Source organism: Lytechinus pictus, chromosome 7 (genome assembly GCF_037042905.1).
Source record: "Lytechinus pictus isolate F3 Inbred chromosome 7, Lp3.0, whole genome shotgun sequence".
Classification (NCBI taxonomy): Eukaryota; Metazoa; Echinodermata; class Echinoidea; order Temnopleuroida; family Toxopneustidae; genus Lytechinus; species Lytechinus pictus.
The window spans coordinates 6,098,425-6,218,625 of record NC_087251.1 but is presented as its reverse complement, the minus strand read 5'-3'; the positions used below and the strand labels follow the sequence as shown (position 1 = coordinate 6,218,625).

Here is a 120,201-nt window from a genome sequence, read left to right as displayed (position 1 = left end):
ATGAGAGAGAGAGAAAGAGAGTTGGATGGAAAGTTGGATGGAGTTTTCTCACTCCTCATACCACCATTATACAATAATACTAAAAAGGTAAGCTGCACTCATCTGAACTAAAATATAGGAGCATCAGAATCATCCTCCCTTTACAACATGAGAATTCCATTGTCACACATAGGTTCAGGCTTCCACTTTCAACAATAATGGTGAGTTAACTACTCAGTCACAACATTGAAACAATTATTACTGGTAACCATATCAGACATCTGAGCAGGGCAACTTCAATACATTGCCTGCTTATAACTGTGGTCAAATGGTCGGTCAATAAGTTTCCAATTGCTTATCCACAGAACCAATTTATTGCCCGCTCAAGAAAGTCAATGAGAAAATGCGTGGAAATGTAGCGGGCAGTAAGGCAGAGCTAACATCCGGGTATTCAACGCGTTTTTGTACGCGTACTTGAACCGCGCAGTGCTATGCGTCCCAATGTTACTCAAGTTGAGACAACGCTGGATACTGCGTCCCTAGGCCAGGGACGTGTCATTTCAATTACGTCAAAATAGTAAAGTTCAGAGGCCCAGTCTGCTCAACATGACAAAATAGATTCCCATTCTTAAACTCTAAAATATATCAATTTTAACAATTTTTGCTCTAGATGTCTGATTTGGTTAATAATAGCAATATTGACTGGCCTGGGGGCGAAAGGACATATATCGCCCTAACTAAATTGATTATCACCCTTGTCTACGTTGATTATAATCTAGTTTGGGCAATATAAGTTGTATCGTCCCGAGGCCAGTCAATATTGCTTTATTATCTCACACACTACAGTTCAACTCAACAAAACTGCTCAAACTGCTCAAACAAGTCAAATTTACCAAATTACCCTTGTAACCTACAACTACTCTGTACATGGGGCTATTCTCTCTCAATCACATCCTCTACATAAATAAGGTAGCTAGCAATCTAAAGTGCAATGACATGGTTAATTGTCTGATAAAAAGTCAGACGATCAAAACTGCTATCTAATCAAGATGTTAAACTATCAATTTCATCCATTTCCATTGTAACTATTGCCTAATCAGACATTGAAGAGAATAAATCTATCAGTCTTATTGTTCAAAAGAAACAAATAACTTAATTAACTATTCTTCAACAAACAAGGCCTAGAGTTCAATTCATTGTGTATCACTTCGAACTTGAATAATTTCTTATTTTGACTACAGTTGCTGTTATCCTGTAATGTACAAGTAAATATTCCATCTAATAAACCTAGGTAACCTATACCTAGGTAATCTATATTCTATCTAAATAGGAACAAGGTTTGAATTAGGCCCGTTTTGAAAGTCCATTTTTGATGCACGTGTACACGGCGTGTTTTTCGGTCGTGTACACGTGTACACGTTGTAAACACTCTGAGAGCGAGTTGTTTTCATGTCGACACGGACCTGCATCAACATGTCATTAAAAAGGGGGTCTATATAGCCTAAGTCACGGTTTTAAAGCTTACCAGAGAAGTTTGAAGTATCAATCCACAAAAATTGGTGCAAATTAAAAGTTTACTCAGCTTAGCAGCGCATTAAATTAATAAAGAATGCAAAAGAAAATCAGTGCAGGGCCCTGCTAGCGCCGACGCTCGTTGGATGCGCATTTTGTATACTGTACCGTACGTGCATGCACAGGTTCCACGAGCCTAATTACATCAGGAGGGCTAAAGATATTCGTTCGACCCAACCCATTCGAATTTTTGTCAATTTGATATTGCTGATTGACAAAAATGTATGAATGTGATTCAAAATCTAACACTGATTCTAGAAATGGTAACTACTGAACTTACTTCGCCCAAATTGGGAAGATAAATAAGTAATTTGGAACTATTTTTTGACTGGCGGAATAATTAGGGCTATTTTACTGTTTCAGTTGATGAATTCGATCGATTCATAGTTATCTTTATAAATGGCGATTTATTTTTAAAATGAGCTGGCTACGGTACCCTTTCCTGGTCAGATTTGGAATGTCAGATATATATCCTATCCATTGGTAGTAAACATTCCACCCTCTAATTTCACATTTATTTTTTATGAATTTTTCAAAAGTGCCATTTTAACACACAAGTCTATGGGGAATGTTTTACGCGCGTGACACCTGTAAGTAATATGGGAAATCCCTAGTAGTGGATGGAATACCTGGCCAAACTCTTCAGTAGCAAACAATTTCTCACTGATATCAATATGTTTAGTCATCAAGTGGTGTAAAAAAATGGATTTAATGGCTAGCAGGGCTACATCAGGTAAAGTTAGTAGGTCTGTGTAGCCTAGGAATGTATGTATATTGGTCAATGTATAGAGTCAAGGCCTCTTTATGTTCTGATTTATCATTGTTTTGTGTTAGTGTACATCACCTACTTAGCATTAGAAAGACCTTTAGAAATTCCTCATGTTAAAATTGTTCTTAGGAAGGGGGTATGTAGAGAGGAGATAGAACTTTGAGAACTTTACTAAAGAGAACTAGAGTGGTGCCTTCAAGAAGGTATTTAGAAAGGGGCACAGAGTAAGGTAAGGTATCTAATAGTGCTCAACTAGGGAGGGAGGGGGTGGCTGTGTGCTGCAATCTTAGTATAGCCCCCCCCCCTTTATTAAGCCATGCCATCTATAAAATTATTTTTCTTTCTCTCTCTCTCTCTCTCTCTCTCTCTCTCTCTCTCTCTCTATGTATCTCTTCCTTCTTACATCTGAGAGGCAACAGCCCTAGGAAGATTTTGAATAGGTCAAATGCAAATATACTAAATTAGTATTCTTTTATTGTTTCCTCATCCAATCTCATGTATATTTGGTAATTATGTTTGGGACAGTTCTGGTATCCTGATATCTACACAGAATTTACATACACTTTTATATTACAATTGATAGGGACCTATATTGTCATTGCATTCACTGTTGGGCTATATGCAGGTAGGATTTGTATACATCCATAAATAGTGAAAATAACATGTATGGGTAACACATTAAAATGGGTCATTGCATAGAAAATAGGCATTTTCAATGTATTTCTTTGTGCTAGTGTGAGTGTACAGATATAAAAGAATAGAAAAGTAGCTATTCAAAAAAATAAAATACATAAGTCACATAATATAGGTTCCACGAGCCTAATTACATCAGGAGGGCTAAAGATATTCGTTCGACCCAACCCATTCGAATTTTTGTCAATTTGATATTGCTGATTGACAAAAATGTATGAATGTGATTCAAAATCTAACACTGATTCTAGAAATGGTAACTACTGAACTTACTTCGCCCAAATTGGGAAGATAAATAAGTAATTTGGAACTATTTTTTGACTGGCGGAATAATTAGGGCTATTTTACTGTTTCAGTTGATGAATTCGATCGATTCATAGTTATCTTTATAAATGGCGATTTATTTTTAAAATGAGCTGGCTACGGTACCCTTTCCTGGTCAGATTTGGAATGTCAGATATATATCCTATCCATTGGTAGTAAACATTCCACCCTCTAATTTCACATTTATTTTTTATGAATTTTTCAAAAGTGCCATTTTAACACACAAGTCTATGGGGAATGTTTTACGCGCGTGACACCCACAGATCGCTGCAGAATTAAGTGTAACTGAAGTTATCGATTGATTTTCATTATTTTGTTGCCAATTTGAGGAGCGTTTGTTTGTAGGCTTGTAGCACATGTGTACGAGCGTATAACACGTAAGTTGTAGCAATGATCGCTGTTGCAATTGGTGATTCTCAAATTGGCTATGAGTGTGATTGAGCAACACTTTCGAGACCGGAGGCGGAGCAGACCCATTTCGTGGTACAAAAACTTGAGTCTCCAGAATGTACGTGGATTAAATCGGCGATTTTGGAAGTGAACTCACTCTAGATTAATTGAAATATATTGACATATTAGTAATTAGAATATGTGCAGTGTCTGAGAACTATGATTTAATGTGAGGCTGTGAGCTTGTTCACTGATTTTGTAGTCCCATGCAAGCTTTATGCAGATGCTACCGTGTACACGGTGATGGAATTTAGTACACGTGCACTGACTTGACCGTGCGTGTACACGTGTACACGTGTACCCGAAACGGGCCTAGTTTGAATGTACAATCTAAATTCTATTCCAACAATGTACCTTACCTTTTCAACTAATTCTACTCCAGATGGGCCTCTCAACCACTTTCTAATTTAGGCTACCAGGAGCAACCCTAGTAAAGACGTAACTCCTTTCTAATTCACCACAGGTATTTTCCTAACAGGTCTATCCACTGTTTTATTTACATGCTAGCTTCCTCTGACTAATCATATCACTTTAATACTGCTATTTTCTCTTCAATATAATAGCCTCAAACTCATTATTCTATCACCGACTTCAGAATTACCTATTAAAGGTCAAGTACACCCCAGGAAAATGCTGACTTGAATAAATAGAGAAAAATCAAACTAACATAGTGCTGAAAATTTCATCAAAATCGGATGTAAAATAAGAAAGTTATGACATTTTAAAATTTCGCTTATTTTTCACAAAACAGTGATATGCACAACTATGTGAGTCAGTCGATGATGTCCATCACTCACTATTTCTTTTGTTTTTTATTGTTTGAATTATACAATATTTCATTTTTTTTATAGATTTGACAATAAGGACCAACTTGACCGAACCATATAGTATTAAACAATGCTAATTCCACATGTTCAGGGAGGAATTAATTGTTGTATCACTTGACAATGAGAAAATTAGAATATTTCGTATTTCATATAATAAAATACAAAAGAAATAGTGAGTGGATGACGTCATAGTCTCATTTGCGTACCAACCCAGGACCAAAATCCAATTGAAACCAGTTGGATTTCCAACTGGTTTCAATTGGTTTCAACTGGTTTCAATTGGTTTTAACTGGAATTTAACAATTCCCAGATGAAACCAAATGAAACCAGTTGGGCAAATGGAAATCATAACTGGAACCAGTTGGGTAACTGGAAATGACTTACAACTGGAAATGATTTCTAACTGGAACCAGTTGGGTAACTGGAAATCCTAACTGGAACCAGTTGGGCAACTGGAAATCCTAACTGGAACCAGTTGGGTAACTGGAAATCCTAACTGGAACCAGTTGGGTAACTGGAAATGACTTACAACTGGAAATGATTTCTAACTGGAACCAGTTGGGTAACTGGAAATCCTAACTGGAACCAGTTGGGCAACTGGAAATCCTAACTGGAACCAGTTGGGTAACTGGAAATCCTAACTGGAAAGGTGGGTAACTGGAAATGACTTACAACTGGAAATGATTTCTAACTGGAACCAGTTGGGTAACTGGAAATCCTAACTTGAACCAGTTGGGTAAGTGGAAATCCTAACTGGAACCAATTGGGTAACTGGAGATGACTTCTAACTGGAAAGGTGGGTAACTGGAAATGAATTCTAATTGGAACCAGTTGGGTAACTGGAAATAAAACTGGAACCAGTTGGGTAACTGGAAATCCTTACTGGATCCAGTTGGGTAACTGGAAATGATTTCCAATTGGTTTCCAATTGGAAATTTTCCAGTTACCCAACTGGATCCAATTGAAACCAGTTAATTTGCATATTATCTGCCAGTGTGCACAGATTGATGTTTTATGAGATTCATCATCATTTACAATGTATCTATTTAATTCTTTACAATTTAAAGTACCACACTTGTTTCAGATAAGTGTTTAGAATACTTAGCAGTGAAAACCATGTTCATAAATGTTATAGATTATAATTACAACAGATTAAAACATAATTATCACACTACTAACTGTTACCAAATTACATCAAATAAAAATACATATATTTGAAGATCTTCCATATAAATATATACATATGAAAGTCTGTATTTTATCGATGCCCTTTACATTGGTATTAATTAATAGACATATAACACTGCTTCTGTGTTAGCATGAGCAATAGTCGGGGCAATAGTTAGTGCAAATGCTAATTAATTTGTAACTAATTAAGTTCATTCCAACTGGAAGTTCCAATTGGATCCAATTGGAAACCAATTGGTTTCAACTGGTTCCAGTTGAAACCAGTTGCCTCCAATTGGTTTCAACTGGAACCAATTGAAACCAGTTGCCTCCAATTGGATTCAACTGGTTTTAATAGGGAAATTGGAACAACTGGAACCAATGAAACCAATTACCAACTGGTTCCAGTTGCCCACTTGGTTTTAACTGGAACCAATTGGCAACTGGTTTCAATTGGAACCAGTTGGCAACTGGTTTCAATTGGAACCAGTTGTTCCAATTTCCCTATTGAAACCAGTTGGCCAACTGGTTTCAATTGGTTTTGCTCTAATTGGTTTTAACTGGATTTTGGTCCTGGGAACCAGGATGTGCATATAACTCTTTTGTGAAATTAAGCGAAACTTTAAAATGTCATAACTTTCTTATTTTACATCCGATTTTGATGAAATTTTCAGTGTTATTCTTGGTGGATTTTTCTCTTTTTAATTCAAATCAACTTTTTGTTGGGGTGGACTTGTCCTTTAACTAGTCTTTACGTATTTCAATTAAAGACATCCTCTAGAATCCATTCCTTGCTGTCTGTACTTCAGTGTCTGTCCTGATTATAAAATTTTTATGACCATATACTTCTTTGTCATTATCTGTTAGGCGTCATCTGTGCCTGGGAGGCAAAAAGCAAACTGAATCACTATGACCTATCTACTAAATCCAATATAAACTATTCAATAAAGTGCTCTCACTCACTTCCAGAAAAAGAGCTTCTAATACATAAAATGAATCATAATAACTATCGGTCACTTCAATTCCACTTCTTTTCTTCCTGTCCATGTATGTGGTAAAATGTTTAGTCACAATTTCTTATTTTCATGATTCCTGCTTTGGCCTTTGGGTTTTATTTTATTATAGTAATCATGATTCGATGTTCTTGATTTTCCTCCTTGTGCAGGATCACTCTCCTTTCCGGGGCGATACCTTTGGTATCCGATTCTACCACCTCAAATCCTTTGGCCATATCTTGACTTTCTATTGGTACATCTAGATCTCGTTTCCAAGGATAGTGCATGGGCTTCAGTGCTAAGCAGGATCCTTGTGCAGGATCACTCTCCTTTCCGGGGCGATACCTTTGGTATCCAATTCTACCACCTCAAATCCCTTGGCCATATCTTGACTTTCCGTTGGTACATCTAGATCTCGTTTCCAAGGATAGTGCATGGGCTTCAGTGCTAAGCAGGATCCTTGTGCAGGATCACTCTCCTTTCAGGGGCGATACCTTTGGTATCCGATTCTACCACCTCAAATCCTTTGGCCATATCTTGACTTTCCGTTGGTACATCTAGATCTCGTTCTCAAGGATAGTGCATGGGCTTCAGTGCTAAGCAGGATCCTTGTGCAGGATCACTCTCCTTTCAGGGGCGATACCTTTGGTATCCGATTCTACCACCTCAAATCCCTTGGCCATATCTTGACTTTCCGTTGGTACATCTAGATCTCGTTTCCAAGGATAGTGCATGGGCTTCAGTGCTAAGCAGGATCCTTGTGCAGGATCACTCTCCTTTCAGGGGCGATACCTTTGGTATCCGATTCTACCACCTCAAATCCCTTGGCCATATCTTGACTTTCCGTTGGTACATCTAGATCTCGTTTCCAAGGATAGTGCATGGGCTTCAGTGCTAAGCAGGATCCTTGTGCAGGATCACTCTCCTTTCAGGGGCGATACCTTTGGTATCCGATTCTACCACCTCAAATCCTTTGGCCATATCTTGACTTTCTGTTGGTACATCTAGATCTCGTTTCCAAGGATAGTGCATGGGCTTCAGTGCTAAGCAGGATCCTTGTGCAGGATCACTCTCCTTTCAGGGGCGATACCTTTGGTATCCGATTCTACCACCTCAAATCCTTTGGCCATATCTTGACTTTCTGTTGGTACATCTAGATCTCGTTTCCAAGGATAGTGCATGGGCTTCAGTGCTAAGCAGGATCCTTGTGCAGGATCACTCTCCTTTCAGGGGCGATACCTTTGGTATCCGATTCTACCACCTCAAATCCTTTGGCCATATCTTGACTTTCCGTTGGTACATCTAGATCTCTTGTTTCCAAGGATAGTGCATGGGCTTCAGTGCTAAGCAGGATCCATGTGCAGGATCACTCTCCTTTCAGGGGCGATACCTTTGGTATCCGATTCTACCATCTCAAATCCTTTGGCCATATCTTGACTTTCCGTTGGTACATCTAGATCTCTTGTTTCCAAGGATAGTGCATGGGCTTCAGTGCTAAGCAGGATCCTTGTGCAGGATCACTCTCCTTTCAGGGGCGATACCTTTGGTATCCGATTCTACCATCTCAAATCCCTTGGCCATATCTTGACTTTCCATTGGTACATCTCTTGTTTCCAAGGATAGTGCATGGGCTTGAGTGCTAAGCAAGTATCTGTGGGTCTCATACCTGCAGTAATCACATTTGTATGTGAGGGGAATTTGATGTACATTCTCAAGATGAATGTAGCTCGAGAAATGGTAGTAATATAACCAGTGCAGTAGGAGTTATCAAGACGGTTAGTTTTTACACTTGAGGCCCAGAAAAACAATATGGATGGTGTGATTTAAATTCATTTGTATTCATCAGCCAATTCAAAGAGATGCAACAAGGAAGTATGCGGTACTTGTAAAGCAACTCATATTACATCAGTGAAGATTCATAATTGGCGAAATAGCAGGTCACTTAAATAGTATTATGGTGAAACAAAGATTTGATCATAATTAGATGAAAAAATGTATCCACTGTACATTTAACATAATCATATTGTATACCTTCTTAAAGTCTTGAAGAAGACCCGTGGAATATAAGCAGACTCCTTGATGTGAGACTAGTGAAATACCGGTGACTGCGCCTCCTTGCAACAATTTTTCTGCATGGTAGAAACAAATAAGTGCATCACATTAATATTTAAATACATACATGTATCCCGGAAGGGGGGGGGGGGCGCTGGTCACTTCCATTGAAAAGTGCATTTATAGCATATCTGCAAGAATCGTCCTGAAAAGCACCCTCAATGCTAAATGAGGATTAAAAGGCAGGCCACTAGGATACCCTAAACACACATTTCATGCAGACCATGTCTCAGATTTGCACACCCTAAACAGGGATTTCATTAATCACTTGGATATATACCCGTTGTTTAAAATGTGTTCAGTTCATGTTCACGAATGGATCACAAATTTTTTTGTGCCCAAATTCTAACATGTTAAAAATTTTTGCACCCATTTCACACACTGCCACACCCCTCCCGCACCTCTCCGCATGCTGGTACTCAAGACCACTGCATTGGCATGCATGAATTCATGCTTGTGCGCAGACTGTGCAGGAACCACAATGAGTGAAAGTTTCAACAGGACGTGGAATACTAATCAAGCCTATAGGCCAAATATAGCAAGGCTAGCAGGTAGCATTATTCACTTTGAGTAACCAGCTAGTACTCTGAGATTGTCTTAAATGATAATTAGGTATTGCCCAAGAAGTGGAGGCCTAATGGAAAAGTGATCAAACACTTAGTTGTGCTTTCCTGCCAATGTAGCTAGATTTGTAAAATTGCCTTTTAGCTAGAGTAGAGTTATTTCATGACATTTTGTTCTGTCACTGTCAGATGAAATTGGGGAAAAACAATCACATATTATAAATTGTACACGTCCCTATCAAACACATTGGTGTTCAGTTTTGAAAACTCACTAAGGTGGACCCCTGACATACAAATTCATGTTATCTTCAGTTAATGTGTACGAGTCTCTACTTCACTAAAGTCATTACCTCGAGTTTAGATGTATCATATAATTTCAATATTTTTTATTTCATTTTTCTTGCATTGATTAACAGTGTACTTAGCCCCGCCCCATTAAAATCCACTATATTATTTCTTGCCTCTTGTGACAGGAGGGAGAAATAAGCATAACAATACACAATGCTATTGTAGGGTTTAAAACTAAACACCTACTTGATGAGAATAAAATAATCAGTTTTAAAACAGCATAACTCAGGAACTAAACAGCAAACATAACATATCGGGAACAGAAGACAGAGAATAACTAAACGAAGAGACTGGATCTGTAGTGTCGTATCTGTGCAAATGTGTCTGTGAGTGTCTCATGCATTTATTAAAATACTCTCTCTATTTATACCTTTGGCCTTCCTCGGCCCACATCAAAATTGTTGCTACAGTAAACATTATTTAAATCATCTTAAAGCTAACCAATGAAATTAAAAGAAAATAGAAGAGCCCAACTAAAATGTAGTAATCCAATTCATAATATAAACCAATGAGGAATAAGATGAAGGTGATAAAAGATGTCTGTGTGATTATGTAATAATGGCATTAGAAACTATGGAGTCAGGTGAGGGATGGAATGAGTGGAACACCTTAATAGAGAAGGAATGAAGATGACAAAAGAGAATCAGAGGAAAAGAATCCAATGTGGAGAAGGGTGAATAAAAAACTGAATATAATTAACCTCAAATAACCTAAGTTCAGACTGCAAGGGCAGTGATGAAAGAAAATGCAAATGAACTCAAGTCTAGACGGAACAGAAATGTAAAACAGCTGAAGAAAGCACAAGTTAAAGAAAATGAACAAAATAGGGAAATGACAAAATAACCATCCTACACTATGCAACTTGCCAATACAATACACATTGCTATGCAACTTGCCATAACTGTGTGCAATTGCTATCAATCACAAGTCTTCAAACAACACTTGGGCCTACATATAGCAACCATTCAAACTGTCATTTAGTTACTGCTTGTGAGTGGTATTGTATGAAGACTTGTAATTGTTAGCAATGGTACATAGATATGGTAAGTTGCATTGCTTTGTGTCAGTTTGTGTATTGTTATGCTTATTTCTGCCTCCTGTGACATCACAAGAGGCAAAAATGTTTTAACGGATGTTAAGGAGGCAGGGCTTAGCATACTGCAGATAAATGCAAGACAAATGAGATTAAAATATTGAAACAATATGATGCCATTTAAACCCAGCAGGACATGATTTGGTGAAGTAAAGACTCATACACAATATCAGAAAGTATTCTGTATTTTCATGTCAGGGGACCTTTAATCACAGACAGAAATCATAACTATGCAGGCCTTGCACACCTTCCTTGACTGTCACAGCACATTGTCAGCAGAGCTACTTGAGCAACTATTATACTAGCTTGCACGTGAAATGGAATAACAAGCCCAAATTCAATGGCCCAAATTCACAAAGGTGGTTTTGAAAACCCACGATTGAGTCCATGATTTATGCAGATTTTCTGTATAAATTACGTTTATTTACTGCGCACATCAAAAAAATGTCCAATGCTGATGTGCGCTTTTGTTACAGTGCGCCAAATCGACGCCTGTTGCCGTGGTTATCCACGCTATTTTATTCACGAGTCCACTCTTCAAACAATGGACTCATGAATAAAATAGCATATCTTACCATATGGTAACAGGCGTCAATTTGGCGCACTGTGACAAAAGCGCGCATCAGCATTGGACATGTTTTATACCCGCGCCTGATACGCGCTAAATTAAGCGTAATATATACAGGAAATATGCATAAACAATGGATTCAACCGTGGGTTTTCAAAACCACCTTTGTGAATTCGGGCCAATAAGTTTACTGGAATCCACTGTAAATCTTATGATTTGTAGGTCAAATTTGATAGGCTTATTATTGATAAAAACTTTCACACATACTGTATAGGCCTATAACCTTGGATAGTACCATGCATTTATTTTTTTTTATCTGATATCTTTTTAGTGTACTATTACCCGTACCTTTGCATCTTTTAATTCTTTACATACAAAGATGTCTGTCAAGTGAGTTTTAAACTAACGGGACTGGAAACTTCGGCTGTGATTTCATGATGGGGTGGGGTAATCCTGGGTTTTAGGGGACTAAATTATTTGCACACAAAAGTGGTTGCTCAGTTCACCCAACCCATACCAGCAAATCACACTGTAAAATAATTGATAAATAGCCCATTCCCGGGGGTGATGCCACCCCCACCCCTCCTCTCTGGGTAGGGAGGTGAGGTTGGTGAGGGGCTATGAATAATAAATGGCAGTGTGATTATAAGTTTGGTGACATTAGCCACTAGCGGTCACTTTATGGGTGCAAATAATTCAGTCCATTAAATTAGGCCCTAACACACTTGCTCGCTGCAACCATCCTGCCTGTGGGGTATGTCAATGCTGTACACAGCACACACTTTAACAAATCATTAAAATATCACTTTTGTGACCAAAAATACTACTTTCCATATACAGTTGCAATGTATTTTTAACTTGGGAATTATTTTTTGTGTTCACCAGAGAGCTCAAAAACTTGAATTTTTTGCATATTTTTGTGTACGCACTCTATTGGTGGAAAGTAATATGGCAAGAAAATTGTCATTTTTCAATCTCTATTTTTTAATTTAGTAAAAATAATTCAAGGAATCAAATTTACTTAAGAGCCAAGTTATATGATGAATAGCTGTAATGGAGACTGGCAGTGTCAAAAAATCAAGCATTTGTCCCAAAGAGAAAGAGAAAATAAGCCAAACATTGCCAACATCGACATATCTAACTGAAAGATATGTTCCACTTGTATCCACAAATTGCAAACCTAAACCACTATGGATGAATGCTGAAGTGAAGAGATCAATTAAAGATAAACATAAAGCATGGAATGTTTTTCAGAGGGACAGACGCAAGAAAAGAAATACGGTCAAATCCAGAGCTATATATACCACCATGAGAAACGAAGCAACAAAAAAGATTAACAGTGCTAAAAGGGACTTTGAAAAAAAACTTTCATCTGAAATCAAGCACAACTCAAAGAGTTTCTGGAGGTATGTACACAGCAAGACAAAATCCAAGTTTGGAATACCTACTTTGATAAATGCTGAGGGATCTTATGACGAAAGCAATGAAGAGAAATCAGAAGTTTTTAATAAGTTTTTCAGCTCAGTTTTCACTGTTGAAAATACTTTGGAAATTCCACAGTTCAAGAACAGATGCTTCGTGGATCCCTTAGTTGATATCCACATAGACAGTTCAGCTATAATTAAAATACTAAGACGTCTGGACCAAGACAAATCTCCAGGTCCTGATGGAATTCATATTAGGATCTTAAAGGAATTACAGGAGATGGTAGCCCCAGTATTAGTAGATATTTTCATCACCTCAATGATTACAGGACAGATCCCTGACTTGTGGCATTCTGCTAACGTGGTGCCCATTCACAAAAAGGGACCGAAAAATGTTCCAGAGAATTATCGACCTGTAAGTCTTACAAGTGTCGTTTGTAAGATTATGGAAACAATTGTTAGGGATCAGATATTGGATCACTTAGAATCCAATAACCTACTAACGCCTCATCAACACGGGTTCAGGAAAGGAAGATCTTGTACTACCCAACTACTGGAAGTCACAAATGATTGGAGTACTGCCCTTGATGCAAAGGATATAGTCGATTGCATTTACCTGGACTACCGCAAAGCGTTTGATAGTGTTCCCCATACTAGACTCCTCACAAAAGTACAAGGATATGGAATTCAAGGAAAAGTATGGACATGGATTAAAGCGTTTCTCTCTGATCGCAAACAAAGGGTGATAGTAGATGGAGCACTGTCCAAGGAATGTGAGGTGACCAGTGGAATTCCTCAAGGTAGTGTTATCGGCCCTGCCCTCTAATATTATCTTCATCAATGATCTTCCAGATGTGATTTCTAAGAACTCTGTAGTCAAATTATTTGCAGATGACACAAAACTGTATGCACCTCGCCGTGACGAAGATGATAACGTAAGCCTACAAGATGATTTGTCCAACCTTTCGTCGTGGGCAGGAGACTGGCAGTTAACTTTCAACCAGAAGAAATGCAAAGTAATGTCTATTGGAAGAAAAAATCCAGGTATGAGCTACCTACTAGTACCAGATGACACTTCTGAAATTCCAAAAGTGACAGAGGAAAACTACCTGGGAGTAACTTTTGATAACAATTTGCAATTTTCTAAACATGTGATCAAAGCTTGTGCCAAAGCAAACCGCCTCTTAGGACTTATCAAGAGAACTTTCTCAAACTTGGATGAAAGAGGTCTGGTTCAACTTTACAAGTCAATCATACGACCATCTTTAGAATGCTGCAGGAGTGTATGGCACCCCTATCTCAAGAAAGACATCATAAAACTGGAAAAAATCCATCGTAGAGCAACCAAGCTAATTCCACATCTGAAGAACTTGAGCTACATGGAACGACTGAAGAAACTAAATCTACCAACGTTATCCTATAGGAGAAATAGAGCGGATATGATCCAAACGTTTAAGATTATTCAGGGCATAGATGATTCGGACTGTACAAATTTCTTCAAACTTGACACTCGACCTCGGACAAGAGGACATTCTAGAAAAATAATCAAGTTAAGAGCACATTCAACACTCAGGCAACAGGATTTCTTGCAACGAGTAATCAACCTATGGAATGACCTACCTTCTGAGGTCGTAAACAGTAGCAGTATAAATTCATTCAAATCAAATCAAGAGAAGGCCTGGAAAACCAAGTATAATCGTTTCGACCCAGACACAGAATTTTCACAAATTGTCCAAACCCACACATGCATGTGAAATTGTAACGTTTATAACTGAGGACAAGTTCTAAGTCTAGATGCAGAGGGGCAAATAAGTCTTCTATACTTTATGCCCAACATCAAGGTAAATCAAGGTAAATCAACCTTATTTTGCCACACATGGAGTAGTAACAGAGAACAAGGTTATATCATATTCATAACCTTGTTCATTGCACTGCCACTGGTTCATTGATAACCCAGGAAGCTCCCGCCCGCACAGCGGGCGGGGAGCCTAGGAGCTTACCGTGTATTTGACCATAGTCACCGGTCTAGGGTGATTTATGGTCTAAATATTTCTCCAAATGAATTGTGAAAACAGAAAGTATACAATTACCACGATTATATGGATGAAGGTCTAACGAGTGGCAGTTTCCTGACATCTGCGCCAATGTTTGTTGTTTGTGCTATAGCGCCACCTTGTGGTGGATTGGTTTTAGTGCCAATGCAACGATGGTAATTCGCCCCTTGACGGCGCCGCGGTTGAAGTCATGAGCTGCCTAATAAATTAAGGTACAATTATTCAACTATTGTGAGTGAAGTGTCATTCCTTTATTGTCGTGTCGTGGTGGCAGCAGGTTCGATCCCTGTCTATCCACACAATAGGATGGCCACTGCTACCCTAGCATTCATTCGGTCGAAAAGCATCATTTTTCGTGATAGGTAGTTGTAGTTCATTGTCAATCATGTCTTCTCACGCCACGGCTATCCCCACACATAGCCTTTCATGATGGCTTATCCCCGGTACATGTACCGGTACCTTCCACAGGCCCGAGAGAGCGGCCGCCAGTATCATGCCCAATATAGAGGCTACTACACTAAACATAACCAACATGAACAAATTATTAATGATAATTCAACATTAATCCAAATCGGAAGAGAGAAAGAAAATGATATGATTGTGAGTGATTGTGACAATCTTGATTTGTATGATTTAAACAATGATTATGCATATGATGATGAATATTGTTTTGATCATGATGAGTCTGTCATTGAAGACCATTCTCATTCCTTTCCTAGAGCAAGTAGGGTTTTACATTGTACAGTACATAATCAAGACAGTCATAAAGCTAGTACACATAACACAAATAGGGTTGGATACAGATCTAGTTCTTACTCAAACGTTGGACCTACTTGTGACAATCCCTACTATTCAGTATCTAAATATAATTGTAGGCCTAGTCATAACAAAAGTGAGTGCTCATTCTTGAAAAAGTCTGAAAGAAGTATCAGTACACAAAATTGCTTGACTTCTTCCAAATCAGTTTGGTCAGAGTATTTGGATGTAAGTGATGATTATCAAGATGATTGTCAACTTCTATATGCTGACTCTGTCTCTGATTTATCTGAGAGTGATGAATGCTGCTATGATGATTATGATTGTTCTATTTCGGATAGTGAGGATGCTTTGCCTGTTAGAACAGGCTTAACAGATAGTTCTTTCGGTCGTGCCGAGGTCTTGCCAGAGTCAGGCAGACCGCATGAAATCCATGGAGATTCTCTCGGCGATGATATGAGTGACTCATCGGAGTTAGGTGAGTACCACTCCAAGGTTACACATTCGCCACAGTTTTCAGTGGCCAGCCTTTCCTCTCCGTCTCCAAGTGTCAATCTTTTTCATGGTCAAAAGCTCGTCCAGGTCAAACTTGTCAGTGGTTCACCACAGAACCTCATTGGTCTTTCCAGCGTTCAAAGTCTTGGTGCTGTCATCAGGCCTACAGATACCCTTCGGTCGGTGTGTTATGCTAACCGTTCCTCGCGCCTTCCAGTTATTGGTACGACAAGTCTTACCTTAAGTAGGAATGGGGAACACTTGCTTTTCGAAGCGTATGTCGTAGACTCACCGCTTATTCAAATTCATGCAGGAATTCCATTCATAGAGTTACATGACATTACCATCCGTCCTGCTAAGCACCGCATCACCATAGGTGATGGACCGTCGTACACTTATGGTCCTGACGCTTCGCTGTCGATACGCGATATCAATTCACATGACCATATTTCCGATATGCCCAGTGGCACTGAGAAATTGCAACATGCGCCTAGCGTTCCACTCATATCTGGTTGCGACGAGAAATTGCCACTTACGCCCTCTATCGTTCCACGTATGTCCGGTGGCACCGACGAATTGCCACACGTACCTCCGGTCGTTCCGCATATGCCCGGTGGCATGGAGACACTGCAATACGTGCCTTCCGTCATAACGCCCTTGTGTGACCCTTCACCATCAGGCACTGCTTTTATCAAAGTCATTAACAGCTCGTCGGTTGACCTAGTCACTGCTACCCAGAACGATGTCGCTGCATGCCAGCAACTTCAGTCCGAGCTAGTTTCGGTTCATGACTATGACGTGAAGCTCACAACGTCTGGTCCCGCTGTGGATATTGGTATAGACACCCAACCCAACCTTACACACGCCAACCTGTTAAGTAAAGCAGAATGTCTACAGAATACTGATTTTGACAAGTTTTCACTGGCTACTATTTCTAATTCTAATCCTGTAGTGATGGATTCTCCTCTCATTGGTGAGTGCTTGGTCCCTTGCTACCAACACTGTGACCCAACTTATGATGGCCTCACCACAGAGGTTATGGACCCACCAGGTCGCTCCCCGGATGTTCGCAAAGGATGCAGTATCCCTACTCGTGATGGCCTCACCACAGAGGTTACAGACCCACCAGGTCGCCCCCCAGATGTTCGCAAAGGATGCAGTATCCCTACTAGTGAAGGCCTTACCACAGAGGTTATGGACCCACCAGGTCGCCCCCCGGATGTTCGCAAAGGACGCAGTATCCCTACTCATGATGACCTCACCACGGTGGTTATTGACCCACCAGGTCCCCCGCCGGATGTTGGCAATAGACTGTATGCCCCCTTTGTTTCTGTGACTGGTTTTTACAACCCATCCCATGGAACTGTTCTTTTGGCCTTTCGTCACCGTGTTCATAGGACGTCGCCTGCGAGCATCGCTCCACCTTCAGAACAACGGCCAGGCCCCTCAACATTTTGGTTGTCCATAGGACCCCCTCCTGGTCGTCCACCAGACATTGATTCAAGGTACCATTGAACTGTTGTATCCTCCCTTTGATTTTGAGAGATGGACATTTGCACTTTTTATAGTGACATCTGGGATAAACATCCTATATTGACTGCTATTATTTTACTTCTTTGTTCATGGACAATTGATGATGCAGCATACTATGGACACTGTAAATTGCATGTATGATATATTGTCTTTATTATGTATGGTAACGATTAATTTCTTTCCTTTACATTTTTATTGCATAATTGATTGTTTTTATTGCATTGATAATGTATCGTTTTAGAATATACAGTACGATTGTTTTTTTTCCCACATTTTCTGCAAGATGTATTCCCTTTTCCATTATTCACTGTATACTGCTACTTTTGTTGTGATGCTTATGCCTTTATTTTTTTTAAGGAATTATGTTTTTCACATTTTTCTTTATTAGCCTTTTATCGGGTTGGAGTGGTACAGCTGATTGTTTTAATGTTTTAATGTGCTTGTTATGCCTACTGGTTTGTCATTAAATTTGATTTCTAAGACTGAAGTTTGTTGTTTGCTTAGACATTTTAATGTTTACTGGCTGTGTGTGTGCTACTTTTATTTGTTTAGGGGAAGTGACATGTAAATCATATACAAGTATCCATATTTTAATTGATTTGTATTTGATATGCCTAACATAATTTTTCCAGGGTGTGTTTCAAGATTTCCACATTTGCTGTATTTTACATAATTATTTCCACCACACACTTTTTATGGATGTATATGTATGCCTTTTACCTTAGCATTTGATTGTTTTCTACAAGATAACGGCGTTGTTTTTAATTTAGTCAGCGTGACTTTGTGATATCCAGTGTGACAACAGTTCACCTGACTGTGCACTTGTGTATATTACTATGTATGGAATCCTTTTTGTTATTTTGATGGTTGTGGAAGGGTCCATCTTAATGTTCGTGAAGTTAATGGCTTCTTGTTTTGCAGATGTTTTATTACAAAGTGTCCCTGTTTATTTATGGAATGGTTTTACAGTAATGGGTTTATCAATACATTTATTTTGGTTATGAATTGTGTCTTTATTTAATAAGAACATTATTTAACGTTTGCATAGTTTGGCAATTTTATAATTTGTTTCGTATAGTGTTTTTAGGTTAGATTACTTAGATGACATGGGACTTGATAGTAGTGTTTGGGATTAACATGCACTTACTTTGTTTATGGTTTCCTTTCCTGTATGTGTGCTCTTAAGTTTAACAGGTATGTAATTCTATTTGTTTTCATTTACAGGATATATTTTGAGCCAATAACGTCTACATTTACACTATTTTGGCGTAATGTATGGTATTGCTGTTTTTGGTTTGGCTTTAAATGGTTTCTTTTCCTTAGCACAAAAGGGGCTGGTTTTTCCCCCTAAATATGAGTTATACTTAAAGGCATTGATTGTTAGTTTTTTTTAAGGGACTAGCATTGACAGTTTTATTGTTTTGAATAACATTTTTTTTAAATGATTGACTTGAAATGACATTTGATTTGGTTTTGTTTTTGGTTTAGTTTGTGACATGGTATCAATGTTTAATTACCGCCTGTTTAGAATGCTTGATTTTATGGGGATGCTGAAGATACACATGTACATGTATTGTGATGTAAATTGTTCCATCTTATGGTTTTGGTTAAGAAAGCATGTTAGTGCCCCTAACAGTATGTTACACATTTTATGCAATGTTATGTGTGTTTATATCTTTCGGAAAGTGCACATATGTAGTTGTGGTGTTTATATTACCAGGTTATATCCTTGCTGATAGGTAAAGATGAGATGTTTTGATTTTAGTTTGATAGTAATTATGTAACGTTTTCAACATTAGTACTGTAAGGGTTTGATATTTGTATTATTAAGAATAATTACAATGATTGTTTTTTAATAAGCATTATTTATTGTTATACGGAATTTCTATACCTTTTAGAGGTTGGTAGATTTTTATTCTGTATAGAGATAGGCATCGTTTTTTTTTACTTTTTGTAAGGTAGTACCTGTTCACATGGAATTAGAAGTTTAATACTTTGCTACTTTGCTAATGATTTGTAATCACCAATCCATATGCAGTTTTAACAGTTGGAAGGGAAAAAGACAAAGTGGTCACGCCAATGTTTGTTGTTTGTGCTATAGCGCCACCTTGTGGTGGATTGGTTTTAGTGCCAATGCAACGATGGTAATTCGCCCCTTGACGGCGCCGCGGTTGAAGTCATGAGCTGCCTAATAAATTAAGGTACAATTATTCAACTATTGTGAGTGAAGTGTCATTCCTTTATTGTCGCTGGGCACAGACTGGAACCTCAAAAAAACGAAAAGTTCTCTCCTTCTACCCCCGTCTCGATCGGCCATTTTGTTACGATTTTTAACAAAAATGGCTGATCGAGACGGGGGTAGAAGGAGAGAACTTTTCGTTTTTTTGAGGTTCCAGTTTGTGCCCAGATGTCAGGAAACTGCCACTCGTTAGACCTTCATCCATATAATCGTGGTAATTGTATACTTTCTGTTTTCACAATTCATTTGGAGAAATATTTAGACCATAAATCACCCTAGTCCGGTGACTATGGTCAAATACACGAAAAGCTCCTGGGCTCCCGCCCGCTGTGCGGGCGGGAGCTCCCTGGTAGTTCATTGAATGAGTGGGCTTAACCTACCATTAACAAAGTCTTCCCAGTTTCTTGATAAAGAATGCTCCATCGATCTTGGTCAAAATGGTATGTTTTACCTCCTCTTGACTGTAGCTTGTTTACTTGACTCATCAGTCCTATGGCTGGTAAGGCTGGATTCAAGATTCAATATCCATTGCATTACTAGTAAAGTAGTATTAAACATAATACCAGTTCTCGAGAGCGGGAGTTCTTAGCTGTCGGGCCGGCTGTCCTGAAATGGGGGAAATCCCTGAGCATAACGTACAATCATCGCGCATATATATCGCATGCATATCGATCGCGCGCGCATGCCGCCGCCTGCGCTGCGTGCGCAGCATGCATTCAACAAGATGGCTACCTCCGAGGGTGTCAGCGCTTTCCTTGCCCAAAGATTAGAGAAGGCTAAAGAAAACTTAGAAGATGTTGAGCAAAACATTCGTAAACTTACAGGTGGAGATAACACTGAAAGAAGGTAATTGTAAAGTTACAATTTAATGTGATTTGCTGATAAAGTGATACCAGTCTGACTCTGAGTTAGGTACGTGTGCGTGCATGTGGATGTGATGTGGATTTTGCATGGCACCAGGCCCAGGCCAGGGGCCCGTTTCTCAACACATGCAAGTCGCTACCAAATCCGCCGAGGACCCAAATCTGCAAACATCAAGCCCCGTCAAACTCGGCGGATATGGTTCCGATTAAAAACGAGGCATAATCGTGATATAGTCCCCAAATCCTAAAGTGGGGATTATTAGAATCACACCTACCAGAACGCATGAAAATCACTTCCTTTCTCCAGAACACAGTCTCCAACTCTCGCACAACTCTGTGGCAAAATGATAACACACACAAATGAAACACATTGTATATAAACACTAGGGTTCTCTCCCTATTATATACTCGTGATCCAGTCCCCACGCTATGGGATACACGGTTCACTTTGCACGCAGTGGGGACAGTTTCAACAGTATAGCTAGTATACTCGTGATCCAGTCCCCACGCTATGGGATACACAGTTCGTTTGGCACGCACTGACGCAGTGGGGATAGCTCATAGAGATGTATACTAACTACGCTAGAGTGCGGAGTCGCCATAGGCGCGCGTACTTAACGTCTGTGATTGTGTGGAGCGTGGCGGCCATTGCTCGATAGGTATAGATTCGCAAAAGTACCCGGATGTACCCATAGCTCGTGCGTTGTAACGCTGTGAAAAGGGGTGCCGTCTCCGGCCTTTTTCTTGAAGAAAAGAACACAACCTCATAAAAATCGAAAATATGAATGACAAATTGCATCTCAATACACTATTAGAGTGATTACATGGGGATTATGCTATTAATTTGGCATTTTAAAAACCTGATTTCTCGGGATGAAATTCTAAATAATTTGCATTTACCTGTCCGTTTATAGGCCTGTAATAGATAACATTAACAATGTTGATATACTATCAAATAAACAATCATATAAAAATAAAAACATACAGCGGACATTAATAGAAAGATTGACAATTAATTCAAAAGACTGCAGTGAATTAGCCCTTCTCTGGATTTCCCTACCTTTAACTGCATCGTCCTCCTTCCATCCTTCCCACATTTACGTCCTTTGATTCTATGTTTATGTTGGATATAATTTTGTAATTTCTATATAGGCCTACATGATATGTAACTTGCTTTAATTTGTATGAAATATAGGCCTATCATTTTTATATATTAAGTTGTACAATAATTCTGTATAAGTTAGTGTTTTGATCTACATGCGCTATTAAAGGGCATCTCATTATTGTTCTTGGTGAGCCTCCCGTTACACCATCAATGTTGAAATTTGTGTTATTTGGTGAACGTGCTGATTTTGTTCTTATAGGAACATAATAAATTCCCCAAAATCTGCAGGCCTATATGGCCCGAAAATAAAATATTGATTTAAAATGTCGAGAATATAGCCTAATTTGTTCAAACTTTTCAAAAATGACAGTTTTAATTCCCTTCACTTTAAGTTAGATTTGTTTTAATTCGCTTTTTAGGGGCCGTGTGTGCAATTAAAATAACAAACACACCTAAGCAAATTCGCTTTAACATACTGATCAAAATAAAATACAGGGGGCGCGACCGGACCCCTCCCTGAAATGAAAATGAACATTACACATAATAAATGATTGTGATTTTATGCACCCCATCACTTTCAAAATCATTCCGCGACGCCGTAATTAACATAATATAATAATTTTGTTCATCCATGGAAATCTTATTTAAAAAAAACTGATCGAATAACCAAACTCAGGTCCATAGGCCAGCAAATGACATTGCTTACAAATATTTGCCATAAAGTTCATTTATTCAAGCGACACAGACACAGTTAATTAGCACAATTTCAAGGCAGGTATCAAATTTGAGATTAAATTAGGATTTTTAATATCTTATTCCAAGTATTGTCACTTTTGCAATATTATTGTTTCATAATTATGTTTGGTTTTAGTACTCACAATTTTGCAACCGTTTTCATAATTATGATAAGTTTGCATTGATGTCTTTCATGATATTAGTTTTATACACTCTTGCAGTAGTAATAATATTCTTTATAGTATAATAAAAATTATATATCATAATCCCGCCCCTTTTCTTCTCTCCTTCTCCCCCTTCTTCCTCTCCTTATTATTCTATCCTTGATTTGTTCACATGATATTGGTCCAATCATTATAGGATCAGAAACAACGGCGATAAACAAAATATTTCAGCCAGTTTGCCGATCAGCATATTTTCAGCCGGGGAGAATCAAGTCTATACTTTCCAGAAAATCAAAGTAAAATTGTTTTGCGCATTGTGATTTGTTTACTCTCCGAAGTTTTAAAATGTTTACAAGGCAATAACACTGTACATAAACATCCAACCCCCCATTAGGCCTCCTGTACATTGCAAAATTGTACGACTGCATGCGCGCATTTTGCTGTCAACAAACTTTTCTATACATTGATCGCAAGTAAGAAAGTATACTTTTATATACATATTTATAAATATGATGGGATGGTTGCCAGCAAAGGAAATCTAAATCATCAATTTTTAACTGAATCAATGCGTAAATCATTTCCAAATATCAATAAAAAGTCATTTTATGATTCGCGAGTTTTTGTGATGTTGGTTTACATCAGCGTGTAAGACATGGGGAAAAGGGATCGAGTTATTATAGGCCCTATTGTGTAGATATATATGGAAAATAAATTATAACAATTATCTAAAGTGAAGAAATAAATTATCAGCAATCAGCATAATAGTAATTAGGAAACTATGAACTATAAAAATACAATCGTGTTTTTTTTTTCGATACAGCGTCTCAGATGCATCACTGTGATATGGCCTATGAATTTTCTTAGGTTAATGTACATCAAATCATATTAAAACACATTAAATTTATTTATCAGGACCTAGGCCTAAATGTTATTTTTGATATTCATCTCTTCCAAATCATTAGAAAATAGAAGTCATATTAATGTATCGAAATTTTACCTAAGCAAAAACAATTGGGACTTTAAATCGTTTGCCTGTATTATAGCTGTATCGGCCTATATTATGCGCTATAGATAGGCCTATATAGGCCTTTTGACCTCAGTTTTGCTAGATTTTTGTTGTATTTGAACTTTAATCCAGTGCAATATTTACAATTTTGCTTTTCCATATGCTTTCGTGCTCATATGTCATCAATTTGTCATGTTCTGTGTTCATCCGTGTACATGCCCCATAGGTACTGTACGCGCATGGCAGGCTGCGAATACCTATCGAGCAATGGCGGACGGTCTCCACGTAATCACAGCGATTTGACGAAGTACGCCCTCTAGCGTTACTAGTATACATCTCTATGGGATAGCTCCAACACAACAGTATATTATACTCGTGATACCGTCCCCTCACAACATAAAATCGTGCTCGTTCAACAAGGGGATGGGGACAGTTTCCCGATGCATTGTGACAAGGATAAAACATTTTAGAGTATGGCTGCGGAAGTTGAGGGAGGGGGGGGGGACTTCAGCCCCGCTTCAGCCCACGAAGAACTTTCCCCATAGGCACACAGTAGACGGATTCCCTGCACGCTGATTGGCTGATCGCGCGACCCTCTTCCCTTCCTCGCCCAGTGCTGTGTGTGAGAATCTTTACACCGCGCGATCGGCTGACTCACGGAGACGGAGCACAACACTCTGTCGGGTAAAGATGCCAGCGTGTAGATTTCGGGCGCATGTTCGGATGATATCGGCACTTCGGCAGGCAGTGTCCGAAGTCTAAGCAAAACATGTGGTTTTCATCGGGTTACGCAAGGCCGAAGGCCGCTTGCATAAATTGTATTGCATAGAGTACAGTGCACAGCGTATTTATAATGTACATGTATACTTGTCTGTACTGAATTCTGCGTTGCCCCCGCGATAGATGAATTTCCTGGTAGACTGCCTTATGATTAGATGCTCGGCGCAGACTTCATACATGTATATTAATGTCCTGTAAATCATTTGATGTTATAAAAGAGTGTATTTGTAGGATGTTTGAACCCTGAAAGGCAGTATATTACTACATTTTATTAGAGCATATTATAAGTTGTATTTTCTGTGTGCTTACGAGAATTCATGTACTTGTGTCTGTTGTGACACTTTGTCTGGAGTGTGGGAGTGCTTCTAGACTAGCATGAGTCTACCCAGTTGTATGGACAGGTTGTGTGTCCGGACGATCAATTTTAGAAAGTCATTTGGAAAAATTTACAAGCGAAGTTTCATCAATTTTTAGTACAAGATATTAGGAAATATTATGGAGAACAAGATGATTACAACCATTGATTTCATACTTTAAGTGTAATGCAAAGACAAAAAAGAAGGCTTCAAAAATATAGTGTCCGGAAGCCCGACCCCCCCCCCCATCCTACAACTACGAGAGTGCGAACGAATGTGACGTGATTGTGTGTTATAATTTTCATATTTTATTTGACTTAATTGTTGGTTTATAATTCAATTATTTTTCATTAACTATTTGACAATTTTCTATTTTGCTGGACAATATCATTATAAGAGTTTGAGTATTCAATATCTTTGTATTATGCATTTCTACTCGAGCTAAGGTGTTTCATCAACTTTCAGACAGGAATCTTAGAAATCAATTTTAACAGAAAATATTTTTTTATCTAAAATTGATTTTACAGGAGATATCAAAGTGATTGTTTTCAGAAAGGTGGTTTAATCAACGATCTAAAATGGGATTATTTAAAATTCACAATAGTCATATAAAATATATTTTCTATATTAAAAAATTATTTTCATTGTCAATATATTGAGATTGATGAACAATGACTGAAATGTTTTTAACATTATTACAGCTAGTATTATTGTTCTACTGAACAATTCAATAAAGATATTGAGCTATTAACTTTTTGTTTATTTCGTTCATGTTCACGAAAATATTGTATTTATTGGAAAATGAAATACTCTCCCTCCCCATACCCTCTCCCCCAATTCCCTCAGTCCTAAACGTTGTTTACAATAAATGGTTATCATTTAATACCAATATAGGGTTTTTGGTGGTTTTTCCTCACTCCGATGTGCTGAGAAAATAGAAATTCCAAAAAAAAGGGGTAGACTCCGATCTCCCTGGTCTAATCATGGACTAATTATCTGGATGCCGATGGTAATGTAATTTTCTTACCCATTTTGAAACATGGTGCATAATAATGGAATGTTTATATTAGATGACAAGAATATATCTGACCTCTATTATATCAAAGTGCAAACAATATTTTATGTAATAGCTTTCAGGCTTTAACATGTCACAGCCACGGCAATGGTGACATTTCATGAAATAATTGTGAATGTATTTATGAAGATATCGTCAGTACCTAACAATGTAAATAAGATACCATATATGTAACCGTATGTTATCTATGGTGATTGGGAAATCTATACCTTGGATCGGGAGGGGTACGTGATTCAACAGATTCCAATAGAAGTTCACATTCAACAATCTGACAAGACTTCATGAAGCATATTTCTGATGGAATTGAACAATTCATCGAAAGATATAGATATCAAGTTAATTGATTTGTCTGAACGTTTAGGAGCATGTATTTCGTCTGTTCACCCCTATAGATCTACACGAGTTGATACTATTTTTATTTGAATATCGTTGGAAATTTCGATGAATTGTTCAATTTCAATTGTCTTTATATATTTTATATATGAATAACGCTTCAAAAATAGTTATCTTTACAACGGCATCGGCCTAATTTGTAAGAGTGCCTATTTATGAAATGATAGTTGGAATATGAACGAGAACACTCGGCCCTAAAGCCGATGGCACGTGATCGAATTAGTATTGCTTGAAAATGGTGTTTCCCGAATTCCCGTCATTGGGTGAAATCCTCTTCTGTAACTTTAAAACTGCACTTCTATGGAAACTTACTGAATCACTCACCTCTCCCCAGTACAAGAAAACATTTCCAAAATCGCCCAAATTAAGATGTAAAGATTAATCAACCATCATCGTAATGAGCAGTGACAACATTCGAACATCCCCCCCCCCCAAACACACACACATGATCTCAATTCTCAACATCCCCTCTTCATTTATGGACCACTTTCTCTTTTGCTTGATCGCTCTTTGCGACCATCCTACCCCCCCCCCCCCTCTCGCACACTACACGCTGATGCAGAGTAGCAACAGTAGCTCCATGAGTGTGGTATGCAAAAAAAAATAGGCCTGTCGAACTATTTTCATAACATTTAGAATCGTATTTAGAAAAAAATCGTGAGGTACATGTATGCATTATGAAAACATTCGTGATCATGGGTGAACAAATGAAAGAACAATAAAAATCACTGGCGGATCCGGGGGGGGGGGGGCACAGCCGACCCGTGCGCCCCCCCCCACCATTGAGAGGGACAAGTAAAATTTGTAATTTAAAAATGGTGTTAAAACAGAAGCGTGCCCCCCCCCCTTTAGAAAGTGAAGACCAAATCCCCTTAATTATTTTTGGTTGAACCCTTAAAAAAAATCCTGGATCCGCCCCTGAAACAAATGAAAATACTTATAATTCATATTAAAAACGAAATAATTGGATACGAATTATAAACTTTAACAGAAAGCTATTAATTATGAAAGTTATATTAATTTTATCCGAAAATGAAAAACATTCAATTTTTAAAGAGAAGTTTGATTTCACGGACCGAGGGGCTATGTCCTTATACCTCGGTCACATTATTTTGCTCTACGGGGGCCGTACGGCGAGTCGAAAACAGTCGTTTTAATATTGTTTTTGTACCAGCTACATATTGGTGGTTTATCCATGTATAAAAATGAATAAAAATGCTGTTTTCGACTCGCCGTGCGGCAAATGTGACCGAGGTACGAGTCTGTCATAGACATGAAAAACAATGGTTGACAGAACCAAAACACGCATTCAGAAAATTAAATCACAATTTCAAAAGATGTAGAAAGTATGGGGTAAATTTATTGATCAATATGTGAATAAATCTGGCTTTAAGTAACTTCGTTGGACTTTATATCAATCCTTTCCAGTTTTCCATTAAAAGATGTTCTTTAAATTTTGACGTCCTTAGTATAGTAGTCACATTTGCTCTACGGCGGTCGTACGGCGAGTCGAAAACAGCCGTTTTATTCAAACCATGTATACATGTACACTGGTACAAAATAATGTTAAACTGCTGTTTTCGACTTGCCGTACGGCCGCCGTAGGGGAAATGTGACTGGGGTATTATAGTGACATATAAAAATAATAAAGTTGATGCAGTTGCAAATTGTTAGATCTTTATTAAAAGAAATCATGATATAGGGGTTGGCTTACTCTTTACAGTTTGGCTTTAATTTATTTTTGATGATTTTCATTATACTTTTCATGAACAGTGTTTTACATGTATTCCGTGAAAGTGAAGAATGTCATTCCAGAATTCCATGTTTTTTGTATAATTCATACTGAACTGGAAACTCTTATTGAAGGCAAATTTAATGCATAAGAATTTATTGAGCATATATATATATATATAATTTATATATATATGTTAAGAATAATTCAAACAATGCTGTTTACTGTGTGAATCCCATAGTAGTTTAAACAGTTTAAACAAGTGTTCAAAATCTTAAACAACCATGCTTTATTTATTGATGATTAAATATTAGAGTTTAAACTTTGTTGTTTATTAAGTTCTTAAACACTTGTTTGAAATGTTTAAACTACTATGCAATTCACATATTAAACATTGTTTGAATTATTTTCAACAGTGAAACAACATAATACATAAATTAATTACAAATAAATCACAAGAATATTATGACCATATACATAATAGCATTTTTACAGTGCATCATTGTTGACAGATAATGGTTTTCGATCCTTCTCAGCATCATATTCATAATTTTTAAAGATTATTCACTTCTTAAATTTTAAGTAAAAATAAAGTTGAAAGATTATCTCATATAACAATAAAATTGTTTTTATATCCGAATATCGTCTTGATTTAGTGATCCCCAAATCCTTCACCTTCTTGAGCAGTTGTAAAATGCGATATGAACTTGTAGCTCTCGACCTTTGTCCTTTGGGTCTTGTGAAATACAGTCTTTCAATCAGTCAGTCATCTTCGGATTATGCTGTAGATTATACAATGAAAATAGACCATAGTTTGAACTTTTGAGTTTGATTTATTGCTGTCATAATTGGTAATTCAAAGATAAAAAAAAATTGATAAGAAAAAGAACAGGGCAGGAAAATATTTGATTTTTGCTAAAAAAAAAATACTGAAGGAAACAAAATCAAAATCAATCTCCATCCAAATCAATTTGGTACACATCCGCACTTCAGTGATTATAATTTGCATTATTTTTCAATTTAATTTCCTGTATTTCTATAGGGTCTATAATTATTGATATTATCATAGAGCTATATCTCTATGAATATGATATTATCATGTCTCAACAATTCCATTGATTGTCCCTGGCTTTACCGAAAAAAAAAAAATAAGTGTCCAGTTTTAGAAGTAAAATCAGTATCACGAAAGTCCCAACAAATAAAATGCCAAAACTTATATTCCTAAAACACTAGGATATTCGCCATGCCATAAATAGAAAGAGAGCTTCAATTTCAGAGGCATACAAACAACAGGTGCAGCTGCCATTCATTACATTCACGCCCCAAGGCCGCATGGCCGAGCTCCACACGCATTCCACGGCCCTTCACGAACACCCGAGCGAAGCCCGATCACAAAGCAACGCTCGCCATGCTTGAAATACACCAATGCGGGCTAGCACAAACACCACCGCAAAACAGTCCACAAAATCAACATCGGTGTAGACGGTTTTCCGTATGTCGCTTTGTACCCATACATGTCGCTAACATACACTTTGCACACATTGATACACAGTAAACAACGAACACAGTCATGCGATTTTCACTACTCGACGGTAAATATCTTCAAAAATATGACTTACCAAATGACGAGAAGTCCGCAAAATATCATCAGATTTTCCGAGGTAATGTAGCTACACCGTATGAAGAAAATGAGATTTTCAACTCGAAATCTTGAAGGAAATACGTCGTGTTTAGTATGAGGTTGATCGGTGGTTCGCAGAGAAACTTCTCGCACTACATAGGTTTTGTATTATGGGAAAATATGCAAATGAGAGCCAAAACACCCAATGAGATCACAGCTCAAGATTTGTGAATGAAACATGACGTCACGCACTACGCTGGCGATCGAACGAGCGTATCGCGCATGCGCGAGTTTCCTGTACAATTCTTCTTTGTGCAGCCCCTACCTTTTTCCAAAACATTGTGAATCATTCTGAACTAAAATCCTATAGAAATGCCTTCATATAGCATAAAAGTGCAAAGTATAAATTGTAATATAAGTTCAAAGTCTTTTTTTCCAGACCCGGTTGTTTCAAAAATTATAATATAAGTTCAAAGTCTTTTTTTCCAGACCCGGTTAATTAAAAATTATAATATAAGTCCAAAGTCTTTTTTTCCAGACCCGGTTGTTTAAAAAATTATAATATAAGTTCAAAGTCTTTTTTTCCAGACCCGGTTGTTAAAAAAATTATAATATAAGTTCAAAGTCTTTTTTTCCAGACCCGGTTGTTAAAAAAATTATAATATAAGTCCAAAGTCTTTTTTTCCAGACCCGGTTGTTTCAAAAATTATAATATAAGTCCAAACTAAGATACCATAATGATATTCCAGTGGAATAAAAATTATAAATCGAATTTAGTCTTTTCTCCAAACCCTGTTATTCCAAAATTATAAATAATAATACAACAACAACAACAACGTTATTCTACATCAATAATATTAGGGGGGCCTTGGTTAATTAATATTGTTTGTTTTTATTGTTACTCATGATTTCCTATTTTGAAATAACTGGAGCAAAGACTACACCATATTCCGTGCTATTCAATGTTGATAAGATTTCAGGGTTTTTGTTTTGTTGTGTTTTTAACGATTTTTATAACTGGGTCTGGAGGAAAGACTACGCTATATTTCCATGTTATTTAACAATAATAAGAGATTGGGGATCTTTGTTACTTTTTTACTCTTTAAGAAATGATTTGTAAAAGTGGGTCTGGAAAAAAGACTTTGAACTTAATTATATCACAATTTTATTTAAAAAATCGTTCTGCAACCCCTGTATATTACCATCAACATCATTTTTATTATTGTCATCATCATTATATTATCGTTACTATTGTTATTTCTATATCATAATCATAATTATCATTATTATTATTGTTATATTGTCAATATTGTCATCATATGATTATTGTTATTATTATTGTCAATATAATTATTACTATAATTATTACTATAATATCATCATATATCATTATAATTCTTGTCAGTATTATTATTACCATAACTATTATCATTGTTTATTCTTTATTGTTGTTATTATTATTGTTGTTAAATTCTTAATATGATATCATTAATGTTGTTATTATTACTGTCAATTTAATTATTGTCATTATTATTATAATCGTTATTATTATTCTTGTGACCTGTCAGTATTGTTATTACCATTAATATTGATATCATCATTGTTATTATTACTATCATCACCATATATCATAATTATTCTTTATTACTGTTATTATTATTATTATTATCATTTTCAATATTGTTATTATCATTGTAAATATTACCAATAATGATGATGATGATGGCAATAATACAGGGGCCGCGGAACGGTTTTCAAAATGGGGGGGGGGGGGCTGACCATGCAAAAAAAAATCATAATCCTATGGTCACATTTTTACGTTTATGTTTTGGAAAAAGGTGGGGGCTAAAGTCCCCCCCCCCCTTCGCGGCCCCTGTAATATCCAAAGGTGCTTTTTCCTTGTCACATTGCATTGGGAAACTCCCCCCCCCCTCCCTCAACTTCCGCAGCCATACTCTAAAATGTTTTATCCTTGTCACAATGCATCGGGAAACTGTCCCCATCCCCTTGTTGAACGAGCACGATTTTATGTTGTGAAGGGACGGTATCACGAGTATAATATACTGTTGGAGCTATCCCCACTGCGTGCCAAACGAACTGTGTATCCCATAGCGTGGGGACTGGATCACGAGTATATATACTGTTGAAACTGTCCCCACCGCCGTGAAAATCAAGCTTGATTTCCCGTTGAGTGGGGACTGTATCACGAGTATATAATAGGGAGAGAACCCTAGTGTTTATATACAATGTGTTTCATTTGTGTGTGTTATCATTTTGCCACAGAGTTGTGCGAGAGTTGGAGACTGTGTTCTGGAGAAAGGAAGTGATTTTCATGCGTTCTGGTAGGTGTGATTCTAATAATCCCCACTTCTGGATTTGGGGACTATATCACAATTATGCCAAAAACGATATATTTAGAACGATATCTGCAGGCGGATACGGTATCCGCCGATTTCCCCAAATCCGCCGCTACACCGGCCGTGCACAGTGTGTGATTGGATTGAGCGTAACCCACTACCTAACCCAGGCAGAGAGCTCCCTCGAGAGATCGGCCATTTTTGTTAAAAATCGTAACAAAATGGCCGATCGAGACTGGGTAGAAGGAGAGAACTTTTCGTTTTTTTGAGGTTCCAGACTGTGCCCAGATGTCAGGAATCTGCCACTCGTTAGACCTTCATCCATATAATCGTGGTAATTGTATCCTTTCCGTTTTCACAATTCATTTGGAGAAATATTTAGACCATAAATCACCCTAGTCCGGTGACAATGGTAAAATACACGGTAAGCTTCTGGGCTCCCGCCCGCGCAGCGGGCGGGAGCTCTCTGGGTTACCCACTACCCAGCCCCAGGGGCACTCTAGGCACCAAGGCTATTAATTCCTGTGTTAAAAAAGTGAGTGCACGCGAATTAAATGTTGGACTTAAATTACTAGATCTTACCATGGAGCTCCATGACGAAATCTATTCTTGAATTAGACTCTAGATATTACTAAATGGAAAAAATGTATAAATAGTACTCGCCGTGTCTTTTCTTGGGGTATTGAAGCCTTTTTGTCCAGAACTTGCTCAACTTTTGCGGCAAATTTTGTCGCCATAGGGTTGTGCACATTCTCGTTTAATACTGGTTGTCACGTGACACGGCAATGTCGTTAGGCTGTTTGGCCTGTATTCAAGGCGTTCTATCCATTATGATTTTATATTGAATGAAGCAAATTCCATCAGGTATAGGCCCCTATCAAGTCAAAATCGATACAGGGATCGAGAGGGGGGGGGGGGGGGGGGTGGAGCCAAAAATTTCCCAGTCACATGGTATGAAAATGATAGTTTTTATGATTGTCCACGATCATTAGGGCAAACCCATGTGTGGCAGTACGGTAGCGTGATGATTAAAAAAAAATAAAATAAAAGAAAGAAAGAGGGCCAGAGGGGGCAGTCTGCCCCCCCTGACGAGCTCTTCCTTTCTCCCTCTTTTTCTCCTTTTCCCGTTTTTAAAATATTTTTGCCAGCCGATTGGGGGGGGGGGGGCACGTGCCCCCATGCCCCCCCGTAGTTACGCCACTGTTGAGCACGTGTTGTACCTCACTTTCATACACTTTCTTTCCTTCGTTTTTTTTTTCAATCCGCGGCAGCTTTGTCGTGTTATTGATTTTTTTTCTTGTTCCTTTTCTTCATATTCTGATTTTCAAATTCAACCTTTGTCTCTACCTTCATTTCGTATCTCTTTTTGTCTATTTCTCTCATTGTCCACCATTTTTGTCCATGCCACTGAGTCTCCTGCTAAAGACATGTAAAGGCCTATACTTTCTCGCATGTTCTAATTCTTTCTTTCTTTATTGTTGTCATTTGCCTTTGCTTTTTCACCTTTCCCATTGTGCCCACCCCGGCCTCTTTCCTCGTTTTCTTTTCTTCATTTTCCCTCTCTCTCTTTTCGCCTTTTCTCGGTGAAATCCGTCAGGGCCGGGGCAGCCCCCCCCCCCCCCGCCTGTTACGCCAGGAAGACCAAATGAACAACCAATAAGACCAATAGGGACTACCAGTAAGACCTATTGAGTTCACTCAGTTGGATACCGACCACTTATCGTAAACATCAGTAACAGACTCCAGTGTAATTAAGACCAGTTTAAAATCCCAGTTACTATAGGCCTATTCAAGACCAATAACTGGAGCAGTATTATTTGTAACTAGACCAGTATTACCAGACCGATAAACCAATGCTCCAATTTCCAGAGTTACTGGTCCAACTGGTCCAGTTTTTTTTTTTTTTCTTGTGGTTAATTTGATTTTCTATTTTTATCATTTGACATGGGATTATTGTCTTATCTCTTCATTTTGGGCTCGGTAAAATGTAGTTTAATGTGTCTATGGACAATCAAGTCTCGAAATGTGTGATTTAAAGAGAAACTTACCCGCCGTTTTTCTGGTTGCGTTTGTGTCGTGACATCTTTTTTTTGAAGGGGTGTCTGTGCATGTGGGCTTGTGAGTCGTCTTCGTTTCTTTCGAAGAAATGGCGAAGCATAGCTGGTCTTCACCTTCCTCCCCAAGTAAACATTGATTCTACTGATTTTCTTTAATTTGGATTTATTTTTAATTACATTTGAATTACTTTCAGCTAATTTCAAAATTATTTTGCAGCATCTGTCGCAAATGAATTTTTTTGATTTTTGATTGGGTGTCATTTCTATTCCTAATAATTGTTTGGGGGCCCCATCCCCTTCAGTCTATGTATTGGTCAGTGAGCCAACGCAGTTCAGCGGAACAACCAAACTACAGAGACTGAAGCTTTTGGTCTAACATGGCGCTAGACCAAAAGCTTCGGTCTCTGTTATGTTGGTTGTTCAGCTGAACTCCGTTGGCTTCACTCACCAAATACAGAGACCGAAGTTCTAGCGGGATCTGTACAGGGGACTCAATGGCCATATGTTTATGTACTTAAAGTATACATCCAAAGAATCAAAAGTATTTTATAATGACTTTATGTGGTCATCATTGTAAAGGGGAAGTATTACTAATCAGATATATAACTTCACTTTTCAAAATAGTGATCAGAGATTGCAGAAATCAGCTCTCAAAAATGATTTATTTTCATGCCATATTTCTGCCTTCCACCGGTCCTCTTGCGAGCTCCAGCTGAGTGACGTCACACAATGAGCAGTGAGCAGCTGAGCTGACAGCAGCCCATTGGAGACGATCTTTCCAATCAGCGTTTTTTGCTCTTAGAATTGTTTATTCCTCTTAAGATTGGTCTTGTTATATAGATAAAAGTTTGAATTTACTGAACAGTGAAAAAAAGTGCACATTTAACATATTTTGGTAACCGATATTTAGCTTAGAATTTTTTTTTTTCAAGAAATATATGTGAATAAACAAAGCATATTTTCACGTAGAAATCACACTTGCGTCACATTAATGTTATAGTCAATATAAAGCATAGACATTCTTCTTTATGACTGAACAAAAATTATGAAATTTCATTAAGTAGCAAAGTCAGGAACCACAAAAAAACACGGCAATATCCATCGCGAAATGACTGAAATTGCAGTTGAATTGCCGAAGCATTATTAGGAAACAGCGGCGAGCGGACTTTCTTTCATATATTTTAAATTGCCTTCCTGTTAGGGCGATGGTCTGTGGCCAAATGCGTTGGCCGTTGTTTTGTCATGTGCGAGGACCCTGGTTCGAAACTCGGATTTTTTTTTTTCTGGGTATTTTTTTTTTATTCCTTCCCCGTCCCTACCCATCTTTTTTTTCTCTTTTTATTTTCTTGTGAAATTCTATTCAGACCTGTATTTATCAAATCTTGCTTCTTAATTGCTGCTTTTGATTTTCAAGTTCTTGATTAGATTATTTCTACTCTTATTTGGGATGGGAGGGGTAGAGTTAAAAGTCAAGTCCACATCAACTAAAAATTATTTGAATAGAGTGATTTCCCTTGTTGTTTTTACTCAAAACAGTCATATACACAAAACAATGATATGCAAATTAGAGTTGTCACTCACATCACATTCGTTTCTATTTTTTGTGGCATTTTGTTTTTTATTCTTTGCAGATTTGACGATAGGAAACTCTTCATCTGATCACAATAGGTTATATTTACGGAACTGTTAAAATACTAATTATATAAATTTGAATCAAAGTTTTTATGAAATTTCCTGCAATATCTTGTTATTTTTCTTTAAATTCAAATGAATTTTTGATTGCGTGGACTTCTCCTTTACTCTTAATGTAGGGAATGCATAGCAAAATTTATCCAGAAACAAAATTGTCTTAGAATATGCAAATCAGTAATTGGACACATGTTCACTTTTCTTTCATCCAGGCCACTTCCTCACATCCACCAGTCTTTCAGTCTTATAACAAAAATGATGAACCATCACACAACATTCACAGTGCTTCACAATAAATATTTCACTTCTGTTCATACATGCAATAAATATTGTGGAAAACAAATAAAAGGCGTACCCATATTCAAATACCGTTTAAAAGGACAAATATATTATACCTTTCGAGAAAAATCAGCACGTTAAATATCTGATAACAAAACATAATTATGGGGCACTGCAAGAAACTTATGTTCAATTGCAAATCAAGCGTAAGTCTTAAATTCAAATTCAAGCGTAATAAGGTCGAGTTGCAATCGCAATTCAACTAATGTTTAATAAAAGGACTTACCCTTGATTTGGGACGTGTGATTTAGTATAACATTTCTCGCAAAATGCCCTAGTAACATTAAAATTGTTCTTTCGTTTTAAATTGTGTGTTCTTATTTTTGACAAGCTGTATTCCTGTCCAAGTCAAATTTCTTAGTTCTCTCCAAAACTGTTCTCAAAATTGTTTCCAAGATTGATAAAGAAATTTTTTCTTTTGTATCATTATCAGTCCACAACTTGGCAAACCGTAGGTCCTGGAAAGAGTGAAGAAAAAAATGGCTATATCCAAATCATAGTAAAAGGACATGATGGAATCTCCCAGATTGAGGTAGCAAGCAGAGACCAGAAGTCACCAGAGTCAGCAATTGTGCAGATCTGTGTGTAGAAGAGAGAAAAAAAGAAATAGTTTAAATAATCAAATCAAAGTATGAATTTAATTATCGTGATGATTGATGACGTGCGGTGGCATGTAATTCCCGGTCAACAACAAATGATAGTAGGTTTAGACACCTGAAAAGTTCCACTCAGAACACTGGTGCTCTACCTCAAGTGATGTTTGTGTAGGCCCCACTCCACTTCACTACCGCTACACTACCGTACATGTACGCCACACCTACCCGGGTAGGTGTGTAGCGTAGTGTAGGCTGTAGCAGTACTCCAGTAGTGAAGTGGAGACTACACGAACATCACTTGAGGTACGGTGCTCTCTGAGTCTCTGTGTCATTACAAAGATTGCATTTATCTTCATTGTTGAAGGCATTACGCATACATATATGCAGCAGCACTCTAATCAGAAAGAAACACCAGACTCTAATTTTGGCCCACCCAAGGGTTCATTACATGCCGCCGCGCACAGAAAATTCAAGCCATAGAAGTCGTGGACCCAAGAAGTGAGATCCCAGCACGCGCGACCCACTCGTTAGAAATCCACTGCCAAACGCGGTTCGTGGTTAGTATACTAATACTAACCTCGCAATACGTACTAGTAGTATACTAATACTAACCTCGCAATACGTGTGAGTGATTTTGGCCAGGAATCAGGGTAATCACTGCTGAAAATTTGTCTGGCTTCATGACATCGGCATCATGGTGATATAATTCTGTGTATAATAAAAACTTAAACATTCCTCTGAAACAGCCGATTTTCAGCCATGGTCCATACCACTCAGTGCTCCTAAATAATTTAATCGCCTGCCTGAGTCCTGACCAGTTTTAGAAATCTGAAGAAAAAATCTGCTGGAATTGTGCCACTCACACGTATTAAGTATACTAACCTCGCACCACGAACCGCGTTTGGCAGTGGATTTCTAACTAGTGGGTCGCGCGTGCTTAGCCTGGAGGCGTCTGGGATCTCACTTCTTGGGTCCACAACACACGACTTCTATGGCTTGATTTTTCTGTGCGTGGCGGCATGTAATGAACCCTTGGGTGGAATTGTGCAAAAACATTATTTCTAAAATAAAAACTTTTTAATTTTAATAGTAGTTATGCCAAAATGCATGATTCTAAACTTATATCAGATCTGTATCTGTCATCTGACCTGAATGCATCGTCAGAACAAGTACAGTTTCCAAACATGCTTACCTTTACTTTTGACTGGATCAAACAGCGTAGCCTGCAACATGCATCGGGAGCAAGTGAATGGGACCGTGCAGCTTGGAGTTTTTCAATAGTTAGTAGAGCAACACAACGAAGACTGTCGAGTGGACAAAATCGATCTTTCCAGTTCACAATTCAATAAAAAACGGGCAAAATAACACAGTTCTGGTTCCCTTATAGTCTGAAGTTGTCGAAAACAGAATTCGGATGTCACATTACATGAAGAAAACGGTAAATTCGGAAGATATTGAAGAGGTCAGTAAGGTGATTCAGTGTATTATGCACAGAGGGATGATGAGCTCGATTATTGTGTGACGTCATTATTCTCGACTGTTTTCACTGCGTGAACTGTCGGTTTGGAGGGCGGCTGGGGGGCTTAGAATGGTCTCTAATAATTTCATTTCTTGCATTTCCACGACATCAATAAGACTTTTTAGTGACATATTTGTGTATAAAAAGACAAGACCTTTCCATTCTATATAATTTGTCTATAATCATCACTTTCGTGAATTTTCTTTGGATGTATACTTTAAGATCGGATAAAACGGGGAAGTGAATTTGCGCGACAGCCGAGGTAAGTCACTGTTTTTGTTCCTTTTAACTTGATTTTTCTCCGTTTTTGGGCAATAAATGCTAAGAGGGAATATTAATTTGCATTTTGGTCGCGTTAATTTTCAAAATATTTATTCATTAAAGACAAAAATTGAAGAGCCCCGACGGGGGGATTTCGCATTGCAAGTCCCCTAATGGTGGCTGCACGCTAGCGAGCCGTCTGTGTACGAGGAGAATAAAATTTTAAAAAATGTTAAAAAACTCCTCGAAACAGACGGCTGCCAGCTGTCTAACATGGCGCGTGGGAATAAAGTTGCTTTATATGTTCCAAGCGAGTGAAGCAAGCGAGAAAAAAACTTTTCGTGCAAATCTAAATTTGAGATAGATATCTTAACTTACACTTTTCCTTTTCTTTTCATTAATTCCCTTCATTTCTTTTTTATCTTGGTTGTAGAACTTTTGGGGGCCCCTGGGCCTAACCCTTCCATCGTGTACACCCAGTGCAATATCAGCAGGTGGGTCTCGATAACTCTGGATATTTAGCAATTAGACATATTTATAGAAAAACATAACGTTAATGTTTTGACCCCTTCCCCCCAAAAAAAGGAAAAACAATTATAAACTAAGTTATATACATCCCCCTTTTCTCATTTCGCTTTTTATTTTCTCTATTCCCTCCTTATTTTTTTTGGGGGGGAGGGACCTTTTCGGGGGGCACCGCCCCTAGCTACGCGCCTACCAGATGAAGAGGCGAGCGAGCAAAACCTTTGTCACTTTTATTACAAATATCAATTTTGCAATAGATTTTGACATAACATTCGGAATTATTCTCGCATGCATTTTTCTTTCCTTTTGCTTTTTTATGGCCTTTTATTTCTCTTCCCTTTCTCTTTCTGTCTTTCTTTCTTTCTTTTCCTTCCTTCATTCCTTTTCTCTTATCCCGTTTTTTTTTGGTGAAATCCACTGGACCGGGGATCAAGGGCCAGCCTGCATGCCCCCGGCGGTTTACGCCTCTGCAGTGGATGTATACGCATGATCTTAATCTTCATTATGATTCAAACTATATAGAGGCGCATCCAAGATTTTCCAAATTAAGTAGGGGGGGGGGGGGCGGGGTGAATTTTCTCAAGTAAAATTTGACAACTCCCAAAAAAGGTTCTTACTAAAAAAAAAAACCAGTCATTATATTGTCTCGCGTAAAGTTTGACAAGTTAAAAAAAAATGGTCACTCAAAATGAAAGTCATTTTGTCCGCGTAATATTCGGCAAGCCCCCCCCCCCCCACAAAAATAAGAAAAGGGAAAGTCATTTTGTCCACGTGATATTTGGCAACCCCCCCCCAAAAAAAAAAAGGTTTTAACTATAGCAATGATCGAAGGTCATTTTGTCTCGCGTAAAATTTGACAATTTTTTTATAAAGTTGTCACTAAAAAGAAGGTCATTTTTTCCACCATTGATTATATTTGGCAAGCCCCCAACCCCCACCCCCATAAAAAGGTTTGTCCCTAAAAGTGATGTATAGAAAGTCATATTGTTAATTTGTTCCCAGTAAAATTTTGAATTTGGCAATAAAAAAAAAGGCCAAAAATAGTAAAGAAAATGAACGAAATATCCCCATTACAAATAATGCTGTACGTGATTCTCATGAGGGGGGGGGGGGGGGGCACATAACTAGTATTAACAACATATTTAATTCCAAAATGTTTACTATAAATCTCAAAAGGGGGAACGGGCAGAAATGCCATCTTTGATCCTTTGTTAATGCAACCTAGTTACGTGACGCGTATAGAGGGCGGCAAAATCATGAGCGGTGCTATCTTAAAAAGTGCTAAAATGTCCCGCTTCAACCACTGAACTAGAAATACATAGAGAAAACATATTGCATCTTGCCTTCTACGGCGCGTTCTCGAACAATTGACCTAGCAAAATGGCGGCGGTCACGTGACTTATCGAGTTCGCCGGCGATGTTTTGCTTGGGTGTACACGACTTCCACGTATTTATAGTTCAGTGGTTGAAGCGGGACATTTTAGCACTTTTTAATCTAGCACCGCTCATGATTTTGCCGCCCTCTATACGCGTCACGTAACTAGGTTGCATTAACAAAGGATCAAATATGGCGATGTCAACAAGTGTAAGTAAACTCTCTTCTACTTTTATTACTTCATATAATTTATTCTTCTTTTTTATAACCATTACCATCCATTTTTTGCCAAACGTTGCCAACCAATATTGTTCCCCATGTACAGCAGTCGTGACCTCAGATTCTAAACATAACTAGCAGTTTGGCGCATTTTTATAGTTGCCTTTTCCCTCGGTACGTAGGAGTCTATACATCACAACGCCAGGCGTTAGGGGAGTGACCATACGTACAGTATATACTTTCACTCCCCAGACGCCTCCAGGCTAGACGAGACGTAGCCTTAGTCACAAAAAAGCTTAATTTTTATAAAGCAAAAATATGATAAAACTTCAATTATTGCGATGAATTTGGAAATACATCTAATCAAAATAATAACAGAGGCAAAATATGTATACCCAGTTGTTGTGTGTCCGGATGATCAATTTTAGAAAGTCATTTGGAAAAATATACAAGCGAAGTTTCATCAATTTTTAGTACAAAATATTAGGAAATATTATAAAGAACAAAATAGAAGATGATTACTTCCATTGAATTCATATTTTTAGTGTAATCCTAAGACAAAAAAGAAGGCTTCAAAAATATAAAGTGTCCGGACACCCGACCCCCCATCCTACCTTGCATATTTAGACCATGAAGACTTTAGCAATCAATTGCTGAGAAAATGAAATTATGAATAATTCATTTCATGACTAAAAAATCACATGTGGACGTTGAGATGGGTACCCCTGGGATAGTAAATTTTAATGATTTACGAAAGTAAACCACAATGGTTTTATTGTCTCGCCTGCATAGCAGAGCGAGACTATAGGCGCCGCTTTTCCGACGGCGGCGGCGGCGGCGGCGTCAACATCAAATCTTAACCTAAGGTTAAGTTTTTGAAATGACATCATAACTTAGAAAGGATATAGACCTAGTTCATGAAACTTGGACATAAGGTTAATCAAGTATTACTGAACATCCTGCCTGAGTTTCAGGTCACATGACCAAGGTCAAAGGTCATTTAGGGTCAATGAACTTAGACCATGTTGGGAAAATTATTTTCAAAATCTTAACCGAAGGTTAAGTTTTTGAAATGACATCATAACTTAGAAAGTATATGGACCTAGTTCATGAAACTTGGGCATAAGGTTAATCAAGTATTAGTGAACATCCTGCTCGAGTTTCAGGTCACGTGACCAAGGTCAAAGGTCATTTAGGGTCAATGAACTTTGGTCAGGTTGGGGGTATTTGTTGAATTACTATCATAACTTTGAAAATTTATGGATCTAGTCCATGAAACTTGGACATAAGGTTAATCAAGTATTAGTGAACATCCTGCCTGAGTTTCAGGTCACATGACCAAGGTCAAAGGTCATTTAGGGTCAATGAACTTTGGCCAAGTTGGGGGTATTTGTTGAATTACCATCATAACTTTGAAAATTTATGGATTTAGTTCATGAAACTTGGACATTAGGTTAATCAAGTACCACTGAATATCCTGTGCGAGTTTCAGGTCACATGACCATGGTCAATGGTCATTTAAGGTCAATGAACTTTGGCCGTGTTGGGGGTATATGTTAAATTACCATCCTAACTCTGAAAGTTTATGGATCTAGTTCATAAAACTTGGACATAAGAGTAATCAAGTATCACTGAACATCCTGTACGAGTTTCAGGTCACATGACCATGGTCAAAGGTCATTAAAGGTCAATTAACTTTGGCCGTGTTGGGGGTATTTGTTGAATTACCATCCTAACTCTGAAAGTTTATGGATCTAGTTCATAAAACTTGGGATATAAGAGTAATCAAGCATCACTGAACATCCCCTGTGAGTTTCAGGTCACAAAACCAAGTCAAAGGTCAGTTAAGGTCAATAAACTTAGGCCATGTTGGGGTAATTGTTGAAGTGCCATCATAACTTTGAAAGTTTATGGATAGAGTGAATGAAATGTGGACATGGGTGTAGTTGACAGTCTTAAGTCTCCGTTCAAATATAATTTATGGTCAATGAACGTGGTATTATGTCATTATATGAATGATGTTTTTGTGAATGATTATTTTATAGTAGTTTTCAAAGTTAGCACTGCTGCTATATTAAATTGCGTGATGCAGGCGAGACTGCCAGAGGCGTTCCACTTGTTTGTAAAATAATGATAACTAGAATTTTAATTCGTCATGAGGACGAATTAGGTGATCTGTCTCTGATTTCATGATCACGATGACAATCAGCATGTTTATTGAGATCAATATGATCATCATGATGAAAACTAAACTTCTCTTAATACAAAAAGAATGTGTTGAATACTCTTGAAAAAGAGGGAAATGAGAAAGTTGTGTGAGAAAGTGTGTCATACACATATTGTACATGTACATATTCAACATTAAAAGGGATTTTAATCTCTTTTATTGTCCAATGTTTTATTTTGTATACATTGTAATGGTCATAAACTTAAAGGACCATTTGTGAAATGTTGAAAAAAAAAAATTCTCATGTTCACCCCTGGGCTCGAACCCTGGACTCTAAGGACGCAAGTCTGATGCCTTACCAATTGAGCTACACTGTTTCCCATAGACTTTACACACAAGCAAATTAGGAGGATCTCAAATCCAATTTTGCAAGAGAAATACGGGCATGATCCTAGCATTTGATTGGAAAATGGAGACCACACTTACGATAGCTTAGAATCTCAGCTACAACATACTCAAAGCTCAAAGAAAAGCGACAAAAAATAGTGGAGATATGGCTCGCGAAATAGAGGAATATAAAATCCAGTTTTGAGAAAAAGACATTTCCCATAGAGATTACACGCAAAATGAGCAAAAATGACATGCCTCTTTAAATCATAATTTTTTAGGATGATCCGTTCCTTAAAATGTAAATAAAGCAAACCCATTAGATAGAGTATGTCCTCAGCTACAAAACATAAGAAACTGAGCGAAAATTGACCAATATTTACGGAGTTAGAGTCAAATTTGCATAATTATGATGACGTCATAAGTAGCAAAATGGGAATTTTGAGTTTTGACGCCATTTTGATGACGTCATGATAAAATTGCGGGTCAAATGTGACATGAAATCATATCTCCCATCCATACTCTATTCGAATATGAAAAAAAAATGGGGGGTCAACGGACTTCCTGAAGAGCTATAATGAATTTTGTATAGGCATGTTTTTGCACATATATTGTCTATGGTTAGTGCGCGCGCGCGCACGTGCGCGTGCTGTAAACTTTGATGGAGGCTAATTTCATTATTACTTGTCGTAAAAGGTTGATCAAGGTATCAAATTGTTCAGAATTATATTATCGGTGCATTGAGATTTAAAAAATGGCGATCCTATGTTGTATAGTGCCGTTACGCGCGAGAATGCGCGCAGAACCGTGCGCGCGCGCAAATTTTTGAAATGCTTAAAATGACCTGAATCATACTCTACTTTGGTCAAAAAGTGATTTTGAGCATTTTAAAATTTTGACGCGCGCGTCGTGACCTTTGATGACATGGACAGTTGACCCTTGACCTTAAGTTAATGTGATGTAAATATGGTTAATTTTTGATAATTGATAATGAAGATATGATCGATAATGTGATTTTACAAAATGGCGTCTAGATGACGTCATGATGACCTTTTGACCTTGAACTTGTTTCATACAGATGACATGATAAGTCCCCATATCTGATGATATTTTGAAGATATTGATGATGTGGATTTTGAGATTTTACGCTAACAAGAAAAGGGTGGAAAAATAAAAGTTAAGAAATAATAAATAAAAAAGAAAATTCGTACGAAATTAATAGTTGATCTGTCGATTGACAGATCACCTAATTATACGTTTATTTATGGTTCCAAACATCATCAAAATATAGTGCAACATAAATATTTGAAATCTTAAGATACCGAAACACACGATTCGACAAATTCTTTGCATAAATTAGAGGTAGAATTTATCGAAATGTTGATAATGGTCTGAAAACAACGAATACGAGTCCAGTGATGGATGGCCTGACGTGGTAGAATCTTTTATCTATTCAATTATTTTACTATTTAAAAATGAATGGTTTTGTTTCGTTTTACCATGGACCTATTACGAATGGACATTCAACGAGAGCATTTTATGACCACCACCTGTTTCCAGCTGTCAAAATTGCTGTCTAACCCTTAACTTTCTCTTTACGCGGTTTTTACAACGACCGCCCGGGGTGATTGTTTACACAAGCTCCTTTCGCCCGATGATCGTCACCGATTGATCACTGGCCCTCTTTCGACCAAAGACGGTCATGTTGTAGCCCCGATTGCCAATAGGGAAAGTCCTTACATTACCTAGAATGCAATGCGCAATTCATATCCGGTTTTTCAGTACATTATTTTAGGCTCTCTATAATGTGCGATTGTCGTCTGTCCATCAAAAAAAATAACGTTAAATTTCATCAATCCTGTGGAATTTTATGCCCAAATGAAAATCAACTTCTGACCGAAGGTAAGCGCTACTATCGACATCGATACTGTCCGAAAAAGCTGAGATTTTAACGTTTTTCCGCAGATTTTTTCGTCGAATTTCAACTGCTTTTTTGCCGTAGATATACGGATCTGCAAGGTGATGTCAATGCATTTCATTTCCGGTTGTTAGCGATGTACGTAAAAAATACGTTTATGCACGCCTGTTTTCTTGTTTCTGCTATCATTTTCATAGCGCTAACGTTCGCTGCTGTGCGTTGCTTTTGATAAAGTGAACGAACAACATCGCAATGGGTAGGAGCAGCGTACAATTGATTTCCGCTGTCAATCAGTGAGAGCATGTTTTACGACCGGCTTGATGGGTGTCAGCTGCCAGCGCTCTGTTTATAAAAGGATTAGCGGCGACGGTCTCTGTGTCAAAGGAGGGGATTCGTTGAATGTCCATTCGTAATAGGTCCATGGTTTTACCAACAGTTTTTATAGTTTCTGTGTATTACAATAATTATTGAATGACCTATCACACTTGTTTTGCAATGTAATTTAAACTTATTTTATTAATTACGTAAGATTATTATTTTCAAATTTCGAGGTACTTTTGCATGTCATAGTCTACCCACGTGATGCCACTACGTCATGAATAAAAAAGTTATGACAGGTTTGGAGGTGTCATAAATATTTAGTCAGGTTGTTGTCCCAGATCTTGGCAAAGAGGGCTTCGTGAAACAGTTAGCGGACAAGTAGCTCACTATCTCCGATTTAGTCAAGAAGTTAGACTCCGTTTCTCAACACCGTCATAAGTCTAACTTCTTGACTAAATCGGAGATAGTGAGCTACTTGTCCGCTAACCGTTTCACGAAGCCCTCTTTACCAAGATCGGGTACAACAACCTCACTAAATATTTATGACACCTCCGAACCTGTCATAACTTCTTTCTTAATGACGTATGGCATCACGTGAGTAGACTATGACATGCAAAAGTGCCTAGAAATTTTGCAATTATAATCTTACGTAATCAATCATAGAGGTTGATATTACATCACAAAACAAGTGGGTTAATGCATTCAATGATAATTGTAATACAATGAAACTATAAAAACTGTTGGTAAGACGCCACAAAACCATTCATTTTGAAATAGTAAAATGATTTAATCGATAAAGATTCTACCACGTCAGGCCATCCATAACTGAACTCGTATTTGTTGTTTTCAGACCCCTTTCAGACAGTTGGATAAATTTCTATCTCTAATTCATGCATACAATTTGTCAAATATCGTATGTTTCGGTATCAATGATTAAAAATGTTTCATTGAACTACATTTTGATGACGTTTGGAATCGTAAAAGACCGTATAATTATCATCATTTTACAAAGAAAACCGTTATGGTTTACTTTCGTAAACTATCAAAATTGGATATCCCGGGGATACCCATCTCAACGTCCACAAGTGATTTTTTAGTCATGAAATGAATGATTCATAATTTAATTTTCTCTGTAATTGAATGCTCCAGTCTTCATGGTCTAAGTATGGTGAGACTACCAAATATCGACCACCTCTTTTGAAACCGACCACCTTGCGCGCGTTAAAATTATTGCGTATTACAAACGATACGCGCGGGAGAGCAGGCTCCATAGAAACGGTAAAAATCGATTTTACGAGAAAAAAAGAAGCAACAAAAAGTAAAAATTTAGTAGAATTAATCAAAATTGTATTGACCAAACCCAAACCCTGCTGAAAAACCAAGAAATCCGATAGGAAACGGCTTTAAAACAAATATCCGCCGTCAATCGTCGAATCATGCGCCAAAGCTCGCAGCGGAAGTAGTGAGGCGATCATTTAGCATGTTGACGTCATACAACTGATTTGAAAGAGTAAAAATATTTCGCCACCGCGACAAGAATCGGCCGTAAACTTAGTGTATCGCGGGTGGTCGGTTTCAAAAGACGGGTGCAAATGAGCAAATGGAAAATCGTTGCATTTGTTGTTCGTCGATATATACGCGGATTGAATCTGAGTCGCCGAGCGAAACATGGAAATTTGATCTGCTCAATTTTCTGCACAAATGAGACAAAAACTGGGTAAAATTGATGAATATTTTCGCAGATACGATGCTTAGATTTAGAAGATTAGGTGGTCGATAATAGCCTGGAGGCGTCTGGGGAGTGAAAGTAATATACTGTACGTATGGTCACTCCCCTAACGCCTGGCATTGTGATGTATAGGCTCCTACGTACCGAGGGAAAAGGCAACTATAAAAATGCGCCAAACTGCTAGTTATGTTTAGAATCTGAGGTCACGACTGCTGTACATGGGTAACAATATTGGTTGGCAACGTTTGGCAAAAAATTATATGAAGTAATAAAAGTAGAAGAGAGTTTACTTACACTTGTTGACATCGCCATCTTTGATCCTTTGTTAATGCAACCTAGTTACGTGACGCGTATAGAGGGCGGCAAAATCATGAGTGGTGCTAGATTAAAAAGTGCTAAAATGTCCCGCTTCAACCACTGAACTATAAATACGTGGAAGTCGTGTACACCCAAGCAAAACATCGCCGGCAAACTCGATAAGTCACGTGACCGCAGCCATTTTGCTAGGTCAATTGTTCGAGAACGCGCCGTAGAAGGCAAGATGCAATATGTTTTCTATATGTATTTCGTAATTAGGTTGCATTAACAAAGGATCAAAGATGGCGATGTCAACAACTGTAAGTAAACTCTCTTCTACTTTTATTACTTCATATAATTTATTCGTCATTTTGTAACCATTACTATACATTTTTTGCCAAACGTTGCCAACCAATATTGTTACCCATGTACAGCAGTCGTGACCTCAGATTCTAAACATAACTAGCAGTTTGGCGCATTTTTATAGTTATCGGTACGTAGGAGCCTATACATCACAATGCCAGGTGTTAGGCACCCATGGGCTCATATCATCTCGCGTGCGAAGGAATATCATTCATAATAAAACGCGACACACACGACACATCCATTTACTACTGGGCTTTCGCCCACATAAAACATCACACATAATTAGGGATTTCACATTCTGCTATGACACTTACCCAATCATTTAGATCCTTCCGTGACTTCTCCTTGAAGTTTCTTCTAAAAAATATGTATATTTTCTTGATCTTTAGTGAAGATTTCATGGAGATAAAATTTGGTCAGCGCCGATATCAATTTTCGTCTAAAGAGGGCGCGCGATTTATATTCATATCAAAGACACGACAAGGGAAAGACTAGGCACCTACACTATTTTACACGCAAATTGACGCAGGTCATTACGCAAAGTCCGTGAAGTGTCCAATCTTTTCATTGTAAAGACTTTGGTATACCGTATTATTGATGTTCGTTAAAGCCTGTACTGCTGGTTTCGTTCCAGGCACGTATATTTTTTTCAATTTTTCTTTATTAGTCATCGTTTTAAATTAATTGCAGAAAAGTGTTATCGCCAATAATAATCTTGAATTATGTTTTTGAAGGTATTTCATTTATTGGTGCCCATAATTTATTTCCCAATTGATCACAATATTTGCAATTTTGTCATAATTTTTCTTTTTGAAAATTATGCTATTTTGTGACTAAGGCTGCGTCTCGTCTGCTCTTTCTACCGGTAGTATCGATATCAATGGATTCTAGTTTGGAAGCCTTTCGTGAAACGGGTTTAGTAAGATTGGAACTTACTCAGTGGTTGATGGATAAAGATATGACTAACTTGTCCAGGTGTTGAGAAACGGGCCCCTGGGTAACGCTCAACCACACACTGTGCACGGCCGGTGTAGCGGCGGATTTGGGGAAATCGGCGGATACCGTATCTGCCTGCAGATATCGTTCTAAATATATCGTTTTTAATCGGAACCATATCCGCCGGGTTTGACGGGGCTTGATGTTTGCAGATTTTGGTCCTCGGCGGATTTGGTAGCGACTTGCAAAACCGCTACTCCGCCAGACCAAAAAAAGCTTCGGTCTCTGTTCCTCTGAACTCCGTTGGCTCCACTCACCAAATACAGAGACTGAAGTTCTATCTCGATCTGTACAGGGACTCAATGGCCATATGTTTATGTATTAAGTTCGAATAAACCAGGATTCAGGAAGTGGGAGTTGCGCGACAGCCGAAGTAAGAGTCACTGTTTTTTCCCCTTTTAAGTTTATCTTTTCCTTTTGGTGCATTTCAGGCCAAAACGGAATAATAATCTTTATTTTGGACAAGTTCTTTTGATATATTTTTATGGAATAAAGACAAAAATCGATGAGCCCTGACGGGGGGATTCTGCATTGTTAACCCCCTAATTGTGGCTGCACGATAGCTAGCCGTCTGTGTACAAGGAGAAATTAAAAAGAATTAAAATGTTAAAAAACTCCTCGAAACAGACGGCTGCCAGCTGTCTACAAAACCGCGAGAGGGCGCGCTCTTTTTGCTGACTCAAAATCGCGCATGGAAAAGTGTGATGAAATTTGTTGCATGACACCACATCAAAATTTGCTTACTGCTCTCTATCCTTTCCCCTCGGTGATCGGGTGTCGTCATTTTCTAAAATAAGATTATTGGCCGTTTCTGTCGATACCAAACACACTGGGCGATGAAGTGAATTTGTGCAACAAAATGGGATGGAAAAGTTTGAGTACCGTAAGTGATGGTCTATTTACCGCACCTTTTTCTCGGCGGGATAGAAGCAAAAGTAGGGGGTGCGGTTTATCCATGGTGATAGCTCTGAGCCAGCCCCTCGTAACCCCTCCCGAACATGTACCATGGCATAGACGCCTGCCAGTTCACAACACATCAAGTGGCCGGGCGTAGCCGCCTAGGGCAATGACATTTAGAGGGGTATGCAGGGACTCAGTTTTATAATTATGAGGGGAGCAATAAAAAGCTCTCCTAGAACTTTTAAGGAGAGCGGTAGAGGAGCACTGCAAAAAGCTCTTCTTCAACATACAAGGGGAGCTTTTTGTCCAATTAACAAAACAGATGGAGGAAATATATGTACTTAGTTACAATCAACAACCAAAGGAAGGAAACAATCGAATATGCAATATTTATAATTGTTTTACAATGTATTGTAATTAGATTGTAAAACCTGTTTGAGTGAGGTTTTGACTTTGGCTAGAAGTTAAGTCACTGACAATTTTTTATTTCAGGGGCTCCATTTTAATTTTTTTGTCAAATTTTGGGGCTAATTTTGCATTTCGGGGGCTTTTTTAAAATGCTACTTCTTTGTATTTTCAGGAATACTTGTTCACTTTTTAATGAATTATTACTTTTTGTTAAATATTGTATGATTTTTAAAGTTATTTTTTCATGCTTAGAATCTTGGATGTGGGTGTGTGTGGGTGTGTGGCACTGTGCGTGTGTGTGACTGTGATTTGGACTTGGATATAAATGAATTCAATATCTAATTTCTACTCCGTCTATTCCAGTACAATACCCTGAACTCAGCCATGTACATGTAATAAAGGCCCACATACCCTAACTTTTCCTGAAGTTCTTTGAAAACGCAGATCTCCACGAAAATTTCTCATTTCACATTTCTCTATGGGGGAGTCTAAATTCGGTGAGAATGTATTCATTAAGAACTTAAATATACATGACAATGAAGAAATCATCAAACTTTATTGGCAGTTTTGAATAATATACCTGAAATGTAAACTCTGTCTGAAACAGAAAATCACCATCATTGAGGCCTTTACTGAGCGAATTGTCCCCCAGAGCTCTGGCAGAGAGACAGAGCTCCGACTGGCTACATGCGCCAATGCGTACGTGCGTAAGCCTGCCGCTGGCCTTGTAAAATAGATGGAGCTTTGTTTGATGATTTATTTTCTGCTATTTACCTCATCCCCTAGAAAAAGAAAATAAATGATTTTTTAGTTATAATTAATAAATAAGGTAACTTATTTTGGATGTTAATAGGCCGTTTTGAAAAGCAAAGCCGAATGACAACTCACCAATGCTAGGTTACTAGACTCTGAATTGTGATATCTGTAGGGGAAACATGTACATTAGAAATTGTACATGGTGCGTGGTAGTCATAATGGACCCCTATACATGCAACTGTTTCCCAACCGTTGCGTTGATTTTTTTTTCCATACCTGGTACCATGTGTATGGAAATACGTGGTACAGAAAAAAAGACGCAACTTCGGAATTTGAAACTGCGTTCCTCGCTATTTTCAAGGCTTATTCATGATTTTGAGTGTGGATATTGGATGATTTTTAAATGGTAAGCAGAGCTCGAACATATGGCGTTAGTGGGCCGTTGAGTTGTTATCACTTGGCAATGATTTTGGGTGATTTCGAGGGCGACTTTAGGCATTTCCGCGCAGCTCAGCGATCGCGAGGCGCGCTATTAATCGCGCTACCTAAAATGGATTAAGGCGCGCATGTAGCGCGCGATCGCTCTCGCCCGCCTTAAAATCGAGTCCCTGGGTATGAGCCGCGGGTAATGGGAAGCGATTATTTCGATCTTAATCAAATATTGTCCATAAAAGTTTGATTAACAAACGCTCCTACCTTCATGACACTAATTTCGACTTTATTCTTAAGTCATTGATTCAAAACAGGCCGTGTACACGTGCATGAAAAATGGACTTTCAAAACGGGCCTAATCGGGTATTGATTTTTCTACTTGGGTACCCGAGGCTTCCTGGCGGGACCCGGGTACCCATGTTTTAGTCCCAGCCCTACATCAACATCCAATCTAGAGTGGAGATGTAGTTGCAGAGAGTTGTGGCCAAGATTTCTTGAAGTCTGATGTCCATTGGCAGAGTGTGGGTAACAACTTCAACATCATCTGATAAGCAATGCATGAAAGTACCTGTCGCCATATTTAGAGCAAGACTCTGAATCTTCTTTCACTTAATAATTCCCAATCTCTATATCATGTTAACAGGGTGTCTGTTGGAGATTCAAGAAGGCTCATTGTTGGAGAGCAGAGAAGAATATCAGGTGATCAGAGGAGGCATGTAAGTGACTTAAGGAGACCTTTAAGTGATCAAAGGATTGAAAGGAGACTCTCTGGTGACCAGAGAAGGTTATCAGCGGATCAGAGAGGCATATCTGGTGATCAGCGGAGAGTTTCAATAGATGCATTAGGAGTACGGGGTAGAGGCGGAGGATTAACAGTACAGAGGTAAGGATTCTTTGCAATTTACCAGTCAAAGTAATATGTCGTTATTTAATATCTTCATCAAGTAACTTATAAAAGTGAGATGGATGATGGGGATAAGTAAAAAAGAATGAACACCCAAGAATTAAACAATGATTAAAAAATGATTTCCAACATTTTTGTGATTTTTTTTTCAAACAGGCTTTCACTGATGGAGAGACTTGGGGCACCGCCTGCTAAGAGACCTAACCTGGGAAGTCCATTTAGCAGGTTAGTGCTTGATCAGCAATTACTATATGACCAGATTTTACACAGTAACATTCAGGCAATCTGATATCTGTTTTCTTTTTTATCATATAGCCTGATCTTATAACATTTTATTTGAACCAATACTACATTATGAAAGGAGCCTTTACCATGATGCCTAATTGATTGATAAAGGCAGGAAATCGAGAGAAAAATATTGATCAAAATTTGATTAGAGCAAGCAAAGAATCTCATGCAAACAGCTGCCCTATATACGTCATGTAATACAGATTCCATGAATTTCTGTACATGTCTAATTGTTTGAAAAGTATTTCAATGATACTAAAAAATACTTTTCTCATAGAAGTCTGTTTGAAATGGTGTGTCTGATGATATTATTTAAGTACCTGTGACTAGTTGAGTGGCTTTGTTAGGATTTTTTGCCAAACTTTCATTAACACATTTCCCTATTTTACTACTTTTATGAAAACCAACTTTACAAATTAAATGGCATGCTTGATTAAAACTTAGGAATTTATTACAGTATGTGAGTATTAAGAAATTGCTATGAAACTGGTTAAGTATATAATCTCATATGTTCTATGTTTAAAAAGATACTGTATAAGATCATAAATCATTTGATTCATTTGTTATAAGCCTGTGAATTCTGGTTGGGTAAATTGCTTACATGGGTACAAAGTAGCATTATAAGTGTTTGTATGTTTTTGTGATTTTTTTTTAGGCTAGGAGGAAGAGTTGGACCAAGGAACCGAGCCCCCAGTGATGATGAGGATGAGGACATGGATTATAAGGTAAGGATTAGGTTGATAATACTCATGCAATTTACACGTATACAGCACCAATTCAACCATGTAAAGTGCTAATTTATTACATGAACAGGACTTTTTCTTTTTAACCCTACCTAGACCGAGAGGGGGGGGGGGGGGGGCGCACAAAATGTACGACGCCCGGGTCCACGGTTCCAAAATTACGCAACATTTTGTAAGTGCATGTCAGCCCCAAAATAGCCCCAAAACATGATTTTTTGTACAGAGTCAATACATGTGTTTTCAACCCAAAATCATAATACATGTATGATTATTTTTAGTGTTGCTGGTATAAATGGATTTGTTTTATGCTGTTTATGATTTCAATTATGATTTCAAAAAGAGTTCCCAATTAAGTCCATCGAAAAAACAATGATAAACTAAAAGTAAAAAAAAACCAAAGAAATAAACAGGAAATTGCGAAAACAATATAATATATAAGAAATTGATCTGATATTACAATTTCTTTCATGTACATTTGCTAAGAATACCACAAAGAGTTTCTATACCAAAAATTAGAACATTTGGAGCTTATTTAGGGAGTTAGAGGAAAAAGTATGATTTTGCATACTAATTATGCATAAATTAGCATAATCACTAAATAGCAATTTGCATGAAATAAATTACTATACAATTTTGTAGATTATGTACCAGACAACATGCGTGCCAATTTTCGGCGCGATCAACGGCCAAGATCTCCCGAATCGCCCGGCCTAGATAGGGTTAAGGATTCAACTGAGATAAGGCGTCAGAGATTGTAACTCTCTATCGTCTAAGAATTTTTGTTAGCACTCAGCTCCTCTGGATTAGAAGAGTAATTGATTTGTGGAACCAATTTCTGTTATGTACTAGTGATGGGATGTAAATCTTTCAGTTTTACCTCTTTTTGTATATTTTTTTATATTATAAATGTAAATAGCTGTTTTTAGAAATAGTTGTGTGTGCCTTATTCGTCAAGAAAGGTGAATAGCCCATGATTCTACAATTAACATTTCCATTGACCAACATTTTACAATGATTTGTTAACTACAGGCAACACCTTTTTTCCCTCTCTTTCCTCATTGACAGCCTCTTGTTCAATCTTCCGTGGTAACTACCCTAACAACAGTGACACAAAAAACTCGCCAACAGACCATCAAAGAAGTACAGAAAGACAAGAAGAGTGTTGATAGGTGAGGGGCTTAATTTGTGTGAGGGATAAGATTTGTTTGTGATTATCTATATCTGAAATAAGTTAGAGTCCACTTTTCTTGAAGAGATAAACAAAATACTACAGAGTTGTATATGGCAAATATACAGGTTCATCTGCTCTAGCATAGGTCAAAAGTAAAAAATAAATATTGCATCCATTTCAGAAAAAAAAAATTAATTAGAAGTCATGGTTGCAATGTTTGGTGATTTACAGTTCATTTTCAGCTTTTTTTTTGCCTTGCCAAAAATTGCTATTAGCTTAACATGCACTTCTTCAAAATAATCTTGGTTTAACAAAGTGAACTCGGAAACATATCCTCTTTATCTTTTCTATTGCGCTTAATACACTATAAGCCTTACTGTCATTTTTTCCTGTTTTTAGGAATAAGCGAATGTTTGGTCACCTATTAGGCACCCTGCAGAAGTTCAGAGATGAAAGTGATTCGAAGACAGACAAGGTTTGTATATGAACAAATTATTCCCCATGGAGTAAGTACTTTCATTTGGGGATTGTTGCACAAAAGGTTATGTTGGATTTTAAGTTACACTTTAACTAAGTGGTATCCCAGGGGGAGAGGAGTATAGGAGGAATATGCAAAGATTAAAAAAAAAGACTATTCAACAAACAGCCAATGATGGTATTATTGGAAGGGGTGGTATGATTTACACGATACAACATTGCTTTGACTTAGTTCATGTCATATTTATCACATCACTGCATTAGTTTTACTAGTAGTTCATGCTTAGGAAATGCAGGAGGTTGTGTAGTCCATTTAGATTTCTTGTTGAATGATAATAAACCAGTTGGCACTTGGCATAAGTTTGGGGAATTACATGTCTGTGAAATGATCCTAGGTTATACTTATTAGCTAACTTTTATTTTCATTGATAAATACAACCCTCTTTTTATAATCACTGAATTTGCAGGATAAAAGAAGAAAGGAGATTGAGAAGAAGCTAGAAGAGAAAGCTGTAGAAGAGAAGAAAGCTGTGGCAGAAGAGAGGAAACTATTAATGAAAGAGCGGAAAGATAAACAGGCAGAGCTCAATCGTTTAGAACAGTTGGTTGAACTCACTCAAGAGGTAGGTATTAATGTTACCGTGGTAAAGTCTCTTTTCTTGTTGACACTCAGTTGTCTAGAGTGATGATTTTTTTCTCTTTAATCCTCATAAGAGGGGCTTTATTTGTTAATAGGATATTTACAATCGTTTTAACAAAAGTCACATACAAAAATATACATAGATGAAATAATGAAACAGGAACTAAAGGATTAAAAGAACCTTTGAGACCTGTTTTAAATCAAGTCTCTTCTGATTACATTTTCTTTTTAAATAACTTCGAAGTTCTACCTTTAGATCTTTCATGAAATAAAAAGCATGAGTCATATGCTTGTCGTTTCCAAAACATTTTCTAATATAATTCCTATAGATTACAAATTGTGAAAAATTTATAATAAGGTTAACCACATTCATTTCTGTTTCTTCTATTTCATGACCTATCACGATAATTTTTTCGTTCAAAACAATCTTTACATCGATCAAAGCATTTATTAATTTAGAAACAATTTTCCAAAAAACTGTTACCACTTGACAAGTAAAAAGAATATGAATACTGGTTTCTGGAACTTTACAAATATTACATAAAATATCATTTTTAATTTTCCATTTGCAAAGGTTGTCTTTACTTGGTAGTATTCTATGAATTAATTTAAAATTAAATTGTTTAATCCTGTTGTCGTTTATAAAATCCAGTTTAAACTCTAATAATCGTTTCCAATTAAACTCAAGAGGCAAGCCCAAGAAATCGTTCCAAAAATAAATACAAGGGAGGTCTCTTTTCTCCTTTTCAATCATCAAATGATAAAAATGTCTGGCTTTCATGCCATTGATTTCTATACAGTCACCTGTTGATATTTCAATAGTGCTGGATTTCGATGACATGCTATTTACATTTCGTGCACTATTACGTAACTTGTCAAGCCAGAACTTCGGGAACGCATTTTTTATTTTCAACAATTCAAAGGTAGAAAGTAATTCTCTTTCTTTGAAAATAGTGCATATTGAATCAATCTTCTTCCATTCACCACCTGTTACGATTTGTTTAACTTTAAAAATATTGTTCTTTATCCAGTTAGGAAAATATAATACATCTTTTTTATACTTTATGTTACTATTGTACCTAATAATTTCGTTTTCAATATTCGTTACTTTAAACATATCAATATACTTTAAATCAGCCCATGAACAGAACATGTCAACATAAAATATGGGCAAATGTTTTTTCATACAAATACGATACATATCACTCTTTTTGCAATTAAAAGTCAAACAAAGAGGCAAATCCTCGCTGATTTTATGAGTCCAATATTCAAACAGGGTTTTCCAAGCATTGTCTTCACCTGTAAAATATTTATTGATCGACATTTTGTATTTAAGTCAACCATTCCTAATCCCCCTTCTTTTTCAGGATTATGACAAATATTACGTTTCACCATTTCTTTTTTGGAATTCCACAAAAAATTGTAAACTAGTTTATTAATATCTTTGATTATTTTAGAAGGGATTGGTACTGCCGTAGCAGTATGTACTATCTGTAACATTACTAAAAATTTTATTACCACCACTTTTCCATGTAATGATAATTTTCTCATTTTCCATGAGTCAAGTGTATTTTTTATTTTTTGAACTTTATTTTCCCAATTGAGAGATTGAACAACAGAATATTTTTTTCCAACAAAAACACCAAGACATTTTATAGGATCTTCAGTAAAAAGAAGATTGTTAGTTTCATTGTTGTTTATATTCATTTTCATAAGATTTGATTTAGTCCAATTGATGTTTGGCCCAGCATATTTTCCAAAGGTCTCGACTTCTTTCATTATCTTTTTGATGCATTGTATAGAATCAGTAAAAATTGTTGTATTGTCTGCATATTGTACGATACGTATATCTCTATCGTTCAATCTATGTGGAATTTGGATCCCTTGTATTTGATTATTTTGTCTAATTTTCTTAGCTAAAACCTCTGCAACAATAATAAATAAATATGCCGAAAGTGGGCAACCTTGCCTTACGCCTCTCTCTATTGCAAATTTATCTGATATCCAACCAAAATTTAAAACACGTCCACATGCACCATTATATAACGTTTCTATCCATCTTAAAAACGAATCTTTAAAATTGAGTTCTTTTAACAAAAAGAATAGGAAATCATGATTCATGGTATCGAAACCTTTTTTGAAATCTAAAAACATCACAACACCTGGTTTCTTTGTAAACACACAATAGTCAATAGTATCTTGAATCAATCTAATACATTCAGAAGCAGATCGGTTTTTTAAAAATCCAGCTTGATCTTGTGATATCAGTTTATCTATCACTTTCTGTAATCGTAAAGAAAGGATACGGGCAGCAAGTTTATAATCAATGTTTAGCAACGAAAATAGGGCGCCAATTATCTAAGAGTTTTTTATCACCCTTTTTATACAATAAGGTAAGTATGCCCTGTCTTTGTGAACAAGACAACTGTTTCTTTTCATGACCTTCATTGAGACTATCAATTACCATATATTTGATTTCCTCCCAAAAGCATTTATATATATTATCTAGAGTGATGATAGTTTCAAAGGGACTTTTCCACTGCTTATCTAATAAATGATGGTTTGATTTTGACTTCTCCTAAGATTTGTTAATTTTTCCAAGTATAATTGTCTTGGTATCAACTGAAATGAAAGTTAAACAAAATAGGGAAAGAAAGTATCAAATAAGGCGAAATGTCTGAAAGTTATAGAAAAGTAATGGCAACCCTTTAGAATTCTTACTAATCCTCTCAGAAATCAATCGTTGGTTAATATATTTAGATCATGATGGTAGGGTATCATAAGCCAGGTGTATGTTTTATATTGAATTGGTGCAAAACTGTAGAAGTTCTATAGTTATCCTCAATTTGATTTCAAGAAAAAACATTTATGAAAGACGTTAGCAGAATTATTATATCATTTGAGAAATATTTTGTCCACAGCACAAGGATTGGGATGTTCACTCTGGCCTTTTGAGTAACTTCATCCGCACAAGGGCAAAACCCTACATCTTCTACAAACCTGCCAAATGGACTCTGGGTACAGAGAAACTTTTCAAAGAATCTAAGCAGATATTAAGTGGTTAGTCAATGATGTGGTACATCTTGTACATCCTTTTACTTACTGTCTTGTATGCCATTTTTTAAATTGAAAAAGAGTGTTTTGAATTTGTGTTTGAGTATATTTTCTCACCAACAGAATATTTCTGTGACAACATTTTAGCTGCATGAAGATTTGTACTAACTTGTTTGATGTAGCTGATAAGTTAATATACTGATATTGTTACCCAGAAATTGAATATAGCATTTCATTTCTCCGATGGAGTTTTACTTTTTCCCAAGGGATTATATTTTGCCTGAAGCACTAACAAAATGCTCTCCCTTGTGGAAAGTATAGCTTCGGAGGGGAGTTGAAATGTTTATTAAACAGATAGACATGGCAATATCTGTTATTTTGAATCTTTATATCCCATGTACTAATTAGTATCTTCTTTTTCTCGTAGCTGCTGTTGAGAAGCGTAAAGATGAGCTTGCAATAGAGATTGCTGAGTTAGAAGGGAAACCCAAGAAAGAAGAGAAAAAAGAAGAAGATGGAGAATCTACGGACCGGAGAAGGAGCGGAGAGGACAGAAGGAAGAGTGGCGAGGAGAGAAGACGGAGTGGGGAAGAGAGAAGACGTCGTCATAGTAACCGTGATGAGGTAAAGGGTAAGATGGATGATAGGGATAAATCACATAGGGGAGATAGTGAGAAGCATGGAAGTGATGAGAAACGAAGAGACAGGAAGAGGACAAAGCATGAAGATGAAAAAGAAGCTAAGGTCTCCAAACCTAAAGACATTAATGAAGAAAATCTTCACTCTTCCAAAGACACAGAAGATAAACCTGTGAAAGAGACAACTGCCGAAACCGTCCTTGATCACCCTGAAAAAGAAGAAGAAAAGGAAGATGGTGAAGGTAACGATGGTAAGATGGAAGGTAAGTATGAAGAAGAGATGAAGGTGGAGGATGTTGGGGACGTCATGAAAGAAAATGGTCAGGATAAAGAAAGTAAAGAGGGAAAGGAGGAAGGATTGCAAGGGCTGGCTGATGAAGAATGGGGTAATGTAGGATGGGGTGATGATGATGATGCTGTAGAGAAACCAGCAGCAACTGATAGTACGGCAGGTCAAGTAGACGAGGGTCAGAATGATCAAGAACAGTTGGACTATATTTATGATGACCTGTGAAGGCTTGCTTTCGATATTAAGTCCTCAAATATTGTCTTCAAAATACCTAGTATCATTATTTCATGATTTTTAAGGATTTGTCTTTGAAGGGAGTAGTTCATTGAGAAACCATCGGCTATCATTTGATTTGTAAGGTTGAATAATAGATTCATGAATTTTATCCATCCTCCACAATTGGGATAAGGATGGCTTGTGATATGCAACCGGTCATTATGATGGTTTTTATTCAGGATTCAACTTCAAAAATAAAATCAATAATGCAGGTTTCATCTAAAATGATTTATCTTAAGAATGACCATCTTTCTTGACTTTCTATTTGATGTCCTCCATTTTCTTCTCTTTTTCCCTTCAAGTTAGATAACATTGCACTTGATATCGGGATGCATTCAAGGGAAATGCCAACTCCATTCATACAGCCAGTAGTTAGAAAGCAGTGGAGGGTAAATATTTGATATGAAGAAAGGAGAGAGAGAGAGAGAAAGGGTGGGGGAGGGAGAAGGGGAGATTATTGGGGGTAGACAGAAATGAAATTGAAGGAGGGAACTACCTTTTCGATGTGCCATTTATACAGCTTAATAATCTTTCAGTGTGAATTTGTAAAATCCAGGAAAGCAAGCGATTCGCATTTCTTCATTTCATATAACTCGAGCTAGTGTGTAATACTGGGTTGTCTTTTTTTTAAGGGGGGGGGGTGGGGTGGGGTTAATAACATTAAAAACATTTTTAGATTCAAGTTTATATACAATTGTTTTCAAGAAAAGTTTAAATCAATGAATACCTCATTCCTATTCACAATGACTTCACACTGCCATGCAGTGGGCCTTTGTAATTTTCTATTCGCGTACACTTTCAAAACGTTATTTAGATGGTCGTCAAAATAGTCTAGCTTTTGTGACTCTTTAGTTGAATGGGCAAAAATGTGTGTTCATTCTACAAACACCTATTAGGCAAGTGTGTAGTGCACTGTAGCTACATGTAAATGCATCTCTGCAACATACAGCCATTTATGTCTCATTTTCTCATAAATTTACTTTTGAATAATTTATATTCCATGAAGTACATCTCATGGTAATGGCATAGGCTTCTATTTTAATGCATGTTTGGCCGAGAGGGAAATATGACCAAACTCTGATAGGCTAGTGTGCTCTGCAGGATTTGATTTTGGTGCAAGCACCAAAGACCTCTCTTTTTTCCTCAAACCACCAATTCCATCAAGTTTTCATGAATAAACGACCAAGAAACTTACTATTTGCTCCCAAAATGACCTTTTTTGAAGAAAACAATCATGCTGGTGTTTCTGGGATTTAAATGCAGCCATAATCTGATTATTTTAAAACTTACAAACATTCCTGACAATAGGAAGATATAGAAAGCAGCAGGTAAGAGAGAGAGAGAGATTTTATGAGAGTGGAGTGGGAAAGAAAGCCTTTGCATATTTTAGAATCAAGTCAAATCAAGATTTGATTAGAAATTTAATGTTTAATGAAATATTCAGTTTTTTTTTAAATAGGATGCAGGTGTGAAAAAAAAATGTATGAATTGGTTATTCCTGTGATTTTCCTAAATATATCCAAACTTGTACTTCAAGAAATTTTCCAGTAAATCACAAGGCAAAATTAAATGGGTTGAGAAAGGCACTGTAAAAATATCAGATAACTCTTCCTATAATAATCTTTCACTTGTTCTTGTTATATGTAATGTACTTCTTGTATACTCTGACAACTTGTGGGTGTGTATTGTGTGTATACTGCTTGAGTGGTAAGAAATTGACATTTTGCACTAGTCATGTATGGATTAATATTATTTTATTTATATTGCACTGTTGAATATTTTATGATCAGTGTGAAGATAAGTTGGGCATATATCGTGGCAGTATTTAAGAGTGTATTTGAAAGCAAAAAGCCACATATTTTGGACATTTGAATCGGTCTATTAATGCCATACAAGAGAAACAGAAAAAGAGTCATTAAAAACAAATGGCTGTTATGGACTAAAGAGACTGGCTTTCACTATACACTGGTGGTCACTAATATAGGGTTTACTAAATGAAGCCTGTGGTTAGCATTATAAATCCCAAAAATATGTCTATCTCCATTTCAATTCATTACTAGACTGTATGAATGTGTTTGCCCAGGAGATAAGAAATAAAACTGCATTTTACAAGATGAATTTTGCATTTTTACATGAAAATCTATTTCATTCTGGTGCCCGAGGCGATCAAATAAAATGTTTGCGTGTTTTCTTTCTGTTTGATGAATAACTTTTTATTTCTTAGCATGGGAAGGGAGGAGAATATCAGAATATACTCTCCATAAGATAAGTGTTTAGGGCATTTTAGGAGAAAAATAGAATTATCGTTTTTATTATTATTGAGAAAGGGCAGAAGATATCTCAGATTTAAATATTTGATATTATCACAGAGAAATTGGCTGTTGGATGAAACTGTAACTGCTCTATACTTCTGCAAGATTGGCTTGTTAGACAATACTCAATTATAATTCACATTTCTGACCCTTTACCAAAGCTTAAATTACTTTTCTTATAATTACCAATGTAGTCCCATATGAGAAGTTAAATCCTACGTAGTCTTTTCACTTTAAAATTGACTCAATTATAATTCACGTTATCACCCGTATCAGACATCTGAGCTGGTAATTTACAAAACCATATTGCCCTAGATTTTCTGAATATCTGGAAGGGATAGGTATATTGTTTGTAGTTTGCTCGGTCTTTATGCGCGTATTGACTTTGCATGCAGAGACGACGCAAAATATACTTTTGTATTTTCCCTGGTCTCGCATCCGGGCATTTAAGGATGCGTAGAAAGAGATATGCTTCATAATAATCTGCGCAGCAAAAATATGCATCACAAGAAAAACACTGAATCCGGGCGCTGGATATGCGTCCTTAGTGACGCTATCTTATAATTACAAGTTCGTCATAATGGTAAAGTGCAGAGCCTGGCCCCTGGTATTTAACATGACAAAGTAGAACCATATTCTTAAAAGAAATATATCAATTTTCATAATTTTTGCTCTAGATGTCTGATTTAGATGATAATATAAATATTGACTGGCTCTTCTTTCGGGAACATCAAATATTTTGCCCTTAAAAGAACCATATTGCCCTCGTCTAATGACTCAAGCCAATATGATTCTGTTGCGGACAATATATTTGATGTTCCCCTCAAGGCCAGTCAATATTATATCATTATTGACCCTTTACTAAAGCTTGAATTACTTTTCTTATAACTACCAATATAATCCTATATGAGAAGTTACATCCTACTAAGTGTTTTCAGTTTAAAATTTACTTTTGTTTCCTAATTTCTACATATTTAGTTCATTTAATTTGAAGGGGAAAAAAATTATGTATATTTTGAAATTTGTTTTATTTCAGATCCCTTTCTTCCCATAAATGAATTTGTTTTAGAATCTGGAATTTTCCCACCTTTTTTTTTTAAGGGGGGGGATTGATAGTCCATCTTGAAATTTTTGACATAAATATTTGCAATATTTTAGGGGGATTTCCTTGTTTCTTGGAATTTCTCAAAATTACAACTTTTTTTTTGTTTACTGTAAAAAAAAATCCTCATTACATCAATAGCATTAGTAGTTTTGTTCATATATCCCTTGATTCAATTTCTTGTTTATGAAGCTTACCTAATATATTTTTTTAAGGACTCACCAAAAGTTTCAATCACAGCATTTGTATATTTTTCCTTTTTTTGAAGAGGAAAACTTAATTTTGAAATGTCCAAATGCAAGGGGACAGTGTGTAAAGCCCAAACATTGTGCAAAGAGAGTACTGTTTTTCCATTCTGTCTGGCAAGTGTCTTGAGTGCTGATTTTCTGAAACTTATTGATCAAATTTAGTCTTACATGTAAAATTTTGTTCAATCCTTACTTTGACGAGGAGTGGATACTGTTGTATACTGGCATTGTAAATTAATGGTAGATAAATTTACTTCATTGAAAATTAATTTGTGCTATATTCCTTGTATCTAGTATTATTACTATTGGTAGAGTATATATACCTGCATACATTGCCAATTGTTTAACATGATAGTTATGCAACATCTTTTGCTAATGCCTCATTTCCACTGTCCTTTGATCCGTTACGAATGCCACAATTGGCCTTTTGTAACTGATCATGAATATTATTGGATCATTCAGATCGCCACGACTGATGTTATCTGATACAATCACATTGTGGCGCAAATCTTGACAGTGAGAACTAGGTATTAAGCAGAAGCTGCTATCACTTATCTTTTCCAAACCAATGGGTTAATTATAATAGCAATTAAGTTTAGTGATAATTAGAATTCAGCTAGGTTCAGGGGCATTGCTAGATCTTCTCAAAATTAGATAATAATCAATGAATCTGTTTAAAAAAAGGTCAACTCTTATGGGGAGTTGCAAGAAACTTGCGATCAATTGCAAGTCAATTTTCCCTAAATCAAGCATATGCCGTGCAATTAATTGCAAATTTGTGATTGACCGCTAATCTGCTTCATGAAACAAGGAGTGTAATCTGATTTGCTATAGTTAAAAGTGATCAATCAATCGTAACATTGCAATGGAATATTTGCGATTGATTGCAAATATTTTCTTGCAACACCCCCTTGGATTGCCTGACCTGCTCCTCACAAGTCACATTTTCTAGCAACGCTCCTACTCAGAATATTGTGCTTTACAGTGTATATTGATATGTATAATAAATTACTACCTTTTATTTCAGTTGATTTAAAAACAATTGTCATTGTGAATCTATTGAATAAGTTGTAAATTCTTTTGGAAATAAAAGGCATTGTAAGTTTGAGAGAGAGAGGGGGGGGGGTCGTGGTTAGTATGCCAAAAGAAAGGGGGTAAGAACGAGCATGTCCTTGGATAAGTCAAGGGGGGGATGTTAAAAAGCAATGAAAGGTTAGAGCTTTTAAAGCCTTAAGAAGGTCAAGAGATATATGTATATATAGAGGGAGAGAAGGGTTCCAAAAATTGGGAGGTATATAGAGAAAGGGGGTAGTTGGGGGGAGGACAACATTCAAAAGGGTGATGGGGAAATGTGGGTGGAGAGGTAAAGTATTGAAAAGTGAGAGAGAGCATGGATGGGTCAGAGAGAGAAGAGTGGGAGGGGACAGTTGTCAGAGTCAATAGAAAGGGAATAGCAAGGATAAATGGCAAGGAGTGAAAACAGAGATAGGGTTGCTCGTTTTTATTAGGACAGAGATTTAAACACCTTATGAGATTGAGAAAGTAGAGAGAAGTCAAAGAACAGATAGAAAGAGGGAGAAGGGATATCATCAAATTAGTATAATCACTTAAAATTCCTATAATAGCATAATGTTGAAACTCTAATCTTTCTAAGAGATGAAAACATTGAATATTCATGGATACTATTATCTTTAACAGATTATATTTTAGAGTCAAAGTGGTACTTTTTTCATTCACTATCTTCACAGTGTAGGCCTACCTTTAAACCCTTTTGAATTATCTGTATCACCATGCAAACCTTCAAATAAAGTAAAATCTTCAAAACCCGGAAACTCTCTCACCTTCCTCAAATGCTGCCACAAGACTCTTCATCTCATTAATAATCTTCTCATGCTACATGCCATCATATCTTGTCTGGTTATAACAGTCCTTTTAAGGACCTTTAACTCAAGAAAATATACGTAGTAGAATACCCTCTCATCCTTCGCTTCTTGCCTTTGCATTTTCACTCAATCTCTACCATTTCCATTTCTCATAAACTTTTCATCATTCTACTACCCACAGTCTGTCTGGAGCATCTGTTAATATACAAGAATCCATATACCGGTAGATCAACCATAAAAACAGTAATTAGCAAAAGATCTTAAGCCTGGGTGACACTGCGGGGACTATGTGTGTCAGAAAATTTGAGCATACATTACAAATTTGCGAACCATTCATAAAGCACCATATAGCCGTGCCAGTGCATGCTACTGCGTGGCATCGAAATAGAAATTCGTAGCACAAAAAATAGTAGGCACACCCCCTCGGGGAAGTGGCACGCAGCTCACGACTAGTTCACGACAGGATTGCTCATACTTTGCGCATAGGCTAAGCATACTTCATGCATAGTTTGTGAATAATGCACGCAAATTGTGCACGCAGAACACGTGATCAGTGTAAGAGGTCCTGATCAACAAACGTAGAGGACGTCAACATCAGAACGTTGGAATATTTAAATTTGTGCTAGATACGTCACAGAATAGGGTGTCAAGAATGTTTACTGAAAGCATGTCGGGACAGTGCGTGAATTATGCGCAAGCAATGCAGAAACATGTAAATGTCATGAATGTGTCAGGACAAAGCGTGCATAATACAGGCAAGTCATGTCATAAAATGTCCCACACTGTCACGCATCAATGCAGGCACCACAATGTGTCCAAGTGTAAACCGGGCATACTTCCTGAAGGTACATTCTTTGACTTGCATATTAAGCTCTACTTGAACCTTTTGCCTGTTTGGATGAATCTGCATTTAACCAGTTGACAACTCAGGAGCATTAAAACAAAGAAGAAGTGACCCATACATTTCCTTTCAATAATATAATTCATTTAATTCAAATTGCAAGAGGCATTTCCATGCATATCATATTCATTGAGTACTGACATATTGAGTGATATTGATAAAAGGCTCACAGGCTGAGTTGTACACCATCCTAATGAAATTGTACAATAAGAAAGGTAAAGTTACCCTACAGTTTTAAGCTTTCAAGCAATCAAATTTACTTCTCCACAATATATTTTTCTTATTCTTGCATTTATAAACCATTTGTAGAAGATATGATTTTTCTTCTCTACTTGCATTAAAGCTGAATAACATGGCCATTCCACTGAGAGTCAATCTGCTAAAAGAAGCATAGAGGCTATATATCTATATAATGACCTTAACATGTTAAAGCCTCATCTGTGCATATAAATAGCTTTAAAAAATGTTTTACATACTGCACTTATATGTTTACATAATGTTATAAAAGATGATATAAAATGTATTTAAAATACCGGTAAGGCAATACATTTTCAAAATAAATAATTGCACAAAAAGCCAACAAAATTTAAACATATAAAAAAATCTCACAGGATTGGGTGAGATCAATCTTTCAGCAATGCCCTCAATTATTAAGGGATGTATAATCAATAAGTGTTTGGTACCGTAAAATAAAAAATGGACATACTGAAGCTTTTTGATATGCACTCATCAGAGTAAAATCGCATGAATGACTAAAACGCTAGAGCAAAACAATATATAATAGAACTGTACAACCCAACGTTCAGCAGATCACATTAACCAACATGTGTCCGCCTCTATCAGAAATTGTCGAATTAGCGCACGTTCACAACCTCCGCATGCATGCAGAAAGAGTACCACTAGTACTGCGACGGATGGTGGTAGTAGTTCGGCTATTGCTAACCACTTGCTGAGCAACCAAGCATGCGCTGAACAATACTGTTCATCTTGGTTTAAGGTGTACAGCCGAGCAAGGAGTTTCACTCATTTGCGCCAGGAGTTTGTAAGAACCCTTGCGTTATTTTAGTTGCTTTGTTTCAATTTACGGCTGGTACTAAGCCTAACTTGTTTACCTTGACAACCAATCATGGCTCGCTGTTTAGCGTCCATTGTCTAGTTTCAATTCTATTATATATTTTGCTCTAGCTTTCATGCGATTTTACTCCGATGAGTGCACATCAAAGGGGCTTCAGTATGTACGTTTTTGGGGCTATTTTACGATTCTAAATCAGAAAGCAACTGCAATTTCATACCCCTTTCATAAACCCAATTATGCGGCTAATAGCAGCATAATTTGGTCGTAAAATTGGAGGAGGACCAGAGTTATCCGCATTATTCTGATGCTGCTATTATCCGCATAATAGCAGCACCGGGACAAGATTTTGAGTTTATGAAAGCATTCCAAATAATGCGGATAATTGCCATGGTGCGGTCACAAGGTCACCCTTTTCCAACACAACCGCATCGGAGGGGGCGTGTCCAGTTGTCATGACGACTATCCGCCTTTTTCAGGACGGGCGCTCGTAAAAATAATGCGGCTTATTTTCGGAGTTTGTGAACGCAATTTTTATTGAATTATCCGCATTACTCTTAGGCGGCTAATTGGAGGATAGGTTTATGAAAGGGGTATCAATCTCAAATATCAATAATCAGTTTAATATTTGTCAAAGACAAAATTACATACCACTGTATATGTTTTGAGGTAAATTCAACATCTGTTTTTTGGCACTCTGGTGTTGGGCAGAGAGAATTGATATTGTAACAATTTAATTCAATACTCTGTGGTTCTAAACTGAATCTTTCATGGTTTTCAAGGAACAGTTTCATGAAAAATGAAGGCACTGATGTAACTATTGGCTCAAACAGTTTTTCTTTTCTGTGAGAAACACTGTTCATTGAATGTTACAATGGTAATTTTTTTTTTTTTTTTTTAATAACAGTGCTGTCAAGTTGCATGAAATGATGGCCTATTTTCGTCCAGAAGAAAAAAAGTAAACATGAGCAGGGTCACTTGAACGTTTCCAGCAAGGCCATGTATGTTCAACCGTGAAACTTTGTCTGCTCAAGGCATTGTGAAAATGTGCTGGTCGTGGAGAAACAAACACTCATCCTTTTGCCAGTGAAACTCCCAATTTATTGATCACATTCTTTGATGTGGGAGGTATTTTCCATGATGAGTTCTTGCCACAGGACTAGATGATTAATAACCAATTCCATAGAAAAAAGAGCAAGTGCAGTGTTTACACTGCCCTGAGCACCTAGTAATTCCTGTGTGAGACAACAGATTATTGTGCGAGAGCAACTTCCTTTTAACCTTGTCTGTCCTTGTGATGAGTTTTCTTTACCCCTAAATAACTCGATATGACCCATTTTTCATACTTTATTCATCATTTTAAAAAAAAGAAGACAAAACTGAGTTGGGGTGAGATTGCAAATTATTTCAATAACTTAGTATGATTCACCTGCAACATTACTCAGTCACACATATTCAGAGGCTTTACTGCCAGCTCCATCATGATCCTGTCTCATTATAAGACATCCAAAGGCATTCCTTTTTAGCAGTGCTAAAACCAGGTTAACAGTATGCAGCCCTTAGAAGCATTAAGTGCTTCATAAATTATTGCAATCATTTAACAAGATGGCTTTGTCTGCTAAACCAGCTGCCAATCCTTCCTCATGAAAAACATACTCTCCTTCTAAGGTGGGGTCGTACTCTATTAAGTTCCTATTGCTTCTTGCTAGGATGTCATACTGCCAAGCTCCAAGAAGACGACTTTTACCCTGTCTAGCAAACACAAAGACCAACGATGCTCTACTGATGAGATGTGGGAGGATGGCCATCATATCATCTGACCAAGGAGGTGTGTAGGTGATATTGGATGAGATGTTGTCACCATGACAACAAGGTGGAACATTTACATCTTCAGGTAGTACCAACACAAAGCCTGGGTATTTTAAGTTGAATGAAAATCATGGTTTGTGATTAATTCTCGCTACCCCAAATAGGAACAAAAATCTCATAATGCGCGAGACGAGATAATTTTCACTCCGTCGGGTCGTCATCACCACTTCCGGTTCAGAGTCATGCTTGCGCGAGGTTCGCGATACTGAGTTTTCCACCACGCTGGATGCCAATCAGTGTAATATGTACAGATTATAATACTTTTTATTTAATTTGGTCAGTTTTGATTCCATTTGAATTATAAATAAAAAAATATATATATTTCACGTGAAAATAATTTTTATTCATGTTTTTATTTGGTTATAAAAAAAGTAAACAAAAAATGAATATCTTAAAATTTTGCATTTAGCGACCGGCCTGACATCACGATCGTATTCGACTAGACGCTAAATATATACAGCATTCATTCCGTTCAATTTTTCGTCGACCACAAAATGGATAAAAAATCAGTTTCGGAACTTTAAAAAATCTTAACTGACAGAGGAATACCGTGCAATGGAAAGCGTCGGGCAGAATTAGTGACTTTAGCAGAAAAGGCCGTTAAACTGTATCGTGAAAGAGAGGGTTGTGATCATGAACTTTCCGAGCGAAAGCGACGTTGTGTTGTTGTGCATGACGGCACTGGTGATTTGAATGGCAAAACAGTGCATTGGACTTCCGAACAGGAAGTTGTAATACCGAAAAGCTATCCCATAATGCAATGCGCGTTACAGGGATTTTCCCGGATCTCGGCGAAATCGCTATTTGGGGTAGCGAGAATTATAACAGGTAAATTTTAACATGAGAAAATGTTTCTTTAATCACAATAAAGAAAATGTAGGTTTATGTAAGTAAGCTTTCCCATGAAATGTAGGAAGTTTCATCCAACATTGTTACAAAAGCAGGTGAGAACCTCATGTAATTACACTGATAACGTGTAATACCCGAGTGAAATCAAAATAGTATTCCCTCCAAAAAGCAGTTTTTTTATTGTACCATTTGTTGGCCCCAAAAAGCAATGTCTTATGAACTGAATTATCTCATTCTCATTTCTCTAATACATTTAAACAATTTTATTTAGTCTTTGAAGAATTTGTAAATGGGTAAAAAAAATAGAGAGCTACAATACATATATCTTTCAAATCTTGGAATATTATTAGATTTCATTTAACAAATTTCATTCACTTCTAGTAAATTTCAAATCTTTAGCAAAATGATTTGCATGCACATGAGATGTATGCTTATACCTGTCTAGATTATTTAATTGGGCTCCAAAAGTCGCTTTTGATAATAAATTCATGTTTTTTTCATTTTCATCATTATAATAATAATAATCATAATTATAGTTATTGTCATAATTTTCTTTGACATTATTATCATCATTATTACTATTCTGTTGTTGTTATTATAAGTAATATAATAATTATTATAATCAGCCTAGAACAATTAGGAAAAAAAGAAACAAAGAAGTTATGTTTGAGGTAATCATCATCATCATCATCACAGTCATCATAATTGTTATTCTTATTAATATCAATATCATTATTATTATTATAAATATAATGCGTTACCTGTTAGAACTGCCCAATGTGCACTATGTCCTTTCCTAGTAGTAGGTTCATGGTTAAAATCTTTATCATATCTGAATCAGATTCAGGTCAGGGCATAATAATGTTTTTCATCATGTACTCAATCAATTTCCTAAGGTGACAATGTAAATTCAAAATAAGATAACAAAATATGTTCAAGTTTTGCACTCAGAAATGTCTTAAATTTGGAATTAAAAAAATAACAATGTATCTTCATCCATGCAATTAACTTCCTGCATCAAGGATGATACTAGATTACATACTGACGTGAAGACAAATAAACTTGAGATCTTTTATATTGTATAAAAATGAAATAATGCATTCTCACTCATGAACTACAAATTAAATTAAAATAGAAGCAAGAGAAATAATTAAGAAACAGGTTAGCCCCAAAACACCTTTTAATTTCATGGGTAGTTCAGGTTGCTGAATTGATTAGATTCAGGGTGTATAGTTTATGGTCAACCCACTTGTTCACTGCAACCGAACCATCCTGCCTGTGGGGAATCTACAGGTAGGACTATGTTATGCCAATGCTGTACACAGCACACACATTAAAAATTCATTAAAATGTCACTTTTGTGACCAAAATTACTAATTTCCATACAGTTGCAATTTATTTTTCATTTGTAACCAGGGAATAATTTTTGTATTCACCAGAGCGCTCAAAAACTTAATTTTGGGCATATTTTTGTGTACGCCCTCTATTGGTGGAAAGTAATATGGTAAGAAAATTTTCATTTTTTAATCTCTATTTTTAATTAAGACAAAAATAATTTAAAGAATCAAATTTACTTAAGGGCCAAGTTGTATGACGAATAGGTGTAATGGAAACTGTCAGTGTAAAAAAATCAAGCATTTGTCCCAAAGAAAAAGAGAAAATAAGCCAAACATTGCCATCCTTATTTTGCCACACATGGAGATATAACTGAGAACAAGGTTATATCATAACCTTGTTCATTGAATGAGTGGGTCAACCGCCATATTACAATTGTGAAGCTTACCATGTCTTGAATGCAAGCGCACTGTGTCATAAATAAAAATTGCACAATTTCTATAAAAAGTTTATCAAAATCAAAATAGTTTCAGTAGCTTATAACAAGATTTACAACATAGGCCCAAGAAGAATTGAGAGTAACTGATTGTATACAGCTTGCCATAGACTTCAGCTATGCCTAATTATAAAAAAAATTGCATTTTACAGGCCCTTGCTGACGTGAAACGTCTAAGAAAATTAAAGGGACAATCAATACAGTAATAGATCATGTAAAAGGATACGGCACCAATGCTGGTAATCCCTTTGCTAGATGACTAATGACATCATGCTTATGAAGTTGAAGATCACCACAGAGCAGTTGACCTGTGAGGTTGAATTCTTCTTCTGCAAACTTTAAGGTATTAGATGCTGAAATAAGCAGAAGGTTTATCACTCTGAATCAGCATAGTTTATAAGTAGCATCTAAATAAATTAATGAATACAGTACATTAAAAACTTCTCTTATTCTATTTTTAGTGCTGAAAAGTTATTTTTCAAAGTATTTGCAATCCTTATCCCAAGGATTATCACTTTGAAATATGTCTTCTGTAGTAGTAATATGAGAGAAAGATAAGTTTATTCACAAAAAAAATTTTCAAAGCAGGTTTATCCCAAATTTTACCCTATTAATGACCATGGATGAAGTATCAAATGGGATAAATAAAAAACGCACTAATTCATAATTGTTTCTGCAATTGCCTGATCTAAAATTGTATCAAATATCCTGCACTTTGTCACATTTTTTATGGCATGATAAAAAGGAAACTTCCTTACAGTATTTTTATTCACATCACCACAGGTTTAGTGTTTCCTTTATTTTGATACTATTACTAATACCTAACATGATATGAAGAGTTTGAACTTCAATATCAAACTCAAGTTGTAGAGAAATATTGGCTATTATATCCCTTACTTAAGATCGTTGTATTGAGAGTGTACACAAGGAGAAAAGGAATAGTTTTACTACGAAAAACGTTTGCCATGAAATAGTTCATTTTCCTTGCTGACGTCACGCATAGTCCGTTTTTTCCCTAGGGAAAAAGTGAACTATACGTTTTTTTGACCCCCCCTACCTCGCAATTCGCGAGCTGTGCGGTGCGATGCGAGCAGAGCGCTGCTCAGCCAGACGGTACTCTCCACTGCATGCCACGGGAAACTTTCGGCGAGCTGCACTAACCAGGTACCGGGCGAGGTGCGCTCGCTGAACAGACGATCCATACGGCAAGACCTATCATTTTCTCAACTTCTCATCGATTGTTCTATATCGACTTATTAAAGATCGTTTCGCTGTAAAATGGTATGAGTGGAAGGGATATAAAACAAATATACAATGACCCATTCTCGGAACAGGCTAAAACTATTCGCACTCAGGAACATCACATAGTACTATTCTCCCTCGGGCCGATGGCCCTCGGGAGAATAGTACTATGTGATGTTCCTTCGATGCGAATAGTTTTAGCCAGATCCTCGGGTGTCATTGTATATTTGTATAGTATTTGCTCAAGATAAGATGACCAAGTTTCAGAAAAGGATGGTGCAGGAATGGTTCATTTCTCTTATATTCTAACATTTCTTCCACTAAACCTCTACTGGGCGATTCCACACTAGAACTTCAAAAAAGTGAAACATTTTAACATGCTTTCAATAAGTCATAAGTAGTGTAATATTTTACAATGATACCTAAATTTTATGAAAATTATGACTTATGCCCAAAATTGAAGTCAGAGATAGTTTTTATGGGGGGAAACAGTAGAATTTCAAATTTTCAATAATTTTACAGATTAAATCGTCAAGTAAAAACACTACCCCAAACCATTATGGGCAAAGCACGAGATGATTGAAAATATTGCAGGTCAATGGAATAATGTATCATTTATGATTCCAAATACTGTTTACAACATTTTCATGATCCATGATAGGGGCAGCCCTGATTTTTCTGAACCAATTTTTGACAATGTCCTGTACGACACATGGTAATGCAAAAGTTTTTGCCACACTTTTGTTTTTGATGATGCAATCTTACTATCTCAGTTTCTCTATCTTTGATCCATGGGTGATTGATTTAGCCTCTAAGGATGTAATCACTGCCCTTCATTTTTCAATAATTGTCCTATTAAATATTGTCCCGTACGACACAGTGTGTGTATTTCATTGCAGGATTCTATTACTTTGAGTTCCAGAAACCATTATCAGTTGAATTTTAAGCAATGGAATTGGCATTGAGTGATTAAATAGATTTGTTTTAATCTCCAGATAACATGAAAAAGGTGATTCTAATCATTTTAGTGATTTAATGTATTCTTTTGTGAATGCCTTCACCTAAACTAGTGATTTTCACTGGTCAGAGCTGGTTAGTTGCTTTGTCATTGAGCATGAAAAGAAAACCTTTATAATTAGTTCACCCTTGCATGAAAGAGGATTTCCTCTTGCATGTTATTGTGAATTTATTATAAAATGTACAAAAAAAGATTTACATATCAATCATCTAAATCTGAACTTTCCTTGATGATCACTAATGATGTTCAACCACATCGAAATTTCCATTCACAAAGGAGGTGGTGACAAGCGAAATCTGCTCATTCAAGTTCACATCATTAATTTGAGGTAATTTCTTTGATTTATGTATTTGTACCAATATTCCTGAATATTCTAAGAAATATAATATTTAACTGGCAGCATAGTTTTTAATGTTTTGTGGATTAGCCTGAGAGCAGTGAATTTGAATGTCGTGAGAGGTGGCAAATTGCTCATGAATGAGGTATCATGATGCAGGAAGGAAGTGAATTATGAAAAATAATGGGATAATTATGAGAAAATAGTGCCCCAAGAATAATGACGGTACCATATATTAGTTATACAAAAAGGTACTAGTAATTGAATATGAATAATACCCCCAAGAAGAATGATGCAAGAAGAAAGTGGGGCCATATTTGAGTCATAAAATGAATTTTATTAAATATAAAACAAGAAATCTCCCCACCCCAACAAGACATTTTCACATTTTTAGGTCCAAATATTGCATTTGATCTGTCAAGAATCAAATTGTGAATTAGATAAATGAAGTATACTAATCATGCTAATTGTGGGAGCAGTTTACTGTACGCCATGAGTGAGTCCTCGAAGGACTAAGAAATATTGGTAGAAGTAGAAGTGAAATGGAGAAGTGATAAAAGAGAGGAAAGTTAAAAGGTATTATTTTCTGAAATTAGTGTAGTCCTTTAAAGGACAGTAAACCAGAAACTTTTTGAGGCTTGAGTAGTTCCTGAGATGAGAAAAGGCTAGCTCGAGTCGGCGATTGGAGTCGCAGAGCGGGAGAGAATATACCATGTTTCGGTATATTGACAGTCCGTGTACACTCCTGAATTCAAACAGTCAACCTTTCTAATAAGTTAAGTCTTTTCCACTGCATGACTGCTCTGCAACTCCACTCTGCTACTCAAGCCAGCCAGCCTTTCCTCATTTCTCCAAATTTTCAGGCTTCTCAACTCTTCAAACACTTTTAAACGACACTCAAAGTATGCTAGTGGATTTAAACAATAAAAAACACACAAAATTGATTTTAAAAAAAGACTGAAGCTTACTACTTTTAAACATAGATGTCTAATTCTAATCTGACTTGTTATGACATTGTTAGTATTTGATCTATATCATTAGGTTCTGTGGGCAAGATGATTAATATGGATGCCACACTCCCACTTACTGCAGAAATGGAAAAACCAGTTAAACCGAAGAAAACTAATGCACAATGTAGTAAGGATTATAAGAAGAAAAAGCAAGAAACTGATCCGCTGTTTAAGCTACGTGAGAGAGAGAGAGTCGCCTGTTACAGAGCAAAGAAGAGGCTGGAGCAAACCAGAGAAGACATGATTGCTGAAAGAAAGAAAGAGGCAGAAAGAAAGAAGAAATATAGACAAAGAAAAGCTGCAACTACCACTCCCCCAACCAAGTCAGCGGAATATCATCCCTATCAGACACCACAATCTTATGGAAAGGCGGTGTCAAGAGTCATGCGACATCTACCATCTTCACCTGGAAAGAAAGCAGTTATCGTCGATGCCGTTTCACTAAGAGTAAGAGTAAACCTTGAAAGAAAGATGGAAGACCAAATGCAAGGACCTACATCTCTTTCTGAAGAAACAACGGAGCTCGTAAAAGCCTTCTTCACCAGACCTGATATTGTTTATACAATGCCCGGCATGAAGGATGAGATGACAGTTTGGGTTGAAGGGAAGAAGATGCGGAAGAGGAAATACTATCTCACGCTGTACCTAAGAGAAGCTCATGCTGTCTATCAGGATCTTCACCCTCGAAATGCAGTTTGTTACTCAAAATTCTGTTCCCTGAGGCCAGCAAATGTTCTCCTCCTGCATGAGACACCAGCAGATCAGTGCAAGTGCAAGATCCATGAAAACTTTTTTCTCAAGCTACAGGGCCTTCATATCAACTATGGTTCTTCAACCTTTTGGGAATCAACCTTGTGTGATCCATCCTTGAATTCCAAGTGCTGGCAGAATCGGTGTGAGGATTGTGCAGGAGGAAAAAAACTGCACACGCCATTAGATCCAGCCAAGCAAGTGTCCTGGAGAGAATGGAAGGAGGTTACTAATCAGCAGGGCTACAAGAGATTGCAGTGCATGACCCATGCTAGCTGTGTTGGCAAGTTAAAAGAGCTGGTTGAAGAAGCCTATCCTCAGATGGTACACCACGTCAACTTGAAGCGTATCCAGGCGAACAAATTTCATCAAGACCAATGTGACCCCTCCAAACGTGTCCTTCAGCTAGACTTTGCAATGAACTACTTTTGCGAATACCAGGATGAAGTTCAGAGCGCATTATGGAGCAGATCCAGTGTAACTCTATTTACAGCACCTTCGATGTACAACGGGTCGTGCAAGACCTTTCTTGTGTGTTCCGATTCCAAAGAAAAGTCGAAGGATTCAGTGGCTGTGTTCATTCACCACTTGTATGAGAAACATCTAATCCCAGACAAGTGTGATGCTGGTGAAGAGGTCATATGGACAGATGGGCCATCTTCAGAATTCAAGAACAGGTTCATGATGAAGCTACTAGAGGTACTCTCCTTAAAGTACAAGAAGAAATTCATGTGGAAGTACTTTGCCACCAGCCATGGCAAAGGAGTAGTAGATGGGGTAGGAGGACGAGCGAAGTCAGCGGTTCGTGCTGAAGTCATGAGTAAGAAGCACACAAGATCGGTTGTTCAGTCATCATTAGACTTTGCAAACACAGTCTGCCGTCTCCTGAAGAAGACAGTAGTGATACACATCTCCAAAACTCAAATTGAGCAACAGGTTCGAGAGATTGTAAGCTGGGATAATGCTGCACAGTTTCCCGGGATCCAGAAAATTCACATAGCTTGCTGTGAAGATGGGAACATCTACCTAAAAGAACATGCCCTTGCTGTAGGCCTATAGGCACAGGATACTGACTGTTTTTTTAAACTCCCTTTTCATGTTATCCATTTGCTTTTTTTTTTTTTTTTATACATCGAAACTCCTTTTTTTCTAAAGTTGGCTAAAAAGACAAATACTATGGTTCCATGAAATACAGAAAATTTTAACATAGTAAAGCCTTTTTTCTTTAGATTTTTTGTGGAATTACAAATGGACAGTCGTGACATATATCATGTTTATAGATTTTATATGAAAAATCATAACATTTTATTCCTATAATCTACACAGACACAGTTTCATTCATTCAATGTTTAAATAGTATAACCGGAGATCATTACTGATGTCACTAACCATGCTAACTCGGATATGCAATTACCTCAACCTGTCATTTAACTTCACACAAAACCCCACTTTTTTTTTTTTTTTTAGCTCTTAAAAAATGATGTGAATCGTTGCACATTTCCATTATGAAAAAAGTTATGATTGGTCCCAATTTACATATAATTGACAGAATAAGGTAACAAATATATCCCTGAATAACGCTTTCTTTTTTATTAATATAAAGCTAATTGTTTCACATGCTGTCCCGTACGACACAAAAGTGTCCCGTATGACACAGCATTTTGTTTGTGATATATTGAAAGAAATATTCAGCCAATAGTCTTTTCAATCATTGTAAATATATTTTGTTTGATAGGAATATCATTATCATCAGCCTTATTGATTGATTGAAAACGTTAAAGAGACATAGAGTAAGAAAGTTTGGCTTTAATTTAGAGATGTCCGTACGACACATTTTGAGTGTCCCGTACGCCACATTGTTCTCAAAAATTATAATTTGCTTTATTTATTCATTAATGTTGATTTTGAAAACTTTTGTGTGTATATGTGTTCTTGGATAATTGAATATCAATTTGAGTTTAGTTTTTATTAAAAATTTCTGTGAAACTCACAGACTTTTGAGTACAAACTTACGGTTTCAAAAAAAGTCATTTTTCTGCGTCCGTACGACACATTACTATTTTCAATCTCTATCAATAATGAAGTGAATTCAAGTCATATGAAGTGTTGGTCCATCTAACAGATCGGTAGTACTTGATGATTATCTTTATTTACTGGAATAATTTGTTGTTTTTCTTGTTGAAAAACTGTCAAATGTTCTCCAAATGTCCCGTACGACACGTATGGAATCACCCTACTTGAAAAAGGATACATATAATTTACATGTGCGAGTTTCTGCAAGAATTGTTCCTGACAAGCCTCAGTTTTTACTCTTCTAATCTTCTATGCATGAATTTCATGAACGGTCGCAAGCTGGCACACATAGTCCCCGCATTAGCATGCACAAGTACGCAAACTATGCAGGGACCATTCACCATGAATTTTATTTTGTATTAAAAAAACAAATTGTCACTAAATGTGTAAATCACTTACGGGACCCATTGATAAAGCATTCAAGGGGCTATGTGTTGGGATCACTGTACAAGTAAAAAGTACCTGAGAATTAAGCAATCACTTTAATATGTATGTATTCATTAAGTTAAGAGTTCTTGCGAGACCAAGTCATGTTTAGGAATTAATTACCTCTGCTATCTTTGACCTTGAACCCATCATAATAGTTGGATCATCCTCACTGGTATATAATACGTAAGCTAATTTTGAAGGTGATGTACCGGTATCAAAAGGTACTTATGATTTTTCTCCTTTTTTTACACCTTTTACAATGAAATCCTCAAAACCAGATCCTCAGAACATGACTGAGTCAAGTTTAACATTGAATTATCAAATGGAAGCAGGATATAGTATAAGTACTTACCTGAAAACATTTCTCCCTGGAGTGTGTACCCCTTCTCTCTTGCTGCATTTAAGACTACATCTAGACTCTTTCCTGATGATTTCAGCATACTGGCAGCCATTGATAATGCTACAAGGCCACAGCTGGTAAATAAATTAATGAATCACTATGAAATCACACATACATACATGTACCTTCCTTCCCATACATACTTATAAATAAACATTTGATTTGCTTTTATTGTTCAAAGTTTCAAACATACTAAATCCAGGTCAAATAAGTAACCATCCATGTATCTATGTAACAAAACACCTCTATAAATGGGAGCTTTTATTAATCCATGGGGGTGTTTCACAAAGACTTAAGTATGACTAAGAGTCGCACTTAAATGCCTCGTTGCGTGCAGTATAAAAGGCATGACAGCATTGTTCAGATCATGCGAAGAGGACACGCACTACTGCGTATTGATCAAAACTCACGAACAGCCATGTGAAATACCAAACAAGTTTGGCAACTTACGTAGTCCCTTGCTGACCAATGTACTTTATCTTTTGATTACAAGTTAGCCATCTTGCTTTTCCTTCATCTGCACTCTGAAGTCTCCTATAATAGAATGAGAGAACAAAGCATTCATTTATAACAATCTTGAGATCTTCACATCTTTCTACACAATACAGGGGGGGTATTACGCTGCATTGTTGTAGAGCGCTTAGACAAAGTACTGACATGACTTTTATTTGCAAAGTTTGATTGTTTTAAATTATGGAAACATACAAAGGATTCTGAATTTTTTTAAAGGTAGAAGTCGCCATAATATTGAACACGATTTGCTTTTTAATCATTACAAAAATGTCCTGTTAAAAAGTATCTGAGTTAAAAGCTTGAAACTTGAAATTGAGCCAGCAGAACTAGCAGAAGAAAGGCCTACGTGTCTCCCTCGGATGTGAGGTAGGGCTGATAACCACAGATAATAGGCAGCCACTGAATTGCTTTACAGAAAGGACCCAGCTGGGTGAATGAAACTCTTCTTGCCAAAAAGTCTCTTTGGTAAATTTTGAGAATTAAAGGAGAATGAAACCCTTGAAACCAGCTGAATCCATATCAAAGAGAAAAATCAAAGAAACATAGTGTTGAAAGTTTGAGGAAGATTGAATGAATAATAAGAAAGTTATGAGCATTTGAATATTGAGATCACTAATGCCATGTAGATCCTCCCATTGGCAATGCGACCAAGATCTGTGATGTCACACACGTACAACTCCCTCATTACTTTAGTACTTATTTCACTTATATTCTCACTTTTATAGAGTCTATCACAAGGTGAGGTGTTCTCTTTATGAGAGGACAAGTACAGAGGTTTCGCAACATTATATCATTGATGAATCGTTTGTCATATGATTAGAATGAGCAAAAAGAGATGTTTTGGGGTATATTTTCAGTGTCCAAAAGGGGAGAGTTGTTCATCTGTGACATCATAGATCTTGGTCGCATTGCCAATGGGACGATCTCCATAGCATTAGTGATCTCGACATTCAAATGCTCATAACTCTTCTATTGCTAGTCCTATTTTACTCAAACTTTTGTTGATCTTATTCTTTGATTTTTCTGCTTTCACAAAAGCTAACTTGCTCCAAGAGTTTCATTCTCCTTTAACATTTGTATCTTGAAATAATGATTATTTTTTAGCCAATATCATGTTTAGGTGTATACATGGAATGGCTCCTACAAGATTATGTAATAATATTGAGATGGTAGTTGATAGGCATGACGTAAGAACTAGCAGTTGTGATACACTCAATGTTATACCACAAGCTCTTCCAATGTTAATACATGTCTTCCTGATCTTTATTCGGTCATATGAAGCATCATTGTAACGATTCTACTGTGTATTTCCCGTTCTTTCTGTTGGTAGCAGCGTAGGGTTCATGGTAGCAGGGCCCTATAATTCGGATTATGCTTTGTTATTGCATCGCAGACTTGGGAATGGATGACTGGAAAGTTTAATGTTGGGTGTGTGAATATTCATTTTTTTTGTTTTTTTCTTTCTCACTTTCTTTTTTTTTCTCTTTCTATTCTTCTTTCTTTCACTCTATGTCTCTTATCTTTCTTCATATTTACCCTTTCCTTTATTTCTTTCTTTTCTCTCTTTACTCTTCCCTTTCTTTGTCTTATCTCTTATATCATTTCTTGCTTTCCAACTTTTTTTGCCTTCCCTATTTTGTATTAAATGTCAAGTCCACCCCAGAAAAATGTTGATCTGAATAAATAGAGAAAATTCAAACTAGCATAACAGTGAAAATTTCATCAAAATCGGATGTAAAATAAGAAAGTTATGACATTCTAAAGTTTCGCTATTTTTCCCAAAACAGTGATATGCACAACTAAGTGACATGCAAATGAAACAGACAATGATGTCCCTCACTCACTATTTCTTTTGTTTTTTATTGTTTGAATTATACAATATTTCATTTTTTACAGATTTGAAAATAAGGACCACCTTGACTGAACCATATAGTATTAAACAATGCTAATTCCACGTGTAAAGGGAGGAATTAATTGTTGTTTCACTTGACAATGAGGAGAAAATTAGAATATTTCATATAATAAAATACAAAAGAAATAGTGAGTGGATGACATCATCAGTCTCCTCATTTGCATACCGACCAGGATTTGCATGTAACTGTTTTGTGAAATTAAGCTAACTTTAAAATGTCATAACTTTCTTATTTTACATCCGATTTTGATGAAATTTTCAGTGTTGTGCTTGTTGGATTTTTCTCTTTTTATTCAAATCAACTTTTTGTTGGGGTGGACTTGTCCTTTAAATTTTTCCTTTCTTCTGTTCTTGTTTTCTCTTTTTTTATTCTCTTTTTTTTTAAATCTGTACATCCTTTCTTTATCTTCATTTTGGTCTGTTTTCTTTCTTTCTGCGATGTGGTGGGTGTTTTGGTTTCCTTATGGGTGTGATTTTGGTATGTGAGCTCTGTTTCGGGGTGCAGGTGTTGTAGAGTGGACGTTTTTTTTATGATGGAGCCTGTTGATGTTCATGATGTTTGGCTTGGCTGCGTGTCGCTCACTCTGTTTCATGGGCTTTTCTGGATGATTGTTATGGTGGGTGATTGTTGTTCCACCTACCATGGGGTGAGTGTCGCTGTTGGATGTTGTGTCTTTTCTCTCCTATATGGGAGAGAGGGCACACAGTATTAGAAGGCGGCGTTCGTTTCGCGGTGGGTCGGGCAACAGCCATTCGCCGAGGTGGTCGTTTGGAAGGGCCTGTTGGGTGGAGTGCGGAGGCGTGCGGTTGGGCCGGGCATCGTGGATGTCGGTGGGTTCGAGCATCAGGGAGGGTGTTTGTTTAGTAGCGCCCAGTCTCTGAAGTTGGGCTCATGTGCAGGAATCGTACTGGTTGGGAAGTTGAAGCATCCGCTACATCGCGGAGGGAAATGTCTGCGATGCGTTGGTTGGGGACAGGTCTGAGTTTGCTTGTGAAAGGTTGGGGTGGTGATAACAGATTATCTTCCCATGATCACTTAACTGGTTCAAACTGAATTTAACTTTTTTTAATGTCTTAACATGATTTACAGTATTTTATTATCATATTTTAGTAGCTAAGTAATTTCACTTTTTTTAATGTCTTAACATAATTATTTACAGTATTTTATTTTCATATTTTAGTAGCTAAGTTTATATATATATATGTATTTTGCATCATGATATTATTGTAACTTTATATGTTTTTTAACCTTGTTAAATCAGGACATTGATGTAAAACAGCAATTCAGCTTATCTTTTTATCCTGTAGGAATATTTTCTAATAAATAAATAATAAATAACTAAACTTTAAAGCGTGAAAATTTGACTAGAAATAGTTGAGATATTAAAATGAATTATACTCAAGGACCCCTAAAAATGTACATGATTGACTTGCATTTCGGGGGGGTAGCAAAAAATTAAAATATAGCGTTTACACATAGCCCATCACCAGTTCTTGACTGCAGCTTGAAATCAGACAACAAGCACCTATTAATTCTGTCTGGTTTAAATTTCTGGACATTGCTTATTCATTTTCATGTTATGTATTTTCATTTCTATTTTATTAAAGAGACTTTTGAGATTGATGGTTACCCCAGGTATAACTTTGAACAGCTGAAAAAGACTGAGTATGCGCCAAGAGATGTTCTATTCAGTGTAGATACATGTACTGTATGCCTCACTTGTGAGCATGCTGCGACCTCTTTTTGTGTGTCCGTATGAACGAGCGCGTGTGGTTCCATTTAAATTTACTCACTGACTTCTGAATTTCTCCTGTGTTCAACCATTGGAAACTCGGAAGTCAGTGCATTAATAAACACGCAGCGCCCGCTGCAATGGAAATGTTTAGGACGGCCCTCATCTACAAAGCATGGATCCTGCACGGAAACAAGGAAAATTGCTACTTTGGTCTTGTGGGGGGGGGGGGGATCTTTCACGGACAGATACAGGAACCACATCAAATCAGTGAATCATGAAAAATACAAAAATGAAACTCAACTCCAAAGTACATATTGAAACTAAAAGAATTAGACACCTATTTGAATTAATGTGGGGTATAGGAAAGAAGTCAAATACTAAACCTAAGAAAAAAGGGGCTCTGCAATCTCTGTCTGGAAGAGAAATATATCATTATCACCAATAGCAAATAGTGTCTCAACAAAAGGTCAGAAATAATATCAGTGCCGTCACAGATGCCGAAGACCCCCAGAAAATCAATCGGGTGTGACGACCCATTGCGCAGCACTCTGACACAACCAAGTTGTCAGATCATCAGTCTGCCTGAAGATCGCGTAATGTGTGACGGTTGCAGACCAAGCTGACCAAAGGTATGACTATCACCCTGTTCAGACTGTCCCCCGTCACCTGGGAAATCCCCCGGAAAATCAACAGTCTGGAGGATTGTCCCCCATCTCCCGGTTCTATCCCCCAGGTTTTTCGAAGGAAGAGCGACCTTGGCTCGTAATCCGAGATCGCGCACCTGTTTTAATCATAAGTGCGCATGCGCGAAATGTGGTGTCAAGAGAACTGCTTCCGCTCAGGTTGATCAAGATCATGTCTCAGTTTAAAATTACTGATAATCTTCACTAGCGTGAAGGATTGAAGATAATCAATCCGAGGAATAATACAATCCCACTCTCATTCATCTTCAATGTATCAAGCCGGTTATCAAGTTCGATCAGTGATCGATTTGTTCTATTTATGCTATTACCGCTATACAAGTACTGTTCTAGTGCTCGGCTAGCTGCAAGAAATTGCATTTCCGGCGTTATCATGTGCGGGCGCGCCTTACGTAACGATGCCGATGACCTAGCCCACTCATCCCCCGGTGTCAATCTCCCGAACACCGGGGGATGTATAGACGGTCGGTCGTAAAGAGATAAGATATCTCTCCCCCTTCCCCCGGGTGCAGGGTGACCAGACGTTCCTTATTTCCCGGGATCGTCCCGTATTTTGCTCCTTTGTCCCGACATATCCTTACCGGGACGCCTATTTGTCCTGTATTTCAGAGTATTTGAACAAAATGTAGTTAATACATTTAAAAGTGACAAATTTTCATCAAATAACCAACAGATGACGAAGCAGAGACAATAAAATTGATAACTGTTAACTCCTGCCTGTGTGTGGCAGGCTTCTAGCTAGGCATGTAGGATTGGAGCAGATTCTCAGTGGTGCACACATGATATGATAAACAGTTTTTCAACCAAAATAATCACAAAATCGGCGGGAAAATAATTTTTAAAATCATATTATAATGGATTAACAGATTGCCGATTTGGAGATGTAATCGGAGGAACAAGTTATTGAGTTTTCATAGATCTAGTTGTTTCAGCTTTCGTTTTGAGTCTTGGTGTGTATGATGCCGCGATGTTTCATCTAATTTTTAAGTTTGACTATGTTTCACTTTGAAATTTTATTCATTTCTAAAACAATTTAGTTTTTTGTCTCACCTGCATAGCAGTGTGAGACTATAGGCGCCGCTTTTCCGACGGCGTCAACATCAAATCTTAACCTAAGGTTAAGTTTTTGAAATGACAGCATAACTTAGAAAGTATATGGACCTAGTTCATGAAACTTGGCCATAAGTTTAATCAAGTATTACTGAACATCCTGCCTGAGATTCATGTCACATGACCAAGGTCAAAGGTAATTTAGGGTCAATGAACTTAGACCATGTTGGGGGAATCAACATCAAAATCTTAACCTAAGGTTAAGTTTTTGAAATGTCATCATAACTTAGAAAATGTATGGACCTAGTTCATGAAACTTGGACATAAGGTTAATCAAGTATCACTGAACATCCTGCATGAGTTTCACGTCACATGACCAAGGTCAAAGGTCATTTAGGGTCAATGAACTTTGGCCGAATTGGGGGTATCTGTTGAATTACTATCATAACTTTGAAAGTTTATGGATCTGATTCATGAAACTTGGACATAATAGTAATCAAGTATCACTGAACATCCTGTGCAAGTTTCAGGTCACCTGATTAAGGTCAAAGGTCATTTAGGGTCAATGAACTTTGGCCAAATTGGGGGTATTTATTGAATTACCATCATAACATTGAAAGTATATTGATCTACTTCATTAAACTTGGACATAATAGTAATCAAGTATCACTGAACATCCTGTGCGCATTTCAGGTCACATGACCAAGGTCAAAGGTCAATTAACTTTGGCCGAATGGGGGTATCTGTTGAATTACCGTCATAACTTTGAAAGTTTATGGATCTGATTCATGAAACTTGGACATAAGAGTAATCAAGTATCACTGCACATCCTGTGCGAGTTTCAGGTCACATAATCAAGGTCAAAGGTCATATAAGGTCAATGAACTTCGGCCAAATTGGGGGTATTTGTTGAATTACCATGATATCTCTGTAAGTGTATTGGTCTAGTTCATAAAACGTGGACATAAGAGTAACCAAGTATGACTGAACATCTTGTGCGAGTTACAGTAGGTTTCAAAGTCAGCACTGCTGCTATATTGAATCGCGTGATGCAGGTGAGACCGCCAGAGGCATTCCACTTGTTTTAATTTTAAAATACATTTTCAAAAACACCAAATATCATTATGACTTTTGTTGGATGATTGGATTTGTCTTGTTTCCTTGAAGTTTGAACTTTTTTTTGCTTTCTTTCTTTTATATCCTTCATTGTTCATCCTTCTATCCATCCTGCTTGCCCTTTTTGTTCCATCTTTCTTTCTTTCCTGACCTTTTCTCTTTGTGTTCATTTTCTTTCTTTCCTTCTGTATTAAATATCAGTTTTTATTTGCTTCATTCTTTCTTTCCTTAAACTTTTCTTTGCTTCCTTCTCCCTTCCTCTCCCTTTTCTTTTCGTTCTTTATCTCCTTCCAATATTTTCTCTTTTTTCACTCTCTCCTCCCTTCATTCTTCCCTCCCTCTTTTTCCTCCTTTCTTTCATTCTTTGTTTTATTTTTCCCTTCTAATTCTTTCTTTTCCTTCCTTCCCTCCTTCCTTCCTGTTTTTCTTCTTTCTTAGTTTCTTTCTTTCAGAGAATGAAAGAAACATTTTTCTTTCCTTCATTCTTTCTTTCTTTCCTCCTCCTTTTTTTTTAATTTCTTTTTTCCTATCTCTGCTTTATTTGTCTTTCACACATTTGTTCATCTTCCCTTCCTTCCTTTTTTCTTTCTTTCTATATTCATTTCAAAGAATGACGGAAACATTTTTTTTCTCTTTAATTCTTTCTTTCATCCTTCTTTTATTCTTTCTTTTATTTTTCCCTTCATTTTCCCCGTCATTTTTTTCTTTCTTTCGTCTCAATTCATCTCTTTTCTTTCTCTACTTCATTCTTTCGCTCACCCTCCCTTCCAATTCTTTAGTTTTTTTTCTCACAAGTCTAACACTGTGTACCCTTCTGTTTGTCGATTGTCCCGTATTTCATTTTGTGAAATCTGGTCACCCTGCCTGGGTGACGGGGACAGTCTGAAGGCCTATATATTGCTCTGCCCTGGCATTGAGCACTCTTGGAAACCTCAATTACTCCCATACCAAGTGGATATATATATATATAACAAGTACATTTTCTTACCATGAGGGCAACCTTTCAATTGTCTGTTTAACCTCAAGTGCAGAACTTTCTAAGTCTCCATGTGTTTTCTTCTTATCCTCTGTGGGGCTAATATGAACTACAGATGGAGGAGGAGGAGGTGGAGGAATAGACGTTTCCATGACACCTCCTTGTTCAACACTTTCTTTGGACCTAAAACAAAATTACATTTAAAAGTAAATAAGTCTCAAGAAATGCATTACAGTACAGGCCAAAAACTTGTTGCTGTGTCAGACGAGCCTCTGACAAGCTATCAGGTGTCAAAAAACAACATTTGCTTTAAACATTTCCAATTTTTATGCAAACCTTTATAGTTTAAAGGTACACATGAAATTTGAATACATCATGAAAACTGACTGGGGTTTGGCAGAAGTGCAATTAAAACCGCTTGGAAGCATGCTTGTGTGATGTGATAGAACTGTCATACATGTAGCCCATTCAGTGTCAATACATTTGAATGAAGTACAGTATGTTTTGTATGATTTTCTTTTAAATCTGAGAGTGGCCCCTTACTTATGACCTTTACTGTACATGGAGTAATTAGCAACTTACACAGGAGCAGCAGAACATACTTTCATTTGTAGGGGCAAAGCAAAGAAAAGGCACTAGTATGTCAAAAAGGGTATTGGGTTCAAACCGATATTTTCAACATGAAATTACATTTCTGCCTGAAGTACAATGTATCTGCATGTGTTTGGTGGTAATAACTTAAGTTGAGCAAAACTGTTTTGAAAGGGATTTTTTGTTATTAGAATCAGGCTGATTAGAATAAAAATTAACATGCATATGTTGGCTATATCTCATTATGCAAGTGAGCGTAGCAAGTGAGTGGTTTGGAAAAACATTTGGTAAACTTGCATTGTATGTAGTCTATTCTGGCGCTAATTGCAACTCTAAAAAAAAACATTCTTTGAAACTTTTTGGCAGAGAAATGGGGGGGGGGGGAGCATGCTAATTTATTCATGAGATTATGTTTTTGGCTGCTACTCCCAACACTCATAAATTTGCAGGTTGCACTGTACATGTATCTCATGACTCCAGCAATGCTGAATGATATGTGGATATGATGTGTGTGCATGTGTCATGTGATCACGAGAGTGGCTGAATTGCTGCAAGTATAAAGTGGGGAGATCCAGGCTTATGAGTGAGAGAGCAAAAGATATGAAATGTGGTTGTGTGTATTGTGTATTACAAGCTGTGGAACTGTAAGCTTTTTTGTTCAAAGGCTGCAGTATTTGAAAAGAGATATACCCCTTCCATCCCTGATGTAACCCATTTGCTATCAAAAAATATATATTTGAAGAGGGGGCTAACATACCGGCTAACATACCCATGTGTCTCCTTTGGCTTCACACCCGATGATTGCACATGACTTGTAATTGTATTGATGCACACACACACGCCATGTGTAGATTACATGTTCTACCGGCCGTGACCACTGCACTTATGGGCAGCCAAAAGGGCCAAAATTAAGAATCTCAAAAATAAAGAAACTCTCCGAAATAAATGTAGTATCTCAGAAATATAACATTCAGAAATTGATACATTACTTTGGACGACTAGTACATAAAGTCAGAAATAAAAGTATTTAACCAGAAATTGATATAATTAGAAATAAAAGACAACTCCAAAATAAATCTTGTCAATCATAGATAAAGGATTTAGAAAAAAAATAACGTAATTGAAATAGCAGTATATTTTACAAATGAATGTCATCGTTCAGATAAAGATGACCTCGCAAATAAAACAATTTCAAAAATAAGAAAACTCTAGAAGCAAAGATAACTAAAGAAATAAAGCAACCACAGAAATAAAGACAACTGCAGAATCATAATTTTACACGGAATTAAAACAATTCTTGGAAATAAATACAATCACAGTTTCCAGGGATATAATTATGTTATCATAAAAATAATTCATTTCTACATGTAAGAGAGTCTGCATTGATTTCTGTAAGACTGGGATACTACATTTATTTCTGAGAGATTCTTAATTTTTGCACTAGCGAGTGACACACAGCTTGATCCGCTCGACCCATTCATTTCAATTCACCTCATCACTGCACAAGTTCAATGCCACATTTGTTATTCATTAGAGGTACAAATTGTTAAAATATCAAACAATTTCAAAAGGGTCATTATTAATACCAGATCATCCTCGCTCAAACTCAAGAAAAATTATGACTCATTAATTAGTCTGACATCGCCTCGCGTTTTAGCTTTGAGGGCAATATGCGACACATTTGTGAAGTCGGAAAATTACCATCGCCCGAAGAAAAAACCTTCCATAGTTAATACATCGGCGTCAAGAAAACGTCGCCTGAGAAATAAAAGATGAATACAGGCCGAACAAAAATTGTATGCAAACAAAAATCACTTTAAAAAACACAATTTTGCTTAGATCTATCCATTTCGTATTTCCAGCATCAAAACAATTTTTCGAACTCGAAATCACGTTGGCAAAGAAAGAAATTTGATGTTTCATCGAATGGCGATGATATGAGAGAGAAAATAAAACCCGGAAGTCAAATCTCGCGAAACTCGATATTTTCAAGATGGCAACTTTTTCGGGGATGTACGAGTGACAAGATCGTCTCTGTAAAATGGATTATTATGGACCTCAAAGTACACGATGTAATTTTTAAATGTAATAATTTTGTATAGCACAATATTATTTTCCCGTGCATGTCTTTTTTATTTTATAAAAAGTTTGAGTGATTGTAGAAATTATGTTATTGATCTCGCCAATTTAACACGGTGACAGATACGAGAATGTCTTAAAGTCGAACCGGCTGTGATACTAAGCTGGGATGATTTGGCTGAAGTTAGAGGCCGGTAATATATAAAAATATTTTACGCCCCTAAAACCCAGGATTACCGTTCAGACTAGAATTACAATACACGTTACTCGTTAGAGTTCAGCGGAACAAACAACATAATAACAACAGAGACCGAAGCTTAAGTTAAGGCAAGCCTAAGTTAAGTTTTGGTCTGATATTTAATGATATTGATAACCCTACTTAATTATTGACATGTGCTTAGGAAAGATTATTAGGGTGTCTGAAGCCACACTGAAAAGTGTCAGCATAAGAGAGGCTGATTTAGGGGAAAATATGGCACATTTTTTTCGGGAAGTTCAGGCTACTAGAATAATGTGATCTGAATTGATTATTAACTTGTGTTTGGCATGTATGGAAAGAGAAAATTAAGGGGCTTCTTTTGACAGTAAGGACAAGTTTATATGATCATTTTAAATAAGGATTTAGAGATAAATTGCAAACCCTTATTTTTGTGTGTGTTGAGATTGCCATTTCCCCATGCGTTTTCTATGGGAAATGAAATTTCTGTTTTGCACAATTTTTTACACTTTGTCGCAATTTTTCATTGTGATCTGGTTTCCAAATCTTTATAAAAATCATACCATCAGAAAGAGCATAAAAAATCCTATTGGACTCTTTATGGACAAGTTTTTGGCATTAATAATAAATTTATAACACACACTGGTGTAAATCTTTGTTGATGGGTGGGGGGGATGACTGAAATATTTTGGCATTTTTTTGCAATCATGTTTTTAGATATGCAAGGAATTGTCATTGATATGTCCACAGTGGCGTACCGTGGGTCACGGCAATGGGGGGCACCAGCAAAATTTTTTAATCACTGAGTGAGTGCACTAGTGAGCGCGCGAAGCGCGCTCAGTTGCCAGTTATACTGACCTAATAGAGACATTTTAAGGACAATGTCATTAAACGGATATGTATCTCACCGATCAAATAATGCGAGCGCGAAGCGCGAGCGGAAATTTTTTTTATATTCACACCTAAAAAGGGACATTATAATCAAATTTGTGTAATTATGATAGGTACCTGTCTCGCTAAACAATGCGAGCGCGAAGCGCGAGCTGAAAATTTAGATAATTCAGACCTGAAGTGGGGCATTCTAAGGTTTCTTTGTAGGAAATAACTAGGACCATACGTATTTCATTAACCAAATGATGCGAGCGCGAAGCGCGAGCTGAAAATTTTTGATATTCAGATCAGAAGAAGGAACATTTTAAGGACTGATTTGGGGAATTCATGAAGAGCAGACATATCTCACCAATCCACTAATGCGAACGTAATCACGGACAGGAAATGTTTCATATATACGAAGACCTTAACATGGGGCAATCACTTTTTGAGACATGAAAAAGAAGCATATATGTCACTACATAAAACAATGATAACTCAAGTGCTAGGAAATATATTTGGTTTGTATTGACTTGAAAACGGGATGTTTTAGTACAACAGGATTATGTATCTCGTTAAACAGACAGTGCGAGCACCAGGAACAATGAAGACGTAGGCCCTGGGCAAATCATAAAGTTATGATAAAAATGTTTCTTATGTAATGTAACATAACATAATTATAATATAATATAATATTATAATGAATAATTTTTTCTTCTTTCACTATGTTTCTCTTCCTTTCTCCCTCTTTTCTCCTTTTCCCCCTTTTTTTTTTGGTCAGCCGATGAGGGGGGGATGTGCCCCCCATAGTTACGCCACTGTATGTCCATATGGCAAATACCCCTCCAATATTATTATCTTTTTTACCCCATGATGGTTTAATGGTTTTATCACTCATTCAATGAACAAGGTTATGATATAACCTTGTTCTCAGTTATATCTCCATGTGTGGCAAAATAAGGATGGCAATGTTTGGCAAATTTTCTCTTTTTCTTTGGGACAAATGCTTGATTTTTTTTACACTGACAGTTTTCATTACACCTATTCGTCATACAACTTGGCCCTTAAGTAAATTTGATTCTTTAAATTATTTTTTTCTTAATTAAAAACAGAGATACAAAAATGAAAATTTTCTTGCCATTTTATTTTCCACCAATAGAGGGCGTACACAAAAATATGCCCCAAATTCAAGTTTTTGAGCGCTCTAGTGAATACAAAAATTATTCCCAAGTTACTAATGAAAAATAAATTGCAACTGTATGGAAATTAGTAATTTTGGTCACAAAAGTGATATTTTAATCATTTTTTTAAGTGTGTGCTCTGTACAGCATTGGCATGCCATAGTCCAACCTGCAGATTCCCCACAGGCAGGGTGGTTGCAGTAAACAAATGGGTTTTATTAGAGATTACATTCATATTTTTTTGACATTCCATCTTAATCCCTTCCAAAGACCCTAACATTGATGAATTGGAAGAAACGGGGGTTTCTCTTCAATGTTATAATAAGGACACAAGTATTTCATTTGGAAATGGTGAACTGGCTCTTTATTTGCATTTTATGATTCAATAATATTGTTTTATTTGTTAAGCGGTATTTCAGGAAGAATTTTCACCAATAAAACAATTATCTCTTGTGATTTTTTTTCATTTCTTTCGTAAAAAGTGGGGGGGATGTTTGTACAGGCCATCCCCCCCTCCTCGAAAAGTGGGGGGGGGGGGATATATCCCCCCCCCCCCCTGGGATTTACGCCAGTGAATTAACACAGCTCTCGGACTCGGAAGCTAAAAATTTAGATTTGTGTGTGTCCATTTCTTAACTACACAGTCTATGGCAGAGAAATGCTGAAAATTGACCTAATTTCATTCTTCTTTTTTGCAGCCAATAATCAGATTTTTTTTCAAAAATGTTAAAATTGTTACATTTCTGTCAGTCTGAAGGTCATTTCTCTTCAAATTCACAAAGAAAATGTGATATTTTCTTGAAATAAGAAAAATAATATTTTTCTCCAGACACCCTTAAACTTGAAGCTAGCCTATCTCAAAATTTTGTTAATTTTGACTGAGTGGAATTTCAGCTCAGTTCACAGGACACAGACGTCACTTCCCAATTCACAAAACTAAGTTAGTACAGTATATTAGTGAGTGATTGTATTATTACCGACCGGTCTTGTATTACCGAACGCGCGCATCATACGCATCAGAAAATAATTTCAACGCTCAAAATTTTGTAACATCCTTCCAAAGAGAACTTGAAATAATAGAAAGATGATGAAAAATGGTAAAAAACGCATTTTTCATGTCTTAATATTCTAAAAATAACAAAATATGGTCAAAATAGCTCATCACTGACATCAGTGCTTTTTGTTGTTTTTTCAACTTTTCCCATAGAAAACACACGTTCGGTAATACGATACCTTTTTAAGTAACCAAAATATTTCACATGCGAAGAGGGGTCCGATTGGAAGCTAATATCGTAAAAAAGGAAAAACGATTTCGGCAAATTTTTTACATAGGCCTATTTATATTTTGTAGGTAATTGTGTATTCATGGTGAAAGTTTGGTGAATTTTATGAGAATAATGTGTTTGATATGATTGAATTCATGAAAAGTGTTCGGTAATACGATCCACTACTAATAGTAATAGTAGTGGCACTACCATAGCATAGTCCATACTAAGTAAAGTGCACGCTTACCTGCGCCTGCCGGCTGCCGCACACACATAAGTTCGCAATATCGTAATACTAGTACTACAAAGACACCAAGTCTGTCTACATCAACTATCACACACGGTCTCTGAATCTAGTAGTAGTACTAGTACCGGTAGTCGGATCGCCGTTCTATTCTTAGAATATTCCGAGAGACATGAGACTGGAAGAAAACCGGAGAACTGACCTAAATGCCGGAGCATATTCTTGGTCACCACAGAAAGAAAGTCTGGATTTTAGGTTTAGCAATCTCGCATGTTGTGTGAGTGGCCGGCCGGTGAGTGGGCTGGGGCCATAGTCATAGAGATGGCTGGGGCGCTAAGTTAGAGCAGGGAAGGAAGTAGTGATATCAGATATCTCCTTGGTTAGGCTGTGTCATGGATAATAGTACAGTGAATATTTAGTGTCCACGCGCATGCGCAGTCTTATTCCGCAGATTCATATTATATACCGGCGCGGACGCGACGGTGGGAAAATAATTTTGCAGCTGCAGGCGAGGCGGGCAGAGGATTCCGGTATACCTCCCTTCGATCGTTCTTTCAACAAAAGAGATTGTAGGTAACTGACTCTTTTCATTAGGCCATCCTAGTCTACTGGTACTTTCTGAGAACAAAATGTCTTATGTTAAGTAGGCCTAATTTCAATTCAAAGTAACTTCTTGGCCGTTTCTCCTCACTTAGTCCCGCACTTGAAATTTTGTGTTAGCAAAAACTAGCTTTGTCATGTTTGTCGGCACTGTTTTGTCCACTCTAGGCGACACCCCAATACTTACCCGTGCTAATAAACTGGGACTCCACTCACGCGCGTTTGGGCCTCCCTAGCTTAGAACTAAGCACTAATATCACCTTAAAAACTAAATCTACAAGGTATGTATAATCTATTTATAACTTTAATAATGTTTAAACTTTAATCGGTACTCACCGGTTCTTTTGTTGCATTTTCAGACCATTTCTCACAATTCTTCGTAAATATTTGCGGCAAATTTTGTCGCCATAGACAGCTTAGCGTCCATCTTTATTGATAAATGGAGCGCCCTTTACGATAGTTGTTAATGCCGCGGATAAATCGTTAGGCATTTTGGCCTGTGTTCAAGGCGTTCTTTCTGTTTTATTTTTTATATTGAAGATTGTGCATTTGTTGAATAGCGCCGTCTACGTCAGGTATGAGATCGAGTGTATAAATACACTCTTCCAAAATAATTATGATTCCGACCTGGCGCTGTTTAACTTCAATCTCTTTCACCTAAATTAGCGATGAATGCTAGCATTATAAAATATATATTATTAACGTCTGACGAAAAGAATAACCAACCGATCAGCTGACGAGAACGCGAATCACGTGATCTTCATATCAGCTTCGATCGCGAGTCAGAAGAGAAGAGCAGCTGCCCAGAAAATCAGGAAAAAGCCGTGAAAATGTAAGTTCCCCTTCATTTCTTTCATTTTTTGTTGTTGCTAACGATGCATTTACACTATAAAATTATAATTTAAATAAGAGAAAGGAATAGAGCTTGTACTTATGATATAATTGCCTAAATATCCTGTTCTCAGAGATTTCTAACCAAAAATACTACTGATGTCGCCTATGAGGTCCATACATGTAATGTTGGACCTCATTGGTACTAGGAGTGGTTTTGTCTTGACTTTGACCGGTCATCATTTTTAGCCTAATTGAGCCTCGTGATGATATTTTTAAATATTTTGACATATACTTCTTCATCACGATCCCTTGACACTCTTCCGATAGACGCTTGGAAGAGCTGCTTAGGCCCAAGTTAGGGATTATTCCTTCAAGGTTACAAATACAAATACAACTACAAGACGCATAACTTAACTTAACTTAAGCGAGACCTACACACCCAGATGCCCATCTTCTTGTTAGGTGGTCACATGGGCAACAAAGTATTTTTGTATTTTCTTAGTAGAAAATTCAATTCACACAGAAGTGTTAACTTGTACTTCCGAACAGTAGTTCTAGAGGCGCACGGCCAATATGGGAGACTCTCTCCAATAGGGGAGACAATCTCCCACATTGGAGACTTGCTTTGCAGAAGGACAAAAGAAACAACACCAACAAAAGCATGATTTTTTCCACCCAAAATTTTGTCTCACTGAGGTCAGAAGCCCATTTGTTTTGTGTGTGATTGACAACAAAAATCCTTATAAAATCAAAACAAAAGTAGAGTGAATTTTTAAAGTAGGCGGTGAAAAGGGGTAATTTTTCATGAGGAATCTCCTTATTACATTTTTATTTGCCGCCAAGGTAATCCTTTTGCAGCCAATGTAAACAAAGGATATTGGTCTCCAAAACTGGAGACTGTCTCTGAAATTGGATACCCAAATTCTTTACAAAAGTCTCTGATATTGGAGATAATCTCCTGCATTGGAGACAGTCTCCAATATTGGCCGTGCACCTCTACTGCCAAAGAGAGGATGAAGTTGATTGTGGCTCATCATCACTGGTTATTTTAGTATTGACTCTCCTGCTCACATTCAAAGTGGTGTATTTGTTTGATTGTTTTAAATTGTTTCCTATTCTCACCAGTTAATTTTTTAATTGTGAGCCAGCGCCATCAATGATCTCATGAATGCACAAGTTGCAATTTTATCATGTTCTATATCTCCCTGCAAACACCTAAGACAATCAATTATCTTTTGTTCAAACACGAATGATGCAGACTGAGATCTGAGTATGTTGCCAGAGCTAGCTGCATCTAATCCTGATAATCTGTGTCATACCGGTAATTCTCAGAAAAATCTACCAGAACAAGAGCTGAACTTTCCTCATTCACCAACTTCAATTTTAGCTTGAATGATATGCAGATTTCATGAATTAATGAGTTAATAGTATTTGTATCTGACATCCAGCTACCCTCAATCAATTGAGACTGACCATCATTCTGTTACACTGAGCCCAATATTTCATTTTTGTGAATGCTGCCTCGTGTTATATATAAGGTGTCATGTAATACGCAAAGTGTCATGTCCGTTACACAATTTTTATGAAAATGAGAATTGGTAAGGGAAAATGATTGCTACATGGTAGGGCGTTTGATTCTAACATAGAATCTGACTTTGCAGTAACTTCAGACAAATTTCCTGTTAGCTATGAAAACTTTAAGTGAAAAACGTAACGGAAATGACACTGGTAATGTAAAAGAAATAACACAAATCTGAAGATCGATTTCTCTAAAATTAATGAATGGCACAAATTTAACAATTATTTTCTCTTGATGTAAACATTAATCAACTATTTAAAAGTTCAACGAGACCTCTGGGACCTTAGTTGCTTTTTGTAGAGACAGGAAGAATGAAATGTTTAAAAATAGCCACATTTTTTCATTTTTTTGCAATTCACTATTCTTTTTAAGTGATGGAAAAAATGCAAAATTTTATCAATTTTGCGATTTGTCTATTGAAAAATCAAACATTATAGATTACTTTTTAAGAAAATTTGACTCCTTAAGTGAAATCTTAAACTTTATTTTTTCACTGAAGTGAACATTTTCCATGGAATTGCCCAGTACTGTCCTGAACCAGTCACTGGCGGATCTAGGGGGGGGGGGCAAACTCCCAAATCCAGCTTGTGCCCCCCCCCCCCTTTGAGAGGCGCAATTAAAATTTGTAATGTAAAAATGCCGGTAAAACAGAAGTGTGCCCCCCCCCCCTTTTGAAAGTGAAGACTTTTTTTTCTTCTCAATTTTTTTCGTGGACAAAATGTCCTTAATTTTGGGTAAAAAAACTTTTTCTTGCTTTCTTTGCTTGTCAAATGTGCCTCCCCCCCCCCCCCCCCCCCCATTTTGGCAAATCATGGATCCACCCCTGGAACCAGTAATGTGTATCAAGTCAACTTTTATCTAAATGTACTTTTGTAAGTTATTAATTAGCCATCATAACTTAGAAAGTAAATGATCCTAGTTCATGAAACGTAGATATAAGGGCAATCAAGTATTATGCCTACTTATCATCCTGCCTGAGTTTCAGGTGACTTGACCAAGGTCAAAGATCATTTAGGGTAAGATTAATTTAGAGTCAACGAACTTAAGACCATGTTGAGGGAATCAATATCGAAATCTTAACCAAGGTTAAGTTTTTGAAATGTCATAAGTATATGGACCTAGTTGATCACATTGAACTACAACTAGCAATTGCCTCGTTCATTATTTTAGGGGGGATGTTCATTCAGCATTTTAGTAATGTACACCTCTGACCTAGTAGTAATTACACAAACTAAATGCAAGGCAACTGTTGCTAGGTGAGTATGGGTCCTGAGCTTAAGTGAATTGAAAATATTTTTTTCTCTTACATTTCTCTGGACTGGAGGATTAGATATCACCATGGCCAATGCTTTCACAAAGGTGCTCAGATTTTGGATCTTCTTGGTTGGTTTCATGGCAGTAGGAAGTGCAATGCAGGCCTTCATGGAAAGTTCTTTTCTTGCAACACGGATGTACACACAGGCTCAAGAGATGGGTAAGTTAGAGTGATAAATCTAGGGACATGATAACCTATGATTAAGTCGGTGTGTCTGGTTCAATGTTAATTACATTTTTCTAGTGCTATTCAGCCTCCAGACTTATCCACTATCAATGGATATTTCATTCCTATGCCATGCTTCATGCATAGTCCAGGATAGGCCCCAGGGTCATTCCATCTGGATTCACCCAGTGGTTGCACCCGACCCTCTCAGTTTTTGTTGTAAATTGGTACACAAAAAATTCCCCATGGCCCAGGCACAAAACAAAAAAATTAGTCCAATCGGTTCTCGTTCTACGGCCCGCCCTTTTATCCTTGTTTTGACAAAAATGGGCGTGACCTTCAACTTTCAATGGCCATTGCGTCGTAACGTGTTGACCAATTTTCACAAAACTGGTACCATTCAAAAGGAAATTCAGAGAGGAATCCAAAACATGCATCAAATAATGTATTGGAGTGATTTATAAGGTCATGACCTTTGACCTTTACTTTAACCTTGAGTTTGACCCCCGGACAAATAATTTTTCAACTTGATTTTCGTGTATGTTAATTATAGGTATGATAATGACAAAATATGTTAAAACCAATGATGATATTTTATTTCTTCCCCTTTTAAAACTCTTCCAAAGATACCAATCTGATCTGAAATTTCACTCCAGTCCCACGTACTGATATTCATGTTAGTAAAGTGTTGACCAGTCCCATGATATATGATTTCTTCCAATCTTAAGTTACAGTATGCAAACAGATGAAAGGAAATTAAGCTTATCAGTTGATAAATGAAACATTAAACATTTATGCTTCTGAATACATGTACCGGTAGGTACCTGTTTAGTCATTTTGATATTACAAAGGACAATATATATAATAACTCAAAAACTGCCGGGAACTGCAATATCCTGCTTTCTAGTCAGCTGTACTCCCCCAAAGTAAAAACACCCTTGAGATCATTGAAGCTTCAGCATTGGATACATTCTTTATAATGATGATGCTAGAGATGGATGATCAATTAGACAGATAATATTGTATCTAGCTACCCAGCAGGTATCCTTTTCACTGCCTCCCCATTGAAAAAAAGACAGTATCTACATTTTGCAAAAGTTGAGATATTAAGCATTTTGTGTTTTTCCAAAGCTACTCAAAACTATTTATATCTTAGTATTCTTTTATCATCAAATTGTTGAGTATAAGGCTCCCAAAACAAATGTTTTTTTTTTTTAAAGATATTGAAGAAATGTACCGTAGATAGGCCTACTCTGGGAAAGTCAAAGCGAATGCTCGGTTTCTCCATGGAAAAACGCAGTACATGTATCTACAGATGGTCCAGAATTCCATTCAGTTTTATTATCACTTGCTTCATTACCATGAAATAATGTGTCATTGTGTATTTCAAGGGGAAAATAATACCTTAGATACACAGAGGGTGCCCTGATAAAAATGAGTTTGATTAACATGTTCTTCATCTTTTGGTTCTGCATTTTTCCGTAGGAAACTGAGTATTGCTTAAAATCTACATTTACACCAATATCTCAAGACATAAAGACAAAATTTGTATGGGTGGTTTTGGCCTGAAATAGGCATTCTACAATTCGATGATAAAGGAATACTTGATAAATAAAATAGTATGGAGCGACTTATAAAAAAAGTTAATGCTTAATATCTTATCTTGTGCAAAATGTAGATACTGCATTTTGCCGATTACTTAAAAGTTGCTTTTCAGAAAGCAATTAGGAAAACTGGATGTGTCATGTGAAAAAAAGTGGCTTACTGACTACTTTTCTGAAGAAAAAAAATTGGAAAAAAAAAGTCAGACACCGCGTTTTACCATAGGGGTGCAGTGTAAAGATGGATAACTGTACCTGCTGGATATGCAGAAACAATATTACCTCTCCAATCGATCATCCATCTCTAACATCATCATCAAGAATGTATGATGCTTCAAGGATCTGAAGGATGTATCAGGCCACTTTGGGGGAGTACAGCTTACTAGAAAGCAGGATATTGCAGTTCCCAGCAGTTATCTAATAATGAGTTATTATATATTGCCCAACATCAAAATGCCCTAGCAGATACCTATTCATGAGCATAAATGTTTAATGTTTCATTTGTTAACTAATGAGCTTAATTTCTTTTCATGAGTTTGCATACTGTAACTTAAGATTGGAAGAAATCATGTATCATGGGACTGGTAAACACTTTACTAACATGAATATCAGTATGTGGGACTGGAGTGAAATTTCAGATCAGATAATTGGTATCTTTGGAAGTTTTAAAAGAAGAAATAAAATATCATCATTGGTTTTAACATATTTTGTCAATATCATACTGATAATTAACATACACGAAAATCAAGTTGAAAAATTATTTGTCCGGGGGTCAAACTCAAGGTCAGGTCATGACCTTATAAATCGCACCAATACATTATTTGATGCATGTTTTGGATTCCTCTCTGAATTTCCTTTTGAATGGTACCAGTTTAGTGAAAATTGGTCAGCACGTTACGATGCAATGGCAATTGAAAGTCGAAGGTCACGCCCATTTTTGTCAAAACAAGGAGAAAAGGGCGGGCCGTAGCGCGAGAACCGACGGACCGATTGAACTAATTTTTTTTCTTTTGTGCTAGGGTCATTTAATGTGTACCAAATTACAACAAATTCTGAGAGGGTCGGGTGCAAAATTGAACATTCATTGGGTGAATTGGCATGGAATGACCCCCCATAGAAAATTGACCAAACCTTGTTTTTAGCTCATCCGGCCCGAAGGTCCAAATGAGCTTATGCCATGGCGTGGCGTCTGTCGTCTGTTCACAATTTCAAAATGCTTCTTCTTCGCCATTTCAAGTCCGATTTCAATTCTGTTTGCTTTATATGATAGCACTAGGTGGGGGATTCAAAACTTCTACACAGAATTTTGAAATTCATTAAATATGCTAATTTATGCACATTTGTCAAAATTCACAAGAAATGCTTCTTCTTTATTTGTTGACCGATTTTGATTTTTTTTCTTCCATCTGGTAGAGCTTCATGAGATTACCAAATTTGTACACAGAATTTTGAAATTTTGATTAGAACAATTTTTATGCTAATTTATGCAAAATTAATTTATTCATATTTCTAAAAATTCACATAAAATGCTTTTTCTTCTTTAATTGTTGACCGATTTTGATTTTTTTTTCTTCCATCTGGTAGAACTTCATGAGGTTCACCAAACTTCTACACAAATTTTCAGTAGAAAATTATTTATGCTAATTTATGCGAAATTTATTCAGAAATCACAGAAAATGCCTCTTCTTTATTTGTTGACAGATTTTGATTTTTTTTCTTCCATCTGGTAGAGCTGCATGAGATTACCAAACTTCTACACAGAATTTTGAAATTTTGATTAGAACAATTTTTATGCTAATTTATGCAAAATTAATTTATTCATATTTCTAAAAATTCACATAAAATGCTTTTTCTTCTTTAATTGTTGACCGATTTTGATTTTTTTTTCTTCCATCTGGTAGAACTGCATGAGGTTCACCAAACTTGTAGACAAAATTTTTTCTGGAAAATGATTTGTGCTAATTTATGCAAAATTTATTCATAAATCACAAATCATTTGTTGATCAATTTCAATTTTGTTTGCTTTATATGATAGCTCGAGGTGGTGATACAAAATTTCAACACAGAATTTTGAAACCCATTAAATATGCTAATTTATTCATATATTTTCAAAACTCACAAAAATTACTTATTTATTTGTTGATTGATTTTGATTATTTTTGTTCCATCTGAGAGCTACATGAGGTTCACCAAGGTTCTACACACTACACAGAGTTATGAAATTTTGACTAGAAAATTATTTATGCTTAATTTATATGAAATTTATTCATAGATCACAAAAATGCTTCTATGTCATTTCTTCCATCAATTTCAATTCTATATCCTCAAAGACCTCAATTTATGTCACCAATATAATTCACTATAGTGTCAACTGGGCTGAAATAAAAATTGTGTTAAATTTCATTGCGAGATGCCGGATGAGCTCCACATCATTGATGTGCTAGTTTGATATTTACAATATTTTTGATGGTTTGTTGTCAATTCGAGGGTGCTGATTAAGAGTCTGGATGATGTCACTCGTGTAACCTTGAGCATTTTCCGCAAATTGGCAAAATCCAATATGGCCGCCAAAATATGCAAATTACCCATGAAAATCATAAAATTGTCTGCAAATTGGCTATGAAATGCATGAAATTGTGTGGCAGGAGTGAAATATACAATCATAAAAAATAATTTTTGACAAAATATTTATTTTCCTGATATTCAAAATGGCCGCCATAGGCCATTGTATACTCTATTATGTACAATATGAATAGGGAAAACTAATTTTCACAAAAATGAGCACTAAACTGCAAAAAAATCACTATGTATGAAAGAAGTAAATAAGTATGCAAATCATCATTACTATAACGAGATATATCATTTATTATGTCATATATGGGAACATTGCTGTATTTTGATGTCTACAATAGCCGCCACTGGCCCAAACAGTATTGCGTACAATGGCAATGGGGGCAAAAAAATCACAAGAGTGATCACTAAAATGCTTATTATGAAGATTAAACGAGTGGAATACTGACTAAAGTGTCCAGTTTGGGGGTATAATAGACACTTGTACCAAGCTACAAAATGAGGTTATTAATATGCCATGGTGAAGTCCCTTTTTTGTGCTATAAGCTAATAAACGTCAAATGGGCCTCCGGGGTTAGTTGGAACAAAATTGAAGGGGCAAGTTGGAACATGTTTTAACTTACCCCAAACATAATTATGAATAAAAACATTAGATACGAGAAAAAAATGTATAAAGTATTTCACACTCTTCTGAACATGTATTGTATACCATGCTTGTTTTGTTTATCAGTTAGGTCTGAGTGTGCATTTAAGGCCTATTGTAGGCACCTAATGCAATATTAACCCTTGTCAAACTGGGGGGGGGGTCAATTTTAGCCCCCCCCCCCCAACAAATTTCGTCACTACGCTGTCGCGTGAAATTTTTTGACTGCACAGATCGCTGACTTTTTATTTTCAAGTCTTGCGCATCATTTGAGACAAAATTTGCGATGCCTGTGTGCGCGGATTCGAAATTACGCAACATTTTGTACATGCATGTCGGACCCAATGTTCAAAAACGTGATCCATGTACAAGGTCAATGCAAATTGTGTTTTTCAACCAAAAATATTTTTTTTTGTTCAAATGGATTCATTTTATGCTATTCATGATCGCAAAAGAGTCCCGACAAAGTTCATTGGAAAAACAAAGGTTCCAAAAAACAAAGAAATACAAAGAAAGAAAAATACATAAGAAATTATGTTTTTTGCAATTTTTGGTGGATATTTGTTATAAATGTGAAAATTGATACTCTCACCAAAAATTAGCATTCTACTAGCTTAATAAATCAAGTTAAAGGCAAAAACATTTTTTAAAAATTTAGGGCAAATTTCATATGCTTATTTGTATAATTAATTAATGAAAAAAATGTAAACAATTAATTTTTGTCTTGTAAATTTGATGCAGACGTACATGAAATTGCTGATAGTACACTTAATTGCATATAAAATCAAACGCATCTAACTACGTGGAATTCTACTATACAGACACAGTCTGCTTGCGTGAGTGGCTGTATAATAGAAAACAAATCCACACTTTAATTATTTTGAACTTGAAAAAAATAAAGCAAATAGGCTAAGACCATGTAATATTACAGTTTTAAGTGGTTTAACTTTAAGTATAATTCTTAATTGACCATGCAGTGTTCCAACTTACCCCATACCATGTTCCAACTTACCCCGTATATGGGGTAAGTTGGAACGTTTGCGATGGTCTTGTTCAAGTGGATTTTTCAGTAACCATCATAGAGTTAAAAATTTTATGGGGTACATTTAAAGCCCTTAGATATATGCTTCAAGCTGATATATTGATTGTTTCTCGAATGAAATCTATTTGGATTTTACAGCCATTTTTGTCAAAAATGTTCCAACTAACCCCGATCTCCCCTAAGGCATACGGGGATGTGCCGCTGGAATGGGTAGTTTTTTGGGAGAAATCCCTAAACACAGGGTATAGTTTTATGTTGGAAAATCCCTAAACATGGCCCCAATTTTTAGATACTGGCCCTAAACATGGGTCCATATTCTCCAATTTTGGGTGATAACCTTTTTTTTTTTTTTAGTTTTTTTTTTTGCTCATCGAATTTTAATAAATCCTTAATAAATCCTTAATAATAGGTACCTTTTTAGCCAAAATGACCTGTAAATATGGGTATAGGTTTTCAACCTTCAGCCGCACACCGCCCGTCCAAACCAAATTTAAGTACCCCCCCCCCCCCCCCCCCCCCCCCCCCCCCGGGTTTGAAGGACCCCTTCATAAGATTCTTGATGCTTTTTCTTTCAGTGAATGCTGTTTTGGGACGATTATTTGGAACTTGGACTTTGCTTGCCGGGGCAGTAAGAATGATGTGTTCTTATGACATCAGGAATAGAGCGTGAGTTTTGTAGTACTACTAGCGTTATATACATTAGCTTTTTATCATGTAGTGCTAAATTTCAAAACTATTTTACTTTTCACATTGTTTGATTTTTTTCTTTTGAATGATGATGCTACAAGGATTTTACTTTATATTTGAATTATTATTGGAAAAAAAATAGATATCGAAGAACATACTTTTTTTTGTCATCAAGGACTGAATTTTTTTGGGATAAATGTGCACGTTTGTAAAAGAATATTCAGATTTTATAACCTTGTGAGCATCAGCTCTATTGGGTTTTAATCGATTTGTTAAGAGTTTAACACACCAATACTTCAACTTTGGAACAAGGAGAAATGGTGTTAAAACACCTCATTATATTTGTTTCATACTCTCTCTCTCTCCCTTTAGGGTGTATGACTTGACTCTGTTCTCATTCATTCTAGCATTCATACACTTTACTACTGAGTATCTTGTATTTGAGACAGTTGAGCTTAGCTTTGGTATTGTATCTCCTCTGGTAATATCAGGTATGCATCATTTATCTTACATTTATTTTAGAATATTGGTTTATTCTTGTTGTGGAATCATTTTGTAAAATACATAATAATTTTACACCAGTTTCATACAAAATGATTTTCGGAAATTTTCTAGATGAATTTGTTATGCATCTCACCTTATAAAGGAGCATTGTGGCCAAGTGGATTAGTCTCCGAACTTTGAAACAGAGGGTCGTGGGTTCAAATCCCAGTCACGGCGTAGTTTCCTTCAGCAAGAAATTAATCCACATGGTGCTGCACTCAACCCAGGTGAGGTGAATGGGTACCTGGCAGGAATTTATTCCTTGAAATGCCAACACATGAAAGCTGCTTGAGCTACAGCCGGGGTAATAATATCCAAGTCCTTTGGAAGCGCATAGAGATGTTATTCATAATGTGTTATGCGCCATACAAGAACTGACTATTATTAATTTATTATTATAGAATAATACTTTCAAAAGTTACAGTAAAGATCAATTTTCTCTAGATCTCTTCATGTACATTGCAGTGCATAGCAGAATCATGTTGGTATACTTTATACATATATTAGTTCAAGTCAAAATATGAATTTAGCTGTAATTTGTCTTTCTTTTCTTCAATTTGCAGGTGTTTCTATCATTATGATGCTACAAGGATATTACTTTGTGTTTGAAGATGAGGATGTACCAACCCCAACAGAATCTAAAAAGAAGAAATAAGTGTCAAGGCTGCATCAAGCTTCCATTCAATATATATTTTATTTTAATTCAGGCGAAGGTTAACTGCTTGTGATGAACAATGATATACTAGTATCTCCAAGTGAATGTCACTTAACTTTGTAATACTATAAACAAAAAAGAATGCCCGAGTCTTTGTTTTTTTTTTGTGTACTGGTTGCCTGAGGCTACTTTTCTGCCGAGACTGATGCGATAAAGAATTAATGAATACAGTGTCACTATAGACTGAAAAATTACCAAACTACTGGTAAACTTCTTATCTATATACAATATTAAAACTTTTGCATGATATTGAATTTATAACTGTTAATCAATCAAGTAGAACTATGAAAATAAGATAACTGAGCATTATTTCAAAATTACTTGCTTGAATTTATCAGCCTGTAATGTTATGGGTGCAGTCATATATATTCTGTTTGTTTGCAACTCATAATTACTCCGCTGGAATTAGAGTGATATCTCATAGTGCCATTTCAGGGTGAAAAGTGAAGTAGTAGTACTTGTAGCTGTAAACAAATGATGTCGTAGCCTTATGAGCTGATGAATTCAAGCTAGAAAATTTAGAATTTATGCATGGTAATCTATTTTCCATAGTCCTACTTGGTAAATAATATTGTATGAAATTTTCAGGAAATTTAGTTCTCGAAGTGGTCAGTCTTTCTTTGAATTTTATTGCTCCACCAGCTGCAACAATGACCAGCAGAGTTGACTGGGTAGTGTTGGACTAGTAGCTCTGACTCAGGGAACTTGTCTTCAATGCAATCTTTTTAGTGAGTACATTTCTGATTACCAAAATATTGATTAGTATTAGTTTTTTGTGAGTTTTGTCCAAAATATTTCAGAAATATTTCTGGATTTTTGACAAAACTCACTAAAAAGATTGCATCTTACTTCTGCTTTTAAACACATTTTTATCTAAAAGTGCATATTGCATCAGTAAAAATGTAGAAGTTATTACACATTCCAGGTTTTACTCATATACAAGGCCTACTATAAAAGTGTTCAGTCAATTCATATACATGTATGAGAAATTAACATCATGTATGATGTGTGTATTCAAACTACCTTGCAGTATTGTGTACTTTTATTCTGAAAAAAAAAAGGAGAAATATATGACACCAGACCTGTCTACAAGGTAACTTGCCACTTGGTTAATGGTATTTACCCACTTGGTCTAATTCTAATCCGAGTTCATCTAATATATGTTTTGTCAAATTGCCATTTAACCATTTTATCAGTTTGTCTAATTTCCAGTTAGGCTATACCCACTTTGTCTATTATCCACTAGGTCTAATTTATGAGATGAACTGTTTATGAACTAATTTTCAATTTTGACAAAGTGCAAATGTTGAGTAGACAAAATGGAATTATACCATCTTAGCATTAAACCAAACGTGTATTAGATCAAGTTATAGTTGGACCAAATGGTAATTAGGCTGAATTGATAGTAGACAAAGAGGGTTTATCTATGATGATGTAAGATGGTCTGATAATGAGACCATCTGCTTGTAGACAAAGTAGATGCAAACCATCTACAACTTAAAATTATCCTTTTGACCCACAAAATCTGTAAGTTTCCAGGAGTTTTTTATGTCTTTATATTGAGTGATGCTAATTTCTACATTTTGATAATAAAATATATTGAAGTTAAAGTTCATCTGATGTCTGAAAATGGGTGTTCTCTGATTCTTAACAAACATGTCCTTTTAATACATCACATTTATGTGTTGTGTTTTTTTTTTTTGCTTCATCATAGCTTACAAAAGTCAACTGTACATGTACAATACATGCTAATTAGCCTGTCACCAATATAATGAACCAGTTATTTTTTTTTGTATACAGCAATTACCCTTTCCTGCTGCATGCATCATGGTTATGACAACCTGTATGGCATTTTATCAGATAGGCCTATAGCTAAAACTTGCATAAAGAGATCACTGTTTTATTCTAATTTTGTACAAGGTTGGAGTACAGGCCATAAGGGTGTTGGAGTTGAGGCCATAAGTTCGAAGTCACAAGGCCATTAAGAATATTTTTAGTAATCCCCAAGATTTTAGAACTCCTGGCCTTAACTCCACAAAGGGTCCTGTTACATTAAGACTTGGAACTAGTGTAACTTTGCCATTATTGTATTAAACTGCCATGAAACCTGGATCATGATTGGCTGCTGAGTCCTGTTTCCATGGTAGTTGTTATAATGGTATAGTTGTAAGTCTTTATGAAACGGGCCCAAGACATGTAAGGTAAAAAATTGTGTTCTGAAAAAATCACTATTAGGATCAGGAACAGTGGAATAAGACTTTTTTACAGGCAGGTCTAACCATGTACAAAACTTGCAATACAAAAGCAGAAACAGGCAATTAGTTTTGTATCATATGAATAACAATGGAGGCCATTATTTATTCAAATTAGGAGATGTTGAAAATGAATCCTGGAGATACCTTCTTGGGATCACCTTATAAACTGAATGGGGTTTAAGCTTGTTCTTTGGCATTACTATATTCATGGAAGCCATGTTTGATATGGCTAGTTCACGACTAATATCACATATCGGGTAATCATGAATAGCATGTAACATTTAGGTATTCTGCATATGATGCACATTCCAGATAAACCAAGAATGTGATACTTATTCTCTATATTCTCAACTCTTGCATGTTGGTTGGCCCAAAATACATGCATTAGGCATGGATCTTAAAGAGCTGCAAAATGTAAAAGCGTTAAAAGAAGTTTTGATAAAGATTTGGTTCCCAGCAGTTCTACAACATTTCAACCCACAAAAGGAAAGATGAAAATGAAAGTGAAAATGAAAGTAAAACTGGATGTAAAAATAAGAATTATAATTTTTTGCTTTTGCATCAAAAGTATGGTTTTCTCGAGTACTTGAGGCTGGGAATGGCAACAGATATCAAGCATGACCCCCCCCCCCCCCATTTTATCCAAATGGAAAGGATTACTCTGTTAACTAAAAATGTACATAAATTACATTTTATTTTATACTCACTTGCAGAGTGCCATTAAAATGAACTACACCTCTTTGTTTACCCTTGTCACTCATACATCTGAACCAGACAAATATGCACACTACAAACTCTTTCAATGGATTTCATATTCATTTATTTAAATGTCTCTCTATAGATGTACAAATATATACAAGAATTAGCACATTAAACATGCTATTTATAATTAAACTTGACAACAATGTTTTTGTACACAATTTTCGAACAGGCTTTCCATTGCAATGTATATATATATCTCTTCTCTCATTAAATTCTGACGTTTTAAATCCTTTTAATTCAAAGGGGAAGTCCACCCTCTTGAATAATCAGAAAAATAAGAGAAAATATCAGTAAAGTTGGATAAAATCCACGACAGGATACTTGCAAGCTGCTCTATAAGGCGTAAATGTATCTTATTTTCCACATTCTGAAAATGCACCCCTTAACAAGTATTTGCGTGTGAAACCCTACCCTTAACAAGTATTGGAAACAAAACGATACTATTGGCAAGTATTTCCTGAATTGAACCCCTAAACAAGTACAGCGATATTTCAATGTTATGTCACAGACTCGGTTTTACCTTTACCTACATCATTGGGTTTAGTACAGCCCAACTCTTGATTTTTTATACCCTCGCAAATTTGACCCTAAACACGTAGCTTTCCTAGCGAAATAGATACCCTTTTTTCATTATTTCAGTGTTTTTGACGCCCTTATTACGTTACGTACGTAACGTGCCCTATCTTAAAAAAGACATCCTTTTTACATGTTTTTTTGGTCGCACATGGAATCCACATTCAATGTAAGTGGCCCCCCCCCCCCTGAGTGAGATAGATGGAATATTTCTGACATTGTGTTTGAGTGAAAATGAGATGGGGATTTGATGACAAGGAAGCGCAATGTGTGGTGTGAAGTTGATGGATAACAAGAATACAGAGTTGATTATGCAGATGCTGTGTTAAGAAATAGTGGTGAACTGGTTGGTGAAGGCAAATGGGGTATGAAGGCATTAACGCAGGGGAGAGATGATAGGCATGTTTTAAGAGGGGCTTTTGAATTCAAGGAGGAGACAGCCAAAGAAGCATGCAGAAGAAGAGAGTAGAAGGGGGAGGGGGCAATGAATTGTTCAGAAACGGTTAAGCGCAATAGCTGTGAGTGTGGGGGTGAATCTGGCTCTCCCAGTTTGATGGTGAGCAAACCTGGGTTTGAAAAATAAGAATTTGAAACATTCTCTGATTCATATCCCTGAGTATCATAAGTCGTAATTAAATAAAAATTCCCAATAAAATTTGAAGTAAAATCCTTAATAGCTGATATTCTTCCTTTGAAATAATTAGCTTTAATAAAGAACTTTAAAATCATCTATAGCAGTAAGGCTGACATTTAATCATTTCTATACCTTGACACTTGATGCTGTGAAATTACCAATACTTACATGTATGACAATTGCAAATGAGACATACCAGTGATACTTTTTCTACCAGAGGTTTCAATTGTACCATGGTACAAAATCATGGACTATGCAGAATTCTTCATATTATTACACTTTGCCAAAAGCAAAGGTGATTTTTCTTCATGCATGCAATAAAATAAGTGTAATTATGTACAAACATCTGCATAGCTTATGGTTTTGTACATGGTACAATTGAAACCTATTGAGAATATGTGCCTGACACAGAGTATATATGGACATAGATAAATATGCTGCAAAAATAAGAACCCAAAATTTCCTGCATGTGACTCAACTTTGATGTGTTTGCAACTCTGCAAGTTGAATTCAGTTACATGTACACCATAAAGAGGCATCCCTTGTTCTAAACTTCTCTCAAGAATAAAAAAGGAGTCAAACATGCCGTCTCTAGGGAAAATGATAATTCAAGTTTGATAATTTAGGCAATTGAAAAAAACCGTCCGGTTAAATTGTGGAATTAATTTTTATGCAATATTCTGAAACTCATCAAATTTTGCTATGGACAGAAACTTACAAATATGAAAAAGCTCTCTCTAGTAAATACATCCTGTTTAATTTTTATTCTTACATATTCAAGCCAAGCTAACATGTTCACTTTAAACAGATAGGACCAGCTCAAGAACTCAACTATTCACATAATTCCTGGATCCTTACCCTGGATAACATATTCACTAGAATGATTAATAATTTTCAGCTTCTTGATTCAACATTCATTTCACAATATTTGCCAAAAAAAACACAACTAAATGTTTATACACATACCAGTGGTCCTTTTCCTTTTCTATACATTCACTTTTAAATAAGGATTGTATGACAATATCACTTGAACATATTTTACAGCTACATGATTATAGTATCCTAATGCATATGGGCCTATGGCAGAAGATTCATTGTGTTTTTAAAGCTCTTTAGTTCCCCTTTTTAGTGAGAAAATCAAATATACAATGAGCTAATATGCAGCAAACAGATATTTTCATTGACTCATTTTTCATAATCAGCATGTCATATTAAAAAATTGTATTCATGGTTTTGCTTTCACTTCCATGTACAGAAAAAAGGGAAACATTTACTCTGGTCAAATAAATGAATTAATGAATGAAAACTGTAAAACCAGTGCTGCAGAAGTGTTGGCCTTGGCCAACACTTGTGCAGTTGGAACAATGTAAAGGAGAAGTTTAGTAACCTCAATCCATTCAACTTCCTCCACAAGAGTCCACAAATATAATATGATTCTTCATCTGGTGTATATATCCCTTTTACCTTTCATGAAGAAAAACCAGGTAAAGGCAAACATCATGGCAACTGGCTTTTCAATAGTTTCGTCCATCATGTGTCTTATTACATCTTTGCCTGATAGGTCAATAACCTCAATTTGTTCACCTTCATCCACTAATCCCCCACCAGAATCGACTTTCATTTGATCGGTAACTTCAGCATAAAACAGTGTCATCAATGCTCCATTCACACCAACTTCATTCCTGTACATAGATGTGAAAACAAGACTCGTCCATTAATAACCTACTCATGATCACAAGACTCATTCCAAAATCACTTTCCCAAACTTCAATGACGCCTGCAATGTATATATTTTGTACAAGATACCTGCAATAAAATTACATACATGCATGCATTAAAATTTGTGCTACACTTTTTTCACATTTATACAGTTAATAACAGATATGTGGTGTGGAATGTGTTTTTTACGATATTTTACGAATGTTTTTTTACAATCTTAATCAATCTCTCATGCATTGCACCTTCACTGAATATCTGTTCACAGATTTTATAATTTGATCAAATTGACTTTTTAGAAACTGCAAAACCACAAATTTTGTATGATTAATTGTTTCCAAAGGTCAAATTCATACACCAAATGCTTACAGATTGTAGCATCAGTATTTTTTTTTTCAAAATAAAAATAGTGAAACTAACCATAGTATTTGGTTGTTACATGAATCTATTGCAAGTATCAGCTGTAATACCAAAATTCTACTTTCTGTCCTTCATGAAAAAGAACCATGTGAATGCAAACATCATTCCCACTGGCTTGGTAATGGTCTCGTCCATAATGGTCTCTAAGGCATCCTGACCACTGATTTCAATAACCTCAATTTGTTCACCTTCATCCACTAATCCCCCACCAGAACTGACTTTCATTTGATCGGTAACTTCAGCATAAAACAGTGTCTGCAAGGTTCCCTTCACACCGACTCCAGTCCTGTGCATGATTACCAAATACAGTTCATTGCGCATATACTCTACTCATTTTAATTAGTAAAGGCTATATTTATGTCTTTACTGTACTCAAGCTTACTGTACTACATTAAAATGGGCAGTTAAATTTGCTTTAAACTTGGAATCAGACATTTACGGTTACAGACAATAATATTGCAAAAGTAGATTTTTAAAAAATTGCATCAAAGGAAGAATTATATTGAAAAAATTAAAGTCGTCATCATCATGATGTCTCTTCCTTGTCTTTCATAAAGAAGAACCATGTAAATGCAAACATCATTCCACATGGTTTAGCAATTGTCTCATCCATAATGCATTTTAAGGCCTCCTGGCGACTGAGATCAATGACCTCAATCATTTCGCCTTCTTCAACCAAACCACCCCCTCTGCTGACTTTCATTTGATCGGTAACTTCAGCATAAAATAATGTCTGTTCGGTTCCTTCTGTGCCTACTCCACATCTAGAAAACAGAAAATACATTTCACCATCATTTATTATTTTATATATTCAAGACACTAGAAAAGTAAGTTCAAGTGAAACTGCGTATGTCATAATCAAGTTTTCAATTGATACGACTAAACTAATTGTTCCATTTAATTTTATTGAAACCCCTCTGAATATACATTTAGATTGGTAGCTAACACTAAATTTGAAAGGTCACTCTTTTTCCATTCTAATTGTAAATTTTATTCATGAAGCAATGTCTTTTTTTATTAAATGTAGCTGTTATCAAATTACAGATAAATAAAGTGAATCAGAAACATAAAGGCCCAAATTCACAAAGGTGGTTTTGAAAACCCACGGTTGAGTCCATGGTTTATGCTTAATTTAGCGCGTATCGGGCTCGTGTATAAAAAATGTCCAATGCTGATGCGCGCTTTTGTCACAATGCGCCAAATTGACGCCTGTTACCATGGTTAGATATGCTATTTTATTCATGAGTCCACTGTTTGAAGAGTGGACTGCGTCAATTTGGCGCACTGTGACCAAAGCGCGCATCAGCATTTGACACATTTTATACACGCGCCCGATACACGCTAAATTAAGCGTAATTTATACATGAAATCTGCATAAACCATGGACTCAACCGTGGGTTTTAAAAACCACCTTTGTGAATTCGGGCCAAACAATTCTGTGTTTTCTAATGAAGAAATCAAAAGAATGCAGTATACAGGTCTGAATAAAGATAACATACATAGCTGAACTGTTTCATACTTAATCAGAGCTTACCTGAAACTTGTTATTTTCTTGAGGTTTTCCAGAGGAACTTTGTAACCTGTTTCTTCTAAGACCTCTGCTTGAGCCATCTCTGTAACATCTTTATTCTTGTCCATGATCCCTGCACAAAGTTCAATGCACATCCCTTCCTCTCCTTTATGCTTGGCAGTGTCCACTATTTGTCCATCAGTGAATGCCTGGATTTTGGCTGCATACACCGCTAAATGTAAGGAAATGAAAAGACTGGATCAGTTTACATTCAAAATATCTACCATTGTCAAGTTAACTTATTTTATCACCATGTTCCTCAGAATTTGGGCCTGTCACCTGCAAACATTCATACTTTAAGCACTTAGCCGTTATTGGTTTAAAGAAGAAAAAGAGAACATTCACATAGTGATAGCTTATGTAAATATACTAAAAAAAATTTTTTTTAAGTATTACCTGGTCTGAATTGCTTTACAACTGGAAATACATCCCTGTCCTTGTTGTATAGGAGAATTGCAATGCTGCAATAAGAAGACAGAAAATATATACATCTCACAAATCTAAGAATTATTTCCAACATTCTCCATATTATTTTGGTGAAATGGCAAGGCAATGATTGACAAAAATGAAAAAAAAGTCAGTTTAATAAATTAATATCTCTGTCTGTTCAATACAAAATATATACCCCACACTGGTATTACGAAGACATTTAATTCATATGATCCTATACCTACCGGTATTAAAAATCAAACATAGGATAATGGTGCTATTTTCACAGCTCAATTTCAGCATCAATGGATATTGTCAGATGGGCCTTGAGGGGAACAAAGGGGAAGGGGGCTGGGATAGCAGTCATCGCATTAATTAGAGAAGCAAAAGCATGCATCATAACATATATTGACTGCAAAAGCTTTGATGTCAAAGTAAAGTAGAAGTACATGTACTATCTTTTCATTTTTATCACGTGATGTTATCTCAAAAAACATTTAGGAAAGGTTTCCCACGGCAATTGCTCTACGCAGATGACCTGGTGCTGATCACTAAGAATGAACTAGGATTAATAGCCAGAATGTCTATATGACAAGCAGCCCTAGAAGGAAAGGGTCTGAAGGAAGTAAATGGTCATAACTCATTATATCTGCTAATACAGACAAGACAAAATGATTGTCTCTTGTGGGGTTACTTTCATACTAAAAGGGAGAATAACACAATTAAATACAGGGGCTGGATCCATGTAGTGATACCTCTGGTAGCATTTGTGTCAGACGAGTTGTCAGATATGATAACTTTCATTAAGTTTGATTGGCTGAGAAGCACTATTAGTAGGGCAACTGTCGGATAAAACACGACTTGTCGGATAATACGTCGCACAAGTCCTTTCATGAAATGCTCATATGCATGCAAGAGCCACCATAAAAAGGTGTCAATTTTCCTTTCGTCATTTCAAGGGTAGCCCCTTCAAAAGTAAACAAAGAAATCGTACATGTACAATGCTTGTATGAGAAAATAAGTGACACACAGGAAGTGAAACATGGGTGAAATAAACACTACTAGCTCATTGATGCCTGGACTTTTTGAGAAAGGAAATCTGAAGTTTGTGATGTAAAAAAAAAAAAAAAAAAAAAAAAAAACTTGTAAATCAATAGACAGGAATAATCTTCTTTTCTGGGGATTTATTAAACAACTTCTGACATTTGAATACCATAGGTCAGTGTAGTGAATGTAGCATATCAGGGTAGTCTACAGAGACTGAAGCTTTTGGTCTAGTAAATCAATCTGTGGAAAATGAAAGAGAATACTGGTTTCCATTTGTCTGTATAATATTGCGAATTAGTTGAATTTACAAACCTGTCATGTCCTTTGATGTAGTCCCATGTCTTTTTCACACCATCCTATATGCAAACACAGATAAAATACAAAAATAGAGACCAATGAGACTGTCACTGACATCTGGTTATCAAGAAAAACAACACTCTTCAATCAACTCAGCTAGCAGTCATACAATGAATGATTAATATTGTTTTCACTCTGGGCAGTTCATATTATCAACACTACAATCATTCCCATCTCAGAAAATATAATCTATTTTTTCTGTAAGAAAATACTTCAGTCATCATCACAAACCACGACAAAAAGGCTTGTACCGAAGGGGTCTGTGACGTTGTGTGTCATGTGGCGTTAAGGGAACCCATCCCCCCTGTTTGCCGGTTTATGCTTTGGAGTTTGGGCGGAGGGTGGGGTTCCAGTCAATGTGACGTGAACCAATCACCAATGCAACAGACTCAACGCACCCATCAGCAATACCAATGACCAATGAAATAATTCAAAGAAGTTAGAACATGAAAGAGCTTCCTAGTCCCACACATTTAATTTGGAATAATATTTAATCTTGGAATGAATTCAACTGTATATCAGAGGGGCATTTTTTTTTTTGGGGGGGGGGGGGCGCACTGTATCTCATTTTTTCTTCATCACAGTGTAAAACAAGGTTGATTCCTCCATGATGGATATACTTGTGGGATTGTCATTGAAAATTTGGAACCTACTGTCAAATTTTCCAAAAATTTAAATATAATAGTGCATGTGCGACACCACTGACTCATCCAATTGTTGTATTGTGCAATTTGTGAAAATAAACCAAAATAAAATGTAATAAATTTCTTTTCTTACTTTCAGCATTGCCTTTATGGCTGTGTGTTTGATTTTCTTATTCGAATCCACTTTTTTGTTGTGGACTTGTCATACAATAAATCAATTTCTACAGGAATCGTACCTGATAAACTTAAGATAACAAAAGTGATACCTGTATTCAAGTCAGGATCAAAAGAAATTGTATCAAATTATCGACCCATATCTGTCCTTACTGTCTTCTCAAAACTAATTGAAAAATGTGTATATACTAGGGTATCCTATTTTTTATCGTCTCATAACATTCTCAATAGTACACAATATGGATTTAGGGAGGGTCTCTCAACGTCATTGGCTTTAAATAAATTTACTCAAGATATCACAAATTCCATCGAAAATAAAAAATAAAAACGTAGGTATTTTCATCGACTTGTCCAAAGCATTCGACACCATTGATCATCATATTCTAAAACAAAAACTTTATCATTGTGGTATACGGGGAATGCCCTATCAGTGGATTGTGAACTATTTAACAAATAGAAAAAATTTGTCTCTGTTGATTCAATTAGTTCAGTAATGTTAGATATTGTTTGTGGGATTCCACAAGGATCCATATTAGGTCCATTATTATTTATTTACATAAATGATATTCAATGCTCTTCAAATATTTTAAATTGTATACAATTTACAGATACTAGTATTTTTTTACTCATAAAGATATTTCCTTTATAACCTACACTCTAAACGATGAACTCCGACCGAAATTTAAGCAATTGGTTAAAATGTAATAAATTAGTTATATGTCTAAAACAAATTTTATGGTATTTAGTAACATTAAGGATATTAAATTACAAATGAATGGATTTCAATTATTACATACAAATCATTCAAAATTTCTAGGTATCCGTATTGATGAACTAATGTCATGGAAATATCATATCGAAGATGTCGGTGTTAAAATATCTCAAGTTGTCGGTGTATTGTATTGCTTACGTCACGTTCTCCCGCCTAAAATACTTCTTTCCATTTATAATACCTTGTTTCTCCCACATATTTCATATTGTAACATTATCTGGGCTTGTTGTTCAAAATATCTTTCTGATAGAGTATTCAAATTGCAGAAAAGAGCGGTTCGCCTTATTTCCAATTCTCCATATTATTCCCACTCTGATCCATTATTTCATAAACTCAAACTATTAACTGTGTATGATATCATGAATCTACAAATTGGAATTTTTATGTATAAATGTAAACATCGTCTACACCCTCCTCATATTTCTGATATATTTCCCCTTAATCTAGATTTACATTCTTATGAAACCCGTTCTGCCAATGACTTTCATTTTCCAAAGGTTCGAACATCATATGCTAAATCCACTCTTTTATTCACTGGCCCTAAACTGTGGAGTTCCTTACCAAAAGAAATTAAAAACTCAGTATCCCTCCATTCCTTCAAACGTAATTTCAAAAGTACCTGATTGATACAAATTTAACAAATAACAGTAGAGCTTAAAAATCAAATTTATCTTTTTTTGTATTGTTTATGTCATCACTTAAGTTATCATTCTTAATTCTTTTTCCATACGTAATGATATTTGATTTTTTATGACTGTGTTGATTTTCTTAACTATTATTTTGAAAGTTATGAATGAGAGCCATATTCGCATGCTATATATTTTTAAGAAATGTCTATTTTGATATCACTTATCTGTTTATTTTATGTTGGGTGCCTGATTTTAAGACTTATTTTTATCTTCTTTGGCTCCCCCACAATAATGTACATTTCTTTGTATCATTTTTTAGTAACTCGGTTCACTTCCTTTCCTTTTCAATTATGTTTGTTTTCTATTTTGTACATATTTGTAATGTTTTTTTTTATTATTGTGGAAATAAATGATTTGATTTGATAAAAATGTTGAGAACTGTTATTCTTCAATGGATTTTGCTAAACCTTAAACTTAGAATCTAGTAACGTTAGATTGATGTTTGAGTCTCATAGAGAGTGTAAGTTAGACACAATAAAATAACAATAGGATCCCCCAAACTATTTAAAGGGTTAGTGCGGCCACTCCTGGAATATGGAAATGTCATCTGGTCACCACAGTAAATTGCTGATGCTAAGGCTGTCAAGAGAGCAACAAAAGTAATCTCTAGGATCAAACATCTCCCATACAAGGAAAGGCTTAAACACCTGAACTTACCATCCTTGGCGTACAGAAGAAAGAGATATTTGTCTTTATTTCATAAAAATATATAAAAAGAACTGGACCAAAATAAAGATTATTATTCCGTTTTGGCCTGAAATGCGCCAAAACAGGAAAAAAATAAACTTAAAAGGAAAAACCATTGACTTACTTTGGCTGTCGCGCAACTCCCACTTCTCTGGTTTATCCGAACTTAATACATAAACATATGGGTGAAATTGACATCTCTCCAACTGGTGTCGATAAACTGTTATCCAGAATTGATCCTCATAAAGCAACATGCCCAGATGGAATTTCAGCCAGATTACTGAAAACACCTGCTGATGAGATCACCCCAGCGCTTACAATACTCTTCTAAGCATCTATCCATCAAGGCATTATTCCAGATGACTGGAGAATGGCAAATGTTGCTCCCGTGTTCAAGAAAGGAGATAGGAGTAATCCAGAGAACTACAGACCCAAATCTCTGACATCTATCTCGTGCAAAGTCCTAGAACATGTTCTCTGCAGCTCTATTATGGATCACCTGGATAGTAATAACATTATAACAGATGCTCAATATGGATTTCGTAAGCGACGTTCTTGTATCACCCAACTCATTTTCACCTGTGATGACCTTGCCAAAGGCCTTGACAAAGGCAAACAGCAAGACATGATCCTTTTGGATTTTTTGAAGGCTTTTGATAAAGTCCCTCACCACCGACTTCTATACAAACTGAAGTTCTACGGCCTTCGTCTTACTACCCTGCGCTGGATTCAAGACTTCCTCCACAACAGAACTCAAAGGGTAGTCTTCAATGGATGTACCTCAAATACTATCCCAGTCTCGTCAGGCGTGCCGCAAGGCAGTGTCCTCGGCCCTCTCCTGTTTCTACTCTACATCAATGATCTGCTTGATTGCATTTCATCTCAGACAACAACCCAACTGTTGCCGATGACTGTCTACTCTACCGCAAGATCAAATCTTAGGATGATGCCAACAAACTCCAAGAGGATCTTGACTCTTTGCAGAAGTGGGAGTCAGACTGGCTTATGAAATTCAATCCTCGGAAGTGTCAAACTATCTCAGTAACCAACAAGCGGAAACCACTAAACATGACATACTCCATTCATGATCAACATTTACAAAAGGTCAGCTCTGCTAAATACCTTGGTGTTCATATTCATCAGAACATGAAGTAGAACCTCCATATTAGCATGGCCACCAAGAAGGCCAACTCTACACGTGCCTTCTTGCAACGTAACCTGCACTCATTCCCAAAAGTGTCAAGGTTCTATGTAACAAATCTCTCCTCAGACCTGTCCTTGAATATGGATGAGAAGTGTGGGACCCCTTCACCAAGGACAACACCCGGAAGCTGGAGATGGTGCAGCGACGATATGCTAGATTCACCATGGGAGACCATCATCGCACTAGTAGTGTCACCGATATGCTACGACAGCTACAGTGGCCCACCCTTGAAGAAAGAAGAGTCCAGTTCAAGGTGGTGATGGTTTATCGCTTGGTAAACGCAATTGTTGATGTACCAACGGTACAGTACTTAA

The 120,201-nt window shown here is 36.5% G+C and overlaps 4 protein-coding genes across 17 annotated transcripts; 2 read left to right on the top strand and 2 right to left on the bottom strand.

Annotated features, from left to right (window-relative positions):
* The first annotated feature begins 47,846 nt into the window (after nucleotides 1-47,846).
* On the top strand, nucleotides 47,847-64,588 carry LOC129265575 (pinin-like). Its single transcript, XM_064101347.1, has 9 exons — nucleotides 47,847-47,864; nucleotides 51,987-52,285; nucleotides 52,463-52,531; nucleotides 53,250-53,319; nucleotides 54,403-54,506; nucleotides 54,908-54,983; nucleotides 55,453-55,608; nucleotides 58,547-58,685; nucleotides 59,107-64,588. The coding sequence occupies exons 1-9, from the start codon at nucleotides 47,847-47,849 to the stop codon at nucleotides 59,829-59,831; spliced, it is 1,656 nt and encodes a 551-aa protein (XP_063957417.1). The 3' UTR covers nucleotides 59,832-64,588.
* Nucleotides 64,589-68,132: 3,544 nt separating this feature from the next.
* Nucleotides 68,133-94,093, bottom strand: LOC129265091 (actin maturation protease-like). Of its 4 annotated transcripts, none has more exons than XM_064101750.1 (7): nucleotides 93,663-94,093; nucleotides 87,225-87,395; nucleotides 79,659-79,742; nucleotides 79,161-79,282; nucleotides 72,176-72,302; nucleotides 70,880-70,950; nucleotides 68,133-69,312 (listed from the first exon to the last, which is right to left on the bottom strand). In XM_064101750.1, the coding sequence occupies exons 2-7, from the start codon at nucleotides 87,362-87,364 to the stop codon at nucleotides 68,978-68,980; spliced, it is 879 nt and encodes a 292-aa protein (XP_063957820.1). In that variant the 5' UTR covers nucleotides 87,365-87,395; nucleotides 93,663-94,093; the 3' UTR covers nucleotides 68,133-68,977. The 4 variants fall into 4 exon arrangements, with proteins under 4 accessions (XP_063957820.1, XP_063957822.1, XP_063957821.1 ...); XM_064101752.1 differs by having other exon boundaries at nucleotides 68,133-69,152; XM_064101751.1 differs by having other exon boundaries at nucleotides 93,862-94,051.
* LOC129265096 (ergosterol biosynthetic protein 28 homolog) lies at nucleotides 93,627-107,569 on the top strand. 11 transcript variants are annotated; one of them, XR_010294050.1, is made up of 6 exons: nucleotides 94,096-94,232; nucleotides 98,003-98,146; nucleotides 104,585-104,675; nucleotides 105,069-105,187; nucleotides 105,803-106,708; nucleotides 106,781-107,569. XR_010294050.1 is itself a non-coding variant. In XM_064101756.1 (5 exons), the coding sequence occupies exons 1-5, from the start codon at nucleotides 93,930-93,932 to the stop codon at nucleotides 105,892-105,894; spliced, it is 468 nt and encodes a 155-aa protein (XP_063957826.1). In that variant the 5' UTR covers nucleotides 93,627-93,929; the 3' UTR covers nucleotides 105,895-107,569. The 11 variants fall into 11 exon arrangements, 7 of the variants coding, with proteins under 7 accessions (XP_063957826.1, XP_054759057.1, XP_054759058.1 ...); XR_010294048.1 differs by having other exon boundaries at nucleotides 94,107-94,232; nucleotides 97,997-98,146; XR_010294049.1 differs by having other exon boundaries at nucleotides 94,109-94,228; nucleotides 97,997-98,146.
* A 1,443-nt stretch (nucleotides 107,570-109,012) lies between these two features.
* Nucleotides 109,013-116,503, bottom strand: LOC129265578 (uridine diphosphate glucose pyrophosphatase NUDT14-like). The gene is made up of 5 exons (XM_064101345.1): nucleotides 116,495-116,503; nucleotides 115,673-115,716; nucleotides 114,281-114,345; nucleotides 113,849-114,056; nucleotides 109,013-111,860 (listed from the first exon to the last, which is right to left on the bottom strand). Exons 1-5 carry the CDS (start codon nucleotides 116,501-116,503, stop codon nucleotides 111,617-111,619), a joined length of 570 nt encoding a protein of 189 aa, XP_063957415.1. The 3' UTR covers nucleotides 109,013-111,616.
* Between the last annotated feature and the right edge of the window lie 3,698 nt (nucleotides 116,504-120,201).

Bases quoted from the DNA above. Each gene is read 5' to 3' on its own strand.
- LOC129265091 (XM_064101750.1), bottom strand. From the start codon at position 87,364: ATGGAAACGTCTATTCCTCCACCTCCTCCTCCTCCATCTGTAGTTCAT. The intron at 70,951-72,175 runs GTATCCTTTTAC...AATCTGATTCAG, and splicing joins GGATTACCAGCATTGGTGCC to ATATGATAAAGATTTTAACC. The intron at 69,313-70,879 runs GTAACGCATTAT...TAAAATACCCAG, and splicing joins ACATTGGGCAGTTCTAACAG to GCTTTGTGTTGGTACTACCT.
- LOC129265575 (XM_064101347.1), top strand. The intron at 52,532-53,249 runs GTTAGTGCTTGA...ATTTTTTTTTAG, and splicing joins CTGGGAAGTCCATTTAGCAG to GCTAGGAGGAAGAGTTGGAC. The intron at 53,320-54,402 runs GTAAGGATTAGG...CCTCATTGACAG, and splicing joins ATGAGGACATGGATTATAAG to CCTCTTGTTCAATCTTCCGT.
- LOC129265096 (XM_064101756.1), top strand. From the start codon at position 93,930: ATGTTGTGTGAGTGGCCGGCCG. The intron at 93,952-98,002 runs GTGAGTGGGCTG...CTGGAGGATTAG, and splicing joins GTTGTGTGAGTGGCCGGCCG to ATATCACCATGGCCAATGCT. The intron at 105,188-105,802 runs GTATGCATCATT...TTCAATTTGCAG, and splicing joins ATCTCCTCTGGTAATATCAG to GTGTTTCTATCATTATGATG.
- LOC129265578 (XM_064101345.1), bottom strand. The intron at 114,057-114,280 runs GTAATACTTAAA...CCTTACATTTAG, and splicing joins TGTAAAGCAATTCAGACCAG to CGGTGTATGCAGCCAAAATC. The intron at 111,861-113,848 runs GTAAGCTCTGAT...ATCTATGTACAG, and splicing joins AAGAAAATAACAAGTTTCAG to GAATGAAGTTGGTGTGAATG.